Consider the following 143347-nt stretch of genomic DNA (forward strand, 5'->3'; position numbering starts at 1 on the left):
GTCACAAATCAAGCTTCAGTAAATTCAAGAAAATTGAAATCATATCAAACATCTTCTCTGACCACAACACCATGAGACTAGATATCAATTACAGAAAAAAAAAAAACTGCAAAAGATACAAACACATGGAGGCTAAACAATACACAATTAAACAACCAAAAACTCATTAAAGAAAAAAAAGAGGAAATCAAAAAATATCTAGAAACCAATGACAATGAAAACACAATAACCCAAAACCTATGGGATGCAGCAAAAGCAGTTCTAAGAGGGAAGTTTATAACAATACACTCCTACCTTAAGAAACAAGAAAAATATTGAATAAACAACCTAAACTTACATCTAAAACAATTAGAGAAAGAAGAACAAAGAAACCCCAAAGTGAGTAGAAGGAAAGAAATCATAAAGATCAGAGCAGAAATAAATGAAAAAGAAAGGAAGGAAGGAAACAATAGCAAAAATTAATGAAACTAAAAGCTGGTTCTTTGAAAAGGTAAACAAAATTGATAGACCATTAGCCAGACTCATCAGTGAAAAATAGGAGAAGACACAAATCAGCAGAATTAGAAATGAAAAAGGAGAAGTAACAATGGACACCACAGAAATACAAAAGATCATGAGAGACTACTACAAGCAACTATATGCAAATAAATTGGATAATCTGGAAGAAATGGATACATTCTTAGAAAAATACAATCTTCCAAGACTGAACCAAGAAGAAATAGAAACTATAAACAGACTAATCACAAGTATAGAAATTGAGGCAGTGATTAACAATCTCCCAACAAAGAAAAGCCCAGGGCGACATAGCTTCACAGGCAAATTCTATCAAACATTTAGAGAAGAGCTAACACCTATCCTTCTCATACGCTTCCAAAATGTAGCAGAAGGAGGAACACTCCCAAACTCATTCTACGAGGCCACCATCACCCTGATACCAAAACCAGGCAAAGATATCACAAAAAAAGAAAATTACAGACCAATATCACTGATGAATATAGATGCAAAAATCCTCAACAAATTACTAACTAACAGAATCCAACAGCACATTAAAAAAATTATACACTATGATCAAGTGCGGTTTACCAATGGGATGTAAAGATTCTTCAATATACACCACTCAATCAATGTGATACATAATATTAAAAAATTGAAGGATAAAAACGATATGATCATCTCAATAGAGGCAGAAAAAGCTTTGGACAAAATTCCACATTCATTTATGATAAAAACTCTCCAGAAAATGGGCATAGAAGGAAATTACCTCAACATAATAAAAGCCATATATGAGAAAACAAAAGCCAACATGAATCTAAATGGTGAAAAACTGAAAGCATTCCCTCTAAGAACAGGAACAAAACAAGGGTGTCCACTCTAACCATTATTATTCAATATAGTTTTGGAAGTTTTAGCCACAACAATCAGAGAAGAAAATGAAATAAAAGGAATCCAAATTGGAAAAGAAAAAGTAAAATTGTCACTCTTTGCAGATGACATATTATACACAGAAAACCCTAAAGACTCTACCAGAAAACTGCTAGCACTAATTGACGAATTTAGTAAAGTGGCAGGATACAAAATTAATGCACAGAAATCCCTTGCATTCCTATACACTAACAATGAAAGAGCAGAAAGAGAAATTAAGGAAACTCTTCCATTTACCATTGCAACAAGAAGAATAAAATACCTAGGAATAAACCTGCCTAAGGAGGCAAAAGATCTGTATGCAGAAAACTATAAGACACTAATGAAAGAAATCAAAGATGACACAATCAGATGGAGGGACATATCATGTTCTTGAACTGGAAGAATCAACATAGTGAAAATGTCTGTACTACCCAAAGCAATTTACAGATTCAATGCAAACCCTATCAAATTACCAATGGCATTTTTCACAGAACTAGAACAAGAAATCTTATGATTTGTATGGAAACGCAAAAGACCCCAAATAGCCAAAGCAATCTTGAGAAGGAAAAATGGAGTTGGTGGAATTAGGCTTCCTGACTTCAAACTATACTACAAGGCCATAGTGATCAAGACAGTATGCTACTGGCACAAAAATAGAAAGGAAGATCAATGGAACAGAATAGAGAACTCAGAGGAAAGCCCAAGCACATATGGGCAACTTATCTTTGACAAAGGAGGCAAGAATATACAATGGAAAAAAGACAGCCTCTTCAATAAGTGGTGTTGGGAAAATTGGACAGCTACGTGTAAAAGAATGAAATTAAAACACTTCCTAACACCATACACAAAAATAAACTCAAAATGGATTAAAGACCTACATGTAAGGCCAGACACTATAAAACTCCTAGAGGAAAACATAGGCAGAACACTCTATAACATACATCAAAGCAAGATCCTTTTTGACCCACCTCCTAGAATCATGGAAATAAAATCAAGAATAAACAAATGGGACCTCATGAAACTTAAAAGCTTTTGCACAGCGAAAGAAACCATAAAGAAGACAAGAAGGCAACCCTCAGAATGGGAAAAAATACTTTCCAATGAAGCAACTGACAAAGGATTAATCTCCAAAATAGACAAGCAGTTCATGAAGCTTAATATCAAAAAAGCAAAGAACCCAATCCACAAATGGGCAGAAGACCTAAATAGACATTTCTCCAAAGTAGACCTACAGATGGCCAACAAACACATGAAAAGATGCTCAACATCACTAATCATCAGAGAAATGCAAGTCAAAGCCACAATGAGGTATCACCTCACACTGGTCAGAATGGCCATCATCAAAAAATCTAGAAAGAACAAATGTTGGAGAGGGTGTGGAGAAAAGGGAACTCTCCTGCACTGTTGGTAGGAATATAAGTTGGTACAGCCACTATGGAAAACAATTTGGAGGTTCCTTAAAAAACTAAAAATAGAACTACCATATGATCTAGTAATCCCACTACTGGGCCTATACCCAGAGAAAACCATAATCCAGAAAGAAGCATGTACCACAATGTTTCTTGCAGCACTATTTACAATAACAAGGACATGGAAGCAACCTAAATGCCCATCAACAAATGAATGGATAAAGAAGATGTGGCATATATATACAAAGGAATATCACTTAGCCATAAAAAGGAATGAAATGGAGCTATATGTAATGAGGTGGATAGACCTAGGGTCTGTCATACAGAGTGAAGTAAGCCGGAAAGAGAAAAACAAATATTGTATGCTAACTCATATATACAGAATATATATATATATATATATATATATATATATATATAACTGATGAACCCAGTGCCATGACAAGAATAAGGATGCAGATGCAGGGAATGGACTGGAGGACATGAGGTTGGGGAGGGGCGAGGGGTGAAGGGGAGGCTGAAGAGAAGTGAGAGAGTAGCATAGACATATATATACTACCAACTGTAAAATAGATGGTCAGTGGGAAGTTGCTGTAAACAAAGGGAGATCAACTCAATGATGGATGATGCCTTAGAGGGCCGGGATGGGGAGGGTGTAGGGGAGTTGAGGGAGGGAGAGAATGTGGGGATATGTATATAAATACAACTGATTAACTTTGGTGTACCTCAGAAAATGGTACAAGTGTGTAAAGCAATTGTATTCCATTAAAAAAATAAAAAATAAAGTAGAATAAAATATATAACCAATAAGGACCTACTGTATAGCATAGGGAAATATACCCAGTATTTTTAATAACCTATAAAGGAAGATACTCTGAAAAAGAATTGGTATATATACATGTGTAAATGAATCACTTCACTGTACACCTGAAATGAACACATTGTAAATTGATTAATTTCAATTAAAAAACTTATTTTAAATTAAAAAAGAATAATCTCCAAGATAAGGCCATAAAAATATTCTCCTATATCTTTTTCTGAAAATTTTAGTATCTTGATTTTTCACTTTTAGGCCTTGAATCCGTTTGGTGTGTGGTAACTTAGAGATCTATTCTTTTTCCTATTAGACATTTTCTTAGCAACATTTGTTGGAGAGTCATTCATCAAATTTCAATATATGTATGAATCTGTTTCTGGTGATTCTCTTTTGTTCTGATGTTCCATCTCCTATCTCTATGTTAATATCACTTCATCTTGATTACCTTAGGTTTACAATATCATGAGAATTCATAGCCAAAGCCTCCACACATTTTCTTCACACAATTCTCTTTGCTCTTCTTAGTTATTCCATGTGAGTGTTAAGATCTAGTTAAGCTCTACCAAAAGAATCTATTAGGATTTTACTCGAATTACATTGTGGAATAATTGGAAGTAGTTTAGGGAAAAATAGGCATTCCTTACAATATGTAGTCTTCCGATCCATGAACATGGTTTATCTCTCCAGTTAGGTCTTTTTTAATACTCTTCAGCAATGTTATGTAATTTTTTTTTTTCCATGGAGGTCTTTCTAATCTTATTTTTTAAGAACTTTTATTGAGATACAGTTAACAGACAATAAACAGCATATATTTAGAGTATACAATTTGGTATCCCAATCTTCCAATTCATTCCCCACCCCCAAACCTACCCACTTTCCCCACTTGGTGTCCATGTGTTTGTTCTCTACATCTGTGTCTCTATTTCTGTCTTGCATTTCCTCTTTCATAGTTGTTAGCATTTGCCTTATGTATGGAGGTGCTCCTATATTGGGTGCATATATATTTATAATTTTTATCTCCTCTTCTTGGATGGATCCCTTGATCTTTACATAATGTCCTTTCTTGTCTCTTGTAACATTTTTTATTTTAAAATCTATTTGATCTGATATGAATATCACTACTCCAGCTTTCTTTTGATTTTCATTTGCATGGAATATCTTTTTCCATCCCCTCACTTTCTGTCTGTATGTGTCCCTAGGTCTGAAGTGGGTGTCTTGTAGACAGCATACATATGGGTCTTGTTTTTGTATCCATTCAGCCAGTTGGTGTCTTCTGGTTGGTGCATTTAGTCCATTTACATTCAAGGTAATTATCGAGATGTATGTTCCTATTACCATTTTCTTAATTGTTTTGTTTTTGTTTTTGTAGGTCCTTTTCTTCTCTTATGTTTCCCGCTTAGAGAAGTTCTTTTAGCATTTGTTGTAGGGCTGATTTAGTGGTGTTGAATTCTCTTAGCTGTTGCTTGGCTGTAAAGCTTTTGATTTTTCCATTGAATCTGAATGAGATCCTTGCTGGGTAGAGTATTCTTGGTTGTAGGTTCTTCCCTGTCATCACTTGAAATATATCATGCCACTCCTTTCTGGCTTGCAGAGTTTCTGCTGAGAAATCAGCTGTTAACCTGATGGGAGTCCCCTTGTATGTTATTTGTCATTTTTCCCTTGTTGCTTTTAATAACTTTGTCTTTAATTTTTTTCAATTTGACTACTATATGTCTTGGCATTTTTCTCCTTGGGTTTATCCTGCCTGGGACTCTCTGCACTTCCTGGACTTGGATAGCTATTTCCTTTCCCATGTTAGGGAAGTTTTCAACTATAATCTGTTCCAATATTTTCTCCGGTCCTTTCTCTCTCTCTTCTCCTTCTGGGACCCCTATACTGCGAATGTTGGTGCGTTTAACATTGTCCCAGAGGTATCTTAGGCTGTCTTGAGTTCTTCTCATTCTTTTTTCTTTATTCTTCTCTGCATCAGTGATTATCACCGTTCTGTTTTCCAGGTCACTTATTCGCCCTTCTGCCTCAGTTGATCTGCTATTGGTTCCTCCTAATGTATTGTTCATTTCAGTTAATGTGTTGCATATCTCTGTTTGTTTGCTCTTTAATTCTGCTAGGTCTTTGGTAAACTTTTCTCTCTCTCTTTTTTTTTTTTTTTTTTTTTTGTGGCACACGGGCTTAGTTGCTCCACGGCATGTGGGATCTTCCTGGAGCTGGGATCGAACCCATGACCTCCGCATTGGCAGGCGGATTCTTAACCACTGCACCACCTAGGAAGCCCCTTTGGTAAACTTTTCAATCTTTGCATCCAGTCTATTTTCAAAGTCCTGGATCATCTTCACCATCATTATTCTGAATTCTTTTTCTGTAAGGGTGCCTATCTCCTCTTCATTTAGTTGTTTTTCTGGGGTTTTATCCTGTCCCTTCATCTAGTACAAAGTCATCTGCTTTTTCATTTTCTCTATCTTTCTGTGGCTGTGGTTTTCAGTTCCACAAGGCAAAATACTGCTGATACTGCTTGATACTGCTGTCTGCCCTCTTCTAATCTTTTTTTTTCTATGATATTTTCTATTTGGTTATTGTTGGTATTTCAAAATGCTATTGATTTTCCTATGCTGATTTTTAAATTAAACAAAAACAAACCTTACTAGGGTCTCCTATTTGTTTCAGTGCCTTGTAAATTCTCTTGGATATTCTACATAGACATCAAATCATCCACAGGTAAGGGAAGTTTTATCTGCTCCTATCCAGTTCTCATATGCCTTACTCTTTTTTCTTATTCATTGCATTTTTATACCCTCCAGGAGACAATGTTGGATAGAATGGAAAGTGTGGATATTCTCACATTGCTACTGCCTCACGAGAATAATGGTAGGTATGTCTTTACATACAATTACATCTTGTAAAATGTTCTCTTCTATTCTTAGCTACCTAAGACTTTTTATCATGAATAAATGTTGCATTTTGAGAAATGACTTTTCTATACCATTTGAGATGATCATATGTTGTTTATCATTTAGTCTGTTGGTGTGATATAGTAGTTGCATAGAGTTACTAATGTTGAAATATCTTTATATTGCTGCAATAAAATCCACCTTACTTATGATTTTTAATTTTGTTTATATTCATCAGAACACAATTTGTTAATATTTTATTTAGAAATTTGCTGCTATATTCAAAATAAGATTGATCTATACATTTTCATTATTAATATCCTTGATTCATTTTGCGCTGAGGTTGTAAAAGCCTCATAAAGTGGTTTGAGTAACTTTCATCTTTTTCTGTTCTCTGAAATGACTGCAATAGGATACAGATGATCAATTCCTTGAAAGCTGGGTAAAATTTGTCTGTTAGTTGCATTGGGATTGCTCATTAGGATGAGAAACTCAATTACCAATTCCGAGGTTATTGATTTATTCTGAATTTCTATAACTTCTTGAGTCAATTTTTATCATTTATATTTTCTAGGCTATTACTTGTATCTTCTAAATTTTAAATACATTAGCAAACAAAATGGTCATGGTACACTATTCAGCCTTGAAATAGAAGGAAATTCTGACAAATGCTACAGCATGGATGAATCTTGAAGACGCTGTGCTAAGTGAAATAAGCCAGTCACAAGAGGACAGATGCTGTATGATTCCACTTGTATGAGGCACCTGGAATTGGCAAATTCATACAAACAGAAAGTAGGATGGTGGTTCCCAGGAGCAGGGAGGAGAGGGGAATGGGGAGTTAGTGTTTAGTGGGTATGGAGCTTCATTTTGGGATGATGAAAAAGTTCTGGAGATAGATGGTTGTGTTGGTTGCAAAACAATATGAATGTACTTAATGTCACTGAACTCTGTACTTTTAAAAAGGTTGAAATGGTTTGAAAAATTGATCATGGCAATTGTGTATGATTTTGAAACTTTATGATATCTACATTTATGTTGTCTTTATATTCCTAATTTTTTAATGTTTTCTTTTGGTTTGATTAGCTTTTCTAAATAATTTCTATCTTCTCTCTTCTTTTTTAAAAAATCATCCTTCAATGTTTGTTGATCCTCCCTAATGTTCTTCTTTGAATTCTTCTTGTTTAATTACTATTCTTATCTGGAATTTTTCCTTCCTCTTTTTTCTAGTATTTTTAGAAAAAAATACTCTTTGTCTAGTATTTATTTTTTTTGAGCTTTTGGGTTTAAATGTACTTAAATCATCAATTTTTAATACATTAATGTCTATAGATTTTCCTCTAAATATTGCTTTGATAACATTCCTCAAGTTTTGATGTGTATTAATTTTGTTGTCTTAAATGTATATATTGCATCATGGTTTCCTATTTTATTGGTTAGGATAAACCTAGATTATGGTATGGTAACCAACAATTCCAAAGCCTCTATGGCTGGAACAGCAAAAATTACTTCAAGCTCATGCCAAGCCTGCTGTAGGCCCAGGCAACTTTCCATGGCACTGTCTTCCAAGTATGGTTTAGTATTCCAGGCTGCTAGTGGGACCTGAAAATCAACACACACTTCCATATTGCCACATATGGAAGCATCTCCTGAACAGTCTCACTTTGTTACCTACATCATTTCCCTACATACTCTACTGGCCAAGTAGGTCACATGACCATAATCTAACCTTAAGTTGTTGTGGAGGCACAAATACTCAGTGTAAGAAAACCAGATATACTAAGAGACCAACTCTAATATTTACCAAAATCTGCCCTTCTGGTCACCAAATATTCAGTTTTCCATCCTTTCTACATGCATCATACCTTCAGCCCCTCCCCTATGGAAATAATGCAAAAAAAAAAAAAATCACTTACCTCATGCAGTTCAAAGTCTAGGATCTCTGGGACATAAGCAGACATATCTACATCATAGAACTCTAGACCCTGAGGAACCTCATCAACACACAATGTAGTCAAGAAAAAGCTAGGTCATAGTCCAGTATCAAAAAAGAAAAATCTCAGTGGCTTAACAACACAAAGTTATTTCTAGTTTATGCAGTTTGCTACAGGTCCAGGAAACACTCCAAGGAAGCTGTGCTCCATGTGTTGGCTTAACATTGCAGGCTGCTTATGCACACATGCTTCCACAATTTCCACATGGTTCTACTGCAGAATTTCAGACTGATGAGCATGTGCTTCTGCCTGGACAGAAACATATCACTTCTGCTCACATTTCAATAGCCAAAGTAAGTTAACAGTCATATTTAACATCAAGGGGCAAAAAAAAAAAAAAAAAAAAAATTCTCCCAGTGCCTGTAAAGAGAAATATAAATATAGCCACCCCTTGCTATTCCTGGGAGATTGGTTCCTGGACACTTGGATACCAAAATCTGCAGATGCTCAAGTCCTTTATATAAAATGGCACAGTATTTACATATACCAACCCACATCCTCCCATATAATTTATTTTTCTAAATTGAAGTATAGTTGGCTTACAATATTATGTTAGTTTCAGGTGCATAGCATAGTGATTTAGTATTTTTGCAGATTATACACCATTGAAAGTTATAACAAGATAATGAGTATAATTCCCTGTGCTATTTTCAGTAGATTTTTGTTGCTTATCTATTTTATATATAATAGTTTGTATCTGTTAATCCTGAGGTAGGAGATAGATGAGCCCCAGCCTAGGTATTTACAACTGGCCTGTTCACACCTCTGGGATGAGAAGAAGATGAGCCCCAGGCCAGTCATCCATTACCAGCTCCCTGTTTACATTTCCTGAAGCAAGAGAAAACTGGGCTCCAGATTACATATTTATGACTGGACTCCTGCCTATATTTTGAGATTTGCACCTCAATATAAGAAACAGCAACAGAAATAGGATATTTGGACACTTTTATGGCAGGGATAGAGAGGGGCTAACCCTGTTAAGAGATCAAGAGGCCATACACTCCCCATCTTTTGGACTACGCCTGTGTAAAAGCCTTCATGGGGTCAAAAAGGCAGGGGTTGCCAGACCATAATAAGTCTTGCTATCTGTCTCCCAGAGGCCTTTGTGATAGGATCCATCTTAATTGAGGGGTGTGTGTGCAGCCAGGGGAGGGTCCAGGAGCAAACAAACCCTGGGGTCAGAACAATATGATTGGCCAAGGAGAAGACAAAAACCCAGAAGACTACTCCTTTATAAAGAATTTAAAATCCCCCAAAGGCACGACTCTGGGGACTCTCTCCCTGAGCTTGCCCTTGCATCCTTCCACATGTACTTTGCTTTTCCAACAAAATTTTTTCCCTTTCTCTTTACCTTCTGCCTCCTCACCTGAATTCATTCTTGACAAGGCAGGCAAGACCTAGGGACCCAGGCCTTAGCCACTGGCCCCTGTGGTCCAGTAGTTAGGACTCCTTGTCTGGGAACTAAGAATTAAGATCTTGCTTGGAGCTACTGCTCACTGCTGCTTGCTGCAAGCTGCCGCTTACTGCTGCCTGCATCCGAAATCAATCCCAAACCCCTAATTTGTTCCTTAACAGCTTCGCTGTCCCCTTTGATAACCACAAGATTGTTTTCTGTAACTGTGAGTCTGTTTCTGTTTTGCATATACATTCATTTGTATTATTTTTTACATTCCACACATAAATGATATCACACAGTATTTGTCTTTCTCTCTCTGACTTAATTCACTATGCATAATATTCTCTAGGTCCATCCATGTTGCTGTAAGTGGCAGCAGTTAATTCTTTTTTTTTATGGCTATTGATGAACACTTGGGTTGCTTCCATGTCTTGGCAATTGTAAACCGTGCTGCTAAGAACATTTAGGTGTATGCATCTTTTCAAATTAGTGTTTTCATTTTTTCTGGATATGTAACTAGGAATGCAATTGCTGGATCATATGGAAGTCCTATTTTTAGTTTTTTGAAGACCGTCCATACTGTTTCCATAGTGGCTGCACAAATTTCATTCCCGCCAACACTGTGCAAAGATTCCCTTTTTGCCACATCCTATCTAACATTTGTTATTTGTAGACATTCGATGATAGCAATTCTGAGGTGATATTTCATTGTGCTTTTCATTTGCATTTCTCTAATAATTAGTGGTATTCAGTGTCTTTTCATGTGCCTGTTAGCTATCTGTATGTCTTCTATAGAAAAATATCTATTCAGATATTTAGCCCATTTTTTGATTGGGTTGTTTGGGGTTTTTTTATATTGAGTTGTATGAGCTGTTTGTGTATGTTGGATATTAACCACTTGTTGGCCATATTATTTCCAAATAAATTCTCTCATTCAGTAGGTTGTCTTTTCATTTTGTCAATGGTTTCCTTTGCTGTGCAACAGGTTTAAGTTTAATTAGGTCCCATTTGTTTATTTTTGCTTTTATTTCATTTGCCTTAGGAGAATGATCCAAGAAAATAATGCTATGATTTATGTCAAAAAGTATTCTGCCTATGTTCTCTTCTAGGACTTTTATGATTCTGTTCTTATATTTAGGTCTTTAAACCATTTTGAGTTTGTTTTTGTATATGATGTGAAGGAAGGTTGTAATCTCATAGTTTTACATGTGGCTGTCCAGTTTTCCCAGTACCACTTGTTAAAGAATCTGTCTTTTTTCCATTATATATATATATTCTTGCCTCCTTTGTCATAGAATAATTGACTGTAGGTGCAGGGGTTTATTTCTGGGCTCTCTGTTCTATTGCATTGATTTGTGTGTCTGTTTTTATGTTGATACAATGCTATTTTTATTAGTGTAGCTTTGTAGTACAGCGTGAAGTATAGGAGTGTTATACCTCCAGCTTTTCTTTTTTTTTTTTTTTTAACGTTGTTTTGGGATCTTCTGTGGTTCCATATGAATTTTAGGATTATTAGTTATAGTTCTGTGAAAATGTCATGGGTATTTTGATAGGGATTGCACTAAATTCTTAGGTTGCTTTGGGGAGTATAGACATTTTAACAACATTAGTTCTTCCAATTCATGAACACAGGATATGCTTCCATATCTTTATGTCATCTTTAATTTCCTTCATCAACATTTTATAGTTTTCAGAGTAAAGATCTTTCACCTCCTTGGTTAATTTTATTACTAGGTATTTTATTCTTTTTGATGTGACTTTAAATGGGATTTTTTGTACTTCCTTTTCCTGATAGTTCATTATTAGTGTATAGAAAAGCAATAAATTTATGCACATTCATCTTTTATCCTGAAACTTTGATGGATTAATTTATTAGTTCTAATAGTTTTGGGGTGGAGATTTTAAGGTTGTCTATATAAAATATCATGTCTTCCACAAATAGCAGCAGTTGAACCTCTTCCCTTCCAGTATGGATGCTTTTTATTTCTTTCTCTTGTCTGATTGCTGTGGCTAGAACTTTCAAAAGTATGTTAAATAGAAGTGGTAAGAGTGAACATCCTTGCTTTGTGCCTCAATTTAGCAGGAAAGCTTTCAACTTTTCATCATTAAGCATTATATTGGTTGTGAGCTTGCTGTAAATGGCCTTTGTTATATTGAGATATATTTGTCTGTACCCACTTTGATGAGCCCTTTTATCATCAATGGATGTTGAATTTTGTCAAATGCATTTCTGTGTCTATTGAGATGACTGTGTGATTTTTATCCTTACTTTTGTTAATGTGGTGCATCACAGTGATTGATTTGTGAATGTTGAACCACATTTGCATCCCTGGAATAAATCCAATTTGATTATGGTTATGATCCTTTTTATGTATTGTTGGATTTGTTTTGCTAATATTTCATTGGGGATTTTTGCATCTATATTCATCAAAGATATTGGCCTGTAATTTTCCTTTTTTTGTAGTGTCTTTGTCTGGCTTTGGTATCAGGGTAATGGTGACCTCATAAAATTAATTTGTGAGTGCTCCATCCTCTTTAATTTTTGGAAAGTTTGAGAAGGATAGGTGTTAGTTCTTCTTTATGTGTTTGGTAGAATTCCCCTGTAAAGCTGTCTGGTCCTGGACATTGCTAAGAGTTTTTTTAATTACAAATTAAATTTCACTTCTAGTGATCAGTCTGTTCAAACTGTCTGTTTCTTCTTGAATCAGTTTTGGCAGGCTTTATGTTTCTAGAAATTTGTCCATCTCTTCTAGGTTGTCAAATTTCTTGGCATATAACTGTTCCTAGCATTCTCTTATGATTTTTTTGTATTTCTGTGGTATCAGTTGTTATTTCTCCTGTATGATTTCTTATTTTATTTGGGTTCTCTCTCCTTTTCTCTTGGTGAGCCTGGCTAAAGGTTTATCAATTTTGTTTATCTTTAAAAAAAAAAAAGAAAAGAAAAGAAAAAAAACTCTTGGTTTCGTATATCTTTTCTACTGGTTTTTATCTCTATTTTATTTATTTCTACTCTGATCTTTTTAATTTCCTTCCTTCTGCCAACTTTGGGTTTTGTTTGTTCTTCTTTTTCTAATTCTTTTAGGTGGTAGGTTAGGTTGTTTATTTTAGATTTTTTGTATTTCTTGAGGGTGGCCTGTATCACTATGAACTTCCCTCTTAGAACCCACATAGGTTTTGGAAAATTGTTTTAATTTTCATTTGTCTCAAGGTATTTTCTGATTTCCTTTTAGATTTCTTCATTGACCCATTGGTTTTTTAGTAGCATGTTATTTAGTTCCTATATGTTTGTTCTTTTCCCATTTTTCTTTCTGTGGTTGATTTCTAGTTTCACATAATTTGAGTCAAAAAAGTGCTTAATATAATTTCTATTCTCTTAAATTTGTTGAGGCTTGTTTTGTGACCAAGCATGTGATCTATCCTGGAGAACCTTCCATGTGCACTTGAAGAGAATGTGCATTCTGCTGGTTTTTGATGTAATGTCCTTTAGATACTAAGTCCAATTGATCTATTGTGTCATTTAACACCACTGTTGCCTTATTGATTTTCTGTCTGGATGATCTGTTTATTGATGTCAATGGGAGTATTAAAGTCCCCTACAATTACTATATTACTGTCAATGTCTCTGTTTATGTCTTTTAGTATTTGCTTTACATATTTAGGTGCTCCTGTATTGGGTGTGTATATGTTAACAAGTGTAATATCCTCTTCTTGTATTGATCCTATTATCATTATGTAATGCCCTTCTTTGTCTTTTATTATAGACTTTGTTTTAAAGTTTATTTTGTCTTATACAAGTATTGCTAACCCTGCTTTCTTGTCATTTCTGTTTCCATGAAATATTAAATTCATTCTATGAGGCCATCATTACCCTGATACCAAAACCAGGCAAAGACATGAAAAAAATGGAAAGTTACAGGCCAATATATTTTATGTTTATAGATGCAAAATTCCTCAACAAAATATTAACAAAGTAAATTCAATGACATACTTTGATCAAATGGGATTTATTAAATATTCCCATATCAATCAATGCCATACACCACAAAAGAAAGGATAAAAGAATCCACCTGCCAATGCAGGGGACACAGGTTCTAGCCCTGGTCTGGGAAGATCCCACATACCAAGGAGTAACTAGGCCTGTGTTCCACAACTACTAAGCCTGCGTTCTACAGCCCATGAGCCACAACTACTGAAGCCCATGTGCCTAGAGCCAGTGCTCCACAACAAGAGAAGCCACTGCAATGAGAAGCCCATGCACTGCAAAGAGTAGCCTCCACTCACCACAATTAGAGAAAGCCTGCACACAGCAATAAAGATCAAACACATCTCCCCACCACCAACAAAAAAAACTATAATGAGGTACCACCTCACACCAGTCAGAATGGCCATCATCAAAAAGTCTACAAATAATAAATGCTGGAGAGGGTGTGGAGAAAAGGGAACTCTCCTACACTATTGATAGGAATGTAAATTAGCACAATCACTATGGAGAACAGTATGGAGGTTCCTTTAGAAACTGAACATAGAGCTACTATATAATCTAGCAATCCCACTCCTGGGCCTGTATCCAAAGAAAACCATAATTCAAAGAGAAACATGCACCCCAACATTCATTGTAGCACTATTTATAATAGCCAGGACAAGGAAGCATCAACAGATGAATGTCCATCAACAGATGAATGGATAAAGAAGATATGGTGTGTGTGTGTATATATATATATATATATATATATATATATATATTCCATATATACAATGGAATATTACTCAGCCATAAAAAAATGAAATAATGTCATTTGTAGCAACATGGATGGACCTAGAGATTATCATACTAAGTGAAGTAAACCAGACAGAGAAAGAGAAATAGGCATTTTTCCAAAGAAGATGAATAGATGGCCAACAGACACATGAAAAGATGCTCAACATACTAACCATGAGGGAATAGCAAATCAAAAGCACAATGAGATATCACCTAATACCTGTCAGAGTGGCTATCATCAAAAGACCAAAAATAACAACTGTTGGCCAGGATGTGGAGAAAAGAGAACCCTAATACACTGCTGGTGATTATGTAAATTAATACACTCACTATGGGAAACAGTGTGGAGGTTCCTCAAAAAAATAAAAATCCAGCTATTCCATCATGGATGCATATCTGAAGAAAACAAAAACCATAACTCAAAAAGATACATGTGCTCCAATGTTCATAGCAGCATTACTTACAATTGCCAAGATTTGGAAGCAACCTAAGTGTCTATCAATGGTTGAACAAATAAAGAAGATGTGATATAGATATAGATATGTATAGATATCTACCTAGACATATAACTAGATACATAAAATTATATATCTAGTTACAGATATAGGTATAAATAGATGTAAAATGGAATATTAGCCATAAAAAGAATGACATTTTGCCATTTGTAACAACATGGATGGATCTGGAGAGATTTATGCTGAGTGGAATAAGTCAGAGAAAGGCCAATAGTATATGTTTTCACTTATTCATAGAATCTAAAAACAAATGAAGGTAATAAAACAGAAACAGACTCACAGATACAGAGAATAAACTAGTGGTTACCAGTAGGAAAGGGGTGGAGGGAGGGGCAATGTGAGGTAGGGGATTAAGAGGTACAAACTACTAGGTATAAAATAAGATATGAGAATGCAAATGTTGCATGAGAATATTGCCAGTATTTTATAACAACTTCAAATGGAGTATAGTCTACATAAATATCGAATAACGAAGTTGTACACCTAAAACTAGCATAATACTGTGAATTAACTATACTTCACAACTTAAAAAATAAAAAAGTATTCCCTATGTCACTTTGCCAAACATTGGAATAGACCTGGAAGGCGAACGTTTTGAAAAACAAGAACAGAGGTCTGAGACCTATCTAGATGAAGCTTGTCTATTTCCACACATGTGTTGCCCAAAGAACTCTGTGTGGCCTGGGGCAGGGCCACACAGAGTTCTTTGGGACCCACTGACATCGCAAGTGGTGGCAGAGGTCAGGTATTTAAGAAGGCTCCCCACCTGCTAGTGGAGGTATGATGAGAGCAGGTCCAGGTAAGCTTAAATGGAGAGCACTGAGAGAGATGCATCTCCTCTACATGTCATGTCACGGTTCTAGATGTCATGTCACGGTTCTAGATGTCATGTCGTGGATCGCCATGTGCCAAACAAGCAGAGGGTTTGAGACTGTTTCACATTCCATAGCATGAGGCTCTAGAGCCCCTCAAGAAGGAGCTGTGTGACATAAGGCAAAATGAGGCAACAAGACCTCTGGCCAAAAAAGCTGAGAATGACACAGTCCTGTCTCTTCACTACATGTCAGCCCACTCTACGTTGATGCTTCCAGTGTTCGGAATGTTCAGATGCTTCATTCCCGCCCTCACTCCTCTCCCCACACTTAGCACAAAGCCAAAAAATTTTCCTCGAATTTCTCCTCATAGAAGGGGTATGACAATCAACCTTGAAAATGTTGAATTACTTTACTCATTCACCATAACTGTAAAAGCATTTCAGTTCCTGTCTAACGTGACATAGAGGCAGACGACAAGCTAATTCAGTGTGAGCTCACTGTGATAGCCATTTGGAACTCCTGAAGGAGCAGGCAGAATACTACTTCTAGGGGAAGTGTGACTTCCTGTGGGGAAGGAAGGAGGGAGGGAGAGAAAGGGAGAGGAGGAGAACATTCTTTTCATAAATCTCAGAGAGGCTTTATTGTATAAATGTGAATACATGAATTTTCTAATTTTCAGTAAGGCAGAAGATGAAAAAAGAATGAAAGTGAAGTGAATTTATACCAGAGGCCCTAGAAGGTGAGAAGTGTAAAGAAGACAAGATGTGGTTGGAGAAAAGGGAATAGGAAGGATGAATCAAAGGAGGAAAAAAAAAAAAAGAATCTAGGAAAAAACAGTCATTAGTTCAGTTTGGGGAAAGAGGTGATAGAACCACATGTGTGTGCTGTGTAACTGGGTGTAGAACTGCCAGGGTGTGGATTCGGGCTAGATGTCCACCTCTTCAGACAATAAAAGGGAGCAACTGAAGGTCAGACTAGCTGCTTCAGGTGAGGTCTCGCCCAAGACTTTGGTAAAATCCCCAGGTCGGTGGCCATGGGGCTCAAGTCTGCACTTACAGAAACTCAGCTTTCTTGATTCATTCATAAGTCCGAGGAATCAATTCAACCAAAATCCCAGACACTATATAAATGAAAACTCCACTACCTGACAATTCACCCTACTGTCAGCAGAGGGCGCCCCTGCCCAATGAAGATCAAATTCATATTAAAAACTTGCTTCAGGATAGTTAATCTCGGCAGTGGGGTTATGGATGAACTTTGTTTTCTTTTTATTTTTCTACATTTTACAAGAGCTATACAATGAGAATACGTATTATTTATATGATGAAAAAAATTATGTGAAAATAAGATTTACTCTGCAGCTTTCTGTCAAATGCTACAGAAAGTAATATATATTTGCCATATGACAAAGTATTAATTATCATATCATCTCAATGGAAGGAATATGAGTCTTCTTGGTACTAATCTTTCAACTTCTCAGTGGGCTTCGAAATTTTCATAATAAAAACTTGGAGAATATATTGAATATAAATTTGGAAAAAAAAGATTGGGGAGAGAAAAAAAAAAGACATTCACACCTGTTAATTCAAGGAGCACTTCTTCCTAAATAATAGAGCCAGTCTCCTAGATAGCAATATCCTCACCCCTAGGGATTGATGAGTAAATGTTTAAAAATTCTTATTCTCAAAATATTTGTTTAAACATTCCCTTCTGGTTCCATAAAATCTTACATTTCAGTACCAAAGAGTACCGGGTACCATTGTCCCTTAACAAATTACCCCAAAACTTGGCACCATAAAACAACTGTTTTATTTTGCTCCCTATTTGTGGGTCATAAATTCAATAATTGTTTCCCTGGGCAGTTATCACTTGGGGTGTTCCATGCAGTTTCAGGTAGGTGTCAGCAGGGCAGCAGATGTCCAAGGACCTACTGGGCTGGATATGCAATGTGGCTGACTCACATGGCTGCAGCCTCTCCAGCAATGTGGTCTCAGGGTCATTGGGCTTCTTACAAGGCAGCTCCACACAGCTCAAGGCTCAGATTTTGTGCAGTCCAGCAGCAGAGGCAGAAGCCACGTCCCCTTTCATGACCTGAGGCCTCACTCCTGCCCACTGCGTGGTTTCACGTAGGTCAAGGTGGCTGGTACCACCATGGTTAAGAGAAGTTTTAGCTGAACACACAGCTGCCACTCCATTTCCCCATCTCCCCTTCAACGAGGGGAACTAGACCAAGTTCTGATGAGTGGGATCATCTCCCACTCCCCTTATAGGGAAGGAGATATGCATAAATTCTAGGTTTCATTTTAAAAAGAAAGAGGCTTGCCCTCCCCTTCTCTTTTCCTCCTATCTCACTGGAGCCAGGGCACCATCTTTGACTGGGTGCCGGGAACCATGTGTTGAAGATGGTAGGATGAAGAAATGGAAGACTGAGTTCTTGGTGGGTGTGAATCTGCTGTAGCAGCCTCAAAATACCACCCACCTGGACTTCTGAGTGAATGAGAAGTAAAATATCTTAGTTAGGCCACCATCATGTTGGGTCTCTCTGTTTCAGCTACGAGACTTGATACCCTATAACGTAAAAGTCTCTGCTTTTAATACAAGTACATCTCCTGGAAGGGACACACAGATCCCTGTGAAACAGAGCAAGACTCTGTGGGGCCTTCCTGGGGACGGATCCCCACCACCTCCACCACCCCCACTCGTTGCAAAAAAAGCTTTAGCTTCCTAGGTCTTCCCTGAGTTCCCAAAGAGCAAATTTAATCAGATAAGTGAGAAAATGAGAAGCAACAGAAAGTAGTCAGACAGGATTCTGTGCCTCAAGACAGGAGATATGGTGCCTGTCCCCATACCAGCAAGGACCCTGACCTCTGCTCCTGCTGGAGAGTGTGTGGGAGAGAAGACAGAGATTCAAGGCCCAGGCTAGACTGGAGGCAAACCACTGATCTCTAAGGAAATCCTTTCAGGAAGCCTGAAGTCCCAAGTGTTTGTTAAAGATATTTAAGGAAGAAGGTAAATGATTAAAATTGTGGTGAAGGTGAATATTTGACATGGTTATGAAACAATATATAGGGTATATATACATGTTTAATTTATATAAAGCTAAATAAATATTTATGTAACTTTATGGATTTTATAGATAATTTATCTCTTTACCTACATATGTGAGAAAGAAACCTGATAGGAGTAAACAGAGATGGAGGGGGAGGGTGGTGTCGGTATGTAAGTGTAACTGTCTTGTTATCTGCTTTATGATTTCTAAAGTGAACATGTTTTGCTTTTGTAATAAGAAAAAAAGTAAATGATAGCTTTTACTTTAAAAGGTCACTGTATCTAAGAGTCTCAATGCACACACATCCCCACCCTGCCCAGCCCCTCATCCCCTCCCCTTCCCCACCACCACCCCCCAGCCCCCACCGGCCCCAACCCCCATCCTCAACTCCACCTGCGGCCCTACCCCTAGCCCCTACCATGTCCCCAGCTGCAACCCCCAGCCTTGGCCCAGTTTCGAACAAACCCCAGGGGATCAACTGAAAGTGGAGGGGGACCCTGGCCAGAGACTCTACCAACACATTTGTCCACACTGGGGGTAACTTGGCCCACAAATAAGATCCCAACAGAATGACCCAGATAAGAGAAGAGGACCAAGGCTGAGAGACTCGTGGAGTGGAGGGAAGGCGGAAACAGCAGTGGTTGGAGAGAATGGCAGGAAGTGGAGGAGGAAGGGCAGGGGGTCACTGGCAGAGGCTGAAGGGCCAGGGCCAAGGCCAAAGCGGAGGGGTGGTGGGCTGGCCCAAATCTCTTCCAGGCCCACAGACACCAGGTCCCTGTGAGGCCTCCAGTAGGGAGCTGAGATCCTACATGCCGCACGGACAAACCCTCCACCCACAGGGACATGCAAACTGCACGCACCATGCCAGCTGGTCACTGGCTTTTCAGTGAGGGCCTGAGGTAGGAGGCAGATGGGCCCTTGGGCTGGATAGCTGGCGTTCGTCAAGTGGGGTACAATTGGAGCTTTGTTTTCCCTAGTCACATTCCAAGGGCAAAGTTAATGGCAGGAGCCAAGCTCTGCTGGAGTAAAGAGAGAAGATCCCCTTTACTCCTGAGATCAAGGAGACCTCCCCGACCACACAAGAGCAGAAAGGCTCCTCTGGGGTCAAAAAGGAGGGGGTGCCACCCCATAATAGGTGATGCCAAAACTCCTACAGGCCTCTATGCTGGAATCCATCTTGGTAAAAAGTTACGCACACATACGGGTGGTCAGGTGTGAGAAAAGAAATGAGATAATTGGCCAAAGGTAAACAAAGACCTAGAAGAACCGTGGCTCCGATATAAATGACTTAACCGCCTCTTCACTGTGCTCCTCATTAGGGAGGGTGCCCACACCCTTTCTCTCCCAGTGTATATTTCTGCCTTGCTTCTGTCTTAAATAAATGAACTGTTTCTCTGTGCGCTCTCTCACATTATGGTGTGTGTCTGATAATAAACTTCGTACCTGTTTTTACAGTTTTTGCCTCCTTTGAGAAATTCATTTTTCAAATGGGGCAAGCGCCAGGGGAACTTTGCTTCTAGCCTCTAGCCTGTGGTGATCTAGCAGCTAGGATTCCTTGGTTTTCACCCAGGCTTTCCAGGTTCAATTATTCCTGGGAAGGGGACTAAGATCTTCAAGCCATCACTCACTGCTGTCTCCCCGAGATCAGGCCCACCTGGCCTGGGAGCTGTGTTGAGCTCGGTGAGCTCTTTGGAATGATCTTTAATCTCCAGACACAAGGTGAGCAGAATTCTGAAGGATTTGATGACACCATGCTTTTCCCATTTGGTGTTTTCATTTGCTTTGTTACCCACAGGAGGCTCATGCTTTATGAGGGGCTGGCAGCTATGCACACATGAATCACACCTGAGGATGCCTTGGCATAGGGAATGTGGCCTCTCTCGGGACCCGCATCAAAAGAGAAACAGAGACCCCTGAACGTGCTCCTCACTTGAGGAGAAACCTGAGAAACCAGCCTGAATCTTCTGAGTGTCTCCTCCTCTGCAATCTCTCTGGGAGGGCTGCCCTCCCACCCCCACCTGCTCTTTGGCCTGGCAGCCCAGCCCCAACCACCAATCTGGAGCCAGTGGGAGGCGAGACCAGGGTAGAAGGAAGGCAGAGGAGATGGCCTTGGAGGAAAGGCAGTAAAGGACAGAAAAGGAATAGCCCTGATTAAGCAGTGATTAACAACATGGGTTCCATTCAAATCCTGGCTCCACCCCAACCAGGCATGTGGTCTTAGACAAAGAATCCTCTCTGTGCCCGTTTCCTCCTCACCTGGAAAACCTAAGTAACACCTGACTACCCACGATCTCTTTCAGGAGTAAATGATTAATTTTAATTGAGGAGCACTCAGAACAGTGCACTTGATAAGCAACTGTTTAATTTAGTGCTAAGAACATGGATTCTGGCAGCCAGAGACCAAGAGCCTTGCAAATCGTGGATAATAATCATCTCCCTACTCCAAAAACAGGGTTCAATAATCCATCTAAGAACACATGGGAAGACAAAACTAGCTCTACAAAACTCTAAAAGGTTAAAATGAATGTCTGATGCTGGTTCCCTTAGCACACGGGGAATTCCTGTGCCTAGATGGCAGGCCAGAGTTGCTCCCTGAGAGATCTGGTGACATCCCCTTTTCCACAACTCGTCCATCTGGTGTGAAACTCGAGGATGGTTTGTCAATAAAGTCACCCAGCCCAGGGTTTTCAAACCCACTAATGAAATCAAGTTGGTGGGTCACAAGCAGCATTTAAAAAAAAAAAAAAATTAGTGGATAATAGAAACTCTCAGGATACTCCAGGCAAAGTGTGCCATTTATGTCTGGGTGTTCTGGGTGGCAGCGTAAAAGGCATTCTCACACTCTAAGTGCTACTGCCAGAGTTGATCCAGTTGTCAGCTCTCATCCTGGAGCTCAGGGGCAGGTGCTGGAGGATGCCTAGGAAATGCTGCCTGAGCAGAGGGCACACCACACAAGGCACCCATTTCAGGAGGGACTGCCCACCTTCTCTCAGACCGGGCCTTGAGGGCCCCATAGCCCTCCACTAGAGAAGATTAGCGGTAGGGGAGTGAAGCCTTGGGCCCTCTCCACCTCCAAGACTGACCCTTCTTTCCCACCTCAGCCCCTGCTCAGCTCTCCTATGCCTTTGCTCTCATGCCCTGCTCTTATCTTCCTGTCATCTCCTTTCCTTCCTCCAACTGATCTACTTCCTCTCGCCTGTGCAGCCCCTTCCTTTATTCCTCATTCTTTCCCTTTCTTCCTCCACCCTTCACCTCCCTTTTCCACCCCCCCCCACCTCCTTTTTCAGGAGACACAAACACACACAATTTTTCAGACAATTCAGTCTTTACTTTATTTTTGAAAATAATTCTGTAGCTTCTTCCACGAACTGAGGTCAGGCACGAAACAAGAACACACACGTTGCTCTCCAACCCGCCATCTGCATCCTAATCTATGCACACAGGAATGCTTGAGGGAGGAGGGAGGGAGGGAGGCTGGGTTGAATGGTCTTGGCTGCTCTATCTCACACTGAGAGGGCCTCCAGAAGCCACAGGCCAGGTTAGCATGAACCACCCTAGAGCAACAGAGGAAGGATTGGTTTTCAGAAAGGATGGGATGGGGGAGCAGTCTGTTTCTTGGACGAAGGATGAGAGTGGGGTGCCCCAGCATCCAAGGCTCTCCCCCAACCACAGCGGGTGAGCTGAGAAGAGGTTCCACTTTTCCCCTTAACCATTTCATCTTAGAAGCATGAATTGCTAGGCTGCAGGGAAATGAGAGCTGAGAGGAGGTCAGGGATAAAGGTGAGAGGAGAAGAAGAGAAATACAGTCAGGAGGCAGTAAACCCTGACAACCTAACAGCTCCACCCACACCCTGATGATGATGAAACCCCTTTGGTTATTCTCATTTTGGCTACAAATATGTCTCCTTCTCACATAACCCAGCCCCCCACCTTGCTCCAACTGGGGGAAAGTGAAGATGGTGGGGGACAGGTACAGGAGGAGGGCTCATACTCTGGCTGGAAGAGCCAGGACAGGGAAAAGAGGCCTGATCAAGAGAACTTAAGTTGCCAACCTCTCCTCAGATGCCGTAGGAGAAAACCTGGAACATGGATGTTTGTGGCCCCAACAAACCCAAGTCTCTCCCCACCACACAGTGGTTTCCTGCTTAATACTCCCCCAACATACCCCAGGAAGATTCCCGATTTGACCCCCTTGAGAACAGAATAACCCTCACCTCATCATCTGTGCACTTGAATGCCACTCGAAGAAAGGAAAAAAAAAAATGAAGATAAATGGACCCAAGAGAGAAACAGAGAGAGGACAATGCAGCCCAAGGACTGCGATCCCATCTTAGGCCATGATGTGGCAAGGAGGGGGCCCAGGAGGGACAGGCAGGTGCAGCTAATTCCAGCTAGGATCATAGCCGTCCCAGGTTTGGGGTGGGGCCAGGTGGACACGGCGGCCCCGAAACAGAAAGCTGACGATGCCCCGGTAGCCAGCTCTGGGGACACCAGACTTGAGGTCATCCATGACTCCCAGGGCCTTGGCAAAGGCTTTGAAGCTGTCCCTGCTCGTGTACTGCACCCGCACCTCCCCCAGCTCACTCCGCTCACTGGTCCTCACTTTCTCCACCTGCAGCAGGGGAGCACCGTAGACACGTGCAAGGAAAGCCCTGTCATAGGCCTCCTGTCGCAGGTACGACAGGTCCAGCTGGGTGAAGGGCACGAAGTGCTGGTTCAGCTTGATAAACTTGAGGTGCTGGTCAAAGAACTGCCCATGGCTCACACCTTTGCGGCCAAAGGTCATCGTTCTGGAGATTTCAGGCCGCACACAGGCCCGGCCCTGCCGCTGCTCGGGCCGGCGCATCCAGTCGTCCCAGAAGGCCTTGGGCCACTTAGGCTCCAGCTCAGCCCAGAGCTCGGCCAACAGCAGCCAGCCCAGGCCTGGGAAAAAGTCTGTGCGGTAGAGCAGCTCGGGCTTGCTCGAGTCCACCATCTGCTCCTTGCCATTGTCATTCCAGGCAGACACACACCAGAGGGAGGGGTCAGCCCTCAGCAGTGGGTACGTGGCCTGGAAGTACTCAAAGAAGTCTGGAGCCACCTCCAGGTCATCCTCCACCACCACAGCCGCTGGGAACTTGAACTTGTGAAAGACCTGGCCCAGTGCCCAGCGGTAGTGCCGAGCAATCTTGTAGTAGCCCTGGAACTTTCGGTGGTCGGGTGGCACCGCGATGTTGCTCAGGTCAGGCTGCCGGATGTGTGTGATAGCACTGCCGTAGGAGGCGATGACCTGGGCTGTCTCCTCGTGCCCACAGTCCTGGCTGACGATGACAGGGAAGTGCTCAGCTGAAGGCCGATAATGCAGCAGCTTGTCCAGGCAGCGCCGGACAGTGCTGCGGTCACAGGCGATGACCAGGATGGGGATCACAGCTGGCAGAGAGGTCACAGGCACTCGCGGCGGGACAGGCGGGGCCACAGTGGGTACCCTCCACCGTTGGCTCCACCTAGCATGGTGCTCCCTGATCTGCTGCAACAGCCCCCGCTGCCGCTCCAACTCCACCTCAGCGTCCTGGGCCAGGCGGATCACCTCACGGGTGAGGCTGGCAGGGTCGTCATCGAGAGCACTGTCTGAGGGCAGCCTGCTAGGCGCTGGGCGCGTCCAAAAGAAGAGGAGCAGCAGGGCATTCCAGGCCACAAAGAGGATGGCGCCCCACAGCACAAGCCCTGCAGACTGCTTCTTCAGCATCCTGGCCCCCGCAGGGGAGGCAGGCAAGGGTGGGGCTCAAGGCTGCCCTTGGCTTGCCTGGCTCACACCCCCGCACTTCTAGGGATGCTTCCTCTGGGCTCCAGGATTAGGAAGCAGCCATGCACCTGAGGAGAGGAGAAAAACAACCATCAACACAAGGCATGGGGCTGCCCTGGAGTGGAAGAATGGGGGGCAGAAAGAGATGACAAAGTGCAGGACGAGGAAGGCCAGGAGGTTAACTGCAGAGCTCTCTTAGAAAATAATATGGAGGGTCAATCTGTATGGAAGAACAGGATTAGGATAGCATGCTCCCTGACTCCAAAATGAGTTCATGAGTCCTCTGAAAAGCAATGTGTTTTAATTTTTTTTTTTTGGGGGGGGTGGGCAGGGAGAGAATGATGTTGATGGAAGAGAGGAAGCAAAGGTACCCCACCTCCCCCTTTCCTACCTGACAGATTTTGTTTACCATCTTCCAACCAGAGCTTAGGAGAGGTGGGGGTTAGACCATCTGCTTCCCGTGCCTCAAATCAAACTTTCCAAAGGTTACTGATTTTAAAACTCTAATAGCACACCTCACGGCTAAAGCCAGCACCTTACATAATAAGGAAGCACCAGAAGCACTTCCACAAAGGTCAGGAGCAAAGCCAAGCTACCCCAGATCTACACAACTATTTAAAATACTGTTGGAGGGATCAGCCAATGCAACTGGACTGCAGAACACATTACAGGCAGAAGAAGTGGAAAAGAAGCAAAATGATCCAATGTGCTGAGGCTATGAGAACACGCCTGGAAAACTCTAAGAGACTCAATGATAAATACAATCTAAACATCAAAGAACTGAGCAAGGCGGTGGGATACAAATGTTAGCATGCAGAAATCAACAGCCTTCATATCCACAAATAGTAACTCATTAAAAAAGCAACAAATGAGAAAACCCTATTTCTAATACTCATGAAAATGATATACTATTTGGGAATTAACAAGAAATATTCAAAAACCTACATGAGCCTATAATTCCTGAAAAGACACAAAATAAGACTTAAATAGCACTTGTTCTTGGTTAGGACATCTCAGCATCATCAAAAATCTCAATAAAAATACTTACTAGACAAACTGGCACTAAAGTTCATAACAGAACATGTAGGAAAATGATGAAAATGAATGAGCAGTGGAAAGGGACTAGCCCTATCAGATATTAACATACTAAACATTATAAAACCTCTTTAATTAAAAGTATGTGGTGCTGGTATGTGAACAAACAGATCATCTGAAGGGACAGAATTTAAACTTCAGAAATAGACCCAACTACACGTAGAAATCTAATGTATGATAAAGGGGATATTTAGAATTACTAAGGCAAAAAAAAAAAATGGTCTTATTAATAGTGTTACAACAACTATATAGCTATTTGGGGAAAAAAATGAACCATACACAAGAATAAATTCCAAGTGGACTAGACATCTAAGTAGAAAAATAAAACCATACAAACCACACAAGTGCTAAAAGAAAATATAGGTCAATTCCTCTATAACCACAGTACAGGGAAAGGCTTTCTAAGTATGACTTAAAATACAGATGCAGTAATAAATAAAATACTTTTTACATGGCTAAAAATATCATAAGCCAAGTCAAAAGACAAATAACAAACTGGGAGAGAATATTTGCAACATACATCACAAATCAAAAGCCAATACTCTAAAAAAGAACTTTTTAAAAAACTGAGGGGAAAAAAGGCCAAAACTCCGTGTCTAAAAGACTAGGGCAACTCACACAAAAAAAATACTAAAATGGTCTGCAGACATATGAAAAGGTGTTCAATTTCATTCATGATAAGAAAAAATCTAATTAAACTATACTAAGATAACATTTCTCACCTATCAGACTGGCAAAAATTCAAACACTTGTCCCATTCTTGTAACAGTGTCAGCTGAAGAACAGAAATTCTTAATTTTGAAGATGTCCAATTATCAGGGTGTTTTTGTTTTATGAATCATGCTTTTGGCATTGTTACAAAATGTTTGCCAAAGTCACAAAGATTTTCCCCTATGTTTTCTTTCTTAGGTTTTATAGTTTTAGGTTTTACATTTAGGTTTATGATTCATTTGCAGTTAATCTGTGTATATGGTGTGAGATATGGAACTTTTACAGCAGTTCAGCAGTTCGTCAAAATGCTAAACAGAGAGTTACCACACGACCCAGCAAGTCCACTCCTACATATATACCCAAGAGAAATGAAAACAAGTGTCTACACATAATTGCCAAAAAGTGGAAACAACCCAAATGCCCACCAACATGGGAATGTGGATAAACAAATTGTGGTTTTTACCCATGGAATGGAAAAATATTCAGCAATTTAAAAAGAAGGAACTGGGACTTCCTTCATGGCACAGTGGTTAAGAACCCACCTGCCAATGCAGGAGACACAGGTTCGAGCCCTGGGCTGGGAAGACCCCACATGCCATGGAGCAACTAAGCCCGAGCACCACAACTACTGAGCCTGCACTCTAGAGCCTGAGAGTCATAACTACTGATCCCACACACCACAACTACTGTAGCCTGCACGCCTAGAGCCCATGCCCCACAACAAAAGAAACCACTGCAATAAGCCCACGCACTGCAACAAAGAGTAGCCCCCACTCGCCACAACTAGAGAAAGCCCGTGTACAGCAACAAAGACCCAATGCAGGCATAAATCAATCAATCAATCAATCAATAATAAAATAAACCTTAAAAAAGAAAAGTACTACTGATACACACAACACATAGGCAAATCTCAAAATAATTACGCAAGATGTGAAAGTGGATGCCTGGAGTGGGGGCAGTGAGAACATCAGGGAAGGTATCACAAAGGGACACTAGGAAACTTTGTGGGATGATAGTTTCATGGGTGTATACACATGTACAAACTTATGAAAATGTACATTTTAACTATGTAAAGTTTACTGTATGTCATTTATACCTCAATAAAACTTTTTTAAAAAGATATTATTGGGTCAAATGACAAAATCAGAATATAGACAGTAGATCAAAGTATCAGTGTTGACTGAATGATAACGATACTGTGGTTATATAAAAGAATATCCCAACTTTTAGATAACACATGCTGAAGTAATTAGGGGTAGAGGGCTATGGTAGATGCAACTTCTCAAATGGTTCAGAACAAAAATATCATGCGTATATATGAAGAACAAATGGAGGAAAATGTTAATAGCTGGATCTGAGTAAAGGGAATATGAGTATCCTTATATCATTTTTATTCTTGCAACTTTTTTATAGTTTGAAGTTATCTTCAAAGAAACTTTCTTAAAATTAAATATGGGGACATAGCCCACAGCTCTGACTTAGCTTTGTCCAATACGGCCCCAGCTGGGCACATCAGTAAGGAGAACTGGGACAATACATTTGTCCTGAACTCTTCAATCACTGCATGACATGCATCACACATCTGCTCTCTGCCAGGCTCTGGGAAGGGACTGGGACACACATACAACAAGAAAAAGGCATGGTCCTGCCAACCCGCTCACCCTATCAGACCTCATTACTGAAAACATCTACCACACCCTCCCAATCCAGGACAGCTGCCATTCCTGACCAAGGAATTCTCTCCCTGGCATTTCTGCCTCTGGTCTCAACACTTCACAACACACCTCAAAGCTTCAGGTCTGCACTCTCCTGTGCTGGCTGCTGTGCCAATTACCCTCTGCCTCACAGCCCAGTTCTCAAATCCTAGCCAAAACCTTGGGTCCCAGATCCCATCTCTGTGCTCCTGGGCTCGCAAGCTGGCAGATCTAGTATCCAAGGATCAAAGGACTGATCCTTAAGAGTCTCTAAAGGGAATGGATTCTGCCTCTCTCCTCTGAGACCCATCCAGCCCCTGCAAGCACCACCATCCACTGTCTTCCTCCTAGAAACCATCCACCCTCACAATTCCACAGCACCAGTCTTCTCAGAAACCTCAAGTTCATTTCCGTTTTATTGTGTCATTAAATTTCCATTTTATCAGTGCTCATATACCAATCAAGGTTTCCTAGAAGAGAAACACATACAGATTTCCAGTTTCCTCCTCACTCCCCCTCAAGATGTGGTCAATGTTGGATTCCCTAACCCCTAACGTCCTGCCTCCCAACTGACTGGGCAGGAAAAGTCTTTAGATAAAGGGATGGGGGAAAGAAAATAGAAACTGTATTACATCAGCTGAAGTATTGGCTTCAGGCCTAGAGGAACAGGCTCATACCTGACTTATCAATGAACCACATCAGACCAGCAGGCTCTCAGAGTGGTAGCAAAACCCTAAGAGACCACATCCTCTCTACCTTTCACCCTTCTCCAGACCTTAGAATTAGGAGGCCCACACCCACTGCCCTAAGACCTAAAAGACCTCCCAACACCTCGCAAGCCAGGCAGATCAAAGCAATCTTGTCAGCCCCTCTGCAGACTGTATTCTTAGCAAGTCTATAAACCTCAAGAATGGCTGGATAGCCCACAGAAAACAGCTGCCCCAGTCCAGCCAGGCCTCCACCTTAGCCCTCAGGCCCTTGTTTTCTCCACCCCACAACCCTTTTCTCCAAATTCTCAAACAGAACTTGCTTCTCTTGCCAGAAGAGTACAAGACGCACTTATTCCCAGGCCCCACCCCTTCTCGACACAGACTCATCCAGAGTCCCTGTGCCATTTCCTACTGCTTCTCCACATATTCTCCAGGGCAGGCTCCTTCACTCCGTCAAGAAGTTAGTGGTGTGTGAATATACAACCACAGGCACTCTCCAGCTGCTGGCTGTACCTGCGAGATGGGCAAGTCCAGAAGGCCAGCTTTTGGCCAGCAGAGCCCATGCATTCATCCAGGAAGCACCGCTCTGAGTCCTAATATCAGGAGGGTACGGCAGTAACAAGGGCAAGTCAAAGAGCCCAGGGCAATGCTTGGCATCATACCAAGTTTTTTCACCTCGCTGAGACTCAATTTTCTCACCTCTAAGATGGAAACCATAATAGAATACCTCATTGGGTTGATGTGAGGATTGGGTGAGATAATTTACATCAGATGTTTAGAACAGTGCCTGGCATATGACAACATAAATGCTAGCCAGTCACTCATTTGTCCTCTTGCTGGCTCTTGTTGCTCCACCTACTAGATTCCTTCTGGCCCCAAACACTCGAGCCTGCCTCAAGGCCTTTGTATGTGCCTGTATGCCTGGTCTGCTCTTCTCTCTCTCTACCTAGTGTGTTCTGACTCACATCTCACCAAGGATACCTTCCCTGATGCCTTAGGACCATGTGAGGTCCACCTCCCCTTCACAACCATCAGCACCAGCACAATCCTGTGCTCAATACCTGTCAAATCCCCTCAGCTACAAGCTACTTGAGGAAGCGGACCAGCTCCCCCAGTGCTACCAACCTGCTACGCTAGGGATCCTCAACATTCAGATTTGCTTGCAACAAAAAAGTGGCTACCATGTGGATGCCACATAATCACTTAACTGCAATTCCCAACTTCAAAAAGTGCTGAAAAACAGACGCTTTCCACACTTGTTTGGCTAACCTCATTTGGAGAAATCTGATCTAATGTGAGGCTACTTATAGTCTTTATTTATTCCATTCATACATTTTGCTACAGAAATAAACCTGTTGGATTATGGTATGCTGCTTCAGACCTTATACTACATCATAAATGCACCAGATCACCTTTCTTAAATCCAAAAAACTCCAATTCTGAAACACATCCAGCCCCAAGAAGTTCAGTATTATGAAAATGGAAGAGAAAGTTACTCATTCACGGTCATCGTCCCATTTCAAGATCTCAAGCCTTTAACCTGAACTCTCTTTCCTTATTATGAAATACTGAACTCCTGATGTGGCTTCTCAGCTGGTTTACCTATCATTAACCTTGCTTCTCTCCAAGCAATCTTCCCAATAGCAACAGAGCATTCTTCTTAAAGAACACACCTGGTCACAACACTACCCTGCCTTAAAAACCATATTACCACTGCCCACAGAATAAAACTCAAAATCATTATTATGACACACAGGGCCTTCACAACAAACTGACTTCAAACATTCCTTTTCAACCTCACCTCCAACCACTAACCCCATGAACTCCATAACTCCGGCCTCAACAGGCTACTTACTTCCCCCAATAAGTACCCTTACACTGCTGTCTTTCCTCGGGCTGGTCCCACATCCTGAAATATTATCCAAAGCCCCACTTATGAGCATTATGCATCCTTAAGAACCCAGTTCCAGTGAGTCCTTCCTTAATATCCAGGCAGAGCCAGGCTTCCCACAACTATACTCCCACCATACTCTCCCTACATCTCGTCTTTCCTTTCCACACTGTAACAGAATCTGTGGCTGTACTTACTTCGCTTTCACCTTACTCTTTAGAAAAAACACTCTATGATCTCTATACCTATGACAGTGCTTGGCACGCGTATGAAGTTCAAGTAGCTAGATGGAGGACTGCTTGCATTATTAAGTAAATCCAGGAGAAATAAGACCAAACTAGCAGCCTAACAGTGAAAGATTACATTTTCCAAAGATGACTACCATATATCCCATCCCACATGCTCTTCTTACAAAGTGACAATGACACTCCCCGCTCTAGAGCTGGGGGAGGTGGGATCTATGTTCCCTCTCTTTGATCTGTGACTACAAAGGAAGTGACGATTATGTGACTTACGAGACTAGTTCACGAAAGGCAATATAGTTTCCACTTGGTGCACCTGAGATGCCTGCTCTTGGAACCCAGCCACCAAGGTAAGAGGAAGCCAGGCCACTTGGACAGGATACCTCTAGGTATTCCAGCTGACAACCACAGCTAAGGTCCAGCTGACAGTAAGCATCAGCCACTAGACATGGGAGGAAGCCTTCCAGGTGATTCCAGCCCCAGCCATATCTCACTGCAACTAAATGAAAGACCAGGAGCAAATTCACACATCTGAGACAGGAATAAAATAATTCTGTTGTTTTAAGCCACTCGGTTTTAGGGTGATTTGTTATGCGGCAATAAGTACCTGAACGATGCAGAATCTAAGTAGCCTTAATAAGCAGGGCAGGTGTTCCTCCTGCCCTCAGTACTCAGAGTCCAAATTCTGAGGGCCTGCCCCTACTCATATTCTCTTATTAGATATGATGAATAATATCTTACATCTACTGATGAATGCTAATAAAAATACTTAGTGGCTTAAAACAAGAGCAATCATTTATTTCCTCTCAGTTTCTATAGGTCCGGAATTTGGACAGTGGGGCACAGAGGGGATGTCCTGTCTCTGCTCCATGATGCCTGGGACCTCAGCTGGAAGACTCCTCTAAAGGCTAATTCTGTCACATGTCTGCAGGTTGATGTTGGCATTGGCTGAGATGTTAGCTGGAGTATTGGCTGGAACACCTGCATGTGGCCTCTACACATGGCCTGGCTTTCCTCTGAGCATGATAGCTGAATTCCAAAAGTGAGTGTCTGAAGAAAGCACAAGTCAGGTGAAGCTGTGTCCTTTTCATGATCCAACCTTGGATCACTTCTGACTTACTCGTGGGCCAGGGGTATCACGAGTCACTGCCTACATTCAAGTGAAAAGAAACACAGACCTCCCACCACCGGATGGAAGCAGGGCAACGTCTTATTGTAATAACTGTAGAGTGGGATATTTAAGGTTGTGGCCATTTTGGGAAAATCGAATCTGCCACATCTTTTCTAAAATAGAACAACAGTCTTTAGGTACTTGACCTGAGTACCTGATCTTCGGTTATTAATGACATTTGCCTGCAGGGCACAAACTCACACTGGTTTTGTTTTGCCAGAGTTTGTACAACTCTTTCTGGAAAGTGACATAGCTAGTCCACACCACCAAGTACACAGACATTTCCACTTTGGTGGGAGATAAGGAAATGAACCTTTTTAGTGAATAAAACCCTCAACAAAAACCCAGAAGGTTCTGGGCCGGTTCCACCAACTCCTGTGGGTCACAATTACTTTTTTTTTAAATTAATTTTTATTAGAGTATAGTTGCTTTACAATGTTGTGTTAGCTTCTACTGTACAGCAAAACGAATCAGCCATACATATACGTATATCCCCTCCCTTTCGGGTTTCCCTCCCATTTAGGACACCACAGACCATTAAGTAGAGTTCCTTGTGCTATACAGTATGTTCCCATCAGTTGTCTATTTTATACATAGCTATCAATAGTGTGCATGTGTCAATCCCAATCTCACAATTCTTCCCACCTCACCCCTTTTCCCCTTGGTATCCATACATTTGTTCTCTACATCTGTGTCTCTATTCCTGCTTGGCAAATAAGGTCATCTATACTATTTTTCTAGATTCCACATATATGTGTTAATATATGATTTTTTTTTCTCTGATTTATTCACTCTGTATGACACTCTCTAGGTCTATCCACATCTCTACAAATGACCCAATTTTGTTCCTTTTTATGGCTGAGTAATATTCCATTGTATATATGTACCACATCTTCTTTACCCATTCCTCTACTGACGGACATTTAGCTCAGTTTCTTCTTTTGAAGAACTGCCTGTGAGCTGTGAGATCCCTTTTTAACACTCTTGATTCCTATGGTATTCTCTAGACAGTCCTCTCTCTCTGGCAAGAAAATGTTTCTTAAACAACAAGAGAACACCAGATAGTCAACTTCTCATTGTGAGCAATAATGGAGAAGTCTTATTTAGCTTTTAGAAAGTGTGGCAGTTGAAGGAATATTGACAGACCTTCCCTTTTATCTCTGTCTTGCTTGGTACCTTAAAAAGCACTGCCTAAAAAAAAAACCCAGAAAGTATAGAACATGCCACAGATAATGGAGACTTAACTGAATTACTTTCTTGTTCATTAGATCTCTGCTAGGCTCCTGTACCTTGTACCAGACTCCATAATTTCAAAAGGATGGAAGAATTGAAAGGGAGTCACAGAAGATACACTAAATAATTCAAGGACTTAGAGAATAAGACCTAGAGGGAAGGGATACAAGTTATTTATCTTGGAAAATTAAAGGCTAAAGGGATATATGATGCTAGTGCAGCAAAAAGCATGAAGCCCTGAGAAACCAAGTAACCTTGGGCAAGTTACTTGTGCCTTAGTTCCCTCATTTGAACAGGGAGAGGGTTGATTTGGATCATCTCCAAGGCCCCTGGGCTCTGATGATAAAAAGGACAGTGACGGACTTCCTAGGCAGCGCAGTGGTAAAGAATCAGCCTGCCAATGCAGGGGACACGGGTTCGAGCCCTGCCCTGAGAAGATTCCACATGCCACGGAGCAACTAAGCCCGAACGTCTAGAGCCTGTGCTCTAGAGCCCGTGAGCCACAACTACTGAGCCCATGTGCCGCAACTATTGAAGCCCACGCGCCTAGGGCCCGTGCTCCACAACAAGAGAAGCCACTACAATGAGGAGCCTGCGCACCACAATGAAGAGTAGCCTCCGCTCTCAGCAACTAGAGAAAGCCCGTGTGCAGCAAGGAAGACCCAGCACAGCCAATAAATAAAATAAATAAATAAATTTATAATAATAAAAAAAGGACAGTGACAATTTCCCCAAAGTTTCAAACAGGAAATGAGTTTAACTTGTCACATATGCCACTGAGGTTAGACATACTACGTTGCTTTCTAATCTGAGAAAAGGACAGGGGGTATCCTGGAGACCTCAGTGGTCCCCGGTAATGGGGTCGGGCAGGGGTGGTTCACAATTCAAAGAAGACGCAGAGGGTTGTAAGCATCTAATAGAAATCTAAGCGTCACTGGACAATCTCAGTCAGTGATGTTCATAAAGCAAAAACTAATTACACACATCACAGGGTCAAAGGTCAACCAAGGTGGAGCCTCACTCCAGGGCTCGGGTCCTGTGGAGACACAGACCAGCCGACCATAGCACCTATGCTCCAGGGTTTGTTTATAAGATGGGGGGCCCTGCACGACTCAGGGACTCCCTACTCCACACACATTAGCAAACAAGCAGGAGAGAGTTTTCTTGACAATTTACTTATTTCCACAGTGAGTCAATCCTTCCTCATGCTGAGGAGAAAGAACCCCTAGTAACTTTTAGAAAGGACTCTAGGGTGGGGTCCGGGGAAAGGCCACCTCGCATTCCACTCCCCAAATCCTCTTCAGCGACCCCCGCTCCTCCAGGCCCCGCACCCACGTCCGCCCCGAAGCTAAGTTTCCCCACCGCCCCGCTCCCCGCGGAGCCCGCCCTCTCTCCAACAGCTGGAGGCCCGGGATTCCGAAAGCGCAACGCGGAGTTCCACTCCCCAGCTCGGGAGGGGCGCGCGGCCGGGACTCGGGGCGGCCCGGGCCAAGCCCCTCTAGCGGGGCTCTCTGGCGCCGGGGCTGTCGGGGGACACGGAGGGCTCGGAAAAGCACAGCTTCCCAAGCCGGGACCCGAGCCCCGGAGCGCCCCTCCGCTCCTGCAGGGCCTCCCTCAGTCAGACCTCAGTCCCCTTCCGGGGACGAGCCCCAGAACCGACGGACGCTGGCGTCCCCGGGCCCGCACTCACCAGGTCCCTCCAACTTCCCGGCCCTGAAGTTGGCCCGCCCCGGGGCGTGAGGAGCAAGCCTGGCGCCCCAGCGCGTTCCAGGCGCTCGCGCGGCTGCCGGCGCCTTCCGCCTGGCCGGATCGTCGGGCGGGCAACGTGGCCCTTCCCCGGGGAGGGCGGGGCGGGGCAGGCCGAGGGGCGGGGCCGGCTGCCCCTAAGCGCCCGGGGCCCCTTCTCCGCTGCTCGCCTCCAACGCCAGACCTCTCAAAACGACCAAGTTTTCCGGGGTCCCCAACTTTTGGAGATGCTGTGGAGACAACTGTTACCATTGGGCCCTTCGCTGCTCCCAATCGCAACCCATCAACCCAACCACACTCAACCCACCCCAGTCCAGACTTCTCGCGTCTCCGGAGCCCCGGAGCCCAGAATCTCATGGAGTTGAGGGGAAGAGCCCTGTCAGAGGTAGGCCCTGCAGCCTACCTTAGTAGTGCTTTTACCAAACGCGAAGCCAGCATCTGGAGGCCTGCTACCCCCAAACCCCGGCTTCCGGAAGGGAGGAGTCCAGGGCATTAGAGAGGCTACAGGGTGCAGGGAAGTGAGAACAAGAACCAGGGTGCCAAAAAGGAAGCCAGGGAGGAAACATCTGCAGCCAAAATCAAGAAAAACCAAGCTGGCTTATTTTTTTCCCCGTTTTTTGTTTTGTTTGATTTTTCCTTTCGGGATGGGTAATGAGTGCTGTCAGTTCAGAGTAAAAGAGCAGAGAGAGACAGACCTTTCCATAGTGTAGACCCACCAGACCCAAAGAGGCAAGGCCTCAATCAGGCTTTGTGGTAGCCCTGTTAAAGGGGATGGGGGAGGACTCTGGAAAAGCCTAGATGTCTGTATCTGACCCTAAGAAATGAGGGTGGGGAGCTGAGAACTATTGGCTACTCACCCAGATGACTTTCCTTAGGACTGAGTCCAGGGCCAGCCCTACCATATGATCAGGACACACTGTTCTGGCACCAGCACCTGCCCCCATCCACACCCCTCCCCTGTGTTCCAGAGCACAGAGCAGGCTGGAACTTTGTGGTGTGTGGTTACTGACTTAGCTCACTAACTTGTTTCCAGGTGAAACTAGGAATTATGTGAGGTTTTAAAGAAACAATGGCAGGACATGCCCTAAAGGTCCCTGCATGGCAGTGAGGAGCTAAAACAAAACTGCACAGAAGCCATCACAGGCCAGACCTGCGCCCTGCCCCACCCCCAGCTTCTCCTTTAACCCTCCTAGCAGCTCTGCAGAGTACACATTGTCATCCCATCCTACAGATGAAAAGTTTGAGACTCAGACGCTAAGTGCCAACTTGCTGAAGTTCACAAGACCTAATGAGGGTCATGGCCAGGTTTTAGACCTAGGCATTCCTGCTTCCAAAGATGGCACTCATTCCCTCTCCTCATGCAGCCTTGAGTGCCAGTGCTCTTTTGAGATAGCTGTGTGTCTAGCATGACAGGCACACAGTGGGGCAGCTGAGAAATCCTGCAGTTGAAGTCCAGCCCTGAAAGAAAAACTGACACCTCAGTGAGGCTGGACTGTGTGTGTGTGTGTGTGCATGTGTGTGTGTGCACACGCAAGGTCTCCAGTTTAGCTGACTGTGTGGACTGTGGCAGGAGATGGGAGCCTAGGCTCATGTGCCAGCCAGCAACAAATGTTTCTGTATCTCTGCCCTCTCTCGTAGCTTTTCCTCATGAAGAAGACATAGAAGGCCTACATACTAATACTCCATGTCAAGGCAAGAGGGAAAACCAGTTTCCTAAAACTCTAAAAAGTTGGGAAACACTGTAGATCCAAGATATCGGAAGCTAAATCACTGTCCCAGGACAAGGGCCAGAGTGGGATGCTGAAAGGTGGGGAAACCAACCAGCCCATGAGATGTCAGATTCCCACCTCTACCAATAATCCTCCATCTAAGGCTGTTCAATGAGGAACCAGGACAGGTAACTGTACCAAAACTCTTGCCCCATCACTACAGTTCTCTGTTTAAATTCCAAGGTTCACAGGAAGATCTAAGAGTAGAAATTCCCTGACTGTCCCAAAACAAAGGGCCTGGTTAGAGAATAAGGATGAGCTGAATTCCTGGATGGAAGCAAGAGAAAACATTTAGTCTGAGAGGCAAGAAGCCAATGATGAGTGCCAAATTGACCTTGGAAAAGAGGCCCTGGGCTCCTGAAGGAAGTTTCATGGAGAAGGGTTACCAGGAAAGGAGGGCAGAAACAAGGAGCCAGCTGCCTGAATTCTGGGGATGAAACTTAGATTGGATCATGTGAAAATGGAAGGAATAGGAAGATCTGGTACCAGCCAACCCCCATTACTTCCACAAGAGGAAAGGAGAGATAAGAAGTGAAAATTGTTCCAGGAAATTGCCCTTCCATAAACAATGCCCAAGATACCCTGAATTTTTGTATAATTTGGAAAGAATTCATGCTCTGAACTTAAGACAGATCTTGGCTTAAAACCATCAGTAGAAGTAAAAGCAAAGTTTTAAATCTATTATTGTATCTATTTCTATTGTATCTATTGTATATGTCTATGATGTATCTATTTTCCCCTCTCCCTTCCTCTCAATGTCCCTACTCCCCACAAGAACCCAGAAACTCAGCTTGTCAAGATCAAAGAAAAGAGAAAAGATTACACAATAATCACTGAGCAATGTCTGTGAAATGGAACTTTTGGTCAGCCACCTACAATTCCTTTTGGAAAAACGAAGGGTATAAATAAATTCAGTTACAACACACACACAACATGTGGTTTAAGTCTATCATTGGCCCTGGCTAAGTGGCTGGACACCCAATGAGTGCTGTGCCCTGACATCCTGGTAACTCTGTGAGAAGGCTGATGACTGTCTTGAGAGGACTGTCTTGTGGAAGCGTCAGGCTGAGGGTAGGACTATTGCTTTTGGTGGAAACAACCGGGGAGAGGAATTCTGGCTCACTCTAGGGAGGAAATGTCTTACCAGAGAGGCTGTCTGACAGGACACTTCGGTTCCCCTCCTCGGAGGTTTGCAGCAGAATCTGGATGGCCCTTCTCAGGTCAGATGCTATAGAAGCAGCACAGCACTGGACAGGCGATCACAGCATCTGCCACTCCACACTTAGGCAAGCCCTTCCTGCTCAGGGCTCTGTAGCTCCCCCTCACGTATCAAACTGGGAGAATAATCCCTGCTCTGTTCTCCTCACAACAATGTGGTGACAGAAAACTGACACAACACAACAGCCTGGACACTTCACATAATGTAAGCACTGTACAAATACAGCAGGACTTTGTGGTACTTCAAGTGCTTTGAAGCACTCCCAGGCCTCCCAGGCAGGATAAGGGCTGTAGAGGCATCCTGGGACCACGCATCCCTGAGGGATCACTGTGATCCCGGTGTCTATGCAAAGACTAGCACCAGGAATTTGCTGGACAAAGCTAGCGGAGGTGACAGGCCCACCCTGAAATTCAGACCTTCTAAAGTAGAAGCCTGGCCTCAAAGGGGCTACCTCAGGCATCAGACTAGAGAAGAAACATCTAGGGCCAAGAACTCCACCCAGGTTAGCCTGCCCAGCCCTCAGGCCACTGGGGGACTCAGGGACTCCTATGGCAAGGAAGGAAGGGGAAAAAAGAAAGAAATTAAGTCATAAATACATGATTTTCAGCTTACAAATGACCTCTGTTATTGCTGCCAACCCCCAGTGAATGTGAGGCTGTTACACAGCTGTGAGACGCAAAGAAATGCTAGAAGCCAAGCTTCCTACCCTTGCCCAGGCCACCATACCCCACATATCCCAACACCTCTCCTCTCTACTGTTGTCACTGAGAAAAGCAGGCATCTTGGTAGAGATAAACTGGAGTTCAAGGAAGGAGTGAGCAGAAGGTAAGAAGGTAACCACAAACAGTTTCTGCTTCAAGTGGGAACAGAGCCTGCGAAAATATAGAAGGCTAAAAAACGACAGCCTGAAAAACACTGTCATCTTAAAGAGCAGGAGAGAAGACCAGGATATGGCATAGGAAGGAAAGGCCCAGTGTGCCATCTCCTTACCAGACACTTGGTCCTTGAGACTTACACTTTCCTCCACCCCTCTTTAATCTGCTACTCCAAACAGGCACACTTGCCAAACTAACTGGAGCGCTCTGAGAGCCGACAAGGTATCTGGCAGAATCCCTCAATCTCAGTTCTCCTTGAACATTTGCACCTTTGCCACCACTTCATGATCCCAGGTATTGTTTAACAGTGAGGATGAGACAAATTCAGCACAGGCTTTTAATTAAGGACAAATAAAGCTTTTGCTAGAACCTTAACTCAATAAAAGAACAAAACTCCTAATTCAGAGTTTTTCTCTGTGTAACTATACAAGCATATCAAGCAATAGCAATGTTTGTTTTACATGTACATGGTCCTGGATACTTCTCAAAGTCTATCACTTCATTTTGTTCCTCGCAAACAACCTATGAGGGACTTGGAAAGTCAGTTATCCCCATTTTGCAAGTGAAGAGAACATGAAAAGCTTTACCGACATATCTAAGGGTGTACACTAAGAAAGGCAGAGCTAGAACACAAATCCTGATTCCCAAACCTGTTCTGTTCCTCTGCTCTTACCATGAGGTTTCATGGCCTGCACTCCCTTATAGAGGAAAGAGGAGAGACAACTTAAGAGGCTATCTAGACCAACTGCCCCCAGGCAGTTCTATTCAGTTAGCTCCCAAAACACAGCAGCCTGGCTCAGCCTGGGTAATCCATTCCAGAGTTGTACTTACCCCAAACTGACTGGGAATTCTATCACCTCAGTGTTGAAAAAGCCCTTACAAGTAATCTAACACAACCTCCCTTCAGAGATGAAAATTATTTTCACGTTCTCCTTGGTCTAACTTTACAATTTCCATTGCTCAAAACCCCTTACAAGGTACTCCTACCTGGGTAAGGAGCAGCTGGGAACAAGCCTGCACCCCAAGAGTGAAAGAGCAGTGAAGTTTCCTGTGTACCCATCAGGGTAAGGGTTCCCATCAGGGCACTTCCTCAATGGCAGCGTCCCCAGATTCATCCCACTCAACACTTTCTGCACAGGAGCAGCAAGATATCAAGTGGGAAATGAGACCCAAACCTTACCTTTCTTCTCTTCTCTCAGCTGCTCCCCTGCAGATCATCAAACCCCCATTCAGCACTCCATTTCCAAACTGAGAATCCCAAATCAGATACACCAAACAAAGTGCAGCTTCTCTCCTCTTGTCCAGGTCCAAAGTCCATGGCTGAGTGGACTCTGAGGGGGAGGAGTCTGGGGGGGAAGGGGTATGTCCAGGCCCCTCCCCCCCCACTGCAGGCTTCCGTGTCCCTCCCAGAGGTCTATTACATTCCTTCATTCAGCTGGTTTATTAAGCCCAGAGTCTGGTGATAGGCAGATCCCAGGTACTATCCCATCTCCTGTTCGGGGAGGGGAAGTCATCCACTGTGAGGACTGGCGAGTCGGTCTTCTGCTGAGGCTCATGAGAGGAAACAGGCCTTAGAACCCGCATGGCCCAGGAGGCTGATTTCCGTGTTAACCTGCAGAATATTTAAACATCATGACACTCTCTAATCCATTACATAGAGATTCCTAAGACTCCCTACCTAAATTAGACTCCTTTGCTCTGTCATCAAAAACCCTTCCTTAAACACTCCACAAGGTTATATATACAAAGTACCTACCTCACATATTGCACCCCAAAACAGTCACTTCATCAACATGTATACACATATAAGGCTCAAGATAAAGGAAAGACAGCACCTAATCGCACTACAGAAAAGTCACCAAAAGCCCTGGTGTGTGGAGACTGTCTGCTAAGAAATACAGGAAAGAACATTCATTCTCCTCCTGTTCTCGCCTTGTTAGTGCCACACACTAATCGCCCTACATCTCCCAAGCTTCTTAGGGTGTGCAGTGTTTTAATCGGCCAGCTCTCCCATTCTGAACTAAATCCATTCCAGACCTAGATGCTGACACCTTCTACAAGCATTCTTTGCTCTCTTCCCTTCACCCGCACCTCCCCCTCTGCTTCCAAAACTGTGCCAGGGATGTAATTCCCGATCTCCGTCAAACTCCTTCCCGGGGCGACTCCCGAGAGCACGCTCCTGACATGTTAGAGGCCCGAGTCATACCAGCAATATCCCCAGTGACGTTCCGATTTTTCAGTCCAGTGGCTCACCCCGGGCCGCCCCCTCCCTTCTAAGTTTATTCCTAAACACATAGACACACTCACACGCTCACGCACGCGCCCGCGCGCCCTTCCTTCCTGTAGGGGCGTGGCGCCCACAAGAACGCCCCCCAACCCAGCCAAGAATTTAACTCCTCCCACCCTTCTCCTCCGAATCCGGCGCTCGGTGTTTACGGCGAAAGGGGGTTACAGCGAGACCCTCTCTAGACTCTGACCCCTACCCCTCCGCGGCGCAGGCGACCCTCGCTCCATCTGGGTCGTTACCTGGTCCCGTCCCCCCCCACCACCTCCCGCCCCAACCTCGCCAAGGAGCCGCGGCCCGCCCCAGGTCGGACTCCAGGCCCCAGGCCGGGTCCCCGCTGCCCGCCCAGGCCCCACCCCCTCGACCCCCGGCGGCCTGGCCCTCCCCTCGCACTCCTTTCCCCCTCCCACCATCTACCGCTGCCACTTCCGCCCGTCCTCCGGAAGTGAGTCCGCGGCAACTGCCACCGTCCGTCCCCCTGCCTTATCTCCCCCCGCCCATCGCCACCGCCACCAAGGGAGCATGGAACGTGGGTCTTCAGGACTTGAGGTTGCCCTGCAGTCACTATTAACAGGACTGGAGATGATGTGTGGGCAGCACAGGGTGTGGGTGGGAAAGGAGTTGGGGACGAGAATAACAGCCGTGCAAGAAGAGGCGGGGCAGAGTTTGTGGCGGAACGCGGGAGTTGGCGTCACGTGGAGCCGCGCGGGAAGAAGAGCGCATGCGTCACGACGCCCCGGTCGGGTGGAGAGGGTTGGTGCTAGGACTGCCTGGCCTGGCGGGACTTGGGCGGGGAGGGGGCGGAGCGAGGATCCCGGAAGTGGGGGCAGGGCCGGCCAGGGGCAGTCTTGCCTCGACCCCGCGGTCTTACGGTCGCCTGGCAACCGCTCGCTTGTTGGGGGTTCTGGAGAAGGCCCAGGGCGCTCCCCTCTCTGGATGCGAGTCCTCTGGTGAGAAGCAGTTCTGCAAGAACCAAGGTCTGTGTTCACCCGTTCCTGTGCTGAGAGTTCTGTAGCAGTACTAGAGGAAAACTGTTTTGTTCACTGTTTTTTCATGGAGGCAGGACCTTCCTTGCGTCTGAAAAGAGAAAGAGTGAGATTACTCATAGAGTAAGCTTTCCACCCTTCACGCCCCAAAGACAGCTCTCTGTTGTACACGTATCGTGGGAAACACTTCAATTATTAGTACCCACATGTCGGGACCACGGTTACCATTCCCTGAGCAACAGAGAGGTCTGCCCGAGGTTAGAAAATGAAAGAGGCTGGACGTGAACTTCCCAGTCAGTGACACTAACCTATGTTGCTACACCTTCAAACATTGAACTTACAAGTTCCAAAATTGTCCTGGTTGCTTTTTTCTAAATGTATTGGTCAGACTTGCTCTTGACTTAAAGCTGAATGCAGAAGAAGCTACTACTAATTTTTGTTCATATGTCATCCATTTATATGACGTGTTCTAGAATTTTGCCAGGACTATGGGTGGATTTGCAGCCGTTGTTTTTTTCCCCTCTTATTGAAAACAGGAACTTAGGCTCCAGTCTTCTGGCATATCTTCTCTGGTACTGTGATTTATAAGAAGAAATAAATGTATTTGGTCTTTGTCTAGTTTCTGATACCACGCTCTTAAAATCTTTGGAATTTTCGTAAGTGATAAGAGCACTAGGAGGATCTTTTGTTCCAATATTTAATCTTTGACCCTAGTTCCTGATACACGGCCACTGAAACACTTGGCATTTCCTGGGTGATAGGAGTGTCATTTGTTCTAATGAAGCAACTTTGGCTGGGTTCCTGGACAGCTTCTGGATGGGAAAGACCAAGCCATGATTAGAAGGTTGGAATTCTTTAGCAACCCCCTCCCCAGCCATCCCCACCATCCCCCCACCCCAACGCCATTCTCTTGAGATGAGAGAATGGTTGAAAATGGAGCTAATGATAGATCATGCCTAGGTGATCAAGCATGCACTAAAATCCCAATGGTATGGGGTTCAGATAGCTTCCAAGTCAGTGAACACATCCACATACCAGGAGGGTGCCACACCCCCAGCTCCAGGAGGACAGGAGCTCCTGTGCTCAGGACCCTCCCAGGCCTCAACCTCTGTATCTCATCTGGCATTCATCTGTATCCTTTAATAAACTAATAACCATAAAGAAGTGTTTCCCTGAGTTCTGTAAGCTGTTCTAGCAAATAATCAAATCCAAGGGGTAGGAGGTTACTGGAACCTCCAGGTAGAACAGAAGTTGTGAGTAACTTGGGGACCTCCTACTTGGAATTGACATCTGTAGCGGAGTCAGTCTCATGGTACTGAGCCCCTAACTTGTGGGATCCAATGTTATTATGGATTGTGTCAGAATTGAGTTAAATTGTAGGACAACCAGCTGGTGTCACAGAGAACTGCTTGGTGGGAGAAAACCCCCACACATTTTGTGTCAGAAGTTAAGTGTTCTTATGAGTAGTAAAGAAGACACAGGATAAAAGACTGGGTTTTTCTAGTACATGCATTGATCTGACTTGCTGTTAACCTCAGGCTGAATCCAAGAGGAGTTCATCCATTTAATGACATTTTCTAGAACCTTGCCAGGACTATGGACAGATTTGCAGCCTCTGTTCCTGCCCCCCCCCCCCCCTTTTGAAAACTGGACTAGATTCCAGTCTTTTGGAATATCTTCTATCCATGTGATTTCTCCAGATTACTAGCAGTGACCAGCTTGCATATTTTGAGTACTGGGAATATAATAGTTGTATGTCAGGAGTCTCAAAATGATATTTTCATTTGGAAAGATATAATATTAGAAACATTCTTAAAAAAAAATTTATAATGCTGCTACACTAAAACAATACAGGTTCACAAATAAGTTCCTGATCTTTCAGCAACCCCAAACCTACTCCACCCAGCTGTCTTTCTCATCTGAATTAATTGTAACTCCACTTCATTTACTCAGGCCAGAATGCCAAGAGCCATCCTCATCCTCCTCTCTTACATCCTCTACCCAGTCTGTCTGGAAATCCTGTTGGCTCTATCTTCAAGCTGTGTCTAGGATTCAACACCTCAGTATTCTCACAGCCACCTTCATCCCACACCTAGACAACCAGGTCCCTCTGCCTTTGCCCCCCTCCTCCAGTAGCCTAGTCTTCACACAGCAGCCAGAGGGATCCTGGCATTTCTCTGCTTAAAACCCCACAGTGGCTCCCCAGTTCACTTGGAATAAAAAGCCAAAGTCTAACTTGCTCTCCCTTTGTTTACTCTGTCTCATCACTATTCCTTGGACCCACCTCAGGGCCTTTGTACCAGCTGTTCTCTCTGCTTATAAAGCTCTTCTGGATATTTTCATTACTCTTTCAAACATTTTCTCAAATGTCACCTTCTCAGTGAGGCCTTCCCTGACCAACGTATTTAAACCCTGTCCCTCACGCACAGCACTGCCAGTCTCCCTTACTCTGCTGCATTTTTTCCAGTAGCACTCATGTATCAACTCCCAGCATATGTATGATGCTACCTCCTGTCTGTCTCTCCCTGCGAGCACGTCAGTTCCATGAGGGGAGGCATATTTGGCTGTTTGATTTCTTGCTGTATCCCAAGTGCCTGGAACAGGGCCATGTGCCTGGCCCTTAGTAGGTGCTCCACAAATGTTTGTGGAATAAATGAATGAATGAACTTGAACAACTATTTTCATGATGGATAGTCTTGTCCAGGCCTTTCTCACCTGCAGATACATGAACATGGTGATCAGCATAGTATGCATATTTTGCATTATGATATTTTATCATCATACCATAGATGCTCTCATGTTTCTAAATATTTTCAAAATTATAACCACTTTTTAAATGCTTAGACTTTTTGCATGCTTGTTATAATAAGTCAAACAACAGAGTTGTGTAAAGAAAAAGTCAATTATCTTCCCACCTCCACTAATCCCTTCCTGCTGAAAGGAACCACTTTTAAATTTAGTGGATATCTTTCGAAATATTTTCTCTATATACACATATATATGTAACAGGTACAAATTTCACAATTCAAAGACAAGTATGCCTAAACTGTAACTTTATTTTCTATAACACAAGACAGTTTCTATTTGTAGGCCTCATTCCCTCTGATAGCAGAAAAACTAAATCTAATTAACTCAGGATAAATATTAGCACTTTATGATTTGCTTATTTATTGATAATCAGTTATAGTTTAATTTTCTTTCTTTTCTCCTTTCACCTTTACATAATTACCAGGTTTTTTAAAATTATTGTAAAAGAAATATATATTTATTACAGAAAAATAGTAAATCACAAATAAGCAAAATTAAAAAATAAAAACCATATGTAAAAAAAAAAAAAAACCCATATGTAAAGCCAGCAGCCAGAAATAATTTGTTATGTTTATATATGTGCATATTTGAGATCATATTATAATTAATTTTTATTGCTTTATATATTGCAAACTTTTTTCCCATGTCAGAAAATATACTTCTATGGCATTTTTAATGACTGTGGTCTCCCATTATACAAATGTACCATAATTATTGTCCCTGTTTTTGTACATTTGGTGTGCTTCCAACTTTTCACTTTTGCGAAATTACTTGTAGCTAAATCTCTGTGCACATCCCTAATTACTTCCTCAGGATAAAATCCTGGAACTGTTGTCAAAAGGTGCACTCACTGTTGAAGGCTTTTGACACATATGAGACCTACAGAAAGGTGTCACTGCTTTGACTCCAGTGGGCAGGAGGTTCCTTTTCTTCACACTCTGCCGGCACCATCTTCCCCATTATCTTGTTTCTCGATGTTTTCCTGGATATTTTCACCAACATATATTTTTCAGATGATAATTACTTTGGATTCATTTTAGAAACTATGAGAGTGAGTCAAACATTATCTGCACTCTGGCTGTAGAATTTATTTTCATTAACTTTTAGAAAAGACAAAAACATCCTTTTTCGATACCATCTCCTTGCTTTTCAATACACTTTGTCCATCTGTTAGCAAGCTTTTGTATTCCCTCATTAAGAAATGTTTTAGGCTGAGCTGTGAGCCACGAATGCACTGCTGTCTTCACTTCATCAGAAGCGAATCTTTGTCCTCACAGGAGACCAAGCAGGTGAAAGTCCAATGGAGCAAGATAAGGATTATCGGGAGGATGCTTTAACACCTCAAAAGGAAGTTTTTGCAGAGGGCCTACAGTGTGAGCAGAAGTGTGCAGTTGTGCATTGTCATGCAAGATCACAACACCCTTGGATAGCAGTCCTCTGCGTTTAATCCAAAGTTTAGGCTTCAGCTCTTCAATAAGTATCTGTATCCATTCATACACCTTTCCTTGCGACACAACACTTTCTCCATACTGTGCACAAAGTCTTCGATAAATAACAGCACCAGGTGCACCCTCAGACCACAAAAAAATGAATCACTGCATGCTGCTCTTCTTTCATGCAAATCACAAGTGGGGCATCCATTTTTGCTCGCACTGCAGTTACAAATGTAACGTGTTCACATCTGCACAGCAGTGACTAGGGAGACAGTAGCCTTGCACGCAGAAAGCGCTGATAAGACAGTGCGGCCAGCAGAACCGGAGTGCAGATATTTATGTCTCACCCTCGTAGATACTCTTTTATAATTTAATGGGTTCCTCCTTACTTTATCAAATATTCTTTGTACTGCTTTTAGTCCAAAGTCAGATAGGTACAAAAGTCAGTTTGTATATTTGCTATTTGTCACATGTTCTTTTATCCCGGAATGTATTTAAAATTCTGACCCATAAGAAAACAGCCATATTCATTTTCTCCCTTTATATTATTGTACCTCTTAGCAACTCTGAACCACTCAACTGCGCACCTGTGACTGTGTACCTCTCTTTCCCACACTCTTCCCCCTTAAGTCCCTTGCCACCACACTTTCCTGGGTGCCCTTAAGTCCCTTGCCACCACACTTTCCCTCTCTGACCACTCCTTCTCAGCCTTCCTAACTAGCTTCTTCCTCCCCTCTCTTATTCTCTACCCAACACTTTCTTTTTAGGTAATCCTGTTACCAAACTCAGATCTGACTGCTCACCACTCAAAAATCAGTACTCAAGGGAGAAAAATGTAGGTAGAAAGGAAAGTTGCTTTTAATCCGAGTGCTGGCAATCTGGGGAGATGGTGGACTCAGTTTTCCCCCAAAGTCATCTCTGAAGATTCTGCTGGGCCATGAAAGTTTTTAAAGGGAAAAAAGAAAGTAATCTCAGTTAATTATGGAAACAGGGGATCAGAGTCCTCTCAATTCCCCACTGTGTGCAGGCTTGTGTGCAGGCTTATTGACTTCCTGTGATTTCTCTTTAGATGCTATCTTGCTCACACAGTTTCTTTGCAAGATCACGGAAGCAGAAGCTGAGAGATCTGGTCATCAGTTAATTACTTATTCTTCACTTCTACTTCTTTGATCTATGGAAAGAACCAACATGTTAGGCAAGGTATTGTGTGATCAAAAGATCTGAAAGGTGTGCTAGGGCCAGAGATGAGTAGAGCATGGGGGTGCCAGGTTTAAGGTTAGTGTCAAGACAAAAGGGGTCTCCAGCAGAGAGCTCTTTCCTGCAAAGAGCTCTTTCCTGCCAAAAGCTGCTTACAATCCCACAGAAGTCACCTAGCTTCCATTATCAACTGTGTCAGAGACAGCCAAATAAGCCCCCCAGGCCCCTTCTCCATCCTCCAAGCCCATATATCCAGCTGCGTGCTTGACATCTCAGCTTGGTCCCCTCACAGATTGCTCTAATTCAAGTGTCCAAAACTGAACTCACACTATTTTTCCCAGCTTCTCCCCCAGCATTCCCCTTCTCAGTGAGTAGCTCCATCATCCAACCAAATGCTTGTGCCAGAAATCCAGCTCCTCCGCAAAGTGCCCACATCTAGTCAATCAACATACCCCTTGAAGTTCATCTCCCAATTATTTCGTGACTGTGTGCTTCTCTCTGTCTCCTGCCAACCTGAGCCAGTCGGTACAGCTCATACCCTGTTCATGGGAATTGGGTCACACAGGACTCAAGACTGGCCAGCCAGCTGCTTCCTGGGATTTGCTGAACTCAGAGAAAGTTTCTCTCAGGTAGCAGACCTCTAGCATGAATGACAATAGTTTCAGCTTTTCTACTTAAAGGACAAAATCTTGGAGGACACTTGTTCAAGATTTGTTTGCCTTGCTCAACCTTATGACCTGACCTGAACTGATGCTAAGGAGCAATCTGAAGCCAGCTTGATGTTTCCCTTTGGAAGAAATGGATTTTTCAATCTGTTGCCCATATAGGTTTTCCATTATCTATGAAGTGCAGTAAAATTTACTACAGTGACTTAGTTATACTAGTTTTTTTCTGGACACATTACACCCTTTAAATCTGCAGGTACAACTTTTATTTTATTCCAGTTCTGCCACTTACTGCAGGATTTCCTTTGGCAAGTTACTAACCCTCTCTGTGCCTTCGTTTTCTCATGAATACAGTAGGGATGATAACACTACCTAATGTTATTCAGTTACCATGAGCATTCAGTGAGATCATCCATGTCAAGTGCTTCAAACTATGCCCAACATATATAGTAAGTACTCAGTAAATGTCGGTTACTGTTACGATTAATTCAGAAAAGTTTCAGGCTAGTACTTCTTTACTTTTTTTTTTTTCTTTTTTCTGTTTCATTTGTTCTATTCTCATCTTAGGAAAACCAATTTTGTACATGCTGGAACTCATTTGACTATCTTCCACCTCCCTCATTTTTATGTCTTTATGTCTTTGCCATTTTTCATGCTTTGTGAATAGTTTTTAGTTATGCTTATTCTATTTTTGATCCAATTTTAATCCAATTTGATCTATTTTAATCTAATTAAGTTCCCTCATGTTTTCCTTAAATTTAAACTAAAACTCTAACATTGTACACCCTTTTTTTCATCCTTCCAAAGTGTATGATTTAGTGGTTTTTAGTATGTTGACATAGTTATACAACCATCACCACTTATCCAGAACATTTTCATCACCCATGAAAGAAACCCCATGTCCATTAGCAATCACTCCCCATTTCTGCCTTCCTCGCCCATGGCAACCATTGATTTACTTTACATTTGGCCTATTCTGGACATTTCATATGAATGGCATCAGACAGTATGTGTCTGACTTCTTTCACTTAGCATAGTTTTTAAGGTTATAGTATATGTATTAGCACTTCATTCTTTTTTGTGGCTGAATAACATCCCACTGTATGTGTGTTGTTTATTCATTCATCAGTTGATGGATATTTAAGTTGTTTCCACTGTGTAGTATCTGTTTTTGCCAGTGTGATATTAGGAAAAAATAGGGAGACTGGACAACAGCCTCCACATAAAAGCCTGCAGAATCCCCAGATGAAGAAAGAGGTGTCTGGGAGGAATTTGTGTTTTCTCGAGAATGGTGGATATGGGTCAATGCCCTCCTAGATTTTGGGAAATCCCAATTTTAAATGATCTGTTATCCGATTCTTAGTATGTACATAATCATCATACCATGTTTCTCCTGTGTCAAATGGAGACAGTCTTGACCATGGGAGTATTCTGACTTTCTCCTTGTCTTCTCACTCACTCTGTCTTTGGCCTGGTTGGTTTTCCTTTCTGAAATGCCCTCTGCCTATAAGTCTCTCTTCATGTGTGATTTATTAGTCATTATACCATTTTCTAAAATCTCCCTTCAGCACCTCCAGGAGGTGAGGGTGGACTTTTCTGGAACTCTGAAGACAGATCACCCCCACTCCCTTTTTTATGTTCCTTGTGGATAAAAGTAAATAAATAAATAAAAATTGGGTGTGGGGGCCTGGAATTGCACTGCAAGTATGGGACTGAAGAGGAGGTGACAAGCCCAGACATCTCCACAGCTAAGGTGTAAAGCTGAAGACTGTGTAGATGCCGTAAGAAATCCAAGTGAAACCCAGGATATTAAGCAGAGACTTAGGATGAAGGTGGGGTGGTGGATGGAGGACACTTGGGAATTTCAGTTCCATCATGGGATGAAAGCTATTTAAGTACGCTTTCTTGCTTCATTTCACAATGAAGGATGAACTTAACTATCTGTGTCTGGTCCTCCCTTTTTTAATCCTAGTATTATTTTAATTATATTAACTTGGGGCATTTCTCCCCAACTAGATTATGAACTTCTTAAAGGAAGAGACTCTGTTTACCTTATAATACTCACATATATCTGAATTTTTTCAATTCAATGAACATTTACCTGCCAGCTCAGATTCTGGCTCCTCTGATTTCTGCGGACTCAGGAGATTGGATTTCCTTTTCCAAGGCTCAGGTAGTGAAATCTGTCTTTCATTCCTGGCAAGGCATTTGTGAGGATCAAATGAAACCAAGTCTGTGGGAACACTTTTATAACTGAAAAGAGCTATGTAAATACCTATGGTGTTTAGAAGTTTCCAGATAGCAATCAGAAAGTGCTAGGGTGCTAGTCGCTTTGAGCTTTCATGGGAGAACCCCTCAATGTCCTCTCCATCTGAGAATAGAGAAAGCCCTGAGCATCCCCTCCCTTAGGAAACTGCTCCCGTTTCTCACCTGGCCTCTCCCTTTTTCAGGCCTCTCAAAGTTTGATCATATCATAGAGAAAGCCAGTGTGCTTTTATACACCTTTCTTTGACAATGTTGTAAGTTCTGATTCTCACTGGGTTGGTTGATTGGTTGTTTTTTAAATCTGTGAATTTGCATTTAAACCAGAAGCATTTTTCTCAGGTCAGTATTCCCTTAGACCAGCTCCATCAGCACGGGTTGTCCAGTTACCTAGTGAATATTTGAAACCTTGGATACTGATGCCAGGATGCCCTACAGGTTTTCCTGTAGGGCCTCCACTGGTGGGGTGTGGTGGGGAGAGGGGAGGAAAGGGAGAAGGGGCCATCAAGGGAGAACAGTCTGAAATAGAAGTGACTTTTGCCTTCAGGATATATCAGTTCACAGGGAGAGAGGAAACTGGTTCTCAAGAAAGAACAAAAACTTACAAGTAGAACCCTGAAGACAGTGCAGAAGTGCTGGTGTAAAGAATAAAGATGTGTTTAGAGGGATGCAAAATTAATTAGGAATACTTCCTGAGGGTAGGTGGCTCACCGGCAAGGATCCAGGAGAGAGGAACCCCTGGTTTAGGATCATAAATCCTTTACTTCAAGTAGAATCAAGCTCAGATAGGAATATTTCTAATCCTTATCTAATCTAGGCCTGGTGCCAGGAGCTTGGATGCATGTCCTGATTGTAGAGACCAGGTTTCACACACTCCAATCAAATCCTTTCAAGCATTTCCTTGTGTAGGAGCAGTTAAAAAGTACTTTCAGGAAAACAATTACAACTACTACCCCCAAACCAAAATTATAACCTTATCATAATTCCTTTATCTTTTTTAAAATGGGGTTTAAACCAGAACAACTACTTCTAATTGTTAGAAACATTTTAAATAATTCTCAGTAATAGTCTTTATTAATCATAAAACGAGAAACACACGCATTAGTCCTTTAAAGTACCGTCTCTGATCTTTTCCTAGGTGTATAATTCACTGTTTTCCACCTTATTTTGGGACAAAGGTATAGTATTCACATCCACCACCCCCACCCCCCATACCAATACTAGACTCCTCCAGAATAATGGAAGCACAGAAGTTAAAGGTAATCCAACACCCCCAGCAAACACTCATTAAGTATTATTTGGAAACTGTTCAAGGCGAAAAATAAAAAAATTGTTTAAGAAGCCACCAGCTTCTGGGAGTTAATCCACTCCTTCCTCTGCCTGCCACCTCCCAGTTATCTCACTGCTGTGTGGCAATCACCTCTGCATTGTGTCATGCACTGACCATTCCTGGTAACTGTTAAAGGACTGACCTTTTCAGGTGATTAGTGCTTCTAAATAAATCAGACCCACTTGAGGTCACGTCTAGGGGAATATTAAACTTGTATTCTGACATGCCTTCTTGAGTGGGTGAAAAATAATTAGAATTTCAATAGAGAATTGGGTGTGATGTATGAAATGGATCACATTACTCAGCTGCAACCCAGAGTGAGGAGAATATTTCAAGGAAAACATTTGATTTACTTTTTTTCTGGGCTTTGTTAGTACCTGAAACACCACAGGCAGTTTGTTCCAGGAAAGAGATCAGGGATGGTTGGTCTGAGGAACACAGAAACTCCAGATTCATCTCCCCTCCCTCAGCGTGGGGTGCCACCTCTTCCTTCTCCACCCACCAAAGTCCTCAGAAGTCTCCTGTTACCAGCTCAAATGTCACTCCCTCCTTGCAACCTCAGTAGCTGTCAGCATTGATTCTTCTTTGTCTTGTACTGGAATTCACTGTGGTACAGCTGTCCCTAGTCTTACTCTTTTCCTCATCCCTCAGTTCCACCTCACCCCCAGCAGTATCTTGAGAGACTCCAGTAGAGTGTGAACAGCTACAGGATGTAGTAGAGGTGGGAACAGCCACAGAAGAAATCGAAGTTTCAGTGAAATCCCATACTATGGAAATTCTCACAGGGAGGTTGTGGAATCTAAATTAAGAAAGACAGGTAGAAAAGAGTAATACAATATGTGGAAGAGTCAAGGTGATAAATTTTGAGAAAAAGAAGAAAGAAACGTTATATAGTGGATGCGGCAGGACTTTGGGCTCAGAACTGAGTGAAATTTATAGATTCCACTTAACCAAATCCCTAGAGAAGAGATACAGCCAAGAAAATGTTAGAAATTTGGTTGCAGATTGTACAAATTTGAAAAAGAGGCCAAGTTTGTGGGGTAATGGAAAATAGAATAGGCATTCCAAGAATAATACATTGTTTTCCCATTTAAAAAGTAAAAAAATGCGATCTGAAAAGTACGGGAAAGTGCAAAGTTTAGGCCTATGTAGAGAGACACCGTGGCACTGCCATTACGTGCACACTCAAGGTCCTCATGTCTCAGGTTCTGCTGCCAGCTCCACCACCAAGCTCTGTGCCCATGGGCAATTCTTTAAGCTCTCAATGCCTAAGTTTCCCCACCTGCCAAATGGGAAATGAATAATGGCCACCTCGCGGTATTCTTGTAAAGATTGGAGGAGTTGCCAGCAATGGTGCCTGACACGTAATGAGTACCATGTCATGTTATTTTATCATACATTATAAAATTTGAAAGATCTACTTGGTGATTTATTTGGAACAAATAAAGAAACTTTAGGAATAAGCTTACCAAATCCTCCACAGGGCACTTCCCTGGTGGCGCAGTGGTTAAGAAGCTGCCTGCCAATGCAGGGGACACGGGTTCCAGCCCTGGTCCAGGAAGATCCCACATGCTGCGGAGTGACTAAGCCCGTGCACCACAACTACTGAGCCTGCGCTCTAGAGCCCATGAGCCACAACTACCCTAAGCCTGAGTGCCACAGCTACTGAAGCTCATGCCCCTAGAGTCTGTTTCGCAACAAGAGAAGCCACTGCAATGAGAAGCCCACTCCCCGCAACAGAGTAGCATCTGCTCTCTGCAACTAGAGAAAGCCCGTGCACAGCAACGAAGACTCAACGCAGCCAAAATTAAATAAATTAATAAATTAATTTTTTTTAAAAAGTGTCTTTAAAAAAAAAATCCTTCACAGATGACGAAACACAGTGTCATTATATGACCTTTATAAGCCACTTGAAATGGATTTTATTATCTACTAGTCTCTTTGGGTCATCTTTAAATGGGTTTTTGTGTATTTAAATCTTATCTTCCAGGATGACTCTTGAATGCAGGAACTTCCATCTTAACCTTACGCGACACTAGCAATATGAGGCACATATAGCAGAGCTTAATAATACCTGTTAGTTTCTTTAAAATACAAAATTTCAGATGTATCCCAATGACAATCATTTACGCATTAGCAATGATTAGTTTCTTTTCTTTCTTTCTTTTTTTCTTTAATGCCACTTTGGAAGACCCAGATGGCCCTGGCAGAAAGGTCTGAATAAGTAAGTGTTAACAAAGGGACAGAAGGCCCCAGAAAGAATTGTGGCCTGGGCAGCAGGTCTTGCTGGGTCTTGGTAGTCAGAGGGAAGAAGGTGTGTTTACTAAAAAAGTTTGATGAAAGCCAGACAGAAGGTACACCAAGGACCATGGTCCATACTTTTCAACTGCCCCTCTCAATCGAGCTACAGCGAGCTCTACTTCATGTGTGATTCCACAAACGTGGAGCCCCTGTCCTCCAGCTGCTCACAGCCCATTGAAGAAACAGACAGGTCAACAGCCTCACAACACAACCCAGACCATGGAGGGAGGCCCTGCGAAGCCCCAGAGCTCAGAACTCGACCTGAAGCTTTGACCAGGAGGTGACATTTGTCCTTCCTGTTAACCAAATATTAAGGGAACCGCTGAAACAGCAAGGAGGCAGGGAAGATCGAAGCACTTTGCTAAACCATCCATTTGTGAGCCATTTCAAACTGACCAATTTCCTGCTGGGGGGTGGGTAAGGGAAAATGAGAAGAAAAACCAAGTCCGGCGGTCCTAATTCTGAGAGGATGAATAGACTTGGACTACGTGGGACAGAGAATATGCTTCAATGGAAAGGCAAGACTTTTCTTGGGGATTATAGAATTGGAGAAAAGCAGAGGCAGGAGGGAGGCTGGGGGTATAGGCTCTGGAGGAGTGAAGTAGGAAGTTAGTTCCTGTCCTCCCAGTGGGCACTCTAGAGACTGGAGTGACTACAGGAAGGAAAGACTGGGTTCTCTTCAACAGCTGGATAGGGCTGGTGACTATCCCTTTGCCACTGAGCTAGAGGTGGCAGTGGGACAGCATGTATCCCAGAGGTTTGGCATGGCAAGGTCCAGGAGGACCAAGGGGTCAAGGGGACATAGCAGGGTCAAGGTTTGTGCCACCTGGCCAATCCACTACCCCGACTGAGAGGGTGCCCTCCAGATGAGGGAACCCTTCAGGGGGCTGCGGGGTGTGAAGCCAGCAATGAAAATTGAGGGAAGCAGGAGGCTGCAGAGATGTCCCCCACTTCCTCCCAGCAGCAATGCCCATATCCTGTCCAGCCTAGTACCATCCATCAGATTTAGGACCTTCACAGTAAAGGGATAGGATGTGTAACCAGTTGAGTTGCCAGATAAAACACAGGACAACCAGTTAAATTTGAACTTCAGACAAACAAGGAATAATTGTTATTGCATGAGACATACTTAACACTAAAAAAAAGACTATTCCTTGTTTATCTGAAATTCAAATTTAACTGGGAGCCCTATTTTTATTTTTAATTTGTTTTGCCAAATCTGGCATTTCTAGTAACAGGAAAACATGCTAAGTGAACCTCAACACTTTTGAGGATGGTATTAAAGGGGTCTTGTCATGTCTTAGCAAAGGTGGGAACTTCCACAAATGGTGCTGATTTCTCCAGGCTCCGCGATTTGGTTACTAACTCCCAGGTGACAGTTCCCTCTCCAAGCACTGTGTCCCCCTTCCCTCTGGGAGCTGTGAGACAAAAAGAGAAAAGAAATATTCTACACAGGGTGGTTTGGCCAGCCAAATCAATAGGCAATAGCTCAGGGGTTTCAAACTGTGGGTCACAACACCTACAGGTTATGAACCCAGGTCATGCCAGCATTTTGAGTAGGAGGTAGGGTGGGTTAGGGGAGGGGATCAGAGAGTACTGCCTGTATTTTATCTCAAAAAAATCTTCTGTGTCTGTGAGTCACTGTATGTATACATAGTTAACGATGTTTCTTACTGTAGTCAGGGTCCAAAATGTTTGAAATGCACTGATATGATGTTGAGACTTGCAGGGCATTATCGTGAAAACTGTATTGGACCGACTGACAGGATGATTTGATTTCACACTCACAGGATAGGGTAAGTTTTGCCTTATTCTGGAAAATTCACCCTTTGGAACCACCTTATCTTTTCATGGAATCTGCAGTCTCTGCATATAGATGGCCAATGCTTCATTTAAATCATTTAAAGTTTCCAGTTTTGTTCATTTTGCTGTAGTCACTTACTAAAAGCATACATTGGAATCAAATATTGTTGACCTAATATTAGGCATTAAGTATAAGTGATAATGTGGAACTAAAGGCACTGTCCAAATGGCCATAGTGGTTTTTAACATTTGTTTTATTTCTTCCTCTAAAGGGAAGGTTTTTCAACTTTGAAATCCATGGAGATTAGTTGGGATAATCCCCCAAAGCTACCCTAAATGGTTGAAAGAGTCATAATTTCTCTCATGCAAAGAATATATGATGCTTTTACTTAGAGAAAATAAAGTGTTTGCAGTTTCACTTTGAATTTTTTAAAAATTCCTATAACAATTAGCTCTTGATTCAGAAATTATAAATAAAGCTATTTTGTCATCCAATGTTACCGAAACATTGTGTTCTGTGATAGTTTAGTCTTTATTGTTCCAGGGATTTAATTTTTATCTTTTACTCTTTCTTATATCTTAAGTCTAAATACTTATTCTCCTGTACCAATTGCTTCAACCTCTGTTTCTCCAAATTTTGCATTTATGTGTGGATGAAATGGATTTGCCGTGCTTTTTCAGTGGACGATACAGGTTGGCCATGGAATGTACAGGCTTTGGAGGCAGATACACTAGGATTTGAAACTAATTCTGACACACAGGAACACTATGATTTTGAAAGGCACATAAGGCCTTGGAGGCTCAACATCCTTAAATGTAAGATGGGAAAAATCAAAGCACCTAACTTGCAGTGCTGTTGTAGGGTTTATATGAGAGAATAAATATAAAGCCTGGCTTGGGAGAGACAATGCTATGTATTCACCAAATTCCATTTCTGTTTCCTCTTTATGAACTTGACACCACATTTTCAACCTCTGTTGTAGTTAGTTTGGGGCCATGTGATTGGGCTGTGGTGTGGGCTATTTCTAGGCCTGGCTACTTAAACTGGCCACCATGGGGGACACATGTTTTAGCTCATGTGGCTACAAGACAAAGGAAGATTGCCCAACCCACATAAGACTTTATGTAAGCAAGAAATCAACCTTTCTTTGTAAAGCCATTAAGTTTTGGGGGTTTATTTGTTACTTTAGCATTGGCTAGCCTACTCTGACCAATACACTTGAGATATATAAAGAGATATGGATATAGACAGATGTAGATATAGATACATAGTAAACAGTTAGCAAACTTTAGCATTTAAGTTACCTATGAACCTTAAGATATGGAATGAGTCCTTTGACATATATTAAGAGAAAAAAAGCAAGACAATATATACTGTGCCACATTTTGTGTAAGAAAGAAGGGGGAATTAAGATATACATATGTATTTGCTCATTTCTGCAAAAAAAAAAAAAAAAGAGAGAGAAAAGTATAGGCAAGGAAAAGCCAGAAACTAATAAAAATGGTTACCTATAAGGGGCAGATTGGAACAGGGTGGAGATGACATTCATGGGAGTGAAACTTCTCTGACTAAACATATTTATACAATGTTGATTTTTGAATCATGTAGTTTACATATTCAGAAATAAGAGTAAATCATAAAGGAAAAATGCCCTAAAGTTGGACCTTAAAAGAAGCAAATGACCCAACCCTATATAAAACTGATTATTCAAACAACAATGAAAAGAAACTTATTTGGGGTAACCTGAACACTCTAGCCATATGCAGAGTAATATTACATACTGTAACATTATACAGTAATATTAGAGTATAAGAGGGAAAAAATAAAAGAGAATTTAAGAAAAATACTATTATGCTAAATGCCCATAACAATATGAACGCTTACAATTCATATTCTACCCCCTCCATATATATATGTGTATATGATCTCCTAGTTGTGTTCCTGAAAGAGGCTGGAAATGACATTCTAGTGGCAATGAGCCCAACTAGCCCCCTTATCTTTCATCTCCCAATATAATAACTGGCACAGGCAAGAATAATCAAATGGGTACTCAATCACTACATGAAAGTTACTTGGGCAATAGGTTATCCCCACAAAGGTGAAGTACCACTCCACAGATCATTACTAATTTCAAAGGGAAAGATGTTCCTTTGGTACCCAAGGCAGATGCTTCTCCATTGGAGGTATGGCAGTCACTCTCTCAACCCAGCCATCACCTTTAGCATCACTAGTAGTAGAAAAACCCAACATATGAACCTCTTCATGAGATGCTTCTGAAGTATTCTTGTGAATGATGTTTAACCCAAAATTACTCAAGCCTCCTGATTGAATTTCCATTTTAAGGGTAAAACAGGCTTAAAAGTAAAAGTTAAAGAGTGCCATCAGGTGGGCTTCCCTGTCAGTGCAGTGGTTAAGAATCCGCCTGCCAATGCAGAGCACATGGGTTCGAGCCCTGGGCTGGGAAGATCCCACATGCCGTAGAGCAACTAAGCCCATGTGCCACAACTACTGAGCCTGCGTTCTAGAATCCGCGAGCCACAACTGCTGAGCCCACAAGCTGAAACTACTGAAGCCCCTGCGCCTAGAGCCAGTGTTCCACAACAAAAGAAGCCACCACAGTGAGAAACCTGCGTATGGCAATGAATATAGCCCCCCATTCGCCACAACTAGAGAAAGTCCATGCACAGCAACAAAGACCCAATGCAGCCAAAACTAAAATAAATAAATAATAAAACAAATCTTAAAAAAAAAACAAAACACCATCAGGAAACACTCAGACAAATGAAGAATGTGCAACTCTCTATAAATCCTCTGTCATAGGTCAAAACCATACAAAAGTTAAGGTGGGGGAGATTTTCCAGATTAACTTCCAGATAGACTCCACAAACCTTGACTAGATCATGGGGGAAACTGCATAGAAGTCTTTAGGGGACAATTAAAAAATTTAAATATGGCTTGGATATTAGTTGTGATTGTAGAATGATTGTTAATTTTCTTTTTTTTTTTTATTTTGATTGTTAATTTTCTTAGGTATGATAGTGGCATTGAGGTTATACAGGTGATTGTCCTAATTCTTAGGAGATTCACGCTGAAGTATTTAAGGATCATGATGTCATATTGACAACTTAGTTTCAAAACTGATGTGTGTTGGTGTGTGTGTGGTGGGGTTGGGGAAGAAGGAGAGAGAGCAAATATGGTAAAACATTAGCAACCATTGTATCTAGATGGAGGGCATACCAGAATTTTTAAGTGTTTTTAAATTTTCACAATAAAATGTAGGGAGATAAACACTGAAAAAATCTAGGTAAAATTTAGGATATATTCACATTTGAAGAAATGTTTTAAACTCTGTTTTATTTTCCTCATTTTCCAGTAAGCAGCCAAAACTTTATCAGGGATTAATTCACCCACCTCAAAATGGATAGTCACACCCCAATTGCTATACTTTCAAAAGCTTTTTACCTTTTTCAGGCCTCTGGCAATTTCTCAAGTAGAAAAAAATTGATTCCATTACTGCACACCTAAATTCTTGTTGGCAGAATAACCAGCAAGTAGTACAGAGAGCTGCTTCCTTTGAAAAACATTTTCAGTGTGCAAACTGTGAGTATGAGGTACCGAGGCACCATGGAGAAAATGGTTTTTAGAGGTAAATTTTGACTGGTATGGTAGAGGCATCAGTTATCTTTTCCATGCATTGCAAATCTTGCATAGGATTCATATAGGAATAGCATCATTCTCTACAGCTGTATTGGCAACAGATAGACACTAATTAACTATTTAATATGGTAATATACACAGTTATTTCAGGATTCTATTATTAGCGCCACCTCTTAACTCATGGGGAAAACTCTTCCCAAACTTTTTTTGTTAATGTGACTATTTTATTTGTTTTTACAGAGTTTTCTATTATCACCATCCCTCCTGCCCACAACTTATACTTTATTCCCAAGATGCCTCCAGACAGAGTTGCTACTACCAAGGTGGCTGGCCCCAGGTCAGCTGATCTTCAGTGCCTCCACCCACGGCAGAATCCCAGGAAAGTGTGCCACCTTACGTTATATTCATGCTAACTAAGCTGGGTAGGCAATGCTCTGGACTCATAAAGGAGTCCCCCACAGGTCAGATTGTTTCTGTTCCATACAGGGAGGGGTCCTTCATATATCCACAGAATGCTCATAGTATACTAATGTTCATTTTCCCCTAGTTAACAGTAGCACTCTTCAGTTGAGGCTGAGTTCATGACCACTGCATTAGGTTTCTGCTGCATTAATGCTGCATAAAAAGCAACCCCAAAATCTCAGTAGCTTCCCAAAAAAACCATTTATTTTTATTTCAGTTCAGCAGAGGCAGCTCTGCTTCAGGCTCTGAATTGATTTAGGGTTGCTTCACTTATCTCTCATCCTCTGGACCAATAGCTACCTGGGGAAGGCTCTTCTCAATATAGGGCGGCAGCTGTGCTGGTAAGGTGAGCAGAAACACAAGAGGCCACTAAGGCCTTAGCTCAGAACAGACATACTGTCACTTCTGCCACATACGCCCCCCGGCCAAAGCCCAAAATCAATGGGGTAGGGAAGTACTTTCCATCCTGGTGAACCTTGCCAAAAGCAGGGAAGAGAGGAAGGATTTCAGGCAGATAATTCAATTGATCTCAGCCTTCCTTGCAGTTTGGTATGTCCTTGCAACTCAGTTTTGACCAGTGGGATAGGAGGGAAAGCAATGTGTGCAGCCTTGCCCTTCTAAGGATCAGGAATGTCCTGTCGTTCCCTCGCCCGTTACCTGGGGGCATGGTAGGATGGCAGCAGTCACCTGGCCCAGAGGCAGATGGCACAGCCGCCCTGCCAGTCCTACCTTGGGACTGCTACACATATGTCATTTACGCTGCTGGATTTTTGCATCTCTGTTATGGCATCTTAGAACCATAGTTAGCTAGTACACCATTCATTCATTCAACAAGTATTTACTGAGTGTCTTCTCTGTGCTAGGCATTGTTCTAGGCCTTGGAGGACATGACAATGAGCAACAATGAGACAGAGACTAATGGGAGTTGCCTTCCTTAGGACAGAGTAGCCTAGAGAAGGGAACAAATAAACCTCAAATCTCAGTGAGATAATGTGCTTAAAGGTTTATTTCTTGCTCATGCAAAGTCTAATACAGTGCTGGTGGCCCTCCTCTACCTTCTAGTCAACTAATTTTGAAATATGAATTTCTCAGGTTTCCGGAACAGTGGAAGAGAGAACTGGAAGATTACAGACTTTTTTTTAATGGGCCGAGCCAGGAAGTAGCTTATATGACACCATCCACATTTCCTTGGCCAGAACTCAGTCACATGATCACCCTTAACTGCAAAGGAAAGTGGGAATAGTAGTCCTCCTACAAAGCCAGGAAGAGGAACTCTGCCACAGATGTATAATCACAAACTAGGAGAGGACTCCACTCTGGCCTAGACGTTTTAGATTAGTTCACTTACCCCCTGAGTATCTGTGTGGCTGTGCCATCCTCAGAGTAATCCCTGAAGGTTGCAGGAAAGCAGTTCAGAGCAGCACATAGCAGTAAATCAACTTCCTTCACTTTCTCTCTGGTTCTTTTCAGTTGCAGTCTACCACCATTCATTTCTGAGAACACAGGTTTCTTCCCTCCATTTTGTAATTTTCTCTCCTCCTCGTATTAGTTGGGCTTCTCCAGAGGAACAGAATAGAGCATGTGTCCATCTGTCTGTATATCTATCTATCTACTTAGAGAGAGAGAGAAACTAGAAAGAGGAAGAGAAGGGGAGGAGGGGGAGGAGAAGGAGGAGCAGGAGAAAAAGGAAGGGGAAGAGGAAGAGGAAAAAGGAGAGGAAGGGAAGGAGGAGGAGGGGGACGAGGAGGAAAAGAAGAAGAGAGAGATTGATGGATGTTAAGCAATTGGCTAGTGTAATTATGGAGACTGGCAAGTCCAAAATCTGCAGGGTGGGCCAGCAGGCTGGAGAGCCACAAGGAAGAGTTGATGTTGCAGTTCAAGTCCAAAGGCTCACAGCTGGCACAATTCCTGCTAGCTCGGGTTGTGGGGGGGGGGTCAGTCTTTCTGTTCTATACAGGCCTTCAGCTGATTGGACAAGGCCCACCCATATTATGGAGGGCAATGTGCTTTACTCAAAGTCAATCAATTTAAATGTAAATCTCATCCAAAAAGACTCTGACAGAAACATCTAAAATAATGTTTAACCAAATATCTGGGTACCATGCTTCAGCCAATCTGACACATGAAATTAAACATCACATCTTCCAAAGCCAGTTTTTAAGACTTTATATTTCTTGTATAAAGTGAGAGGCAGAGTGATATGGGGGTAAAAACACTCAAAGGTGGGTTCAAATCCCAAATCTTACTCATCTGAACTCAAGTTTTCTAGTTTGTAAAATGGGAATAAGAATGGTTGCCTTGAGTGGATCTATAAAAATTAAGAGATCATATATGCAAGACACCTAGACTTATGCCTGACAAATGGTGGCAATTATTAAGTTTTCAAATTGAAAAGAAGGTTCATTGAACACTCTACATATCAGTATTTTTACTGATGCTTTTTTATCTGCAGGTGACTCTCCATCCTTTTCTTTTTCCTTCTGAAACTGAGCAGTGTATCAAGAAGAAGAAAATTCCCTGCCACAGTGTATAGTTCTCATGTGGTTTCAGCATCTCCTGGTGCTTGAGTTGCCAGCAGTCAGCTGTGCCCTGGAGGCTTTGCCTTCCTACTTTTCCATGAGCTACATCATCGATGACCCATGGAATGGCACATGTTTGAACAACTTATTTAGGCACTCCAGAGAAAAACCAAGGAGAAAGAGAAGTGAGGAAGAGTGATAAGAATAAAGAAAAGGTGGGAGTTGGCAGGAAATGATGCAAGGAGAAAAAGGAACAGAAATCATATTTTCTACTAATTTTCATTGTGTTCCTGTGTCAGTTTATAAATTAGCATCTGACGGATTGGACGAACCAACTTTTCTGATACTCTTAGCCAGCCAGGCTACAGATTTCTCCACTGGGGTGGAGTTGAGGAAGCTTTAAAAGTGGGCCAAAGCCACATGGGGACATGTGTTATAATAAGCAGAATGGTCTTCCATAAGTTGAGTGTTGTTGAAGCCTTGGAGTAAGTAATGTAGAGGTTATCCAACAGTGCTCCTTTTACACTTGGTTTTCCAGTTAGGCAACTGGCTAAGCCACTTGTACAAAAAGACCTCAAACACATTGGCTTTAATAAGGCATGCCTCTGTTTCTCTTTTAGGTAACAGTACAGAGGTGGGCAGGTAGATGGTACAGAGCAATAGTTGAACTGCTCCACAAGGTTGTTGGATACTGAGGCAGGAATGTTGACGTTGCCATCATCAATACATGGTATCCACCTGTGCGTCCAAGATGTCATTTCTGTGCCACTCCAGGTGCCCCCTTTCCCAGCCAGGTGGAACGGCCAGAAGAAGCAGGGGGCTAAGAGTTTTTAAAAAAGGATATCACCTAGAAGTTGCTCCCTCACTTCTGCTCACATCTCGTTGTCCAAAAGCTTGAAGCAAAGCTGGGAACATGCCCTGCCAAAACCTGCTGGGAAGAGTCTGATTACTAAATGGAAGAAGGCAGGATTGGGTGCCTCTGAGTAGCTAGTTTTCTCTGCCATACCTAGCTATTTGGAGGTGATTGGTCCCTCATGAGAGTCTGACCCAGTGGGCAACACCCTAATTTTCCATTTTCTACCTGAGAAGTTCCCTTTTCACCTATTTTGGGGTTTCTATCAAAACTTCTATCTGAGAAATAAGTTTTTCTGCTTAAAAAAAAAGAGAAACTCAAATCAGCGAGGTGACAGTCAAAAGCACTTGTTACGCCTTAGAGCTATACCTGAACCTCTGGCCACAGCCATTGTGACTTATTAAGGGGAGTCTGAGGTGAGGGGTGGTGGTACTGTCCAGATCCATGCTCCACCTCCTCACATAGGAAGTTCTTCTGCTTTCCCACCCTCCCCCCACCCAATCTCTCTTCCACAATCTCAGGAGAAAATAACCCCAACATTGAAAAATTCCATTTTGCTTCAAGTGCAGTTACTGGGCTTCCTCATGAAATGTCTTCACAATGGATGTGCTACATCTCCCCCAGTAATTACCACCAAAGTCCCCCTTTACCCAGAGTCCTCAGAGGTACTAGGGGGGATGGGATGGGGGCAAGAGCTTGCTATCCCCATATTTGGCCTCCTATTCTGACATGAGAATATTTGTCAGATCTCATGGTTGCCCCCACCCCATTTCCAGGACTTCTCTCAAGCCAAGTTCTGGTCAGTAGTAAATATCTTGAGCTAAGTGTGCCTGGAACATCTTATTCCTTCAAGAAGCTCCTGCTGATTGGAATGCAGATCAGATGGCTGGATCTGGGGCAGCCTCCTTGGCCCAAAGGAAGCAAGCAGCACAAGGGAAGGCTGAGTAACAAGATAATGGGAGCCTGAGTCCCTGATGATTGCAGAGCCACCATAGCAGCCCTGGGCCGCTGTTTCAGACCTTCATCTTGCCTAAGCTACCTTCATTTAGGATATCACTTAAAGCCTCAATCACCATTCTAATTGGTGGTGATGGGGGAGATAGGTGGAATACTACTTTCCAGCTGTCAAAGATAAAGCTAGACACTAATTCAAGCAGTAAGAACAGATTTTATTCGATAACTATTGCAATAAGGAAGAGTGTCCGGTGTGAACTAAACTCTACCTCAATTTGTGTAAAACTGGGCCTTTTAAAGGGAGAATGAGGGAGAAGGGAGGAAGAAATGAGGGAGGGTGGGAGCAGAGTTAGGGAAATGGAAATAAACAGAAAGCGTGATTAAGCCATTGGGATTTGCTAACTGACATTTATGGAAGCTAGGCTCCTACCCTCCTACAGAGACTGAGAGACAGGAACCCTATCTTCAAGTATTAGCCGGAACAAACAGAACATTCTTTTGAGTTTTCCCAGGCAGGAACTTCGGGGGGTTGGAGTAGTCATCCTCAGGGACGTGGCCTTGAGCTGTTAAAAACTATGCTAGTGTTTGTTTAAGTCTCTAAATGCAGGAAATGGGTGGAGTCATTATGTGCCAAGAGCTCTTCTACAGTGCTCACAATCCACCCCACTCCCATATCTGGGGTCTTTGTGGGGCGGCCCTGGCACCGCTTGGCCCTTAGGACCTCAAGAAAGTGAATCAGATCCAGGGCTTCCTGGCTAGCAGCCCTGCACACACAGGCCCTCTCCTCCACAGGAGACAGGGTGGCTATGGGAAAAATCACTGGAAAACAAGCCAGGCGGAGAGGAGCTGCAGTTGTCATCCATCTTCTTGGTTACGCTCATGTTTTTATAAGTTAGAATGGGCCTTCAATCAAAATCTGAGTCCCCCTGCTTCCTAGAGCCATGGAGCAGGGAGCAGGGTGGTCCGGATCGCATTTCTGGTGGCTCCTTAAGAGCAGTGTCAGGGATTGGGGTCTGAGCAAGGACTTCAGGGGCTCCCCAACACCCCTCATGCCTCACTTGCTCCCTAACAACTCCTCTCCCCACCCCACCTCCAACTCCTAACCCCTACCTCCCACCCTGTCCCCAGAGCACTCTCCTTCTCTCTTTCACACGCATCCTTGACCCCAGTTACCATGCGTGCTTGCTGGTGCCTTCCAAATTCAGTCTTTCTCCAGCTGTGTGTCCATCTACCTGTAAATTTCTTCCTCCTCCTTTGCTTGGCTAATGTCTAGTTGGGCTCAGCCCTCAGCCTTCAGCTGTCAGCTTGAACGCCGCCTCATTTTGTCTTTCCCTGAGCTTCCAAACCAGGTCAGTCTCCACTCCCTCCTACCTCCGGATTTCTGTTATTTCTACCACCATTGATTACCTGTCTCCCTGTCATTGTCATGACCATCTAATTGATTTATATACTAGAAGGAAGAAGCATAAGGGTAGGAACCCTTTCACTCTTGCCTCATCCCTAGCACCAAGGAGGGGCTCAGGAAATTTTAGTTAGATAAGAAGTGGAAACCTGATTGAATGGTGGAAAAGAGCTGTAGAGGGGGAGAAAAGTGAGGCCCCAGCTATCACCCACTCTTCCCTGAAGTCTGACAGTGCAAGAAAGTAGACAAAAAGAGAAGTTGTTTCAGGGTACAACAGAGTAAAGGAAGGCTGACTCATCAATGGGGTCAAAGCTAGCATGTTTGAAAGTGGAAGCTAAGGAGCCAGTGGAGAGGAGAAAGTTGAGAAGGTGGGGAGGGCAGGAGAGTTGAAGAAGGGGGCCTGGTTTAGAAAAGACAACAAGAAAGAAAGTAAAGTATACTCAAATAAACAAAGGAAGCCGGCACCTTCCTTGTACCTGTTGTACAACACATGTTTGAAGGGGAGAGGTGAAAAATTGTGGTTGCCTATTTCAGATGACCTCAGTCTTCTTAGGGAAATAGGAGGTTAGGTCTTATGAAAAATGGGCATTGGGAATCAAGAAATTTCTCATTTGTTAGTGTATTAGAACTAAGTACTGTAACAAGTAGACTCAAAATGCAATGGCTCCACAGTGTAGTCTCTACGCTATAGAAATTTAATTATTGCACCCTTTAGCAGTCCAGGGTGGGTGTTCAGGTCAGTGCGTAGTTCCTCTCTTGGTGATCATTTAGGCATGCAGGTTCCACCATCCTCTAAGGTCTGGAGAAAATGAGAAGAACACGCAGAACATGCAAAGGAGGTTCTCACGGATCTGGCCTGAAAGGAACACAAATTTCTGCTCACATTCCTTTGGAGGGAACTTAGTCATGTGTCCTCAACCAACTGCAAAAAGAGCTGGAAGATGTTAGTCTAGCTGCGTGCCCATAGGAGAGAACAGAGTTTGGTAGACAGCTAGTGGTTTTCATCACTATGTTAGGCAGAAAAATGAACCCCAAAGATGTCCACATCCTAATCCCTAGAACCTGTGACTATGTTACCTTACATGGTGAAAGGGACTTCGCAGATGTTTAGGACCTTGAAATGAGGTGGTTATTCTGCACTATCCCCCTGGGTCCAGTGTAATCACAAGGGTCCTTATACGTGAAAGAGGGAGGCAGGAGAGTCAGTCAGTATCAGAGTGATGCAGCATGAGAAAGGCTTGTCTGGCCATTGTTGGCTTTGAAGATGGAAGGGGGCCATGAGCTAAGGAACTCAGGCAGCCTGTAGAAGCTAGAAAAGACAAGGGATGGATTCTTCTCTAAAGCCTCCAGAAAGAATGCAATTCTTGCTGATACCCTGATTTTAGCCCAACGAGACCCATTTCAAGATTTCAGATCTCCAGAATTCTAAGATAATACATTTACATTGTTTTAAGCCACCAAATTGTGGTGATTTGTTACAGCAGCAAGAGGAAACTCATACAACCACATTTGACAATTCCTTTTTAAAAAAAAGTACCTATTAGTGGTATGAAGTGTTATTTTAAATTTTAGGAAAACAAGACTATATGTGACTTTCCATCTTGTGTTCAAGCCTATTGACTGCCCCGTGAGCTCTCGGGCACCAGTCAGGGCTGGAGGACTTTAATATGGAGAGGTTCTAAAACAGCAGTCTTCAAAATGTGGTCCCCAGACCAACAGAATCTGCCTCTCCTAAGAACTTGTAGAAATGCAAATTCTCAGCCTTCCCAGACCTACTGAATCAGAAGCTCTGGGGCCAGCAGTCTGTGTTTAATAAGCCCTCCATGTGATTCTGACATTTGTTCAAGTTTGAGAACCACTGTTTTAGGACTAAGGCACTATTCTAGATGGAAAGAAACTAAAAAGAAGCAAAAATTAATTAGCAACGCATGATTCTAAACTGGATCTTTTTGTTCCAAAGGACATTATTGAAACAATTAAAGAAATTTGGATGGAGTCAGAGAATTCATAGTAGTGAATCAGTGTTAATTTCCTCATTCTGATGGTTGTGTGGTGGTGATGTAGGAGGTCCTTGCTTGTAAGAAATATACACTTAAAGTATTCAGATGTAATGAGATGCCTTGTTAGGAACTTAATCCTCAAATGATTCAGGGAAAAAAAGTTTTAAACTATACTTCCCATTTTTCTTTGAGGCTATTTCAAGATTTTTTTTAATTTTGAAAAAAAAAAAAAAAGAAAGAAAAACAGCATGATACCATTTGTCAAATACCAGCTTGGCAAAGGTGGAAAATGTGGATAACAACTAGTGTTGGTGAAGGTATGGGGAAACAGAAAGTTTTACACACCATTGTTGGAAGTATAAGTTGCTGTAATATTTTTGGAAGGCAATTTTCAATATCTATCAAAAACTTAAAAGCAAATTTTGTTTCAGCAATTCTGCCGAGGGTAAGGAAAAATAATTTATTGCAGCACTGTTTATACTAGGAAAAAAAACTGGAAACAACTGGAGTGTTTATCATTAGGTAACTGGTTAAATAAACTATGGTATAAAATATGCAATGAGTTACTTGGTTTTAGACCACAACTTCTATAGGTCTTGAACCAAGTTCCCTCCTGCTAAGAGATAAGAAAGTTTAAGGAAGGGCTGTGAAAGAATTCTGTAGAATGTTATAAGGTGCAGAGTTGAGAGCTTGGCAGATAGCAGTGTAACAGGCAGGAGCATATAAACCACTCTAAGTATTTGGAGGGAGGGAATCTAATGCAAGGGATTGGTGACATACTCAGGGATCAGCATCAGAGAAAGTTGATACAGATACAGCTTTTAAAATAACAATGCTTAAGGAAGTAAAAGACAAATTCGAGAATTTGGCAAATTATAAGAAAGAAGGCAGATGGAAAATCTATAACTGAAAAATAGAATATATATTTAATAGCAGATTACACAGTGAACTGGATTATAAGTTATATCCAGAATGAAGCCTGAGTAAGGAGTGAGGAGACAAAGGGATGGAAATGAAAGATTAAAAAGCATAAGAGATATAGTGAGAAGGTCTAACATACCTTTATTTAGAGTCCCAGAAGGAAATGAGAAGGAGAATGGTATAGAACTAATATTTGAGAACACAGTGGCTGAGATTTTACCAAACCTGAAGATATAGATACAAATCTACAAATTTAACAGCCCAAAGATTCCCCAACAAGATTACTTATTAAAAAAAAAATCCACACCTAAACATATCAGAGTAAAACTGGAATAAACCAAAGACAGAGAAAAAGCCTTAAAAGAAGCCGTTAACAAAAGAATATATTAAACAAGCAGATGAACAACTGACTGCTTGCCAGCCAGAGTAGAAGTCAGAAATTGGTGCTTTGATGCCTCCAATGTGACAAAAGAATGTGATGCTCAACATAGAATTCTATTCTCAGAAAAAAATATCTGTTAAGGATGAGGGTGGAATAAGCAGTTTTTAGGCAAACAAAAGTTGGAAGATTTTACCTCTAACAGGACAGAATGTTCTAAAGAACGTTTTTAAGACACAAGAAAAATGACTGCACAAGGAAAGTTAGGGAGGGAGAGGAGAATGAAGAGCAATGGAAAGTAATTAAAATAGTAAATATGTGGATAAATCTAAAACATTTGCTGTAGAAGATAATAATGTATTTTAATACATATCTCTGCACATTATATATACATAATTAAAATTCACAAAAACAGCATATAAGATAGGACATAAATGAAGTATTCTAAGATCCCTGCCTTGTCTAGGATGAAGATAAAAGTACCAACTAACACTAGGCTTTGATAAGTCAAGAATGTATCTTTTAATTCCCTGCCCATTAAAAAGAGAGAAAAAGTTTATAACTTCCAAATCAATAGAGGGAAAAATAGGATAATAGACTAGTTGTAATAGAATTCTAACAATAATTCTAATCCAATCTGAAAGAAAGCAAGAAAGAGATAAAAGAACTTAGATCATGTGGGATAAATAAAAAGCAATAAATAAGACTGAAACCAAAACATATCAGAAGTTATATATTAAAGAACTAATGCTTTTGTTTAAAAAAAAGTTATCAAACTGGATTAAAACAAGAACAACTATATGCTATGTCCAAGTGGCACATTTAAAACAAGGACACAGAAAAGTTGAAAGTGAAAGGATGGAAAGAGCTATGCTAGATAACAGTAATCAAATGTTATTAATACCAGAAAAAAATAGCCTAAATAAGCCAAAGGCTACAGATGGAGTTTTACTTCTTAAAGTTTCAATACACCAGGAAGATATAACAATTCTGTATTTGCATGCACCTAATAACATGGTCTCAAATATATAAAGCAAAATTCTACTATAGTAGAAATGGATAACTCAACAATTATCTCATTAATTGATAGAACAAGCAGATAAAAATTCATAAGGAGCAGAGAAGATCTGAACAATACATTACAAAATTGATCTAATGTCTCTATCTAGGGGACTGCACCCAGCATCTGCAGACCATGTGTTCTTTTCCAGTGCCCATGGAACCAAGTAAACACTGGGCCATAAACAAATCTCAACAAACTTCAAAGGATAGCAATCATATAGAGTATGATTTCTGACCACAATCCTATAACAAAAGTACAACAAAGAAGTCCCTATATGTTTCAAAATTAAAAATACCTCCAAATAACCTATGTGATCTGTTTTAATTATTTGTGCTTTCTGTTCTTTCTTGTTTATCACACCAGAGGTCTATCAATTTTAATTCTCTTTTCAAAGTACCAACCTTGACTTTTGATCCTCTATGTTGTAGTGCTTTCTGTTTCATTGATTTTTGCTCTCATCTTCGTGATCACCTTCCTTTAACTTTAAAAAATGAGACAGATCATTAGTCAACTTAACAATAATGTTTGTATGTTTTACAAAATACAAAGTGCTTTTTCATTAATCCTCAAAGCAACCAACCTTGTGAGTTGGGTCTTTTCCCTCATTTTACAGATGGGGAAATTATAGACATAATTATTGCATTCACTGGAGCACTGGCCCTAATGTTTGCATCCAAGAACAGAGGAACTTCTCCTGCCCATCCCAGGGGCCTGCTTTTATTCTTTGAGACCTTAAGGAACACTTACCCCAAGCAGCCATCATTAAGATGATGGAAGCTTGGCTCTCACCAACCCTTCCTTCAGTAATTCATCTGTTGCCAACAAAACACAGGGGTGGGGAGGGAGTGGGGAGCAAAATGTGCACAACATGAGTGGGCAGGCTGCCTAGTTGGAGAAGCAAGTGTAAAGCAGCCCTTGACCCGCCCCACACTCTTTATCACCGGACAAGAGCTGGAGGCTCCTCCTGTGGACCCCTTTCCTAGAATAAAAAAGACAAAGCTTGTTTGCTTAGAAATAATGGGTTTCTTGCTTAGAAGCAAGATATCACTGAGTAAACATATCCAAGAATTTCTTTTCTCAATATTGTGTGGGGTGGTCCTTGGGGGATTTTCTTGGCTTGAAGAAGGGGCTGCATTCCACTGCCTGAGTGCCCAGATGTTCGAGTCCTTGGACAGGGGCCACCACACGGCCAGACTTACTTCCCACATCCTTCTATAAATGCTTCTCATTCCAGGCACACTTCTAAGGGTTCTAATAACACTAACTTCTCCAACCTTCATTACAGCCTCTGAGGTTTTTACTATTATTATCCCAACAAGGGGTAGATGAGGACACACGGGCAAAAAACAGAAGGTTTAGTTACTTGCCTGAAGTCATCCGTGAATAAGTGAAAGAGTCCTTATTTGAACCCAGGCTTCATGGCGAAGAGACTGCACTCTTGGCTACTATGCTATGTCACTTCTCTGCATGGGATTCACACAAACTCCTTCCTGAGCATAACTGATACTGTTCACAGCCTGAGAAGAACTGCCAGGTCTAAATGGGAACACTCAATGGAAAAAAGAGTCAATGTCTCCAGCCAAGGCCCTCAGCTGAAGCTGGGGAAGAGGCATGGAGAGACCTCCCATGCCCAGGGAATTCCCTGGGAAACCTTAAGATCCTGATGCAGACAGACTTCAGGTCCCCATTGTCTGTCCTCAGCTAACTGATTCTCAGGTGGACTGCTTCTCATTTTTGAATCTCATGAGGGAAAAGTTGCTTGCATTGCATGACTGGTATTCTGTACCGTTTCACCCTTAGCATCTCTGTACATAAACCCAGATGAAATTATTTTTCAGGCTTTCATTTTCAGACAATAGAGAGTGCACTCCTAGAAACAGAGAGTGCACTCCTATGGAAGCCTTTTCCAAACTCACTGTTTATTAAGGTTTTCTCTTCCTGCTTTATTGTTCCTCCCTCCACTTGCTGCTTCTGTGAATTCCATAAGGACTGAACTCATTTCAGAGTCTTTCCCAATACTCCCCACATCCATAAGCTGTGAGACCTTTAGTAAATTTTGGTTTTTTCCACCCTAGGAATTTCTCAGTTTACATAAAATTTCTAATTTATTGGCAAAAAATTATGATACAACATCTTATTGTTTTAATGTCTGTAGCATTTGTAACAAAACTTTAGAAATTTGCAGAGACTTCAACTACAAGGGAATTTATTCAAATGGTTGCAACAGGGAAAGTTTTCAAAGGAATGTCTCACCAAACATGAAGAATGAAAGGAACAAAAGCAGCACCGAACACTGCAGTGTTGGTGGTTTTTAGTCAGGTAGGTATTGCAATCTTACAGAAATTAGTTGTATTTCTTTCTGATTTGGCTCATAATGCCTGTTACATCCTGTTCTTGGAATTGTTGACTCAGGAATTTAGGAGTGAGCTATTCTCTCAGAATAGCAGAGAGCAAGGAGGTCAGTGTATGTTCAGAGAAGAAAAATGTACAGTTCTCTGTATTCCCCCTTTTTATTGCTGACTTTGGTTATTCAGGCTTTCTCTTTTTTTCTTGATCAGTCTTACCAGAGGTTTGTCAGTTTTGCTAGTGTTTTCCAAACTACACAGACATTTGGCTCTGTTTTCTATGTTTTTCTGTTTTGTTAATTTCTTTATTACTTCCTTATTTTAACTTTCATTAGGATTCATTTTGATTGTTCTACTTTTTGAGATGTTGCTTAGGTGATTAATTACCAGGTTTTCTGATTTTCTGAAATATCTTTCTAGGCTATAAATTTCTTTCTAAGCACTGCCTAAGCAATATCCCACTGGTTTTCATATGTCGTATTTTCAGTATCATTCAGTTGAAAATACGTTCTTCTTTGAAACATGATTTTAAAATGTATTTATAAATTTCTGAATATAATAGACATGTTTTAGGTATTTATTATTAATTTCTAATTTAATTTCAATTATTTAAATTTTGTTGATTTACTTTATGATCCAGCATATTTGACAATCGCCACACACACACCCCCTGCCCTGCGCCAACTTTTTTGAAATATAATTGACACATGACATTGTGTAGGTAAATTTTTGGAAATGTTTCATGTGTTCTTGACAAAAAATATGCATCCTTGATACACTGATGCAGTGTTCCATACATATGTGTTGGAGTGCTTGTTAATCTTATTGTTTAAGTCTGTATCTTTACCAATTTGTAGTCTGCTTGTCCTATTAATTAAAGAGAGGTGCAAAAAAATCTCTCATGATTGTGGATATTACATTTCTACTTTGAGTTCTGCATATTTGTTAGATAGATACTAATTTACAACTGTTCTATCTTCCCAGTGTTTTTTCTTCCCTGAAACTTTTGTCTTAATGTAACAACTCCCTTTATCTCTAGGAATGGTTTGTGCCTTTAAGTCCCTCTAATATTAGTAGAACTACACCAGTATTCTATTGGCGTCATGGAACTTTCCATTCTTTTACTTTCAAACTTTGTGTCCTCATATTTGAGTCTCTTGCAAGCAGCAATATAGTGGGGTTTTGTACTTTTGCCCTATGTGCTATGGTCTGTATGTTTGTGTTTCCCCCAAATTCGCAGGTTGGAATCCTAATGCACAGTGTAATAGTGTTAGGAGGTGGGGCCTTTGGGAGGTGATTAGGCCATCAGGGTGGGGCCCTCATGAATGGGACTAGTGCTCTGATAAAAGAGACCCACAGGATTCCCCAGCCCCTTCTGCCATGTGAAGATGCAACGAGAAGTCTGCAACCCTGAAGAAAGACTTCATCCAACAATGATGATCTCCAATCACTTTGGACTTCCAGCCCCCAGAACTGCGAGAAATACATTTTGTTGCAACCCAATCTGTGGTATTTTGTTACAGCAGCCGGAACAGACTAAGACACTGTCTGACATCTTTGTCATTTAGTAAAATTAAATTAAATGTAAATATTGGTTTTGGGGGGAAGATTTACAATCTTTTTTTTTTGGTAGCACCATTTTTTTTTTACCTCTTTGATTAATATTTTTTCTGATATTGAAACTATATGTTCTATTTTTTATGATTCCTCCAGATTTTACAATATTCATGAGAGTAACCAAAACCTTCACCCTCATACCTCAATCGTTTTTACTCTCTCCTGACATATATCACTGTTGCCTGGTACTTTAAGCCTATCTCAAGAACTTTACATTTTTAGTTTGGTATAAAATGTTCAGTTACATTTGCTCACCCACTTTGCTCTTCATTACTTTTTGCATCTCAAAACCCCACCTGAGGTCACTTTTCTTCCATATTAAAGTGCATTCTTTAGAAATTTCCTTCGGTGATCGTTGGCAGGAGATGAATGAAACAAATTATCTTAAAATGTGCTTATTTTGTCCTCATTCATAATAGATATTTTCACTGGGTACAAAATTCTAGGCTCACAGTTATTCTCTACCTCTAGACTAACGTTTTCATTCCACTCATTTGGCTTCCATTGTTGCTGTTGCGAAGTCTGTTCCCTTGAAGGTAATTTTTAAATCTTTGGCTGTTCATTTTTTTCTTTGATTTCCCTCAGCTGCACTATGATGCATGTAGATATGACTTTATAAATTTATCCTAACTTATACTCTTTGGGCTTTTAAATCTATAGACATTTTTCATCAGTTATGGAATATCCTCAGCCTAATTACCTTTGCCCCTTTTCTTCCATATTTGCCTCCTAAGACTGTGATTAAATATGTAACTTCCCAGTGAGACCTTCCTGTCTTTCTGTGTTTTCCCATATTTCTCTATCTCCATGCTACATTCTGGATAACTATTTCAAACCTATCTTCCAGCTCACCAATTCTCACTCCTTCTGTTTCACAATCTGTTGCCAAATACATCTTTAAATATTTTAAGCAGTTTTCACAAATGAACCCAGTAATTCTAACGTGAAGTCTATGTGGGTCTGTTCTTTTCTGCTGGTTTCCTGTTCATGCTGCCTCTTTTCTTCATGTACCTATCTTTGACTGCTTGCTGATTACCTTCCCTGAAAAATTATGTTACCTGAGGTCTAAAGTGAAGGAGTCCTCTTCCAAGGAAGTTCTGTTTGCTTCCTCCAGGCCTCAGGTTGTTTACCTGGGTTGTAAGGGTTGGTCAGGGACCACAATTTGTCAGGGATGTTCTCTTTTTCTTCCACTGCTATGCTTGGTAACAAGGTCACTCTTTGAAGTTCCCTGGGGGTGGGGAGGGGGATGGGTCCAGATTTGGTTTATCTCGTCCTGAGGGTGTAGCACTCTGGGAACCCACCTTAACTTTACAAAAGTCACCTATAAGATTCATCACCTTGGGTGAGCCTGGCCCTATCATTCTTCTCTCTCACTCTCTGTGGCTGGTGAAGTGGTGCCTAACTCTGCAGCATCAGCAAAGTCTGGGACCTCAGCTGCTTTGGTGTTCACCTCCGATGACAAAATCCCATCTTAAAACAGTCCTGTCTATTTAAACTGCAGTCTTTTCAGCTTCCATGCTCTTTTCAGGAGAAGGGAGGGTACGCCATCTGCAATTTTAAAAACATTTTTTCCAACATTTTTGGTGGGAAACTCATCTAAATAAGCTACACTACCCCCACCAGAAACAAAGTAGTCTCACCTTTTCAATATCATTTTTTTCTTTTCTAGACTTCAAGATTTTCCAGTCCAGATTTTTAGATTTACATACTCTATTTCTATCCTTCTAGTGCTTGCCTATGACACTTTACCATATTTAACTCAATAATATCTAGAGTTAAACAGCATCTTGACCCTCCTCCCAAATAACACAAGCACATAGATGTTTCAGCTTCCAATTTACCTATTATCGTCTAACATCCCAATTCGATTTATCTTTTAGCCTTGAGAATTAGAGATGGCATTTTAAAAACTGCAGTGTTTCAAATTTACCTACACATTGGCAATTTTATTTCTTCTTGCATGTCAGATGTTCTCTGGAAAGAGGTGGGGGCTGGTGGTCCCTAAACCAGCTCAAGTCCTGAGGTGGGCTTGAACAGGTGCAGCTGCACCAGTTCATTAGATCTATTCTACACAGCCTGCCTGGAATGGCTGGAGACCCGAAGACCCCTCCTCATCTGGGATCAGTCCAAGCAGCACACATCTGGCCCTAGGTAGACTGCAGCCCATTTTCCATGTCCAAATCAATGGAGGATGTAGTGGGAACATGTCCTGGTGCTCAGTGGGCTAGGGCACTCAGAATTCCCATTCGTGTAGTAGCTGTCTTCTCCCTTGTTATTTAACCTCTCTTTCGAAAGTAGGTGATGCATTAGGTCCAGGTGGAACTCTTGTAAGTCTGTGTGTGTGTGTGAGGGGGTTGGGGACTTCAAGCTACAGGCACACCAACAGCCCTGGCCATGTGGAAAACTTAAGTAACCTGATCATCTAAAACATTGAGAGCTGGCCTTACATTCAGCGAATGAAAGATTGGTTGATGCTCAATGGCTACTAGGAATCAATTCTCCATGGCCTCTTCCTTTCTGCCCACTGTACAGCAGACCCACCAGGGACTGGCCACTCTGGACAATGCATGAACATTTCTAATGCTGCCTTTGATCATGCCATCCTAGTTCCCATTCTTCTCTTAAAAAGACTCAACATCCTGCTCAGATGTCACTGGTGCCTCCCTTTCCAGTAGGTGGAGGTCACTTTCCTCAGAAAGCCTACAGTTTAGTGCAGCATCCATCAGGGTGGCTTTGCTGTGGTCTCTCTCCTCTATCTAATCCTATTGCCTAGTACCTAGGACAATGGATGTGCCTAGCAGATCCTCAACAAGTATTTGCTGAATAAACGAATCCAATTCTGTGGATAGTGTCAGGTTTGCCAGTGCTGCATGTAGAAAAGGACAAAGAGCAAGTGTGGTCATGACATTCCAAAGCGGAAGTGAGTGGCAGAAATGCTCTTTCCCTGTCCCTTTTCCACCACCATCCCACCCCAATCTCCACCCTCCTCCATCAATACTTACCTTATTTGGAGGCAAAATGAAAGAAATACTTCTACAGAGAGGCATGGAAACTATATGTATAGAAACAGGAATCCTTAGAGAGAACTAGGAAACTATCTGACCAGGGGCTATTCTCTCGTAGAGTGGATTTTGGAGCCAGAGAGACCTGACTTAGAACTCGGCCTCTGCTGGTAAGCCACACCCAGAGTATTCTTGGACAGGTTACTTAATTCTCAGATGACTCACTTTTCTCTTTGCGTTACCTATTAATAGTCTTACATACAGTTAACAGCATTTTGTTAAATCCTATCTGTTCCCAACAGAACTGTTTCTATGTTGTGACTGTCCACTCCCAGGGGTTATGACCCAGCCCCAGTATGAGGATCAATCCAATTTACACTTCTTCTGGTGGAGGCACCACTTAATTTCTCATGAAATCTGAGATACTAGCCCTGTGGGATGAGTCCCCTGCTGCCCTCCTTGGTTTGGATCTGGTATAACTTACCCCGCAAAGATAAGACACACAAATGGCTCTCTCTGTATGCTACTCCACCTAAAGCATGTCACAGCCTGTTTACTTTTGAAGAATTCCTTTATTGGAGTTTCACCTTACCTTGCCACAACTATCTGGCTCTTCACGACCGAGAGTGAGCCCTGAACAAAGTATTCACAACATTTTAAGACAATACACACATGTAGTGCATGAAATCTTTACAATAACACAAACAATCAAACATTTAACAGGATTGTTAAGAAGCATGAATTTCCTCCTATCCCTCAGTTACTGGTAGCTACTTAGCTTTTTAGCTCCTGAAATAAAATGCCCTCTTTCTCAGCATTCCTATTCATAAGAATACCTGTATCAATTCTTTTGTGTAAGGTACAAACTCATGTTGAAGATGTGTTGCATTAGTTATTAGCTGAATTTCTGTCCACAGAAGAACCCTTCATTTGTAGCATAATGTGTGAGGTTTTCACTTATCACACATTCATCATTCATTGAGAGGGTTCACTTGAAACTTTTAAAATTTTCACCCATTCCATAATGTATATCACAACATTACAACAGTACAGTCCAATCAACTTGAATTTATTTATGAGTGACACTTTCCTATCTCCTGTTAGATTTATAAGTCTACACTTTTTACATTTCCTACAATGAAATCCAAATTTTGTTTCAGAAGTTCTCATCGCTCCCCCAAATCAGTTACATCAAAGTTATTCTTCATGATCACTACTATATTAATTTATATTCCCTGAAGCCTGTCTCTCCCTGAATTTGCCTATTGGAAGTCCTTCTTGGATCTTTCCCACTGACCAATGGATAATTGGATTCAAAGCTATACCTGAATTTCCTACATTTCTATTCACAGAATTTACCCAAATATGAACTTTCTGATGGTGACTATGTGACTTCAACTTGAAGTCTTTTTCTCATCTATGATTTTTATGTCCAGAAATGTTTACTTATTTTGAAGGTTTTTTTCATACTCCATAGCTCTGACAGGTTTTATCCCCAGTATGAACTATTTTATATTCCATAAGGGCACAACTACTTTGACACTGGAATCTTCCCTGCTGGCTATGATTAAAAATCACAGAGAAAAAAATTACTCATGGTTTCACTTATACTATTTAAATTACAAGCCATGAAAAAGGACCTCAGATACTCTTATATACTCATAAGGTTTTTCTTCCATTTGGGTTCTCTGATATTTGGTAAGCTCTGCCTCCTACAGAGACATGCTCATCCTGGTCCCATCCAGAGCATTCCCTGCCTCGTGAGTTCTCTTCTGTGATGTGCCACTATGACTTCCCACATATGTCACATTTAAAGATTCCTCTCCAGTATGGGTTCTTTTATGCTTGGTGAGATTTGATCTGATATTGAAAGCCTTCCCACACTCGTTACATTGGTATGGCTTCTTTCCAGTGTGGATCCTTTTGTGTTGGTCAAGGACTGATCTATAATTAAAGGATTTCCCACACTCACAATTATAGGGCTGCTGCCCACTGTGGACACTTTTATGGTTGATAAGACTCGAGTGTGAGATGTATGCCTTCCCACACTCATCACATCTATAGGGTTTCTCACCTGTGTGGATCCTTTTATGCACTGTGAGGCCTGAGCTGTTCCTGAATGCCTTCCCACACCAATCACACACATAGGGTTTTTCCCCTGTATGGATCCTCTTGTGTTGAGAAAGGAGAGAGCTGTAACTAAAAGATTTTCCACACTCAACACATTTGAAGGGTTTCTCCCCAAGATGGACTCTTTTATGGCTTATAAGAGTTCTGCTTGAGAAAAAAGCTTTTCCACATTCATCGCATGTGTAAGGTGTCTTGCCAGGATGGGTACTTTTATGGTTAATAAGGCTTGAGTGTGAGATGTACGCTTTTCCACACACATCACATTCATAGGGCTTCTCACCAGTATGAATTCTTTTATGCACTTTAAGGCTTGAGTTGTTTCTGAAGACCTTCTCACACCTGTCACATTCATAGGGTTTTTCTCTAGTGTGGACCCTTCTGTGTTGAGAAAGGAGTGAGGTGTAATTAAACGATTTCTCACACACATCGCATTTGTAGGGCTTCTCCCCAAGATGAATTTTTTTGTGATTTATAAGGGTTCGGTATGTGATGAAGGCTTTTTCACACTCATCACACTTATAGGGCTTTTCCCCAGGGTGTACACTTTTATGATTTATAAGGCTTGAGAGTGAGATGTAGGCTTTCCCACATTCTTCACATTTGTAAGGTCTCTCCCCAGTGTGGATTCGTTTATGTACTTTAAGGCCTGAGTTATTTCTGAAGGCTTTTCCACACTCATCACACCCAAAGGGTTTCTCCCTTGTATGAATCCTTTTATGCTGTTCAAGGGCAGAGCTGTAATTGAAGGATTTCTCACAATAACTACATTTATAGGGCTTCTCCCCAAGATGGATTCCTTTGTGGTTTTTAAGGCTAGAGCGTGAGATATAGGCTTTTCCACACACATCACACTTATATGGTTTTTCCCCAGTATGGAGCCGCCTGTGGACTTTGAGTCCTGAATTGTTTCTGAAAGTTTTTCCACACACATCACATACATAAGGTCTCTCTCCAGTGTGAATTGTTTTATGTTGAAGAAGAAGTGAGTTATAACTGAATGATTTTCCACACTCCTTACATTCATGGGCTTTCTTCCCAGGGTGAATGCTTTTATGGACTGCAAGGCCTGAGCTATAGCTGAATGCTTTGCCACAGACATCACATTTGTAAGGTTTCTCTCCTGTGTGGATCCTTTTATGCACTATAAGACCTGAGCTGTTTCTAAAGGCCTTCCCACATTCATCACATTCATAAGGTTTCTCTCCGGTGTGGATGACTTTATGCTGAATGAGGAGAGAGCTATAATTAAATGATTTTTCACACTCATCACATTTATAAGGTTTATCTCCAAAGTGGATGCTTTTATGATTTAGAAGTGTTCTGCAAGTAATGAAAGCCTTCCCACACTCATCACATTCATAGGGCTTCTCCCCTGTGTGAATCCTTTTGTGCACTCTAAGGCCAGAGCTATTACTGAAGGTTTTCCCACAGATGTCACATTCATAGGGCTTCTCACCTGTGTGGATCCTTTTGTGGACTCTGAGACCAGAGCTGTTCCTGAAGGCCTTTCCACACTCACCACATTCATAGGGCTTCTCCCCAGTGTGGATCCTCTTATGTTGGTCCAAAACAGAGCTATAATTGAAGGATTTTCCACACTCATCACACTTACAGTTCTTTTCCCCAGAATGGGTGCTCTTGTGGTTTATAAGGCTGGAGTAGGACATGTAGGCTTTCCCACATTCCTCACACTTGTACGGCTTCTCCCCAGTATGGATCCGCTTGTGGACTCGAAGGCTAGAGCTGCTCCGAAAAGTCCCGCCACAGTCATCGCACTCATAGCGTTTTTCACCAGTATGCATAATTTTATGTTGAACAAGTCGGGAATTATATTTGAAGGATTTCCCACAGTCATCACATTTATGTGATTTCTTAACAGCACTGGTTTTCTGCAGACTGGGATGAAAGTTTCCATTAATGCTCTCCACACATTTGCCTTGTTCACTGCTTTTCTGTCCTAAATGGACAGTCTGGTGTGTAACATGTTTTGAGCTCAGAAGTAAGCTTTTCTCAGATGCCTCATCTTCTTGTTCTGTCTTTATATTTGTTGTATTCTTGCCTTTGCCAATCTTTTCCCTGATGCCACTTTTGTCTTCCTTCATTCTTTTTCCCTCAGGCTTGTCCATCTGATTCTCTACCTTGCTATCCCAATCACAAGTTTCACCAACCTTTGATTCCTGCATATGATCCTTGTGAAGACCTTCCACTTTTGGCCACACACATTCTGTATTTCCAATATTTTCATACTTTTCAGTTGATTCCTCATCCTCAGTGCCCCTCGTCTTCAAATGTGACACTAAACCAAGAAAATGAAAATGATACCTTCACTTTAGAAGAAACTGAAGGAATTACACCCAAATTCACTCATTCACTCAACAAACGTTTACTGACTACATGCTCTGTGATAGGTACCATTTTTAATTGCTGGGGATTCAATGGTGGACGTGCCAAAATTTCTGCCCTTGTGGAGCTACAGTTAAAATGCTAGAGCCCTGGACTGTCAATGGAATAGAGAGCTTTTCTATTCTTACATAACAGCTTAGCATGAGGGCAAGTTGAAATGGGTTGGAATGATGCATAGAACCAAGGGCAACATTGATCAGTTTCTGAAAAATGCCACCTAGTCTTCAAAAAACAGAGAGTAGAAGTAATCTCTGAAGAACAGGAGACTGCATGAATACTAAGACAAAAGCTAAGAAGACATAATCAGCAGAGGGCAGGCAAAAATAAAGGAGAAATCAGTACATGGGTGGAGGTATTGGGGATTTGATTATGAAATCATGAGGACTGTCACGTCAGAGATGAGAAAGGAAACAAGCTGCTGCTGCCGGTTGTTGGTGTGGCCTCTTGGATTTCCCTTCCAAGAAAAACACTGCCCCTGGAGAGCAGTTTAGTCAGGGATGAAGTCTACATGGAAGAGCACACTCTGGCTTGCCAGGCAGAGGCTTTCACTCCTACTTTATGAATAGGCTTCAGTCAGAGCATATCAAAGATCAGAAGCTAAAACATAAACCATCAAAAAAAGGATATTAATATTGTCTAGGTTCAAATACCTAGTTGTATGACCTCAAGAAAGTTATTTAACCTCTTTATGCCAGTTTCCTCATCTGTAAAATGAGGGCAATAGAACTGATGTGAGTATTAAATTAAATAACATATATAAGGTATGGAGAACAATACCAATCACTTGGTTAGTTCTATATGCTATATCACCTATTTTATCATTTAATCAAGGTCAGGTTACTGGATCAGGGCTGCAACCTGAGGATAAACCACAGGACTCAGTAAAGGTAAACTCCTTCTCAAAGCAGATTTTAGGGCCCAGGCAGTGACTCTCTGTTCTCTTGAAGGCACTCTACACACAGTTGGCACTCCATCAGCATCCACCTGCTATAAGACTGACTCTTGAGAACAAAAGAAACAGTTATAATCTAGTTGTTCCCCAAACTTAGACGATTAGACTTAGTTAAAATTCAGACCTCCCCTCTTACCCTAGGTATCAGACCCTCTTGGTCGATACTCTGCAATTCTACTTAGAAACTACATGTGAACAAGTGATAAGAAAGCAGGGGTAACAAAAGTAAGATATATACTCTGGAGTAGACATGTATAAAGAATCACACTCATTACCCAACTTAGGCTTATGGGATTGGAATGATTGACTCTGAATTAAAATTTCAGAACTGGAGGAGCTAGAAGCTCAGAATATCACCAGGAAGATAAAGAATCACTCAGTAGACATTTTAAAAAGGTGGTTCATCTGGGAAAGCTTCACAAAATGATTATTAAGTAATACTAGGTAAGTGATCATTAGAAGTCACTGAGGAATGCTGGCACAACCTAGTTCCTTGCTCCCTTTCTTTACTACCTTGGGCAGAGCAGTCCATGTCATTTAAAATGTGAGGGCTATTGGATGGGCAGTGGAATTCCAGACCATCAACAGCAACACACCTTTTATCTGAATCCTGCTCCCATCACATCAGGGACCCATTCCTTTGGCCTTGGCCCCTCCACCTCTACTCACCCTAAGCCCTGAGAAGAGAAAGATGTTCAAGTTTCTACAGCCATACAACTAAATCCCGTAAAATTGTCATGGAAAGACACAACATTTGTCAGGGAGAAAAAAAGAAAAGGAGGAGCTACAAGGAAGGAAAACTAGCCATACTAGGTATTTAAATAAGCCAAAAGACTATTTTAAATATAGCCAAAAGGCTGTAACTAAAACAGTGTGGTATTGGTATATAAATAAACAGAACAGAATAAAAATCCAGAATAATCCCAATTACACACAGAAGTCAAATATATAATAAAGATGGTATATCAAATTATTTAGGCAAAAATAGTCTTTTTAATAGTGTTGGAAGATGTATAAAGCCATTTGGAAAAAAGTAAAATTAGATCCATTCTTTACACCATTCACAGGAATAAAGTTCAAACGTAGCAGAGCTCTAAATATTAAAAAATGACACTATACAAATGCTAGAAGAAAACATGGGTGAATGCCTCTATAACCTAAGTAAAGAGAAAGTGTTCCATGACCCAGATGCAATAAATGAAAAGAGTAATAAATTTGAATAGATAGAAATAAAAGTAAAATTGTGGCAAAAATACCATAAGCAAAATCAAGAAATAATGACAAGGTGGAAGAAAATATTTGCAACATACATCATATATAAGTTCTTATATAAGTGCTAATATCTCTAATATACAAAGAATTTTTAAAGGTCAAAGAAAAAAAGACTAAAAATCCTACAGGAAAATGGGCAAAAGACATTAAGACAATTCACAAAAAGAAAAACTAAAATGGCTCTTAAACATGTTTTCAATTTCACTCATAATAAGAGAAATGCAAATAAGAACTATTCTAAGATTCCCTTCATCTGTCAGATTGGCAAATATTCAAAAGCTTAGCAATATGCTCTGTGGGTGAGGCTGTGCAGGAATAGGCATTCTCATCCATTCCTGGGAATGCAAACTGGCATAACCCCTGTTGAAGGAAATTTGCCAATATCTACACAACTATGTATGCATTATACTCTAATCGAGAAACCCCATCTAGGAATTTACACTGAAGGTACACTTCTAACAATACAAAAGTATACATGCACAAAGTTATTCATCGTAGCCTTATTTTTAGTTACAAAATTTGGAAAACTACCTACGTGTTCAAGCATAGAAGACTGGTTAAATAAACTATGGCACATATACACAATGGAGAACTAAAAAAGAATGAGGAACATTTCTATAAATTGATAGCGAGCGATTTCCACAACATGTTGTAAAGTGAAAAAGAGCATATATGCTATATTTTATGTAAGAAGGAAAATAAAAAAACAAGCATTTAACTGCCTATCTTTTCAGTAATGAGAGAGGCCACAAAACAGTGGAGCCTGTGACCTCTAAGGGGTAGGGTGGGGAACAGAACAGAAGGAAGAGGGGAGCATATACAACATATGCTCAGAGTATAGCTTTTTGTATAGTCTTTACTCATGGAAGCATGATCATGTTCTGCAGATTCAAAGAATAAAATTAAATCAGTGAGAGCACTGCAAAAGGAGAAAGTGAAACCAGAAACTGAACAGAAACAAATTAACTCATTTGTGTTTCACACGAATACCATCACCACAAGAAGGAAACAAAAAGGAACAAAGAAGTAACCCATGTCACTGGGGTACATAGTATGTATTATATGCTATATATTCCCAGTCTTGGGAAGGCTGGAGGGGGCAGTGGGGAAGAGCTGCAAACAACTTAACTCTTTTTAGCAGGTTTGCTTTCTGTAGTGGAATGGGCAAAGCAATTCAAGAACAATTTCAGATCTATTATGAGACTGAGTAAATGTGTTTATGCAGTTGGGAGTCAGGGCTCTCCTGAAGGAAGAAGGAACATAAAAATATGGAACAGGGAAAGACAAGAAAGAACCCTGTGGGAACAAACTAGAGGTACTGGTGTGAACTCATGATTTCTAAATTATATATAAATGTGCACATTATATAAATGTATATTCATGTGTATTTATATTTGTATGCATATGTGTATAAATGTACATATATTCTCTAGCTCTGTCTACCGATAGCTAAGAAGCAAAAATACCTGAGTTAACAAGCACACATCTAGCACCCTGTTCTGGGTTTCCACTACCATTACCTAGTAAAAGGAAGCAGGACGCTTCCAAGCTGAGAGCAGGATAGGTCCAAGAGGAGTTGAGACATCCTGTTATGCCATCAAATAAAGAGACGTTTAAAACAAAACAAAACAAAAATGTGGGCACAAGACCCAGCTTCAACACTGATTTTAGGCTCCATAATAATTATGTATAGTAAAGAATTATAAGCCATTGAAAATAGGATTTCATGAGTCCATACAGGCACAAACAGGGGAGAAAGGGAGGCCTCTTGCTGACAGCAGAATGCCAGGGCAGGTTGGTAAATGTGAAGGGAGTAGCAGAGTTGGAAGAAAAAACTCAGTGTTCTGCAACTATCAGGGTAAAGACTGGATCAGGGGAGAATTATCAATGGATTCTAAATCTAGGGGGAAATTCTGACAAGGTGCAGTATATATGTATGGTCCTAAAATATTCTGTCATAGACTGCAAGGGATAAAATAATTACACAGTGGAGAGTCTTGGCTATGAGTCTTAAATTAATACCACCAATGGGGGCAGATAAACATCATGTGCCTCCAGAAACAACGCCCTGAGGAGGACACAGCACCTATAAGAATGCACTACCTGAAATGAAACAAGGAAACATCAGGTAAATCAGATAAACCCAAAATAAAGAACATTCTACTAAAAGCTATTTGTATTCTTCAAAAATATCATTTTCATAAAAGACAAAAAAAGGCTATAGAAATGCTCCATATGTAAGAAGGCAACAGAGATTTGATGACTAAATTCAACACCTGACCTCACCTGGATATGTAGTGGAAGGATAAGCTATTATAAAAAATAATTGTGCCAACTGATAGAACTGGAATATGTAAAATAAGTTAGGCAAAAGTAATATCAACTTTAAATTTATTGACGTTGACAATTGTACTGTAGTTATGCAAAAGAATATCCCTATAAATATACACTAAAGTCTTTAGGGATAAAGGGCCATGCATGATGTGTTTAAGTTATCCTCAAATGGTTTAGGAAAAAATTAGATAGATAGATAGATAGAAAGATAGATAGATAGATAGATAGATACACACACACACAGATACATAGATACATAGATACACAGATAGATATGCATGAAAGAGCATGAGAGAGAAGACAAAACAAAGTAATCACAGGTAAAGAGTAAAGAATAATTTTTTTCACTATACTTATTCTTGAAATTTTTCTGTATATTTGAAATTATTTCCAAATAAAAAGTTTTAAAATGTCAAAAATATAAATTTAAAATTCTCTCAAGTACACCTTCCCCTCCAGGTACTGCTTTCACCATCCTGCCCCCTGTTCACAGTTGTGTCTTGGAAAAGTGGTCTTCACGTCCCAACTCCCCTCATGCCTCATCTATTCAATCTGAATTCTTTCCCTCAGACCATGCTGCATTTGCTTCTTCAGGGCCACGTGCTGACTCCCCTGCCTGCTAGCCCTTGGATGTTCCTGGTTCCCTGTTGCACCTTGAATCTCTCTTCTGACTCTACATACTCTCCCTGGGCAGTTCCATACATATGTGTGGATCCTACAAGCTGTCTTGCAGAGCCTCATCTTTGGTCCAAACTCCTCTCTTCAATTATAGAGGCTCACATACACCCGCCTCGGGTGCTTCTCTTTCCCTCACCACTCCACATCCAAAAGGCCAATTAAGACCAGCTGATTCTACTGCCTACACAGTTCTCATGTGCCCATCCCGGACTCCATTCCCACTGCTAAGGCCTTAGTTTAAGCCCTCCTAAATTCCCTTCTGAACTCCTGCCATAGTCTCCCTACCTTCATTCTTATCCCTGTCCAATTCTCTTCCAATAACTGTCAAGAATTCTGTAAAATGCACACGTGAACACTCCCCAACAGGTGTTCCCAGGCTACCTAGTATGGTGCTTGAGGCCTTCTGCATCTGGCCAGCTGGAGTGACTTGCTGGACACCAAAGGGGCCATGCTAATTCACCCCCTGCTGACACCACGCTTACTGATCCTTGGTCCAGATGGACCCTTTCCCCTCTCTCTGACAGGCTAATTCTCAGTTCCCTTCACATCCTCTTGGATTCCTTGTTTGGTTGGCTGCTGACTGGCCTGGTCTGCATGAAATCACAATACTTCACTGTTAACCTCTCTGACCTAGGCAGACTGCAGGAGTTTTCCTGTTCTAGCCCTGCTTAACCTCCTCTGTAAGGGTGGAAGCAGAGTTTCCCATCATCTGATGTAGTTCACCCCATTGTCTTAATGACAAATCAAAACAGAGCAATAGAAGTGTGTATCTTCATTGAAAACAGATGGTTTGCAATGAAATTGATATTAATCAATACTAACACTAACAAAAGTTCAGTCAAAAACACAGGCAAAAAAAGCACTAAAACATAATGATGGTATTAGGAGTGGGGAGTTTGTGGGAGATACTTAGATCATGAGAGTGGAGCCTTCATGAGTGGGATTAGCGTTTTTATAAGAGACCCCACAGAGACCCCTTGGTGCCTTGATCTTGGACTTCCCAGCCTCCAGAACTATGAAAAATAAACTTCTGTTGCTTATAAGCCACTTAGTCTGTGGTATTTTGTTACAGCAGTCCACAAGGACGAAGACAACTGCTAAACTGTGAAGACAACTGCTAAACTGTAAAGACAACGACGAGAATAACAAAATATTAAGTTATCCTTACAAACAATACTGAAGATACATTCTGGTATCTTAGTTATCTCTGAGACTGAGTACTGCCCAAGGAACTTCTATAATGATCCATATCCTCCTTTCCTCTCCAGCCACTGGGCTAGTCTTAGGGACACAGAGATGGATATGCAAGTCCGGGCCAACAGAACTTGCAAACTAGTAAGAGAGTCTGGCAGGAGAACAACCAACACACAATAACAATGGCAGGTGCTAGGCAAGGATGAGGGAAGAAGGGGTAGGGATAGACTGCTTCAAAGAATGAGGAAGAGCTTCAAGAAGAGAGGGATAGTTCTAGCAGAGGGATGAACAGGTGTAAACCACCCTCTGGACATCTGGAACAGAAGATGGCAGGCACAACTGGATAGGTGGGCAAAAATAAGGACTGCACCAAGGTCTGCCCATCATACTAAGGAGTCCAGACTTGATCCAGAGGGGTTTTAGGCAAAGAGGGACAAACCTCGATATGCATTTTGAAAGATCACTTATTCAGTCAAATCAGGAGTTAGTAAAGGGCCAGAAAGAAAATATTTTAGGTTTTGTGGGCCACATACAACTCTATTACTTGTTTTTCTTTTCCTTTTTTTGGTTTGCTTTTTAGCATCACTTTAAAAATGTAACAACCATTCTCAGCTTACAGGCCATACAAAAACAGACCATAGACCCAGAAGTCTGCCAATCCCTGTTAGATAAAATCAAAGAATCAGAATTAATTTAGGATGGTGTGAGACAATGGCATTGTGGCTATCTTTGAAGGTTTCTTTTTAAGACTAAAGTATGCTAGGGTAAAATGGCATGATGTCTAGAATTTCCTTTAAAATACCTCAACAAAGAAAAACAAAAAAGGGAAAACGGAAACAAATGTAGCAGAATCCTAATAACTGTTGAATCTGAGTAAGGGATGTATGGAGCTCATTGTACTATTCTACTTTCCTGCTATGTTTACATTTTTTATAACATAAAATTAAAAGAAATAAAGATCACTCATACTTGTTGCAATGGAAGAATGGATTGGGGTGGGAGGGAGAACTGAGTCCTGGAGTCTGGAAGGAGGTTATTATAATCCAATCAAGACTGATGTGGTGGCTAGTTCATGTGTCCCCTATAACACAAGAAAGGAATCCTTCCAAAAGCACAACTCCTGCATAGAGAGAGGGACGTACAGTTTTAATTTCTTAAAAGTTCTCAAGGCTGATGGGGAACTCCTCTCTAACCAGTTTGAAACAGAGAGAGAACTGGTTACATCCCAGTAGCCTAGTTACATCAGTTAAAAGTTTCAGCCACAGAAAACCATCCACTCCTCCCAAATTATACATGACCCACAACCTCTGGGCACCTCTGTGCTTCATGTTGTTCATTTTCTACCAACGACTAGAAAAGAACATGCAAAATAGTAAGAACCTGTTGTTCTTACTATTCCTGCCCAGGGGAGTCAGGAGCCACTTCACACGAGTAGACAACTCACAAGAGAGGAATTGTGGCTCACTCTGGCTGAAAATTCCTGCCTTAACAACACTTCAGCAAGCAACCAGTGCAACACACCTGCAGCTATCGTGGATTTCCATAGCACCAACCATATTCCACAAATCAATCTACCATCTGAATTCTGTGTCTTAAGTTCTTGGATATTATACTGGACTTGGAGATGACCAGAGAAAGAAAAAGAGAAAAATAAGAGGGAATGCTTACCAACTCAGAAGACAGAAGTGGGAGGATGGGACAAATGAAAGATGAGGCTAAGGAGAAAAAGGATATGCAGATGGGAAGAGAGAGAGTATGATTTGTGCTTTAGTTACTGCATTTAGTTTGAGTATCAGAACTGTAATTGGTTAACATAAGTTGGTTCTACGGCTCAATCCTTATGATTAAAGGTGATTTTTTCCTTCAGGTGAAAAAGGAAATAGAACATTCTCATATCTGGTAATGGAGAACAGATTTCTAGTCATCCTAAGGAATAAGGTAAGCAAAGGAGATTCTGAAAGGGAGGCTGAGAGATTTTCTGAAGCTAAATGGACAGAGACTGGCTTGAAGAGAGTCATTTGGTTTATTAGGCTACTGTATGGCTAAGTATAATAAACACAAGTCTCAGGAGAGAAAAGCTATTTGGTTTATTGTTCTTTAAACATTCTACATGACTTATTACAATAATGATTTGACATATTTAACAATCTACCAGTAACTGGCAGAGTTAATGTAAAACAAAATTTTTTTATGATTGTTAATCCCTTCTTTAAAAACCCTTGCTCAGATACGCCCTGGTAAAATGTCACTGGGTGTGCCATTGTTCAAAGTAACAAAGAAACTGGAAACAACTCTAATAGCCTGAATAGATCTAAAAAATTATGGGACATCCAAACAATGGCCAACCCAATACCACAGCGCTGTGTTAAAAACAAAACAAAACAAAACAAACAAAAAAAGCTCTGTGTTCTGATGACCTCTAACATAGATTTAGCAAAAGAAGCAAGGGGCAGAACTCTGAACATACCTTACCACCTGTGAGAAAAAAGGAGGAACTAACTACATTTGCCAGTGTTTGCATAAAGAAACTCTGGAAAGACACACTCAAATAACCTAACAAATGTGATTGGTTATCTACTGGGGTTGGGCCTAGGAAGATGGCTGGGCAGGAGGAAACCTTCTCGCTGACATCTTTTCATATTTTTAATATCTGAACCATATAAATACATCACATAGTCAAAAACTTATTTAAGAAAAAAAATCCTCGCGCTTTCAAAAAGAAAACACTCCGGGTGGCCTCCTAGTCCAAAAGTCTCAAGAGAAGCACACCCAGCCCCGGCATCCCGCATTCCTCTTTCACATCCCCACGCCTGGGTTCCCGCAGGCTGTTCCCAGGTCTAGGAGCCTCCTCGACCTTCTTCTCCCTACCTAGTCAATCCCTTCTCATGTTGTGAGAGGCAGCGACGGGCAGCCACAGGCAGCCTAATCCCCTGTCTGTATAACAGGTGAGCTTCCCTAGGGCGAAGGCCGGGAAGCGCCTCCCAGCGGCTCGATGCACACCTGCGGCAAGAGTCTCTCAACATCACTGCCCCATCAAAGAAAAAAAAGGTGGGGGGGGGGGGAGGCGGGGGCTCAAATCACATCATCCCTCGGGGTCCCCCCAACTCTAGTATTCATTCTCAAATCCAGGGCCAAACTTAACTGTCACGGGGGCACAACTGGAGGCTTACTTTAAAGCACTAATTTTCAGGGTTCCCCTCCCGCCGGAGACAACAGCGAAGAGTTGAGAAACACGGGTGCGGGGCCCCAGCCCTTCTCCACGCGCCGGGCAGCCCCAACCCGGCCCTGACTCGCTCGGACAGTCGGGAGTTGGGGCCCCCGGGGAGCCTAGTATGTCCCGGGGCGCACCCTACATCCCTCGGCCGGCCCGACGTCTTCCCTCCCCTCCGCTTCCCCGGAACGCGCGTCCTGAGGTCTGTGTGGGGAGGGGGCGCGCTTCCTCCCGGGTCCCGCCCGAGACCCGAAGGGTAGCCAGGACCCTGCCAAGAAGGGAAGGGCGTGGCAGGCTAGGGCCGGGGGCGGGAGCCCGGGCGGCCTCGGACTCACGTACTGGCTGTGGCGGCGCCGCGGGAGCCCGGCCGCCGGCGGGACAAAAGCGCGGACGGCACAGCCGGAAAAACCCAGGCCGGCTCCTGGGCACTTTGGAGTCCTCTCTGGGAGGCTGGAGGACTAACTCGATGGTAGTTCCCGTTCGGGCACGTGACCCGCGGCGCTGCGCGAGGGCGTGGGCTCAGAGAGAGCGTTGTTCATTTACAAATCCTGCGCTTGTTGTGGCGCGAGTCGGGTAGCGAACCCGCGAAGATTCCAGTGTTCGGAGGACTTTACGTTTAGGGGTGGGGCGGACAATAAAGCAAATAAGTGGCTCGGTAGGATAAAGACCTAACGACCTTTGTGTTTAAACGTAACTACTTGCAAAGTGAGGGTGTGGGGACGCCCCCGGGAGGGAGGCGTGAGGGCTGAGGAGAGCGGCGGTCCTGGGGCCCCCGAGGGTCTGCGAGGGGCGGGCGCGGCGGCCGGAGGGCCCCTGCCCCCTGCGAGCGCCTGCAAAGCGCTCCCGGCCGGGCAGCCAGGGGCCAGACCTGACCCCAAGCCTGCAGCGGCGGCAGCAGGGCAGTGACCTCCCGGTGTTGGCTCCTGAAGCCCCATCTTGAAATGACGGAGAGGGGATGTACTCTTTTGACAGTAACATCTAAATATCTTTTCTCTTAAGCTGAAGTAATTGCAAAAGATTTTGAGGGCACATTGTGAATATGGACATTAAAAAAAAAAAACTGATTTTCATTCTTTAAGACGCATCCAAAGGACTTTTTTTTTTTTTTGTGGCACACGGGCTTAGCTGCTCTGTGGTATGTGGGATCTTCCTAGAAGAAGAAGAGATTGAACCTATATCCCCAGCATTGGCAGGCAGATTCCCAACCACTTCACCACCTAGGAAGCGCTATCCAAAGGACTCTTAAGTACGTGACGATTTGATACTGTCATCCACTTTAAATGGGCAGAAATTTTACATCTTTGGGGGGATTTTCCTTGAAGCTATATTTTTATGTCCCTCACAGGGTTTTTATCCTAATCTAAAATATTTTAATTCTACGTGCATCACCGAATTTGATTCTAATGTAACATAGTTTTATGCTTTGTTTTATCGTTCACCCTAGCATGCATTTCCATAACAAAATTAGAAGTTTTTCCATTTTTTTTCTCGTGTTAAATATTTTCTGGATTATTAATGAAAGTACATATGTTGCACAATATTACTATCAATTCTTAGGCAAAAAGCAAAATGCTTTGGAAGCACAACTTTTAATAAGGTGGATTTTTTTAACAGTTTAATATTTGCAAGTTACTTGGATGGATTTTACTTAACGCTGGAGTTGTTACAGGAGAGTAGGTTCTTGTCTCACGGCAGAAAAAAATCAGAGATGAGACATGGCGGTAAAGAAAGCAAAGTGAGGATTTAAGCGGTAGTAGGCTCTGAAAGGAAGAGAGGGCAGACTCAGGTGAGTAGCTGTTCTCAGTTTCTTTGGCAAGCTGGTGATGCAGAAACGAATGGAAGGAATATTCATTGGGGAGAGAGAGGGTTGGGGTCGTATTTCGTGATTTTCATCCCAGCTCCACCTTCCAGAAAGGAGGAGGTGTTTTTGTCCTTATTTAGCCTTGATGGGTAGTGTCATGGCCTTGGTGCATGATGGGAACTTCTTATCTGCAAGGCTAATTTTATTCTAACGAGGGCGTGCATATTGGGCAAAAGGTTACATCTGGACACTGGAGATTCCCACCCTTTCCCACCTTTGTCTGCCTCCAGGACACTTATGACCCCAAAATGTGCTGTTTCCTGTCAGTCTGGGGGTTCCTGCTTTTCTTTGTTTGCCCGAGGACCCCCGTTTTTCACAAGATAGATGGTTTCCTGACATTTGGCCTGTGCCCCTCCCTTTTCTGCTCATATCTAGTTATCTGCCTGTTCTAAATTAGTGAGCAAATGTTCAGCATCATTTCCTCACCTCTTTTACATTTTTTATAGATGCCGGTAAATAGAAGGAATAGAAGGGGGTTCCTTGTAGCAATGAGTCTTTGATTCATTTGGCTCCATATCAGTACGAGGTGCGCTCTGTCATAGACCCAGGCAGCTTCAAACCCTGGGAGCAGGATCCCAGGACTTGCTCATACTGTGTGGTTTTAAACAGAAGCACATGCACATGTTGAGGATTGGGATTTTGAGCTACCCCCAAAAGTAGCCTGGAACACTTGTAGGTATTGAGCAGCTGAAAAGTTGCTAGTTCTCTGAACATCTGAATTTCCAATTACAGTTAATTTAAATAATCACATGTGGCTAATAGCCACCTTATTGGACAGCAGGGCTCTAGAAGTTGCTTTGGGCAGTTCCTCACATGCCTCCTGAAGGATTCACACTCCAGATTGAAGGTTGCTATGGTGGGCTTGCCGACCATCCATGGCAGAGGAAGATTGCGTTTTTTTTTCCTTTATGTAGCAAAGTAGAAAAATATTTATATCCAGACTGGGTGGCTTTGCTCAGTGAAAGGTATTTGAGGGTGTGGGGGGCTGGGGAGGGGGGAGATGGGAATCACTGAGAAGCCCACATAATCTTTATTCAGGTGATTTTTATTTTAGATGATTTTTTTTCTTCCATGAGCTTTGTTATACTCCAGGCACCTTTTGTTTGGCCTTGTGTCTACACACACACACGCAGGCGTGTGCATTCGCCTTTTCTAATACCTGTCTCTTCTGGAAATCTACAAATCAGAGCAGTGTCTAGACCTCCCCAGGCCAATGTTAGCCATTATTCACATATGGTAAGCATATGAAACAGCTAGTCTGAATTTTGATGTGCTGTAAATGTGAAATCCACACTGGATTTCAGTCTCGATAGGAAAAGAGAATGTAAAATTTTAATTATTTATGTTGATTACATAATGAAATATTTTGGTTTTATTGGGTTAAATAAAATATATTGTTAAAATGAATTTCACCTGTTTCTTTTCACTTACGTGTCTATCAGAAATCATATATATGGCTGGCATTACATTTCTAGATTACATTTCTAGACGCTGCTCTAGAAGGCTGAAAGGTGCAGCAATGATGTTGCCCTTCCTTTAGGGTTCATCTGCCCCCGTTGGAGTGGTTCAAGTAGATTAATGTTGAGCTATGCCCAGAGGGGCTTGCTTACAACTCTACTTTCTGTCCCTGAATTTGGTCAAAAGTCCTTCTCCCACTATGGCATAATATCAACTCACACGTAAAATTTGGAAAAGAGAAAAATTAGGAAGACTAATCGTGTTTAATCCTGTTACCCAGTGACAACCACTGTTAACATCTTGGTAAACTTCTTTCCCTTTCTATCACCAATTTTCAGACCTTTTTACATAGTTATAATTGTGCTATATCTCAAAATTTTAGACAGTATTTTTACAAATAAAATTATAGTTATTTTCCATGTTGTTACTCTTTGTGATATTCTGTTGACCTATAATCTCTTCAACATTTCCTTTGTTAGTAATTTAAGTTCTGCCTTTTTTTTAATAGATCAGTGCTGTAATGCATAATAGTGTGCAAAAGGTTTTTCTGTGTTTTCCTTGGAATAGTTGGCAAGAAGAGTCAAGAAGCATTGGAAACAATCAGAGTAGAGAACCGGACAAGGATGTTACCTCTCTTACCATTATTTCCCATTGCAGCTGGATAAAGAAAAAGCAAGCAGAATATAAACATTGGAAAGCAGGGGTATAATTATCCTATTTGTAGATTAAAATATTTTATTTTTGGAAAGCCCTAGAGTTTCAGCTGAAAAAAAAAAAAAGCAAAAAGCAAAACAAGAATGAACAGGAAGAGAATTCTGTAACGGGTGTGGTTCCAAATTAACATACAGAAACCAATTGTTTCCTTATGTACAAACCAGAATTAGAATAATGGAAGGAAAGACTATGTTTACAGTAGAAACAATTACACAAAAGGCCAAATACCCAGAAATTAACAGGATATGTGCAAGACCTATGTGAATAAAAGTTACATTGCTCCAGGGGTCACAAAAGATTGACTAAAGTTATGGAAAGATTCTCCAATACACCATTCACAGGCTTGGATTCAGCATGAGAATGTCATTTGTAAATGAATCTATAACTAATGACCCCAATAAAAATTAGCAACAGAATCTTCTTTAGCAACACACCACTGACTCTAAAGTTCATGTGGGGGACTTCCCTGGTGGCACAGTGGTTAAGAACCTGCCTGCCAATACAGGGGACACAGGTTTGATCCCTGCTCCAGGAAGATCCCACATGCCACAGAGCAGCTAAGCCCATGCACCACAACTACTGAGCCTGCACTCTAGAGCCTGCGAGCCACAACTACTGAGCCCACATGCTGCAACTACTGAAGCCTGTGTGCTTAGATCCCATGCTCCGCAACAAGAGAAGCCACCACAATGAGAAGCCTGTGCACCGAATTGAAGAGTACCCCGCTCACCACAACTAGAGAAAGCCCACGCACAGCAACAAAGATCCAACACAGCCAATAAATAAATAAATTTATTTAAAAAAATAAAAAAGTTCATGTGGGAAAATGAACAAGCTCTTGCTTGCTTGTTTGTAGCTAGAAAATGCGTGAAAGAAAAAACCATGTGATGGGGGAGCACTGTTCTAGAATATTAAGTTGGTGTAATTATGAAACATAAAGACTGAAAATAGACCTAAAGAGTCATGGGTTTTTAGTATCTGATACATGTTGCACTTCAGATCAGTGGGGAAAAGATGGTGTGGGGACAACTGTCAAACATTAGCAAAGCATGTTTGGATTCAAACCTCTGTTCTTATACCATGATAAACTCCAGATGTGCCAAAAAATTAAATGTAAAACTTGCCCACACTAACCATCACCACTGCTGCTACCACCTCCATAAAAGTATTAGAAAAAAGAAACACAGTATTTAGATTATACTGGAATGGGAAGGATTTTTTTTTCTTTATTATTCTAACACAAAATTCAAAAACCATAAAAGTGAAGAGTAATCAATTTTTTTATTATTTATTTATTTATTGGCTGTGTTGGGTCTTCATTGCTGTGTGCAGGCTTTCTCTAGTTGCAGTGAGAGGGAGCTACTCTTTGTTGCAGTGTGCAGGCTTCTCATTGCGGTAGCTTCTCTTATTGTGGAGCACATTCTCTGGGCATGCAGGCTTCGGTAGTTGTAGCTCGAGGGCTCTAGAATGCAGGCTCTGTAGCTGTGGCACACGGGCTTAGTTGCTCTGTGCCATGTGGGATCTTCCCAGAACGTGAAAAATCAAATGGCTAACTGGGAAAAAGTATTTGTATTTTATATCACAAAGGATAAACTTCCCTGCTACACAAAGAGCTCCTCCTAAACTGATAAGAAACACCAACAATCTGATAGAAAAATGGGTTCACAGAAAAGTATATGCAAATAATTCATAATAAAAAATGCAAACTTCAAACCCAAACTTCACATATATACAATTTTTCTCTTATCAGAATAGCAAAGATCCAAAAGTTTGAGAACACACTGTAGTGATGAAAAAAAAAAACGGGGGAGGGGGAGGGAAGCAGCCCTGTCTAGCGGTGCTGGAGGAAGTGCAGACTCTCCCAACACCCAGGAAAGCACTTGGCAGTATGGATCACCATCACACATCCTTTAAAAAAAATTTTTTTTTAATTGAGGTAGAGTTAGCTACCAGAAAACTAGAGCTCAATGAATTTGGTACAGTTGCAGGATACAATTTTAATACATGGAAATCTCTTGCATTCCTGTACACTAGCAACAAAAAATCAGAAACAGAAATCAAGAAAATCCCACTTACCATTTGCATCAAAAAAAATAAAATACCTAGGAACAAACCTACCTAAGGAGGCAAAAGACCTGCACTCAGAAAACTATAAGATACTGATGAAAGAAATCAAAGATGACACAAACAGATGTAGGGATATACCATGTTCTTGAATTGGAAGAATCAATATTGTCAAAATGAATATACTACCCAAAGCAACCTACAGATTCAATGCAATCTCTATCAAATTACCAATGGCATTTTTCACAGAACTAGAACACAATGTTTTTTAAATAAATAAATTTGTTTATTTATTCGCTGTGTTGGGTCTTCATTGTTGTGAATAGGATTTCTCTAGTTGCGGTGAGCAGGGGGTACTTTTCATTGTGGTTCATGGGCTCCTCATTGCGGTGGCTTCTTTTGTTGCAGAGCATGGGCTCTAGGTTCACAGGCTTCAGTAGTTGTGGCACACAGGCTCAATAGTTGTGGCTTATGGGCTCTAGAGAACAGGCTCAGTAGTTGTGGCACACAGGCTTAGTTGCTCCATGGCATGTGGGATCTTCCTGGAGCAGGGATCGAACCCATGTCCCCTGTATCGGCAGGTGGATTCTTAACCACTGCACCACCCAGGAAGTCCCTAGAACAAAAAAATTTTAAATTTGTATGGAAACACAAAGACCGCTGAATAGTCAAAGCAATCTTGACAAAGAAAAACATTGCTGGAGGAATCAGGCTCCCTGACTTCAGACTATACTACAAAGCTACAGTCATCAAAACAGTATGGTAGTGGCACAAAAACAGAACTATAGATCAATGGAACAGGATAGAAAATTCAGAGATAAACCAACACACCTACAGTCAATTAACCAGTGACAGAGGAGACAAGAATATACAATGGAGAAAAGACAGCCTCTTCAATAAGTTGTGCTGGGAAAACCGGACAGCTACAGGTAAAAGAATGAAATTAGAACATTCCCTAACACCATACACAAAAATAAACTCAAAATGGATTAAAGACCTAAATATAAGGACAGAAACTATAAAACTCTTAGAGGAAAACAAAGGCAAAACACTCTCTGACATAAATTGCAGCAAAATCTTTTCTGATCCACCTCCTAGAGTAATGAAAATAAAAACAAATATAAATAATTGGGACCTAATTCAACTTAAAAGCTTTTGCACAGCAAAGGAAACCATTAACAAAATGACAGGACAACCCACAGAGTTGGATACAATATTTGCAAACGATGTGACCGACAAGGGATTCATCTCCAAGATATACAAACTGCTCATGCAGTTCAATTAAAACAAGCAAAAAAAAAGCCCAATCAAAAAATGGGCAGAAGACCTAAATAGACATTTCTCCAAAGAAGACATACAGATGGCCAAGAGGCACATGAAAAGATGCTCAACATCAGCAATTGTTAGAGAAATGCAAATCAAAACTATGACATATCACTTCACACTGGTCAGAATGGCCATCATTAAAAAATCTAGAAACAATAAATGCTGGAGAGGGTGTGGTGAAAGGGAACTCTCCTACACTGTTGGTGGAAATGTAAATTGGTACAACCATTATGAAGAACAGTATGGAGATTTCTTAAAAAACTAATTTAAGCATAGAACTACCATATGACCCAACAATACCACTACTGGGCATATACCCTGAAAAAACCATAATTCAAAAAGATACAAGTACCACAGTATTCATTGCAGAACTATTTACAATAGCCAAGACATGGAAGCAACCTAAATGTCCATCGACAGAGGAATGGATAAAGAAGATGTGGTACATATATACAATGGAATATTACTCAGCCATAAAAAAGAGCAAAATAATGCCATTTGCAGCAACATGGACCTAGAGATTATCATACTAAGTGAAGTAAATCAGACAGAGAAAGACAAATATCAAGTGACATCACTTATATGTGGAAGCTAACAAAAAATGATATGGATGAACTTATTTACAAAAAAGAAACCGACTTACAGATCCCAAAATCAGACTTATGGTTACCGAGGTGGAAAGGAGTTGGGGGAGAGATAAATTGGGAGATTGGGGTTAACATGTACACACTACTATATATAAAATGGATAACTAACCAGGACATATTGTATAGCATAGGAAACTCTACTCAATATTCTATAATGATCTATATGGGAAAAGAGTCTGAAAAAGAATGGACATACATATCTATATGACTGATTCACTTTTCTGTACACCTGAAACTAACACAACATCGTAAGTCAATTATGGACTAATTAAATTTAAAAATAAAAAAAAAGGGAGAGAGAGAGAGAAACTAGTTCTTCAGCTCAGCTATGGCTTGACCATGACATTGGATATTACAGATACCCATTGTGTCATTTATAAAATGAAAAGTCAATACCTGCAAAAAAAAAACTGAGGTATAGTTTATGTACAATATTATATGTTACAGTAGTACAATTAGTGATTTACAATTTTTAAAGGTTATACTTCATTTATAGTTTTATAAAATGTTGGCTATATTCCCTGTGCTGTACAATATATCCTTGTTGCTTATTTTATACATGCTAGTTTGTACTTCTTAATCCCATACTCCTATTTTGCCCCTCCCCCCTTCATTCTCCCCACTGGTAACCACTAGTTTGTTCTCTATATCTGTAAATCTGTGTCTTTTTTTGTTATATTCACTAGTTTGCTGTGCTTTTTAGATTCCACATATGAGTGATATCATACAGCATTACACATACATCCTTTGCCTTGGCAACTCTGCTCTAGAAATTCACCACGCTAGTGTAGTCATGCACTCATGAAATGGTGTGTGCAAAAGTCATTCATTGCAGCACTTTTAAAAGTAAAAGATTGGGACTTCCCTGTAGCCCAGTGGTAAAGAATCCACCTTTCAATTCAAGAGATGCGAGTTCAATCCCTGGTCAGGGAACTAAGATCCCATATGCCGTGGGGCAACTAAACCCACACGCCACAACTACTGAGCTCATGTGCCTCAACTAGAGAGCCTGCAATGAAGAGCCCGCAGGCCTCAGTGAAGATCCCATGTGCCACAACTAAGACCTGACACAGCCATAAATAAATAATAAATAAATAAAATATTTTAAAAGTAAAAGACTGAAGAAAACGTAAAAAACCCAAAGTAGGAAAGTGATTAAGTAAATTCTTATACATTCACATGTACTAGTTTGCTCAGGCTGCCATAAAAAAGTACCATAAACTGGGGGGGCCTAAACAATGGACATCTATTGTCTCACAATTCTGGAGGATAGAAGCCCAAGATCAGGGTCAGCAGGGATGGTTCCTTCTAAGAGCTGTGAAAGAGAATCTATTCTATGCTTCTCACCTAGCTTCTGGTGATTTGCTGGAAATCTTTGGTGTTCCTTGGCTTGTAGACACATCACTCCGTCTCTGCCTTCACCTTCACATAGCATTCTTCCTGTGTGTGTCTGTGTCCCTATTTCCCCTTTATATAAGGAAACCAGTTATATTGGATTAGGAGTCCAACCTATGTAACAGAGAACAAATCTGACTCCGTGTTTTTTTTTTTTTTCTGATGCCATATTGAATCTATTCCTTTAGCTCTAACCTTTGTGCTCTGTTGCCTGTGCTTAGTCATGCTGGCTCTGCACCTTCTGTAAAAGAATGTTGCCTATAGCCTGAAATGTACAGGATAGCCCATTCTTAAGGCTCTGACCTTTAAAGGTATAACACTTTTCCATTAAAAGTTGCAGAACAGAGAGTAAAGTTTGTCTTATTGGATGTTTATAGGAACCTTGTGACCAGACCTACTTGGACAGCTGCATGAACAAAGGATTCCAGTGCTAAGAAGTTTGCAACAATCAGCCACACACCCTCCTTTTAGTATAAAGGAAGCCTGAAATCTAAGATGGTTATTTGGGACACTAGTGCATCCCCTCTGGGTCTGACAACTTTTCAAATAAAGGCGCTATTTCTTGCCCAAACAACTCGTCTCTCAATTTACTGGCCTGTCATGCAATGAGCAGTACAAGCTTGGACTTGGTAACATCTACTCCACTGTGACCTCATCTTAATTAATTATGCCTGTAATAACCCTATTTCCAAATAAGATCAAATTCTGAGCTACTCAGGGTTAGGAGTTAGGACTTCAATGTAAGAATTTTTAGGGGGCTACAAAACCCATAGCACCATGCAACAAACTAATATTCACCCATAAAAAACAAAGAGGGAGCTCTTTATAAAATGTTGTGCAAATCTCTAAGATGCAATAAATCAATGTTCCAAGTTATCATATACTATACTTTGTGTAAAAAAGGATAAAAAGAATATGTACATATTTGTATACATAAAAATATTCCTAAAAAAAAATTTGTGAAATTGTGCATGAGAAACCACTGACATTGGCTGTCTGTGGGGAGGTACCTGTGTTGCTGGAGGAGAAAGGTGGGAAGGAGAATTTTCAGTGCATATCCTTTTTATACTCCTCGCATTTTGAATCATGAGTGTAGTATTTATTCAAAATTTTAATTTAAGCTTACTAAAACTTAAATGGAATCAGACTACTAAACTACATGTACTTTCAAGAAGGATTATATCAATTTATGAGACCCCCACAGCCATAAATACAGAGCCCTTTACACAGTCATTGCCCCAGGATTAGGTTTGAACAGGTTCGTTTTTTTCTCTAAATTTGCAGGCAAAAAATCATGTATTGTTTAATTTGCTTACCCTTATAGTGATCTCCATTGACCACTGGCCCTCCTTAGATCAAGTATCATCTTGACACATTTTGTGGAATTTTTATGCATTGTAGGAATGCATTCTGTATTAAAGAAATTTACCTTTTGAATTTGCCATAAATGTTGCTATTCTCTTTGCTGTTTGCCTTTTAATGTCAATGATTTTCTTTCACACATGGAAGCTTTTTTTTTCTTTTTGGCTGCACAGGGCCTTAGTTGTGGCATGTGGGATCTTTGTTGAGGCATGTGGGATCTTTCGTTGCAGCACCCATGCTTCTCTCTAGTTGTGGCGCGGGGGCTCCAGGGTGTGTGGGCTCTGTAGTTGTGGCGCACAGGCTTAGTTGCCCTACAGCATATGGGATCTTAGTTCCCCAAGGATTGAACCTATGTCCCCTGCAATGGAAGGTGGATTCCTTACCACTGGACCACCAGGAAAGTCCCAATGGAAGCTTTAAATGGATGTGTAAAATTCGTATGTGGCAGGTGGCACTGTTGAACTGCAAGGGAGGAACCCACAGAAATCTTGGTATTCAGGGACTCTTAAGGGATAACTCACAATCCCTGGAAAAAGATCTGGAAGGGACAGTAGCTCTCCTACTGTTCTTATTTTGGGGCAAAAGTAGATGTGTCTTTTTTTCAGAAGTCCTGGCTGAAACTTGCATCTGCAGTGATAACAGTAAGCACTTTTACGGTGTGTATTTTGTGCTAGGTACTGTTCTAAATGCTTTACATATATTGATATATTCAAATTTCTCATCAACCCTATGATGAAGGCCCTGTATATACCCACCCCCCTCCACATCCTATAGATGAGAGAACAGAGAGGATAAACAAATCACCAAAGCATACACAGCTGGGCAGTTTTGAAGCTAGGATCTCTGACATCTTTGAAACATTCTGTCTTGAAAACATCTTTGGCACTTGCTGGTCCAATCCCAGTTGCCTGGTTTCCTCTTGGAGATGCCATTTTTCTCCAATTGTCACTCACAGACCACAGGACACCAAGACCAAGTAGGACTTGGCAGGAGGTGGGAATTTTTTTTTTAAGAGAGAATTAGACTTCCTGCTGTATATATGGATTAACTCACAGTTATACAAGACTTTGGGGAAGTTGAAAATCAAAGGAGCTACTCCCCTAATTTGGAGGGCCAGCTGTTAGAAAATGGAACCCTGCTGCAAGGTATCTCTCTTCTTCTTCTTCTTCTTTTTTATTTTTTCTCAGGTCTTTATTGGAGTATAACTGCTTTACATTGTTGTGCCAGTTTCTGCTGTACAGCAAAGTGAATCAGCTGTATTTAAACACATATCCCCATATCCCTTCCCTCTGAGCCTCACTCCCACCCTCCCTATCTCACCCCTCTAGGTCGTCACTAATCATCTAGCTGATCTCCCTGTGTTATGCAGCAGCTTCCCACTACCTGTCTATTTTACATTTCGTAGTGTATATATGTCAATGCTACTCTCTCACTTTGTCCCAGCTTCCCCCACTGCTGCCATGTCCTCGAGTCCATTCTCTACATCTACATCTTTATTCTTGCCCTGCTGCTGGGTTCATCAGTGCAAGGTCTCTCTCTTGAATCACTGTTGGGCTCTGGGTTTCTAGGTAGTTGTATAACCCTGGGCTGGTACTTAACTGCCCTCAGTCTCAGCTTCCTCATCTGGAAAATAGGTAATAATAGTACTGACTTCATAGAATTGTTCTGAAAAATAAATTAGTATATATAAAGCACTTAGAGCAGGGCCTGCCATATAATAAGTAGTATTAAATACTGTTGTTACTGGGGTCACATTCCTATAGGTGTTGGCTCCTGAGGGGAGTAGATCACCCTCCTTCATCTCGCAGGGAAGAGAAAGATATTGACACAGGACCTGAGGTCTTGGAAGTATGGTTTTATGCAGGGTCAAAGGTTGACTCCTTCTCCCTGGGTCTGGCTCTCTTGGAGCCCAGAGAATCACTTAGGGGAGCAGGCCTGCTGCTAGCAGGGAGGTATCTGTAAGGGACCCAGACTGCCCAGGATCTATAGGTAGGTTAGTGGCTAGTGGTAGGTTATTCTCCCAATAGTGAAGTCTTGTGAAACATGATGGCCTGTTCTTGGCTGGGCTAGGGAAAATTATAGGAAAGGCTGAGGTCCATATTTTTACCTGCATGGTGGGCACCAGGGTTCCTAAAACTCTGGAGATGATCTGTTTGTACAAAGCTGGAGGGGACAGCAGTGTAGACACACATACAGCCTGGACTTTCCCTGGAGAATACATGGAATACCCCCAAAGACCTAGAGAGAGATCCTAGAAAGAAGCAACGGTTTAGGCAGGATGGGTTAGACTAGGACACATTAACAAATAAACCCTCCATCCCAGGGGCTGAACATAAGATTTATCAGTTGCTCATGTAAAGTTCAATGCAGATCAGCCTGCCCTCATTCATCTTGCAGCCATAATATCTGGAATACATGGACTTCAGGGTTGTCACTGTAGAAAAAGACAAGGCTGGAAGATCCCGTGGGGTGTTTTCAAGGGCCAGGCCTAGAAGTGCCTTACATCACTGACATCCACATCTCTTTGGACAGAACCAAGTCACAAAGTTCCATTCTAACTGCAAAGGTGGCTGGGAAGTGGAGGAGTTTGTGGATATTTGGTGAACACTAACAGTCCTGCCACTGTCAGGGAACCTCAAAAAGGGGAAAACAGGAAAGCTGTATGGCCACACTGAACTCTTGTACTATCAGTTGGCATCATCCAATGATGTGGTCAAAACATAGCCTTACTTGTTACGCAAGCTGGCAAAACATATTCAGTTGACATAGGAGTCTTCCCTTAAAGTTTTTGTGGGGCTTGGCTTTCCCTTCCAAGGTCCTCATGGCACAGCAGCAAGTGATCTAAGAGAGAGGGCAAGGCAGAAACCATAGTGCTTTTTATGCCCTAGTCTCTGAAGTTGCACGCAGCTATTTAGAAGCAGATCATTAAGGCCAGCCCACACTCAGGGAGAGAGTAATTAAACTCCATCTCTCCCTCTTTTTTTTTTCTTCAAGTTTCATTGAAATACGATTGACATACAGCACTGTATAAGTTTAAGGTACACAGCATAATGATCTGACTTACATACATCATGAAATGATTATCACAGTAAGTTTAGTGAACATTCATCATTTCATATAGATAGAAAATTAAAGATATAGAAACAAAGTTTTTTGTTGTGATGACAACTCTTAGGATTTGATACACAGCCGTGTTAATTTTATTTATGTTGTACATTGCATCCCAAGTAATTATTTATCTTATAACTGGAAATTTGTACCTTTTGACTACCTTCATCCAATTCTGCTTTCCCCCACATTCCACCCCTGGTAACCACAAATCTGATCTTATTTTCTATGAGTTTGTTTGTTTTTGAAGAATAATTGACCTATAATACTATGTTAGTTCCTGTTACACAACATAGTGATTTGATATTTCTATACATTTCAAACTGATCAGCATGGTAAGTCTAGTTATGATATATCACCATACCAAGATATTACATATAAACCCCACCTCTTGAAAGGAGGAATATAAAAGAACTTGTGGACATATTTTAAAACCACAACAGTCTTTCTAGAATTTATTTTAAAATATGAATTTCCTGGGAATTTCCTGGCAGTCCAGTGGTCAGGACTTGGCACTTTCACTGCCATGGGCCTGGGTTCGATCTCTGGTCTCGGAATTAAGATCCCACAAGCTGCGTGGCAGAGAAAAAAAAAAAAAGGAGTGAGGGGGACTTCCCTGGTGGTCCAGTGGTAAAGAATCCACCTTCCAATGCAGGGGATGCACGTTCAATCCCTGGTCAGGGAACTAAGATCCCACATGTTGTGGGGCAACTAAGCCCACAAGCCACAACTAATGACCTCGAGTGCCTCAACTAGAGAGCCTGCATGGCACAAACTACAGAGCCCACGTGCTCTGGAACCCATGTGCCACAACTAGAGAGAAGCCTGTGCGCCACAATGAAAGATCCCCTCGTGCCTCAATGAAGATCCTGCTTGCCACAGCTAAGAACCGACGCAGCCAAAAATAAACTAAAAAAAAAAAAATTCCCCCCCATTGCAAAGCACTGATTGTCCCACTACCATTTCCTCATTTACCTTCCCAGTTGACACGTAATACTTAATCATATAAATTATTCCATAGAAAAGGTTCTGCTTTGGGCCACCTATTTAGTTTCAATGACCTGTCTGCAATTCCCGTGTCCAAGTAGCATTAATTATTGCAGTGGTCATAAAATTTAGCTACAAATTCTCTAGCACTTCAGACTTTAGATGTACAAATGATTACAGTACATTCTACTACGGGTAACAATAAAGTGGTTGGGGTGGGGAGGTGGATAGTAAAGCCTCCTCAGAAGAGGATGTTGACACCATCTATCCTTGAGGGAGCAGCAACTAGAGGGATAGAGACCCAGTCTCAGGCCAGGCAGTGATCATGCTGAGGGTGAGATAAACCAGGGGGGTGTGTGTGTGTGTGTGTGTATTTTGAAGGAAGAGTTCAACAACAGGAACTTCCTTACAGATCAGACTTGGGGGGAGGTGGCAGTAAGAACTGCAGCTGGCAGCCCATCTTTTTTTAGAAACCCCCAAACTCTCAGGACCCGGGACGTCACTCTGCAGGTGTGGGGTACCATCTGCTGAAAGATCTGAATCATGAAAGGAGCAACATCGCATTTGCATCCTGTAGAGATGTGCGCTCCCCACCCCCCACTCTACCCAATCCAAGATGGCACAGCATGGGGCACTGGGTCAGAAGATGCACTGTTGCGGGGGAGGGAGATGACATAGGCCTCACCCGTGGGCTCATCCAAGACATCTGTCAGAACCAGCAGAAGGGGAGAGTGGGGGGCTTCTGATTGCAGAAGGGTTGGGAGGCTACTCTGGAGCTGAGCTGTTTGCCCCTGGGATCTGGGAACCACATGGCCACCAAGGCTGATAGTCAGTGCCAGGACCTCCATCCTCCGCCTTGAGGAGTTTCAGTCTGGCCACATATGGCCATGTGAGTTTCAATCTGGCCACACAGCAAGGTACCCTCCCCGAACCCCATGAGACACAGAAACAGAAGGAAGAAGGCTATCATCTAGGAATTAAAGTATTAAACTTCAGTATAATAAACAGAAATCGGTTTTGAGAAGGTAAGCCAAGAAATTGTCTATACAAATGTGATTGAGCTTATAAACATCCCAAACCACAAAGATGCCAAGAGTGCAGTCACAGAGACTTATTCTTCGATGGGATTTCAGTTTGTGAATGGTGGATGATACTGTTGGATGCCTTCCCAGTGATCGTTCTACCTCCCTTCTCCTTGGCTAACAGAGCCCCCAAATTATAAGGGGCAGTAGTATGCTCAGATTATTCAGGTCTGGTGTAATGATTCTTATTGTTTTTTCAGATACTCAATTTCCCAGCCTTCCCCCTTGTAGCCAAAGGAGGCCAGAAAACCACTTTGGGTCATTGAGATGTTCAGAGGAGGTCTGCTGTAGGCTTTAGGAAAGACTTTGTTTTTAATTTAAAGAAGGAAACCAGCAGAGAAGAGAGCTGGCTGATACTACGTGTTCCTCCTTCTTCCTGCTTAAAGGTCTGTATGATGCCTGGAGCTCCTGCAGTCTTCTTATAACCATGAAGCAGCACACAGGAGGATCCGAAGGCAAACTGCTGATAAGGGTGGGGCAGAAAATAAGGTGTGATGACAAATTTTGTGTCAAATGATTGGTGCCCAGATATTTAGTCAAACATTATTCTGGGTCTGTCTGTGGGGGTGTTTTTGAATGAAATTCGTTTTTTGAAAACTTTTAAAAAATTGAGACATAGCTGATATACAATATTACATAAGTTATAGGTGTACAACATAGTGATTCATAATTTTTAAAGGTTATACTGCATTTACAGTTATTATAAAATGCTGGCTACACTCCCTGTGTTGTACAACATATCCATGTAGCTTATTTTATACATAATAGTTCATACCTCTTAATCCTCTACCCCTATATTGTCCCTCCCCCCTTTCTCCCTCCCCACTGGCAACCACTAGTTTGTTCCCTATGTCGGTGAGTCTGTTTCTTTTTGTTGTTATATTCACTAGTTTGTTTTAATTTTTAGATTCTACACATGAGATATGCAGTATTTTTTTTACTGTGTCTGACTTATTTCACTTAGCATAATATGCTCGAAGTCCATCCATGTCGTTGCAAATGGCAAAATTTCATTCTTTTTATGGCTGAGTAGTATTCCACTGTAATTTTTTAAAATATTTATTTATTTATTTATTTGGCTGTGTTGGGTCTTTGTTGCTGCACATGCACTTTCTCTAGTTGCAATGAGTGGGGGCTCTTCTTTGCCATGGCTTCTGTTATTGCGGAGCACAGGCTCTAGGCACATGGGCTTCAGTAGTTGCAGCACACAGGCTCAATAGTTGTGGCACACAGGCTTAGTTGCTCCATGGCATATGGGGTCTTCCTGGAGTAGGGATCAAACCTGTGTCCCCTGCATTGGCAAGTGGATTCTTAACCACTGCACCACCTAGGAAGCCCCCTCCACTGTAATTATGTACCACATTTTCTTTATCCTTGAATGAGATTTGAATTGGCAGACTGGGTAAAGCAAGTTGCCCTCCCTGATTTAGGTGGGCCTCATCCAATTAGTTGAAGGCCTGAATAAAGCAACAAGCCTGAACTTCCTGCAAGTAAGAGAGAATTCTTCCTGCCTGATGGCCTTCAAACTAGGACAGTTTTTTTTTCATGCTTTTGGACTGGAACTAAAACACTGGCTCTCTCTGGGTCTTGAGGATGCTGACTCACCCTGAAGATCTTAGAACTTGCTGGCCGCCATAACTGTGAGAGCCAGTCTCTCTCTTTCTCTCCCCCTATTGTTTCTGTTTCTCTGAAGTACTCTAATACATGGGGGAAGCCTGAGTCTCCATCAATACCACTGGTCTGCTGCACCAGTCCTGATGTTGGTCTGCATCACCATGTTCTTGACACACGACGAAATGTTCTCATTGTTCAAGATGTTTAGTCAGTCTTTTGTTACTTGCAGCAAAAGCATTCCTAACTGGCCCTGGATAATGGATATGAATTCTCTTTCATTCTCAATTTCATTGTACAAAATAATCACCCTGGGAAGAGCCACCCTTCAGAAATTGTGGTGGTACTTAAGACTGTATTTGTCACAAGCTTCCAAGGAATTCTATTAGGTTCTGAGAAACACTGGACTGTAGCAAATAGGGAGGTAGCAGGCATAATAGTAAGGTGGAAAATACTCATATTGAAAGAAAGCAGGATAAAAAGCTGAATATACTATAAATGATTTAGCTATTTAAAGAGATATATAGAAAAAACTGGGCAAAAAAGGCTAGACAGAAATTCACTTCTGGCAGTGGTATTTTGACATTATTTGTTTGTTTTCCATAACTTCTATAAACAAAGCCCGCCTTACTCCAGTGTGTGGTTTTAGTGGGGGAGAACCTACATGTACTTAAAAGAACAGCGTCCTCTTAGTCCTCCTTGCCCATCCTGGTGATCTTCTGACTACGAATTCAGCTTCCTGGTTACCAAGGAATGCAGAAGTGAGATGCCTCTCCATGTGCATATTTCAGTCCCTGACACATAAGACTCCCCCTTGTAAATTGATAAGTTAGCATTCGTGTTGTTTTGTCAACTGTGAGCCTGGATAATGTGAGTTGGATAAAACAGACAAGACTGAGTTTTTCTCACCTAGACCCTGGCTTGTGGCAAGGCCCTTTGCCAGGGCTGGCAGGAGCCAGAAAGACCAACACCCACATTAACTGCGACCAAATTTTAAGCATCTACTATGTGTCAAGAGTGAGGCTTAGCACTTCATAAACCATCTCATTTAATCCCCAGAACAATCCTGTGAGGTAAATACTGCTGGCATAAAACCAGGAGGAACAGAGAGCACGGGTCTAGGTGTAATGGGAACACCAACTCATAGGTGCAGACTCGAGGGGAAAGAAAGATAAAATGTCCTAGGAAAAGTTAAAGCTACAGAAATAAAAAGTGTTCAGAGACCGGATTGAGGTTCTGGAGGGAGATGCAACCTGAGACTTTGCAGGTACGGGGTGGGGGGGTGGGGGGTGGGGGCGGGAGGAGGTTCTCCCTAATGTAAAGATAAAATAAAATCCCCTAAGGAAAAGTGAAAATAAGATGACTCCCCTGTAGAAGGAACAAAGAAAATGGACCCAGTGTGGCTAACAGGGACACAAAATAAAATGGAGCCAGGCAGTCACAACAGGCTGGGAGTTCAGTCATGTGCTCTGTATTCTTAGAAAAACCACGAACAGACAGTTATAAGGGCTTCTGATTCTGCTAAGGGTCCTGCCTGAAAAGCCCCTAACAAGAAGCTCCAATGACAACAAATCATAGAAAAGTTTCAGTTAAGCTGTAAGGACTTGTGGTCAGTCTGCAAGGGCCATCCAATTCCCTTACAAGCTTCCCAACTGTGGCTTCTGCTTTTAAAAATCTATCACCTCCTTCATGCGTGGGAAATGTACTTTCCCTCACAGCCTAAGGTTGCATATCCCATTTGCAAACCTTTCAAATAATAAAGCTGTCCTTTTGCTTTAAGACAACCCTGACCCTTTACCGGGATTTATTTCTGATTTAGGACAACACTAGCACTGCAAAAGGAGGGAGTTATCCAATGAGTTTAAAAAGGATTTAGGACTCACTTTGAACTGCTATTTACTTAGAAGTGTCAGGGAGGAATAACTTTCCTTCTACTCTTTTACATTCAGTGACTGAGGGCATATGAATTTAACTCACAAAAGACATTAACAGGAGAAAAAGGTATATAATTCCATTAAAATTTTACATACACAGGAGTTCACAGAAGGGAAGTGAAACTGCTGTTGAACCCAAGTTCACATGCCTCACCCACAGTGAAGTCAAACAAACCAAAATGTCGAAGTTTGCAGCAGAAGAAAGGTTGATTGCAGGGCCATGCAAGGAGAATGGTCAGCTTGTAGTCAAAAACCCAAACTCTCCAATGGCTTTTAGGGAAGATTTTTTAAAGGCAACATTTGGGGTGAAGGCTGCAGGGTGCATGACTTTCTTCTGATTGTTTGGTGGTATTCTCGGAATCTCAATCATCAACCTTCTGGTTCTAACCTGTTTGGGGTCTCAGCATGTAGTTAAATTAAGGCCCTCTAGGTGGGGGCCTTAGTTCCTGCTGAATACTCAAAGATATGAACCAGATACATATATATATTTTAGATATATATATATATATATATATATATATATAAAAAACACATATATGACTTGAGGAGGAACTAGGACTATTTTTACGCTTAACTATTATTTCTAGACTTCTTTTCCTTTGTTTCTGCATTCCCTCACTTACCTTGTTAGTAACCGCTAGAATCTGCTCTTTGGAACTCAGGAAAGGGCTAGGAGGCTAAAGTCTTTTCCTACAAATTAGAGGTGGGGGAGGGGGACGGGGAGGGGGACACAGAGGGGCTTTTGCACAAGACCCCAGCAGGGTCCTGATTATTTTCAATCCCCTTGTCTTTGATATTCCTCAATCCAAAAGGGAAACACATACAGGACAAGAGAGGGAATAATGTTGTGGATAGAGATATTAATCATAAACTGAGCAGAGAAATTCGGTTTGAGGACTGTTTCAAAACTGAAAGGAAAGATTAGACTCAAAAGCTTATATATCCTTCTTAACAAAGGTAAGAGGTTTTGGATATCAAAGGACAATTTCTGGACGGGTGACTAGGAAATATATGTGGGAACCAATGGAAGATAACGGTTATCTTTTTTTCTTAAATAAATTTATTTATTTATTTTATTGGCTGTGTTGGGTCTTTTTTTTCTGTGTGCAGGCTTTCTTTTAGTTGCAGTGAGTGGGGGCTACTCTTGGTTGTGGTGCACGGGCTCCTCACTGCCATGACTTCTCTTATGCGGAACTCGGGATCTAGGCGTGTGGGCTTCAGTAGTTGCAGCATAGGGGCTCAACAGTTGTGGCTCACGGGCTCTAGAGCGCAGGCTCAATAGTTGTGGCGCAAGGGCTTAGTTTCTCCGTGGCTGTGGGATCTTCCTGAGCAGGGATCTGAACCTGTGTCCCCTGCACTGGCAGGCGGATTCTCAACCACTGCGCCACCAAGGAAGCCCAAGGGTTATCTCAATAAGGCTTATTTCTGCAGATTTATCTGGGATGCAGACTCTGCCTTTTGGGATAAGAGTAGCTCTCCTCCTCCCCATGGGGAAATGTATGCCCTGTTCTTAGGCAGATAAGGGCAGACAACTGTTTTTTCTGTACCTAGTGAGTCTCAATTGCCTTTCGCTCAAAACCATCCTTTTCCCAAAGAGGCATATTTCGAAGTGGCATATTCTGGTCCCTGCCAGAGGTAGTAAGGACCACACAAATAACGGTTAATTCCATAATCTTTCCTACATTTTACCCCCACTTAAATAACTCTTCACCTTCCCAAGGGGAAAAAAAAAAAAATCCACCATGCCACGTGGAAATTCTGATTCTGGAAAGGACACCGTGTTGCTCACGCTGCAGCTGTGACCTCCCAAATCCCAATCTGGGAGACAGAGAGGGCGAGGCAGAGCGAGCCCCTTGGCCAAGCTCCCACCACGTCCCTGTCACTTCTCCCTGGGATTAAGCAGGTTCTGCAACCGCTCGCTCCGCCCTCCCGCAGCCGGCAGAGCGCTGAGGACGACTAGGCGCTGCCCCACCTTTTGCCTCCGCAGCAGCCAGAGGCGGGGAAATACGTTCTCTTCCGGCCTTTCCCTCTCCACACCTACCTGATGTCCCAGAGCCCACAGTCGCCAGCCTGCTGCCCCCAACAACCACGACCCCAGCCTTTGCGCAAGCGGAACCAAGGCAAAGGGTCCGCCGGGGCGCAGCACTCTGCAGGCCCTCTGGTGAAGTTCCGGTTCTCCGCTCTAGGAAGCCGGGAGGACCGCGGCTCACTGGTTCTGACCGCGCTTGCTCACCCCACAGAGCTTAGGTTCTCTTCCAGAGCTCTAGTTTAGGAAGTTTCAAAGTTAAACCGAAAACCAGGGATGGCTGTAGACCTTTAGGAATGAATTGAAATTCCTGCAGAATGAAAACGGGCACTTTTCTGAGCTCTCCAGCGTTGGCCAGGAACAGAAAAAAGCTGGCAGTTATATAAATCCCATTCACCAAACGGAGGAGCTAGGGGTCCTTGCAGAAACGGCTGCCCGGGTAGGGAGTGAGCCAGACGTGCCTGGGGCAGGGCAAGAAGAATTGGGGGCCAACATGAAACTGCTTCTTTTGGGCAAACTGCTTTGCACTTCATTGAGAATTATAGCTGCAGTGGACCAAACACATCTAATAAGTTTAAGTAAGTCCACAAATTCATAATGGCATCAAAAAAACACCCAATACCTTGAAAGTGAGGAAAACCTTACCCACCCCCACCACCAAGTACAGAGGCCCCTCCATGTCCCCTGCCTCTTTGTAGAAAAGCTGAATAGCAGGCTCAAGCAGTTAACGATTAGGACAAGCATGTCACAGAATCTTTCAGTGTCTGGTGCACATTCCTGAGTTGTTTTACAGGTGCTGTAACTGCCACCAGAGGGAAAAAGCTAACTGCATGATGACTAAACTGTAGCCATGGTGTAAGCTGCTCTATCTTGAGCAATACTGGATCTATGGCTGGCACAATTCCAAGAACTGGCCTCAAGAGACTGGGATTAACCTTATTACTCATAATAATCTATATTTTTGTGGGCATCAAAATAATTGTAGCTTGCTCTACCCATATATGTAAGTGAGCAACTAAAATTGTCAGCAAAGAGATGCTACAGACCTAGGTTGACATCTTCCACTCTAAGACTACAGCACCCTATGTCAGCATGAAGAAGTTACGGAAGATGGACCCTTCACGCCTAATCCCATAGAAATGGAATGGTGTCTAACAGTGGGGATTTGTAAGCAACTAATTTGCCTTTTTCCTGTTTGCCTATTTCTGTTCCCCTTAAACCTCACAAAAGTGAGATCACTAAGTAACATTTAACCTAACTCCTGACTTACTCTCTACTAAGTGCACACAATACCTTACCTAATCTATTGATCCTTTCTCTAGATTAAAAGAAGCAGAATTGAAAAATTAAGTAGTTAAAGAATGACTGGCTCTCTACCCTGACCAGCCCCTTTAGCCATCCTGCAGGCAGATCCTACCGGTGAGATAATATCTGAAGAAGGATCATGAGGAGTCAGCTAGCCTGGATGCTGAAAAAGACACAGACCTTGACCTCTTGTCTCAAAGGTTCACTGAGAGTCTTTCCTCTTTTTCTTTTTAAACACTGTCATGGCTTAGCAGAATCTTTGGAATCGGTTTTAGGGACATGAGTCTGCCTTCTCCCCAGATTGCCAGCCTTCTGATTAAAGCAACTTTCCTTTCTACGGTTGGCTTTAAATATATATATATATATATATATGCACAACATGAGAGTTGCAAGTTAAATTTTATTTGGGGCAAAATGAGAACTGCAGCCAGAGAGACAGCATTTCGGATAGCGAGGGGAGGAGCCAGGATATATAGGAGTTTTGCAACAAAGGAGAGGTAGTCGGGAACTTCAAGAGATTATCCTTAATTAAAGGGAAGCAGATATCTCAAGTTAAGGAATTTAGTGCTATTCTATGTATGGGAGGATTCAAGAATCTGGGTCACTGAAATCATTCCTTTGATATGCTCCTCAGCTATCTGGGCCAGTATCCTGACACATCCTGAGTTTCCTCAGGGCTCTCCACAGGGAGTAGCTGCAGTTTGATGCCTGCTAGATGGCAGGCATTCTTTTCTGCCCTGAGTTACCTCAGCTCACCTTGGAGGGCTACAGTCCATAGATGACTGTGACATCCTTTGCTTGATATGGCAGGAAATATTCCATTTCTCAGATATTCCATTCTACTTATAAATATTCCATTTATGAGTCCCTACTCTTGGTCAGAAATTTGGCCAATGTTTGGGAGACATTACATAACTAAATTTTGTCCCACGGTGCTGGGAGGCTCATCCCAGATCAAACAAAAACCCTTGTTGATATGCTACTCCAGGTGCTAATTTTTGGATCAGGCACTGTTGAAAATTAAAGATTCTCTGGATCCTCTGTCTTACTAATCTAATTTTGATCCAGGAAATGTTTTCCCTAGTTGTGTCTTCCCATATCTAGAGTTGTACTATTATAATCATTGATCACATACAGAACTATATATTTGATCAACTGCTTCAAGTTGCCTAATCATCATTATTTTTGTTGGTGGCTTAGTCACACATTCAGTAATACAAGAAATGATAATCTTGTAAAACAGGCAAAATGCAATGTATATAGCTAATAACCGTAATAGAGTTATAAGTAAATATTTAAGCCAAGAACTTCGCACACCAAACCAGTTTTTGAAGAGGTTGTCAAGAGTAGGGAGTAGGTCACTTAGGGTGGAAATCTTACTTTTCATATGGGTAATTAAACATTATTTTAGAGGATTTATCTGGTATGAAACACATATTCAGTTTGAATTGTGGCACAGGTACCTCCCTAAGATGTTGTAAGGATGCCAAGGGCCATGCAGTTTTGTAGCACTGCTTTTTTTTTTTTTTTTTGTCATAGAGACCTAAGAATTCAGTAGGCTAGTATATTTCCCAAAGTCATAAAGTTATAAATCATATTTATCAGTTCATTCACTCCCATATTATTGATTCCTGATTTGGATGAAATAATCAGATTTTCCATCATTTGTTACATAGTTTAGTGGTATTATCTAAAGACCATCAGAAACTTATGTTTGTTTAAAAAGTTCTTTTTATGAGTCTTCTTGAAAATCTTCATTTTGTAAAAGCATTGGAACAAAACTCACAATAGCATGGTTAAAGATTTGAGTACAATGTAATTACTAGAAAACTTGGATATTTCCACAACATATAACATTTTAGAATAACTAGAATTATGACATTATATCAAGACATCTTACAATATGTATCCATACACGATAACCTAAAGGTCCTCTCCAATCACTTGACAATGTTTCTGAAGTAATTAAACATACCAAACAAACTTAGTTAGTTTAACATTTATCTCTGAGTTGTCTTAGGATGTTTTTTTGAAGTGTCCGGGAGTCAGCTGGAGGCTTAAAGAGCTTTAGTTAGATTTTGAGAGTTTTCTAAAAGTATCAGAAAAAGTTTTAAAACACAACAGGATCATAGGTCACTGTGAAACAATACTTACTTATTTAACAAAAGTTGCAAAATGATTAAAAGAAAACAACAAATACAGATCACTTAAGGGCACAGAAACTCACACAATCTGTTTCATATATCTGCATGGTGCCTATTTCTCATGTGGAATAGTCTGGAAACAAAAAGTACAGGGTAAATGCAACCATTCAACAATGTCATCAGGAAATAAAATCCTATGTGTTTTCTGACAATTATAACATTTAGGATAGAGTCAGGTACACAGGGTCACTAGGTATATTATAAGAAGATGTTCACTACACAAATCAGACCCAACACAAACATGTTAAGAACTGGAGAAAAGAGAATGTCAGAGAAAGTCATCAATTGAAGAAGGTGTAAAATCAGTGGGGTGGGTGGACATGTTGGAGCTTGCTGGAAGATGCAAATTATAGACTGGAACATAATGATAATTAGAAGCAAGTAAAATTATGTAACTTTCCAATAGTTACCTATTTTAAAATACACTTTAGGGGGACTTCCCCAGATAGAAAACATTTTAAACAACACTGTCATCAGATAAGGCCACTGGGTGTGTTGGAGTAAGGCCTAAGCAAGAGCATTCTGTGATCATGTCATCACGCAGGATCAAAAGAGAATTATGCAATCACAAAAATGATGAAATACAAAGCTGATGTTTCCTTACAAGTTAATTTTAGTTCTAGTCCCTTCTTTTTGCCATCCAAATAACCCAACTGTTACTGATTCCAAGGTCTCTCTGCTCACTACACAACAGGCCAACGACTTTATTCGAAAAACTGGCAGACTGAGAAGATGGTAGACTAGTGTCTCCGAAAAACCATCTTATCGGGGTCTGGATGCCAGCTTCTTTGATAGAATCAGAGAGGGAGAGGCAGGAAAATAAAGTAAAAAGTGTATAGTCTTGCAAAATATCTCCTGGCATGACTAGCCTTGGGGAAGGTATGTGTGTTAACTTCAGAGGTGGGTAGGGTTCCCTGACACAGACCATTGTGTATGATTAAAGCAACAAAAAGCAAAGGTTAAAGTCAAAGAAACAGATCCAACATGGAATCCAATTTAGCTCTTCCCTGTTACACAACCAGTTTTAAGACATGTTTTCTTTCTTTTCCATCAGTAAAATGTAATTTAATTCCTCATACTTTCTTTACTGAAAACACACGTTCTATTTTCCTACTGTATATTGAAATGGTTCCGTATTATTTCTATTGGCTTTAATTACATGTTTAAATTAGAATCCTCAACTCTTAAAAACCTTATTTCTAGTGAAAGTTAAGAAGTAAGCAGTTATGAACTGTTTTTTACATTAGCATTCTGTAGATTGGTGAACATAAATATCAGTGATAATTTCTAAAAACATTTGTTTTCTTAAAGAAAACATCTCAGGGTGGCACCAAACATTTTCATTAATAATCCTGAATACCTTTAGTTTCTCTATTTAGTAATTGATGTCTCAGTATCTTATTTTTTTTGGAAATTATCTATTCTATAAACTTCCATTACTTAAACTATCATAACTCTAGAACTTTGGGTTACCAAATATCTGTAAGGATCATTTTAAGTAAACATTTCTAAAATATAATTATTTTTAAAGAGTTTATCCAAAAGTTCTTATTTACATTTAAAATCTCATCATATCAAGTTATTTTCCTTGTAACAGATATAATAAGGTCTTATTTGATTTCTATTAAACCTAGGTACAATAAAGTATTGTTGCAATGCAAATAGAAATGATTGTTCTTTTTCCTCTTGCGAGCCAGGAAAACAAAGAGAATGTCAAACAGGCTAGAGGAGAAAGATAACATGGCCTGAAAGAGTTAATCATTCCTTCTTTTACTTTAGCTATCACTGATCTGTAGTAACTAAAAATTAACTTCCTTATACTATACCAATTACACGTGACACCTATCGCCCTTAACGCTGTGTGAGTTACATCCTGCCTCTCACTTGCTAAACTTATTTACAACTTGGAAGCTGCATTCCATATTACCGATGTAACAAATCACCCTCTATATTTTGTTCTGCATTTCAGAAAGAAGGTCTCCGGCCAATAAACCTTCTGTGCTTTTTTAAAATGGTGTCTATTTCTTTGTAAAAACTTCTCGTTTTGTTCATGTATGGCTTTCCTGATTTTATTTAGTTGTCTACCTGTGTTCTCCTGTCTTACACTGAGCTACTTTAAAGTTATTACTTTGAATTCTTTGTCTAGTTCTTAGATCTCCATTTTGTTACTTTTGGCTGCTGAAGTTTTATTAGTTTCCTTTGTAATGTAATATTTGCCTGATTCTTCATGACCTGTGTATCCTTGCACTGGTCTGTCATTTGAGGATGTAATCACCCTTTTCAGTCTTTCCAGGCTGGTTTAGCAGAGAAAGACCTTCACCAGTCAGCCTCACCTGGGAATCTGGATGGGCCAGCTGGTAGCATTCTTCGGTGATCGGGACATAATGATAGAATCTGTGTGGTCCAGGACCAGCTGTCAGTGTTCTTCAGTTGGGCAGGGCTTCTGGTGGGTCTTTCTAGTCAGACAGGGCTGCTGGCAGGATCAGCTGGTTGGGCTCCATGGTTGGCTGAGGCTAACTGGGAGGACTCTGTGATTAGGCAGGGGCCACATTTAGGCATGTCCATGCACAGAGGCCATGAGACTAACCATTGAGATCTGATTGCACAGACCACAAATTACCTAGCTCATTTTCCTGTTTGTTTGTTTTTTTCTAGATATTCCCATGTAGTTTAGCCATGGCAATTTCCCTAGTGTTCTGTGTTTTGATTATTATTGCTTTGTAGTGTATTTTGAAATCACGAAGTAGGATATTTCCAGCTTTGGTCTTGTTCAAGGTTGTTTTGGCTATGCAGGGTCTTTTGTGGTTTTACATGAATTTTAGGATTGTTTGTTTGATTTCTGTGAAAAAAACCATTAAAACTTTTATAGGGGTTGCATTGAATCTGTAGATCATTTTGATAGTATGGACATTTTAACAATATTAATTCTTCCACTCCAAGAACACAGGATATCTTTCCATTTGTTTGTGTCTTCTTCCATTTCTTTCATCAATATCTTATGGTTTTCAGTATACTGATCTTTCACCTCCTTGGTTAAGTTTATTAATGTATTTTAATTTTTTGACGTTATTGTAAATGCAATTGTTTTCTTAATTTCTTCTGTAGATAGTTTATCAGTGTTTAGAAATGTACGATATTTTTGCGTGTTGATTTTCTCTCTTGCAACTTTACTAAATTTTGTTTATTAATTTTAACAGTTTTGTTTTTGTTTGTTTTTGTTTTTGTTTTGTTTTTTGGTGGAGCCTTTAAGAGTTCCTGTATATAAGATCATGTTATTTGCTAACAGACAATTGAAGACTGGCTTCCTACAGGGAAAGACCTTCACCAGTCACCCCTGCTATTGAGTCTGGGGCATATCAGAGCTTTTCTGGTGATTTATTCTCTGGGCTTGGTGTGTATACTTCCCCAATTAGAAAGATTTGTCTGTTTCTTTTTTTCAGGAGCTCATAATCTCTTGCTCCCTCTGGTGTCTGTCTGCAGCACTTCGGGATTTACGACTACTGCCAAATGCCCCTGTTCTTTGTTCTCAGCAGCCCCTAGGCATCCAGACTATGCTTGTTCCCTTTGGTTCTCCAGGTCAGGAAAAACAGAAAACAGTCCCTCAGTCTATCCCACAAAGCAAACAAACAAACAAACAAAAAACATGACAAGTTGGACACATGTTTCCCTCTTCCCCTTCCTGCCAAAGGAGAAACCACATTTTGGGTGTTTTCTTCCTTTGAACTGTGCTTTGCTGGCAGGTGGATGGGTGGTAGTGGGTAAAATGCAACTGTTTTTCTTCTCCAGTTCAAAACAGCTGTACTCGGTTTTGCACTCATCTGTGTTACTGCAACTTCCTAGCTGGTTTCTGGAGTTCCTATAAATGTACTTTGGTCCATATGTTGTTGTTAAATTAGTGTCTCTTTAAAGAAATGAGAAGTGGGACTTTCCGTTCCACCGTATCTTTTAGTTGACTACCCTGCCTTCATTTTTAAAGTTTGACCTCTGAAAGCTTCTAATCTGTACCACTACCACTCCTTTCCTCTTGCCCTGCATCTGGGCAAGCTGAGAACAAAGCCTGGACACTCCCTCTTTTGGCATCAGAGAGAAGTTCAAACCATGAAAGCCCTGCTTCATGCGTGAAGGAATTTTCACCCCAACCTCTTCCCTTAATTATGGTAAAAGCCAAGCCAATTTCCTTTCTTTGCTTTCTTATGCCATTTTCAGACCTACTTAGGAGACTACTTTACTTATCCCAGGGAAGAGGGGACTTCCCTGGTGGTACAGTGGTTAAAAAGCCACCTGCCAATACAGGGGACATGGGTTTGAACCTTGGTCTGTGAAGATCCTGTAACAGGGAAGAACTAAATTGGACTCCACGTTCGATCTGTTTCTTTGCTTTTCGCTGCTTTTGTTACTATAATCATACATGATGGCCTTCCTCAGGGAACCCTGCCCCTCTGCCTGAATGTTGAACTAAAGTGCCTCTGTTCAGCTCACAGGCAGATAATCTGTCCTGCCCATCTGTGTGAATGGCTGCAGAAAAGAAGAAATTAACATATCCCCTTCCAAGGCTAGTCATTCCCAGAGATGTTTTGTAAGACTGATGGCCCTTTTACTTTACTTCCCCATCACCTCTCCCTCTCTATTCTGTCCTTTTGCTTTACTTCCTGACCACTTCTCCCTCTCTGATTCTATAAAACCAACTTGCATCCAGACCCCGATAAGATGGTTTTTTGGAGATACTAGTCTGCCATCTTCTCAGTCTGCTGGATTTCCAAATAAAGTCGTGTTCCTTGCATTAACACCTCGTCTCTGATTCATTGGCCTGTTGTGTGGTGCGCAGTGGGAGCTTGGACTCGGTTACATTCCCATATGCCGTGGAACAACTAAGCCCATGTGCCACAACTACTGACTTGTGCTCTAGAGCCCATGAGCCACAACTACTGAGCCCATGTGCTACAGTTACTGAAGCCTGTGTGCTCAGAGCCTATGCTCCACAACGAGAAGCCACTGCAATGAAAAGCCTGTGCACTGCAACAAAAAGTAGCCCCCACTCACCACAACTAAAGAAAGCCCATGTGCAGCAACGAAGACCCAACACAGCCAATAAATAAGTAAATAAATAATAAATTCATTAAAAAAATAAAAAAGAGATGGCACAATTAAACATGATAGGAAATAACAAGGGGGAAGAGCTAAAGATTCAGCAGATATTTATAAGATAAAGTATTTTGAATGACTATGTTCTATTCTATTCAAGGATGATAAAATTAAATGTTCCTAGAAAAAATATAAAATACAAAATCTGACTCAGGGAAAAATAAATGACCTGACTAGTTCTCTAACCATGAAAGAAACTGAATAACTATTTAAAACTATTCCCCAAAATGAGACACCTTATCATATTGTTTTACATACAGTATCCACCAAACATTCTAGAAAACAGAAAATTTCAGTCTTACAGCAAATTTTTCTGAAAATAGAAAAATGGGAAATACTAAAGTCTTTTTGTTAGCTTACCATAATTTTGATATCAAAAGACAAGGGCAGTTTGGAAAAGTATTGACTAACATTATTCAGAAACAAAAGTATAAAAATACTACAGAAATTTTGCAAAGTCAAATCAAAGCATATAAAAAACATAATACACGATGATCAAACTGAGCTTCTCCTGGAATGAAATATTAGGTCAAAGTTGGAATATGCATTAATGTTATTATTACCTTTCAATATCCATTCATGATTTAAAGTTCTAGTGAATACAAAAAAGAAAATTGCTTATGAATGTAGAATTAGAGAGAATCTCCTTAATTTGATTAAAAAAATGCCTATAGCAAGCATCATACAACTTGTATATCATTTAAATTATAGCAAATATCATATACAATTAGCAATGTAATAAAGATTATTGCATTAAACATAGCTGTTCAAAATAATGGTGGAGTACTAGTCATTTCAGTAAGAGAATAAAATGGAAAAAAAAAGTTATTTTAGGAAGGGAGGAAGAGACTGGCCATTACACAGAAAATCTAGAAAATCTACAGACAAATTGCTTCAACTTATAAAAGAAGTCATCATATTCATGTGATAAAAGATTAATAACCCAAACTGCATTTCTATACAGTAGCAAAGAAACAGCTAAGAGAGAAAAACAAAGATGCCATGTACAATAACAACCAAAGTATGTTAATTAGGAATAAGTCCAATAAAATATTTGCAAACTCTTATTAAAGAACATTTTGAAACTTTTTTGTTTTCAATTGTTATCACTAAGTATTATCTTGTATGCTGGGGCATCACTCAAGATTGGAGATCTGAAATAATAGTTTCTGAGCTTGAAAACTATCCCCATTCTCTGTCCTTAGAGTTATCTTTGAATGTCTGTGGTCCCAGCTAAATTGGAGTTACTTTAAGTCCTATTATAAAACAGAGGAAAGGAAACAAGTGGTATCAGGGTCCATAAGAGGCTCCTGGAACTGCTTATGCTATGCTTCTAACCTCTGCTTTCTCACCTAGAACGGGGGTGGGCACAGTATGACCTGTGAGCCAAATACAGCCTCACTTCTTCCATTAGGGATTGTCTACAGCTGCTTCCCTGCTAAAAGAGCCAAGCTGAGTAGTTGTTACCAGAGACTGTATGACCTGCAAAGTTAAAAATATGTACTATCTGGCCCCTTCAGAAAGCTTGATGACCCCCGCATGAGAATGTTAATACCATGGAGACATTAGCTCTCTCTTGTGCACTGCTTTAAGTCCAGAATGTGGAGCATTGGATGCTTTCTGCCCCTCCCCTGCACTCAGTGTCCTCTCCCCTTCTCTCTTACCCCTTGGCTTCTCTAGTAGGCATAAGAGGGTGGACTCAGCAATCAGTATCATTCAAGAGCAAGGAGATTGCCAAGCTCTGGTGGAAATGACCATAGCACCATGGCAAAGCTGTGTGCCTGGGATGCTGTCAACCAGGTGCTATGTGTGCAGTGCTTTGTAGATGACACGTGCACCCTGAAACTCACCACAACCCAAGACTATGGGATTCAGCTTTAAGAAGCTGTGGTCTCTTATGAAAGTCAGTAATGTACAAAACCAAGAGGATGACTGGTTTGGCCAAAGCACGAGACATAAACATTTGAACCTTGATATCAGGCAGCTGCTCAGAAAGCTGAGTGTGTGTCATGGTGAGATTTGGGAAAGGCTCTGATGAGAGTACCTTTTGGGAGTTCTCATACCATATATGTCTCAACTCTTAAGGTATAAAAGAATTTTATAATAATTTTCTTGATAAACTAAGAAACTGCTAAATAATGACCTCCATGATGGCCTAGGCTCAACATTATGAAACTTTATTAAAAGACACTAAAGAAAACTGAGATAAGAGGAGAGACATAAAATCTTTCAGGTAAAATATGTATAATTTAAAGATATCATTTCTCCCAGAATTAATCTATAGATTCAAAACAATTTCTTTGAAAATCTCAATCGAGTTTTCTGAGAACTTGGCAAGTGATTTTCAAAATTTATGTGGAAGAGCAAAATAGCCAGGAATTGGCAAGACACAGCAGAATAAGAACAAGACTGGGAATCATAGTCTAATATATATCAAGACATCTCCCAGAGCTGTGATGATTAAGCCAGCCAACATTATGGGCACAGAGATAACCAAGTGGACCAACAGTAAAGAACAGAGAGCCAGGAAACAAATCCAAGCTTAAACAGAAACTTGATGTAGACAGAGCTGACATTATGTATTAAAACACAGTTCATTCAGAAAAGGATGCTGGCACAGTTGCTATCCATTTAGAAGAAAATGAAATTGATCTTGTGCTTCATTTTACATACAAAGACCAAATACACATGGATCAAGATTTTTACGGATCCATATGCTCACCAGCATTTGATGTTGTCAGTGTTCTGGATTCGGCTGTTCTAATAGCCCGAGTGAAACCATAGGCACCAAAAGAGTAAAATGCCAGAGGTGGTCTTTAAAGATGGTGACATGAGAGGCTTCTAAACTTCCCACCTCCCATGGACACACAAAAGAAGTAGTTATACATGAAGCAATCCCCTCTGAAAGAAATCCGGAAAGTGGCTGAGTGACTCCTACACATTGGACAAGTGAGCAAATACCCACATTGAAACAGGTAGGAAAGTCTGAGGCACACACTTGCCATAAACCCCACCCCCAGCACAGTGCCAAAAACCAAAAACCAAAAACCAAACAAAAAACCCAAAACAGAGGGAACCCTCAAGTATCAGTTTCTGTCTGAAGAGTGAATGGTTTGGACTCCACAACTAGCACCTCAGTTTTTAAGATTCCTATCATAGGGATGGACCTCCAAAACCCTTAGCTCTGCAAGCCATGGAGTTTGTGTCCACGAGACCCACAAACTGCTATAGCACACAAAGAAGCAGTTATTAATGGGAGTGAACACTCACTGCAGCTATCATCCCAGTGCTCAGAGCTGAGGGAGCAGGAAAAAAATTGCCCATCTCCCAGTCTTTTCCTGAATGGAATCTATTTGCATACTTTAAAAGCTGCTACCTGGCATTTGTAGAGACATGGATGGACCTAGAGGTTGTCATACAGGGTGAAGTAAGTCAGAAAGAGAAAAACTAATATCGTATATTAATGCATATACGTGGAATCTTAAAAAATTGGTATAGACGATCTTACTTACAAAGCAGAAATAGAGACACAGACCTAGAGAACAAACATATAGATATCAAGGGGGAAAAGTGTGTGCGGGATGAATTGGGAGACTGGAATCCACATATATACACTATTGATACTGTTGCAGAAAAAAACTGATCCCATGAGAAACCAAGCACAACACTCGAAGAGTTGGAGAACTCAGGTTTATTGAGCCGGCGGACCCAGATGAGCTAACGCTCCAAAATTCTGGGGCCCCGTTTCAGGGGAGTCTTCTCCTTATATAGGTTAAAACATACAGCTATAATTGGTACAAACTGATTGGCTACAAATTACTAAAGGTCACGGGCAGTTACAGAGCACCGGAGTTGCCATGGGTTACACACATAGTAGGGGGTCCTAACAGGAACTTGTAGGAGCCGGACATTCCATTCCTATCAGGACTAAGGTCCCAATTTGTATTCTCACATTGGTTGCAGGTTGAAGTTAATGGTCACTTAACAAGTCTATGTGCAAAGGGTCTCCAACAAAGGCTTGGGGTGGGTGCCTGAGACCGAGACATTCTTCCCTTATCTGATCACTCTCAGTAATTCATTTTAGTGTTTAACTGAGAGTGGCGAGCAGGCCTTTGCAAGATAGAGGAGAGTAAACAGTTACAAGTATGGAAGTTTCAATTTCCTCATCAATACTGTATATAAAATATATAACTAATGAGAATTTACTGTGTAGCACAGGAAACCTACTCAGTGCTCTGTGGTGACCTAAATGGGAAGGAAATCCAAAAAAGAGGGAATGTATGTATACATATAGCAGATTCACTTTGCTGTGTGGTAGAAACTAACACAACATTGTAAAGTAACTATACTCCAAAAAAAAAAAAAAGCTGCTATCTGAGGTCAGGCTTCTTATTTAGCACAAATCTAGTGGCTGATGCATTCTTCCTCAGAGACCAGGGAAGACTGCAAACACTCCCCATCACCCTCCCCATCCTGCCCACCCCAAGTAGCCATTGTCTCACTGAAAGGAGCTTGTACATATGTCTTTGGCTCAGCTTTTGTGGCTGCTACCCAAGGGGACATCTCCCCAGATCACATGGCTCTGATAGCCAACAGGGCTTCCATTCAGGAGTCCCATAGACTATAGCAAACAAAGAAGCAGTTCTTAACTGGCTATCTCCCCAGGGCTCATTGTAGAGCAAGCAGAAATTCCCATCTCCCCAGTTTTTCCCTTAAAGGGGTCTATTTGCATACTTCAAATGTTGCCACCTGAGGGTCAGGTTTCAGTTCCAGCTTGCATCTATGGGCTGATGGCAATCCTCCAGAGAGGCAAGGAAAGTGTGGGAACATCTGCTTTGCCCTCTTTCTCTAGCCCACTCCAAGTCACCAGTATCTCTATGGGAGAAGGTTATACACATGTCTGCTGCTTGATCTTTTGCAGTTTCTGTCTGAGCAAAGGGCCCCTGGATTGCCTGACTCTGATAGACAACAGGGCACACATTCAGGAGTCCCACAGAACTGTGGTCAAAAAGTTCTTAATGGGTTTAGGAGCAACCATCCTATGGTTATATGCCGAAGGCCAGCTCCGGCGGGTCCAGGAGTACCCAAGGGATGAGTGGCGTCCGCGCAAGGAAGAGACGAGGAGGCCTGTGTCAGCTATGCAGGATCTCCTTCTATTGCTAGAGCTTTGTGTGTTTATATAGTAAGCATATCTCAGAAAAAATCTTTTTATTCTCCGAGCAGCACTGGTTTGGCTTGCAAACCCTGTGACTCTGAGGTAAGCATATGTAAATAACTTCTTAATCTTATATCTAAGCAAACTATAGCCCTTAGCACCCATATCTATGCCTATTGTCTATGTCTATACTTATGCTTGCTGCAATCAGGAGCATTCCTGAGTTTAAAGTATATACAAAAAGAGCCACCCTTCCCTTTTCTCCAGCATTTAGTAGCCTGAGGTGCCCACCTTTTCCACCAAGGAGTGGTGGGAGGGGACTTGGTGGGGCAGACACAGAGAAAGAATGTGTCAAACCCTGGTTCTTTCCTGAGGACATAGAAACAGGGAGGGGAAGTGGGTGGGGAAGTGGGTGGTAATAACCTAAACATTCCTCTCATTTCTGGTTCCCCAAGTGGTGCCCCTCTTCCTAGAAATATTTCCGAGTTTCCTCCAGGGAATGTTCTTCCGGGGACCTTGCTTCAGAGGGAAAGAACATGCTGGGCTAATCAAGATTCCTAGTAAGCATAGTATTACAAAGAAACAAAGAACAGAATGTAAAATGGGTAAAGATGGTCTGGGGCCTGTCCTTGCGGAGCGGTCTCCTTGAGATCCTCCTGTTCCAAAACGCCCTTCCAAGGAGTCCTCACCTTGTGGTCTTCCTTGGAGCCTGGTGACCTTGTCACAGCATTGGCTTGTCCAGATGGCTCCCAACAGTTATATACCCCAGCTGAAGGCAGAGGGCACAAATAAAAAAATCCTACCTCCCAGTTTCTTCCTTAGAAGGGCGTAGCATTATACTTTCCCAGATGCTGCCTGAGGTCTAGTTTCCAACCGGCCTGTATCTGGGTACTGACTGTGTAAGCAGCTCCTTTGCCCCTTTTCTGTTTGTTCATCCCTGTTTTTCTCAGACTGTAATCATAAAGATTAGATCACTAGGCAACATTTAACCTAGCTCCTGATTTCTGCTTTACTGAATGTACATAATGCCTTGCCTAAACTGTTGATTTCTTTCCTGGATTAGAAACAGTAAGAGTGAAGGATTAAGTAGTTAAAGAATGACTGACTCTTTACCCCTAGATTCCCTTTAGTAAATTTGCAGACAGACCCCACAGGCACAGGCAGACCATGCAGGCAAGAAAGCATCCAATTGCAGGCAGACCATGCAAGCAAGACAGCCTCCCAAGAAAAATTAGAAGTCAGCAGGTCTGCACAAAATGGAAAAATGACAAAGAATCTGACCTGCCTTAATGATTAACTGAGATTGTTTCCCCCTTTACCCTTTAAAAATTGTCATGGCTGAGCATACTCTTTGGAGTTGGTCTCTGGACATGAGTCTACCTTCTCCCCAGATTGCTGGCTTTTCTGAAAAAAGCATCTTTCCTTTTTGCTGACACTTGCCCCTCAATTATTGGCTTTTGAGAAGTGAGCAGCAGAACCTGAGTTCAGTAACAACAGTGAATCTCCCATTTAGGATATGGATGGGTATTGGCATACCCACAATTCCTGGGAGCCACTAAGAATAAAGGTGGCTTGGTCAATCACAAAGGTTTGTGACACAACCAGAAGCATGAACTAAGCTGATTGATGAGGTTCATCTCCTACACAAGACCAGTATCAAAACTAGGGAAGGTGGCAGCTTAAATCTATAATTATTTCAAAATGAAAATTTTAATTTAAAAAAAGAAATGTCAGCTGAGTTGTATTTCATTATATATAATAACTGAAATCAGGTATGTTAAACACAGTTTCAGAGATTCAGCTAGTGTTAGCCCACATCAAATAATAATTGAACAAAAGGCTTTTAAAAATCCCTGCAGCTTTGGATGGACCTAGAGACTGTCATACAGAATGAAGTGAGTCAGAAAGAGAAAAACAAGTATCAAATATTACACATATATCCAGAATATAGAAAAATGGTACAAATCAACCAGTTTGCAAGGCAGAAATAGAGACACAGATGTAGAGAACAAACATATGGACACCAAGTGGGGAAAGTGGAGGGGGAGGTGTTGGGGGGGGAATGAATTGGGAGATTGGGATTGCCATATATACATTATTAATAAGGAAAAAAATATCAAATTGTACACTTTAAATATAGGCAGTTTATTGTATGTCAATTGTATCTCAAAAAAAGTTCTTAAAGAAAAAAAAATCCCTGTAGCTTTAAACATTAAAACAATGATCTTTAGCTTATTTAAACTTCAGGATGCCATCCTGTGCCATCCAAAGTAAACAGGGATTAAAGCCATGAATGAGAAATGGTCAAAGATAAACAAAACTAGACACTACCTAACACAGTGAAGACAGATTGGGAGACAAATGCGAATTTATGTCAGGGAAAGGGGTTGGGGTCAGTGATGGGAAATTACAGAGAAAATATGAGGAATAGGGGATTCTGGTTAAAGAGACATAACAAAATTCTTGCTGAAGGCCGGCCAGGGTGGTCAGATACCAAGGGTGGGGGATGAGAAATTTGATCAGATATTGAGAGTGATCTGATAGTGCATGTGGAGGGTTCTCTCTAAACTGATTTAGCAATATTCTTGCTACAACTGGGTGATTCAGGCCAGACAATGACAGACACCAAGGTCAAGGCCTAGAGGGCTTAGAGGAGCTTGACTAACTTCAGCCAAGGAGAGAGTTTTTGTCAATAGTGTGGACTAAGAATGCTATCTACCATATCAGTAAACAAAAGATGTCACAGTCATTAGTGATTGCAACCACCCCCTGAGTCCTGAGGGAACTCAGGAAGGAAACAAAGATACCTGCCATCTAGTGGTTATCAGACTGCAGCCATGCCCAAGTGTGCACCTTAAGGAAACTCAGTGTGTGAAAACACAGGATACTGGCCCCAGATAGCTGAGGCTTTGAATCCTTTCCTTTGACGGCAAGCAAGGACTTTGCCCCAAGTCTGCACTACTTTTTTCTCTCAACTGTTTTTATTTCCCTTGTCTTGCATCTCTTCCTTTCCCTAACTAACGACTGCTTGAACCTGCCTGTTGCAACTCAGGGAAGGTCATGGAGGCTGCATGAAGCCTATTTCTTATAATCAAAGAAATGGGGGACACAGGAAGACTTTTGTGCCCAGGAACCCCACAGGGTCCTACTCAGTATCAGGCCTAGATTTTTGGTTCTTTTAGTCCAGGATGGTGCTTTTTGGTGACCTGAGGGACTTTGACCATAGTTAGCTTATTTCCTCTGTTTCTAAAACTTTTTTCATTTATTTTTCTTTTTTCTTTTCCCCTCACTTTTATATGGTTTGCTAGTATTGTTAGTTAGTGTTGCTATTATTGTTAGTTAATGTTGTTAGTATTGTTAGTAGTAGGTCACCATGATGCAAGGCCTTGAGGCCATCCTGGCTGATGTATAGACCCACACCGACAATTACCAACTCCTCAAGACCATTGGCCAGGTCACTTTGCTGAGGTGAGGTTGGCCCCGCACATCCTGATTGGCACAGGGGTGGCTGTGAAGGTCATTAGCAAGAGTCAGTAGAGCTAGAGGAGACTGTTCCACAAAGTCCAGAACATGAAGGCCCTGAATCACCCCAAGATCATAAAACTATTCAAGATGATTGCACTCTCCTTGGTTATGGAGTATGTTATCAGAGGAGAGGTGTTCAATTATCTACTGGACCACTGTGACATGAAAGAGAAATAGGCCCAAGGTAAATTCTGGCAAGTAGTGTCCAGTGTGTAATACTGCCACCAGAAGGGCATCGTCTACAGGGACCTGAAGGCTGAGAACTCACTTTTTGATGCTAATTCAATTATAAAAATTGTATATCTTGGCTTTAGCAATTAGTTTACCTTTGGCAGCAAACTGGATTCCTTCTGTGGCAGTTCCCCTTATGCTGCCCCAAAACTCTTCCGGGGCCCAAAATATGATGGCCCAACAGTGCATTTGGGAAGCCTATAGTCAACCTCTATACTATGGTCACTGGGTCCCTTTCTGTGGACAGAACTTCAGGGAGCTGCTGCAATGGGTACTGGGCATAATATACCACATTTCTTCCTTAATATTCATGGAGTGGGAAAACCTGCTCAAGAAATTCCTGATCCTAAACCCCATTGAGAGAGTCACTTGAACAGAAACCACAAAGAACCCATGAATTGATGAACAGGGACCAGGAGGAGGAACTGAAGCCTCACATCAAGCCACCTCCTGACTATAAGGAGCCTCAGCAGACTAAGTTGATAGTGTTTATGGGCTACACATGAGAAGAGATCCAGGACTCATTGATGGGCCAGAAGTATAAGTGATGACCGTCTATTTACAAGAGCTTGAGGGGTACCATCACCATGAAACCCATGCCCGCTGCTAATCCCACCAATAGCTGCAGTCTTTCCCATCCTGCAAGTCACTGCAGAGGGTCTCTACTGATCCAAAATAGACAGTTTCAACCATTTGCACCTTTAAGTCCTACTATAAGAATAGCAACACAGAAAATCAATGGCCAGGAGAGGACCGGGAGTCAGGGTAGAAGTTCAGCAGCATAGCCATTGCAGAAAATCAGTGGTTTTCATAGGCAGACATCTGTGTTTCAGCTCAGGCAGAAAGACTCTGCATGAAGCTCAAAGCAGAGTGGAATCAATCAAACATTCAATGGTGGGCAGCTAATACAAGAAAGAATGAGGAGGTCAAGCTGTGCTCCATGCACTTTACATAGAGCATGAATATCCTAAGCTCCATGGAGCCCAACAATATGGTGCAGGAGATCAAGCAGGTGCAGGGCACAAACAGTGTGGGCAGAAGCAGTGCAGAGATAAATGCTAGTGTTTGTGCATGACAAGTCCAGCCTAGGGGAGGTGTGCAAATGACTGTGATATTCTTTCTAGTGTTCAAATTAAGAGGCTGTGTGGCACCTCCATGGACTTCAAAAGCATCATGTCCAAAATAACTGCTGAGCTCAAAGGATGGCTAGGAGCTACCTGGGAGATAAGAGGAGAAGCCCCTTGGACATAGCTCAGGCCAGCTTCTCCACCTCCACCTGGGAAAAACCTCAAAGACTGTTTTTTCTTCTCACCTCCCTTCCCTTTCCTCCTCTTTTCTAGTATTTTCTAGTATTTCTGTGTTTATGGCAGAGGGGAGATGGCTCAGGATTTCTTGCCAGCCAACTGAGAAGACACAGTATAATGACCTCATCAGGGAAGGACTCATTACTGCTTGGCCTTAGGCAAGAGCTGGAAGGAAGTTGGCTTCACCAAGAACTTTCAACAGCTGACCCTATTCTGCATGGACAGCAGCTCCATGTGTAAGAATTGATTTCAGCTGTGTTCAGACTCCAAGCTTCAGGAGTACAAAAGATCCTTCAGTTGCTGAAGAGTAGGAGTCACAAGCATTTCTGGTAGTTTATCATAGGCTACAGTAATCTTGCTACAGCTCAAGAAATGGCTATTTCTGCACAGAATTAGGGCTGCACCTATGTGGCTGAGTTTCCTGTCTGTATAATGTAGGAGTTTGAGCCTTTCCACTGTGATTTTTTTTTTCCTTTTTATAAAAGTGGCATGGAGCAGTCAGTCTAAGAGGCATGCCTTAGGTATGGGTAGTTTGGCCAGCCCAGCGGTCCAAGTATGGCCCTCTGTGGTGAGCCAGATGTCCTAAGTCTCCAGAGGCAGAGGTTATGGTAAGAGACAACAGCTTGGAAGAATGGAGGGAGTGGAGCGAAAGGTGGTTTTGAAAGGACAAGTTCCAGGTCCTCAAGTACTGGGTTTTTTCATTTTAAGCAGTGAATTTATGGTTTCAGATACCCAAAAGGGAGCTTCTGCATGAGTTCCTAAGAAGCCTATGTAACCAAGACAAATGTTATTCAATAATAACTATTGCAATATGGAAGAGAGTCCAGTGTAAGCTGAGCCCAACTTCAACTAGTGCAGAGGTGACTGTGTGTTTTAAAGCAGAGATCCCCAACCTTTTTGGCACCAGGGATTGTCTTCTGGAAGACAATTTTTCCATGGGTGTGGGGGGATGGTTTCAGGATGATTCAAGCACATTACATTTATTGTGCACTTTATTTCTATTATTATTACATGTAATTATTATATTAAATAATTATACAACTCATCATAATGCAGAATCAGCGGCAGCCCTAAGCTTGTTTTCCTGCAACAAGATGGTCCCATCTGGGGGTGATGGGAGACAGTGACACCTGAATATCCACCTCAGATCATCAGACATTAGATTCTCATAAGGAGAACGCAACCTAGATCCCTCATATGTGCAGTTCACAGTCGGGTTCATGCTCCTATGAGAATCTAATGCTGCCACTGATCTGACAGGAGCCGGAGCTCAGGCGGTAATGTGAGTGATGGGGAGAGGATGTAAATAGAGATGAAGCTTCGCTCGCACATCTCCTGCTGTGTGGTCCAGTTCCTAGCAGGCCACAGACATGTACTGGTCCATGGCCCAGGAGTTGGGGACCCCTGCTTTAAAGGGAGAATTAGGAAATGGGAAGGGAAATCCAGGGAAGTGAAAAGTGACAAAGAGAAGGAAAGAGGGTAGGTCTATGTGACTAAGCCATCTGGATTTGATAACTGGTGTTTATTGAAGTTGCTCTCAACCCCAGAGAGACAGGGACCCTGTCTCTGAATGTTAGCTGGGACAAAGAGTAAATACTTTTGGTAGCCTTGAGTTTTCCAGAGAGGAACCTAAAGGGGCTGGGTTATCCCAGAGACACAGCCATGCATTGTTAGAAGCCATGCTAGAGTTTGTTCAGGTCTCTTAGTATGGGCAGTAAAGAAAATTGTACTGAGAGTTTGCCGTCCATGTAGGCCAAGATTGAGGTGTAGTTTAGAGCTGGGTTCAGATATGTCTGAATTTGATCAAGGAGGGAGTTTTTGTACATCTTTCTTTTTGAAAGAAAGAAGAGACATTCTGAACAATTCAAGTCTATTTTTTTGTTTGGTTGCCTTTTTGGTCATTAAGTAGCTGCTGAACCATCCGTTGAGACTTTGTAGTAGGAGAGAGTTGCTGAGTGGTGTGAGCAATAGGCATTTAATGATGTTTCAATCTATGGGCTGCACATATTGGGCTTAAAGCATCTTTAGGTGCTAGAGTGGGGTGCAATCCAGTGGATTTCCCATTTGCAGTTTGTAAGTTTTGGTGTTGGTATAGACACCAGTGTCACAGTCCATGGTTATTTCCTGGAGCAGATCATGGAAGATGAGGGAATTCCAGTGGACTTCCTGAGTGGTTCACACAGCAGCAGCTGCAGGCAAAAAAGTTGTCCTTACATAATCTGTTCTGGCAATGTTTCCTTTGAAGTTTATACCAAATAGTCCAATTTCAGCTTTCGGGCTTCATTAGATCCTGGGGAAAGGGGCAGCTGTAAGACAACATGTAGTCCCAATCAGGATCTGGGAAGTTAGGTTTTAGTTCTCAGTGATGCCAAGTTAGGATAGTAGGAGAAAAATTGGAAATGTTAATTTGAAGAGTTCAATACAGATACTGAAGGAAACTAGAAAAAATGAGAATTTGGTAAGGAATGATAAAATGTGTAAGATAGCAGGATCCAGTCCAATTTACAGGCAGATAATGAAACTTCAGGGACAATGAACAAGACTAGAATCTGATATACACAAGTGTGTGCTATAGCTTTTTATTTGAAACAAAATTTCTGTCTTCATTACCCCTTTTTGATCACAGATAAGGTAAGATTATTCTGGTTTACAAAATAAGACTAGATTTATTAGAGTAAGCCTGATTGTTTACATAAGTACAGAAAGAATGGTGGTTGACTACAGAAATCTTTAAAAGTTTACTTTGTTGGAACTTTTTATAAGGAATCTCAGATTTCAGTTTTAAAAGCCTCTTGAGAGTAGGAAGCCAAGCCAAGGACTCACCATCAGGCTTCAACAGCAGTACCTATAGACTTGGGTAATTGCTCTCTTCTTGAGATCCATAAAATATCCTAAGATTCCTAGGCCTGCCAGGAAGTGACCATTCTTATTCACCTGTAAGGCTGGAAATGCTGCAAACCAGAAACCAGGCCAGTTTTTCCAAGAGAGCTTTGTAAGCATTAGCTCTATAAAGTCAACATTAGTTCCTTAAAACTTCCTGGTCATATCTAATTCTATACATAATTTAAAAATGAGATATTCCAGCAAAAGCCTTGGCTATATGATCAATTTTCCCAATCATGTCCTACTACATAGAGAACATTCTTATTGAAACTATGCAAATAATAACATTGTGATGAAAATAAGAATAAAATGAGTTTTAAAGAAATTTTGGAAGTATCAGGAAGGGAGAAAAAGATAAACATTTCATTTCGGCTTACAAAAGTACAATTTTCTAGATTGTTATTAGCTGTAGATAAAGAGAAAAGGGAAAGAGGTTCCTTATATTAAAAAACCAGCAATATTCCAAATAAATATAAATTAGCTATAATCATTCTTTTTTTTTTTTTTCCATTCAGTCCCTTGTAATTAATTAACTTGTGTTTTGCTGATCTTGGGCTAGCAGTCTTATGAATCTATCAGCTTCTCCATCTTGGAAATCCTGATTAATTCCAGTGGTATGATCTCAAAATTATTTAAGTAATGCCAGTAGAAGCCTACACCTGAGTTGTGTACCTAGCATAGTCCTTTTCCATGGGTCTCTGAGTTTCTATCTATCTATCTTTCTTTATCTCTCTTTTTCTGTTGAAGATGAGCACTCTGGCTTATAACTGATGAAAAACACTTTCAGAAAAGTATCAGAATAAAGCAATAATCATCTGAGAATGGAAAAGAAAAGACTTTAAAAGTGTGTTTAAAAATCTATTGCAAGTTTATTATAAAAATACAACTGGCAAGGAAATTTGGTTGTTTCTGCGACATACAACATTTTAAAATAGTAACTGGAATTATGACATAATATTACATTGCTGCTTAGTATTAAGCAAAGGACCACTAGGACATTTCAGAGACAGCAAGAGCATTGATAAATTTCTAGGAATTTTATACAATTCTAAGTAATATATTAATAACATTTTACTCATATAAGTATAACTTAGGGAAGGTTAAACATCTCTTTTTGACAGTGCTTCTTATCTAATTTAATATATCAAATGAATCCTAATTAGTTATAACATCTCTCTTTTTACATGGTGAAAGAACAAACACTTTGTGATTTTCCAGGGGATCTCTGGGAAATCAAAGTCAGTCTGAGATCCAGAAGATTTTATTTATAATTTGATTTTGAGAAAGAAAAGTTATCAAAAATGTCAAAAGGTTTGAACACTTGGAAAAATAGGATAAGTCACTGTTAAACAATGTGAAGCTATCTATTTAACTAAAGTAAAAACAGAGTATTCCAAAAGGAAATATAAGAGGTAATGATTAAACAATTTTAGTTCTTTCAAAAGTGAGAAAACTTGGTTCTCTTAAATAATCAAGTATATAATAAAGTCAATGCCAGAAATAATGTTAAGGCATGGAATCTTTGTTTCCTAGGAAGATTACTTAAAAGTCAAAGGAAAACTTTTTACAGTCTCTTAAAAGAAAATCAACAATTAAAGAAAACTTTGTTATTTTAATAGAGGAAAACCAAACTCCAGCTTTGTATCGGTAATGATACTGAAGCTCATTTTAAAAAATCCTTATACATAAATCCATCTTAGCCAGTTTGGACCACATGAAAGATGACTCCTTTTCCACAAACTTTCTAAAACTTTCCACATCTATTCAGGTTTTGTCCTACACTCTCCTCTTTCTAGTGCTGGAACAGGCATTTCATTTTAGGACAAAATTATTCTTTTTTTTTTTTTCAACAAAACATATCCTATGTTCCTTGCATACCTTTCATGTAAAATTGTTTCCCTTCATGCTCATTGTTTCTAGTAGTGTTATTTACATATATTGATTTTAATTTTTAATCATTAGCAAACTTTACAGAGAAAACTAGGAAGTATACAATTAGAAACTGATTGTCATATATCAGCATTCTGTAGCATAGGGGTGCCTAATCCCCAGACTGCAGACAGATACTGGTCCATGGCCTGTTAGGAACCAGGCCGCACGCACAACAGGAGGTGAGTGGCAGGCAAGTGAGAGAAGCTTCATCTGCCACACCACATCACTCCCTATGGCTTCCATTACTTCCTGAACCATTCCCTCCCCCAACTCCGACTCCCTGTCCCTGGAAAAATTGTCTTCCATGAAACCAGTCCCTGGGGCCAAAAAGGTTGGGGACCACTGCTGTAGCAGATCAACAAATTTTATACATATCCCACAATTTTTATAGGTATGTTTCCTTGCAGAGCAATTTTTTTGGTGTGGCAAAAAAGAACATGTTTATTAACAGACTCAGATATCTTTAGCCTTTCTGTACCCTACAAAATTAAGAAGCCAAAAGTATATAAACTTAAACATATTCTTAATAATGAATGTTTCAGTATTTTATCTCACTTAGAAATGATCTATATATTTAATGAATATCTGTTAATTAAGTTAATTTGGCATAAGTCTAAGGTTGCAAGTTACAAAAGAGATTTTGGAAACTACTTTTAGGAAACACATTATAAAATATAATTACTGTTTAAATGAAGTTTGTTAGAATGACAATCTGATTAAAATCAAATTTATAGTTCTTACACATAATCATATGTACTGTATTATTTACATTTTTATGTGTAATCTTTTAATCTTATACATCTAGTAAATATAATATTATCTTATTGAATTAGTAAACTCAAGTAGAATAAAAATGTATGCTATTACATTTAATGCTACCAATTATGAAGACACGCTTTTTTTTTTTTAATCTTGATTGGACTATAATAGCTTTACACTTTTGTGCCAGTTTCTGCTGCACAACAAAGTCAATCAGCTGTATTTATACATATATCCCCATATCCCCTCCCTCCCAAGCCTCCCACCCCCCATCCCAGTCCTCTAGATCATCAGCAATCATCGAGTTGATCTCCCTGTTAGGCAGTTGCTTCCCACTAGCTATCTATTTTACATTTGGTAGTATATAAATGTCAATACTACTCTTTCACGTTGTTCCAACTTCTCCTTCCCCACCTCCCCAGGAGCTCAAGTCTGTTCTCAACATCTGCATCTTTATTCTTGCTCTGCCACTGAGTTCATTAATACCATTTTTTAGATTCCATATATATGTGTTAGCATACAGTATTTGTTTTCCTCTTTCTGACTTACTTCACTCTGTATGACAGACTCTAGGTCCATCCACTTCACTACAAATAACTCAATTTCATTCCTTCTTATGGCTGAGTAATATCCCATTGTATATATGTGCCATGTCTTCTTTATTTATTCATCTGTCAATGGACACTTAGGTTGCTTCCATGTCTTGGCTATTGTAAATAATGTTGCCATGAATATTGCGGTACATGATTCTTTATGAATTATGGTTTTCTCAGGGTATATGCCTAGGAGTGGGATTGCTGGGTCATATGGTAGTTCTATTTTTAGTTTTTTAAGGAACCTCCATACTGTTTTCCATAGTGGCTGTACTAAGTTACATTCTCACCAACAGTGAAGGAGGGTCCCCTTTTCTCCACACCCTCTCCAGCTTTTATTGTTTCTAGATTTTTTGATGATGGCCAATCTGACTGGTGTGAGGTGATCCCTCATTGTAGTTTTGATTTGTATTTCTCTAGTGATTAGGGATGTTGAGCATCTTTTCATGTGTTTGTTGGCCATCTGTATGTCTTCTTTGGAGAGATGTCTGTTTAGGTGTTCTGCTCATTTTTGGATGGGGTTGTTTCTTTTTTTGGTATTGAGCTTCATGAGCTGCTTATATATTTTGGAGATTAATCCTTTGTCAGTTGCTTCATTGGCAAATATTTTCTCCCACACCAAGGGCTGTCTTTTCATCATATTTATGGTTTCCTCTGCTGTCCAAAAACTTTTGTTTCATTATGTCCCATTTGTTTATTTTTGTTTTTATTTCCTTTACTCTAGGAGGTGGGTCAAGAAAGATCTTGTTGTTATTTATGTCATAGAGTGTTCTGTCTATGTTTTCTTCTAAGAGTTTTATAGTGTCAGGCCTTACATTGAGGTCTTTGATCCATTTTGAGTTTACTTTTGTGTATGGTGTTAGGGAATGTTCTAAATTCATTCTTTTACAAGTAGCTGTCCAGTTTTCCCAGCGTCACTTATTGAAGAGACTGTCTTTTCTCCATTGCATATTCTTGCCTCCTTTGTCTAAGATAAGGTGAATGTATGTACGTGGGTTTATCTCTGGGCTTTCTATCCTGTTACATTGATGTATATTTCTGTTTTTGTGCCAATATCATACTGTCTTGATTACCATAACTTTGTAGTATAGTCTGAAGTCAGGGAACTTGATTCCTCCAGCTCGTTTTTTCTTCTCAAGATTGCTTTGGCTATTCGTGGTTTTTGGTGTTGCCATAAAAATTGTATAATTTTTTGTTCTAGTTCTGTGAAGAATGCCATTGGTAATTTGATAGGGATTGCATTGAATCTGTAGATTGTTTTGGGTAGTATAGTCATTTTCACAACATTGATTTTTGCAATCCAAGAACATGCTATATATCTACATCTGTGTCATCTTTGATTACTTTCATCAGTGTCTTATAGTTTTATGCATACAGGTCTTTTGCCTCCTTAGGTAGGTTTAGTCTTAGGTATTTTATTCTTTTTGTTGCAATGGTAAATGGGAGTGTTTCCTTAATTTCTCTTTCTGATTTTTCATTGTTGGTGTATAGGAATGCAAGAGATTTCTGTACATTAATTTTGTATCCTGAAACTTCACCAAGTTCTTTGATTAACTCAATTTTCTGGTAGCATCTTCAGGGTTTTCTATATATAGTACCATGTCATCTGCAAACAGTGACATTTTTAATTCTTCTTTTCATTTGGATTCCTTTTATTTATTTATTTTTCTTCTCTGATTGCTGTGGCTAAAACTTCCAAAACTATGTTGAATATTAGTGGTGAGAGTGGGCACCCTTGTCTTGTTCCTGATCTCAGAGGAAATGCTTTCCATTTTTCACCCTTGAGGATGATGTTGGCTGTGGGTTTGTCATATATGGCCTTTATTATGTTGAGGACCACTTTCTGGAGAGCTTTTTTTTTTTTATCATAAATGGATGTTGAATTTTGTCAAAAGCTTTTTCTGCATCTATTGAGATTATCATATAGTTTTTATCCTTCAGTTTGCTAATATGGTGTATCATATTGATTGATTTGCATATATTGAAGAATCCTTGCATTCCTGGGATCAACCCCACCTCATCATGCTGTATGATCCTTTTAATGTGCTGCTGGATTCTGTTTGGTAGTATTTTGTGCAGAATTTTTGCATCAATGTTTATCAGTGACATTGGCCTATAAATTTCTTTTTTTGTGACATCTTTGTCTGGTTTTGGTATCAGGGTGATGGTGGCCTCATAAAATGAGTTTGGCAGTGTTCCTCCTTCTGCTATATTTAGGAAGAGTTTGAGAAGGTTTGGCATTAGCTCTACTCTAAATGTTTGGTAGAATTTGCCTGTAAAGCCATCTGGCCCTGGGCTTTTGTTTGGTGGAAGACTTTTAATCACAGTTTCAATTTCAGTGCTTGTGATTGGTCTGTTCATATGTTCTATTTCTTCCTGGTTCAGTCTTGGAAGTTTGTACTTTTCTAAGAATATATGCATTTCTTCCAGGTTGTCCATTTTATTGGCATATAGTTGTTTGTAGTAGTCTCTCATGATCCTTTGTATTTCTGCATTGTCAATTGTTATTTCCCCTTTTTCATGTCTGATTCTGTTGATTTGCATTTTCTCCCTTTTTTTTCCTGATAAGTTTGGCTAACAGTTTATCAATTTTGTTTATCTTCTCAAAGAACCAGCTTTTAGTTTTATTGATCTTTGCTATTGTGTCTTTGATTTTTTTTTTGCATTTATTTCTGATCTGATATTTATATTTCTTTCCTTCTGCTAACTTTGGGATTTTTTTGCTCTTCTTTCTATAATTGCTTTAGATGTAGGGTTAGGTTTTTTATTTGAGATTTTTCTTGTTTCTTGAAGTAGGATAGGATTGCAATGAACTTCCGTCTTACAACTGCTTTTTCTGCATCCCATAGATGTCAGGTCATCGTATTTTCATTGTCATTTGTTTTTGAGTATTTTTTTTATTTCCTCTTTGATTTCTTCAGTGATTTCTTGGTTATTTAGTAGAGTGTTTAGCCTCTATGTGTTTGTATTTTTGTAGTTTTTTCCCTGTAATTGATATCTAGTCTCATAGTGTTGTGGTCAGAAAAGGTGCTTGATATGATTTCAATTTTCTTCAATTTATTGAGACTTGGTTTGTGACCCAAGATGTGACCTATCCTGGAGAATGTTCCATGTGCATTTGAGAAGAAAGTGTATTCTGTTGTTTTTGAATGCAAAGTCCTATAAATATCAATCAAATCTGTCTGGTCTAATGTCTCATTTAGAGCTTGTGCTTCTTTATTTAATTTCTGTTTGGATGATCTGTCCATTGGCGTAAGTGGGGTGTTACAGTCCCCTACTATTATTGTATTACTATCGATTTCCCCTTTTATGGCTGTTAGCATTTGCCCTATGTATTGGGGTGCTCCTATGTTGGGTGCATAGATATTTACAATTGTTATACCTTCTTCTTGGATGGATCCCTTGATCATTATGTAGTGTCCCTGCTTTTCTCTTGTAATAGTGTTTATTTTAAAGTCTATTTTGTCTGATATGAATCTTGCTACCCCAGCTTTCTTTTGACTTCCATTTGCATGGAATATCTTTTTTCATCCCCTCACTCTCAGTCTGTATGTGTCCATAGTTCTGAAGTGTGTCTCTTGTAGACAGCAGATATATGGGTCTTGCTTTTGTATTGAGTCAGCCAGTCTGTGTCTCTTGGTTGGAGCCTTAAATCCATTTACATGTAGGGTAGTTATCAATATGTATGTTCCTATTACCATTTTCTTAATTGTTTTGAGTTTGTTTTTGTAAGTCTTTTCCTTCTCTTGTGTTTCCTGCCAGAGAAGTTCCTCTAGCATTTGTTGTAAAGCTGATTGGGTGGTGCTGAATTCTCTTAGTTTTTGCTTGTCTGTAAAGCTTTTAATTTCTCCTTCAAATATGAATGATATGCTTGCTGGGTAGAGTAATCTTGGTTGTAGGTTTTTCCCTTTCATAACTTTAAATATGTCTTGCCACTCCCTTCAGGCCTGTAGAGTTTCTTCTGAAAGATCAGCTGTTAGCCTTATGGGGGTTCCCTTGTATGTTATTTGTTGCTTTTCCTTTGCTGCTTTTAATATTTTTTCTTTGTATTTAATTTTTGGTACTTTGATTAATATGTGTCTCAGTGTGTTTCTCCTTGGGTTTATCCTATATGGTACTCTCTGTGCTTCCTGGACTTGAGTATTTCTTTTCCCATGTTAGGGAAGTTTTCCACTGTAATCTCTTAAAATATTTTCTCAAACCCTTTTTTTTTTCTCTTCTTCTTCTGGGACCCCTATAATTCGAATGTTGGTATGTTTAATGTCATCCCAGAAGTCTCTGAGAGTGTCCTCAATTCTTTTCATCCTTTTTTCTTTATTCTGCTCCTTGTGAGTTATTTCTGCCATTCTATCTTCCAGATAACTTATCCATTCTTCTGTCTCAGTTATTCTGCTCTGCATTCCTTCTAGAGTATTTTTAATTTCAGTTATTGTGTTGCTCATCACTGTTTGTTTGCTCTTTAGTTCTTCTAGCTCCTTGTTAAACATTTGTTTCATTTGCTCCATCTGTGCCTCAATACTATTTCCAAGATCTTGGATCACCTTTACTATCATTATTCTGAGTTCTTTTTCAGGTAGACTGCCTATCTCGTCTTCATTTGCATGGTCTTGTGGGTTTTTACCTTGTTCTTTCATCTGCTGTATCTTTCTGTTTTCTCATTTTATTTAACTTACTGTGTTTGGGGTCTTCTTTCCTCAGGCTGCAGGATCATAGTTGTTCTCAATTCTGTTGTCTGTCCCCAGTGGGGAGGTTGGTCCAGTGGCTTGTGTAGGCTTCCTGGTGGGGGGAACTGGTGTCTGTGTTCTTGTGTGTGGAGCTGGATCTTATCCTTCTGATGTGCAGGGCTACATCTGTTGGTGTGTTTGGGTATGTCCGTGAGCTTAGTATGTCTATAGGCAGTCTGTGTGCTAATGGGTGGGGTTATGTTCCTGTCTTGCTAGTTGTTTGGCTTGAGGTATCCAGCACTGGAGCTTTGCTGGCCTTTGGTTGGATTTGGATCTTAGTGTTGAGAATGAGACTTCTGGGAGAACACTTGCTGATTAATATTCCATGAGGTCAGGAGTTCTCTGGTGGTCCAACGTCCTGGACTCAGCTCTGCTGCCTCAGAGGTTCAGGTCCGACCCCTAGCTCGGGCAACAAG

General features: G+C 41.3%; 2 protein-coding genes and 1 long non-coding RNA gene across 36 annotated transcripts; all 3 read right to left on the reverse strand.

Annotated features, from left to right (window-relative positions):
* Nucleotides 1-22349: 22349 nt before the first annotated feature.
* MGAT1 (alpha-1,3-mannosyl-glycoprotein 2-beta-N-acetylglucosaminyltransferase) lies at nt 22350-42243 on the reverse strand. Of its 10 annotated transcripts, none has more exons than XM_057709092.1 (3): nt 41876-42243; nt 40362-40793; nt 22350-24893 (listed from the first exon to the last, which is right to left on the reverse strand). In XM_057709092.1, exon 3 carries the CDS (start codon nt 24766-24768, stop codon nt 23425-23427), a length of 1344 nt encoding a protein of 447 aa, XP_057565075.1. In that variant the 5' UTR covers nt 24769-24893; nt 40362-40793; nt 41876-42243; the 3' UTR covers nt 22350-23424. The 10 variants fall into 10 exon arrangements, with proteins under 10 accessions (XP_057565075.1, XP_057565077.1, XP_057565073.1 ...); XM_057709094.1 differs by lacking the exon at nt 41876-42243 and adding an exon at nt 41744-41762; XM_057709090.1 differs by lacking the exon at nt 41876-42243 and adding an exon at nt 41489-41725.
* A 173-nt stretch (nt 42244-42416) lies between these two features.
* On the reverse strand, nt 42417-92034 carry ZFP62 (ZFP62 zinc finger protein). Of its 25 annotated transcripts, XR_009049199.1 has the most exons (8): nt 91939-92034; nt 79500-81851; nt 78018-78058; nt 75761-75971; nt 75482-75651; nt 70863-70942; nt 50656-50750; nt 45530-47863 (listed from the first exon to the last, which is right to left on the reverse strand). XR_009049199.1 is itself a non-coding variant. In XM_057709070.1 (5 exons), coding segments are annotated over exons 1-4 (2436 nt in total). In that variant the 5' UTR covers nt 91940-92034; the 3' UTR covers nt 42417-42542; nt 70863-70900. The 25 variants fall into 25 exon arrangements, 9 of the variants coding, with proteins under 9 accessions (XP_057565053.1, XP_057565050.1, XP_057565046.1 ...); XR_009049195.1 differs by lacking the exons at nt 45530-47863; nt 75482-75651; nt 75761-75971 and adding exons at nt 42430-42542; nt 44960-45166; XR_009049200.1 differs by lacking the exon at nt 75482-75651.
* A 5669-nt stretch (nt 92035-97703) lies between these two features.
* On the reverse strand, nt 97704-113250 carry LOC130836684 (uncharacterized). Its single transcript, XR_009049210.1, has 4 exons — nt 113190-113250; nt 105157-105267; nt 104534-104677; nt 97704-98312 (listed from the first exon to the last, which is right to left on the reverse strand). It is a non-coding gene; the product is annotated as an uncharacterized LOC130836684 (long non-coding RNA).
* Nucleotides 113251-143347: the final 30097 nt, after the last annotated feature.

Source organism: Hippopotamus amphibius, chromosome 15 (assembly GCF_030028045.1).
Source record: "Hippopotamus amphibius kiboko isolate mHipAmp2 chromosome 15, mHipAmp2.hap2, whole genome shotgun sequence".
Classification (NCBI taxonomy): domain Eukaryota; kingdom Metazoa; phylum Chordata; class Mammalia; order Artiodactyla; family Hippopotamidae; genus Hippopotamus; species Hippopotamus amphibius.

Excerpts from the sequence above, each read along its gene's own strand:
- MGAT1 (XM_057709092.1), bottom strand. The coding sequence starts at position 24,768 with ATGCTGAAGAAGCAGTCTGCAGGGCTTGTGCTGTGGGGCGCCATCCTC.